This window comes from Nylanderia fulva, unplaced genomic scaffold, assembly GCF_048542155.1.
Source record: "Nylanderia fulva isolate GAGA-0341 unplaced genomic scaffold, ASM4854215v1 Scaffold240, whole genome shotgun sequence".
Lineage (NCBI taxonomy): Eukaryota > Metazoa > Arthropoda > Insecta > Hymenoptera > Formicidae > Nylanderia > Nylanderia fulva.
The window spans coordinates 1-102500 of NW_028190305.1; the positions used below are offsets into that span (position 1 = coordinate 1).

The following is a 102500-nucleotide window of genomic DNA, read 5'->3' on the forward strand; positions in this document are numbered from 1 at the left end:
TTAATGATTATAAAGGGAAAAGGATAGTTTTCAAGGTATTTTAAGAGTGAACTAAATCTGAAGTGCTATTTCATCAAAATTTTTTATTTCAGGATGGCATCTAAGAATTTTTAGTGTTTTTTTGCTTTTAATGTCATAATTCTAACATGGTCGATGGAAAGCCTTAACTGTGATTGTATGTATATAAATATATATACATATAACAAAACTTTTTATAAAATACCATACACGTTATTAAACATGAAACTAAAATTTGAATATGATGAAATATAGGGAAACAGAAACATTGTTTAGCAGATTTTCATAATTGTACTAATAATTTACTAGTAATTTTTTAAATTCTAATGCAACAGCCATTTAAAAGTTGGAAGCAGATGCAATATAAAAAATAGTAACTCTTTTATATTTAAAAAATTATAATTTAAGTTAAATAATAAATATATTTTAATATATTAAAGAATAATATCAATATGGCACACGAGACACTTCTTTGGTAATATTAAGAACAATAAATGAATTTCTCAAATTACTTATTCATAATATAAATCATTATAGATATCTTTTTACATTCTCATTCAGTCTTGTAATTAAGTTTCAAATATAAATTAAAAATATTTTAAGCTTATATTCTCTTAATTTTTATAAACGTATTTTTGTCTTCTTTAAAATTTGAATATGTTCTTCATTTTAGAATTTACAAAGCGTAGAATTCTGCAACCTTCAGAGCATTTCGACATCTTAGCAAATCCTTTAATTTATTCGACTAAATTTGGTTAATTTTGCTTTATTTAATCGATTTCGTATTCCTCCCTCGCGGATAGGAATAGCTTCTGTATAGTATGCGTAGCTTTAACTAAAACACAAAATAAATATAAATACATTAATATATGCTATTTAATACACAAAATTTAAATAATGAAAAATAAATATTGCATAAAGAGAGAGAGAGAGAGAGAGAGAGAGAGAGAGAGAGAGGAAGGGAGGGAGGGAGAGAGAAAGGAGATCATCAAAATTTCTATTAAATGTGAAAAAAGAAATGGAGAAGCGAGAAAATAAAGAAAGAAAGGCGGAGAGATAAAAGAAAAATGAGAAGATGGAGAGAAGATGATGGGAGAGGAAAAGAAGGAGAGAAATGGAGAAAAAAGGAAAGGGAAGAGATGGGAGAAGGTAAGAAAATGGAAAGAAGAGCGAGAAAATGAGGACCGAGAAAGAAAGGAAAGAACAAGAGGAATGGGAAAAGAAGAGGGAAACAGAGAGAAGAAAAAAAGATAGATGTAATTATATCAAATATTAAATAAACTTACAAGAGGGAACGGTCGGAAGTGTCCCTCACCGATTTTTATAAGCCTTGAATATGTTGTAGAGCATTGAAAAATATTAGATCCGTGTTTTTTTAGCAGCGTATCTCGACGTTTAGGGAGTAAACTAACCCCTTGAAAAAATCGGTTTTTTAAATTTCTGAGCTAATACTGTTAAAACGGTAAAATATATAAAAAATGTTTTAAATAAGAGGATATATGGTTTTTAATGTTCTTTGAAATAATGCAATCAAATTATAGAGGTGGGGGGGGGGGAGGAATTTGACATTTTTGACAAATTAGATATTTTTAAAAAATTTGATTACACTATTTTAAAGAACATTAAAAACCATAAAACTTTTATTTAAAACATTTTTGCTTCCTTATAGAGGAAGCTTTGCTTTAGTAAAAAATTTTTTTCTGATTTTTATACCAAGGTGTTTAGAATGTTCCAAAACATCGAAAATTCACATTTTTAAAAAATGGGTATGTATGTACGGATGTAGGTGCACACCCATATTTGTATTTAAATTTTAAATATCTTAAAAATTATTTCACTTGCAGCGCTCTAATTTGGCATACAAGTAAAGTAAAATTACACTTTATATACTGTAATTTCTAAAAAAATTTAAAGTATTTCATTTTTTATATTTTGAATTTTTTTAGAAATGTCTGCAATTGCTCTAACTTTCGTAAATTTTAAAATATCTTGATAAATTTTTCAATATACATAGACTCCCAGTAAGCAAGAAATATTTAATCAACATTTTATAATGTTGATTTTATATAAATTTTCTAAACGTTATGATATAATGTTTTATAAATATATGTTTAAAATATTATTAATACATATTCTAAAAAAATATTTTTAATAATGTTTTATAAATGTTTTAAAAATATTATTTAATAACACATATATTGCTCAAAATATTAATAAAATATTTTAAAAACGTTAATTTCAACATTACCGAAACCTCTAAATCGATGTCAAAGTTTGTTCATAATGATGTTGCATACAATGTTAAAAACTATATACTTGCCAACATAAATAACGTTGTAGCAATGATTTTTTGCTTACTGAACTATCATCAAAGAATGGTTGGTATTGAATTTGACGAAGTTCGGTGAAAGGGTTCATTTTTTATAAAATTTTGAATTTTTTATAAAATGACTTTTGTCGCTCTAACTTTTATAAATTTTAAGACATAGGGATAAATTTTTTACATAAATATCATTTAAGAAGGGTTGATATTGAGTTTGGCGATGGTCCGTGAGAGTTTATTTTTTATTTCCGTAAGGGGGTTAAAGGATTATTGAAATTAAATCTCAAATATGAGATTATTTAATATTTTAAAAAATCTTGGCAGTGACCAAGTAAAATTTGGTGCCTTGTGCACAGATATTTAATTCTAACGAAAAATTTAGTTTCGTTGGGATAACGCACTGTCTTCCGCGATCGGCTCTTATTGCCTGTCTTGCTCTACAATGCTCTACAACATATTCAAGGCTTATTAAAATCGGTGAGGGACACTTCCGACCGTTTTCTTGTTAATCATTTTTGCCAAAATTACGAACTGTTAATTTTCTGAAACCACAATGGTTTGTTTTTCCAAGTGACACCGAAGAAGTACGCTGGTATACCAGACGTGGTGATCAGAATGCCCATGCCAAGCTCATACGGTCTTTCGTAACACGGTACAATAACCAGAAAAGCACACAATGCCACGAATGTTATAGGTATCCATAATGGTACCTAAGAAAAAAAAAATTTTCATTGACAATTTTATTTTTTATATCTTTGATGTAACATATATTAAATAATTACCTTAATTGGTCGTTCCATTTCAGGTTTTTTATAGCGCAACCATAAAATTCCAGCAACAGAGAGCATAATGAAAAATGATTCTACTATGCTGCAATATGGAATCAGTACAAATATATCACTCGTACATAACATTATAAGGGATAAAATACACTGCAAAGGCAAAGAAGATTAAGTCATAATATGAAAAAACCAATTTTATTTGATTATTTAAAAAAAAATTTCCTTTTTCTTTTAACATCGTAATGAAATATAACTGTTAATAAGACGCTATTAAAAATCTTAAAATTTTTATAAATTTATATACAATGTACTAGCTCGTGGATCAAAAATAAATAATTATAAGTAAAATAAGCAAATACGAGCAAGCGTAAGGTTAATAAAACGCGTACCTTTATTCTATACTAATATAATCCATACAAACAAAGGGCATTTTTTTAGTTTAAACTTGGGTACTATAGTCAAAGCTCATAAGGATACTACTTCTACTTATGATAATATAAATATGGTGTATAAAATAAAATGTAAAGATTGCAAGGCATCTTATGTAGGCCAGACAAAAAGGGATCTGAGTACAAGAATCAAAGAGCATCAAAAAAATTTTTTTAAAATTACATCGGATTATTCAGTAATAACACAACATAGATTAAAATTTGATCACGATTTTGACTAGGACGAGGTTAAAATTCTAGATAAAAAACTCTTTTATAGAAAACGTTTAATTTCAGAAATGATCCATATAAAAAGACAAGAAAATAGCATTAATTTACAGACAGATACTGAGAGCCTAAATGAAATGTATCTCAATTTAATAAGTGGAATGTCTAAGATATAATTTATTGTAAAAAGATTGAAATGTTAGTTACTGGATCGTAACATCACAGTTGAGATTCAGATAACATTAGAAATTTTAAAGGTAATATACGGTAAACATTCTGCGCGTATATATATGAGTTTACTTGTTTGTCACATTTAGTCGACTTTTTGACATCGAATCGGTTAGATACATTTAAATGGTTTGTCCATGTATTAATTGTGTTTCGAGGAATGTTAACGTACATCTATTGGTATGTGTTTATTATTGGATCAACATTTATTTAATAACGATTAATAATTTTATTACTTTAATGACTTTATTTATACGATTGATTTTCTATAGTTTGAACAGATATTAATTTTTTGCTAAATTCTTGTCATTTTTTAGTTTTTAATTTTATTTGAGTGTTGTGTATTTTTTAAATAAACAATTTTTGACATGTGTTATTAGTCTACCAATAATAGATGACATACGACTGACATTCCTAACTGAGGTACATACCAACAACACTGGTGATGACGATTGAGATTAGTTATAGAAGATTTACACCGTAGATGTGAAAAATGACTTTAATATTGCGACTTTTTAATTAGTTTTCAAACATATTAGATGTAGTTATTTTGCGACAGTAACCCAGCTAACCATTTCTGCGGAGGCAAATGTAGGCAACAACTTTTGTTTGTATAAAATGGCCGCAGATAAGAAACATATTTTGTCATTACAAACACTGTGAGCATAAATTCAGTAAATATTTCCCAACATCTGTTAGCAGACTATATTGATAAAGTTGCAATGAGTAGCAAGCAGATCTGTCGAAAGTGTTGACAACAGATTGATGCCAAAAATGCAGCAGATCCTTCAGATCTAGGATTTTTCTTCGATTTGCTGAGCATTTAGCGCAAATCTGTCCTCAATTTACGATTGACAAATCTGTTCCCAGTCTGTTGCCAATCTGTCATCGCACTGTTAGTGACAGATCTGCTCTGGCGTTGCACCCAACTTGATGTTAAGATATACTTTCAACTTTTGATTGCAATTGGAGCGCACTCGAGGACACAGTAGGCCCTGGATTTGCAGCCATATTTGGTCGTATTTTGTTTCCCGATTGTTAACAATTTCCAAGCAAATGGTTAGCTGAGAAGTTAATATTTGCGCTGAAGATGGCAAAAGAAGGAGCCGAAACGTTCGTTTTTTCATTTTGTTTGTATGGATTATATTAGTATGGAATAAAGGTACGCGTTTTATTAACCTTACGCTTGCTCGTATTTGCCTATTTTATTTATAATTATTTATTTTATAAATTTAATTTAAAATTTTAATTAACGTCGTATATACCAGAAATATTAAGGCAGGTGTAGGTGTGAGTTTTGACATATTGATATGGCTTAGCATTGAAGGAAAGTGGCCATTTCTAGCGCCAACAAAACACATCCTGGACGATGTCATAATATGAACGCTCAATCCTCCGAAGGCGGATATAGCCACCATTACAGGTATCATCCACGCCATGTATCCAAGAAGTTGATTGCCGAAAGTCTAATGTAAATACTAAATTCTACACAATATCCGATAATTCAGCTCTAACAAACATTGTGTCTACAATATTCATACTAGATGAAAATACTACTTACCACTGCGATGGCATTAGAAGCAATCATAGCAGTTGGTGTTACAACCGCTAGATAAGCAACATTGGCCATAACATATATCACAGTCACTAATGGCAGTGATACATAAATCGCACGTGGAAGATTCCTAACAATAAGAAATTATTCAATTGTTATGTTATTTCAAGTAGAAGCATAATCAGGTTATTTTACAGTTTTCATTTTTCTGTTAACATTAGAGAAAACTCTAATCCCTATAGAATTAATAGCTTACACATAAGGATCTTTCAATTCTTCTGTCATAAAATTCAAATAATTCCATCCTGAGTATGAAAATATTCCAGAATAAAAGGCCACAGCAATCTTGCCAGGATTGGTATTGGTATTTTCGAAAGTATTTTCAAAGTTTTCAGTGTGTCCTAATTAATATAACTTTTATTAATAGATGTGCCGAAATATACTTAAAATTTATAAATAAATTAAATTACAAATTAATGAGAAGTTTAAATAATAAATCAAATTAAGAAAAAACAGTTTGAGCTTTAACGCGATAATTGGTGCGTAAAATAGAATTGTATTTTAATACATTTAATAAATTGCAAAACAAACGTTTCAATTTAATTTGGATCCTTTTCAATGTTACAGAGTTATAAAGTGCGAATTACATTACAAAAACTCAGAATTAGATTATATAAGATAATTACATTAACGTATACGTGCCGGGAAACGATATAACACTTGGTTACAACGCAAGCTGTCTCACCAAGATGTACTCGAAAAACTTGATAAAATCGCAGTGTCCGTAATCCATACTCAATAGCCTTGTCTAACTGGATTACATAGACCGTGTATAAATAGCTAAAAAACCAGAATCTAAGAGCACCGCTTCACTATCAACAAAACTTCCTCATTGCATTTTGTTGTTACAGAACAAGACATAAGTCCGATTGGGATAAAATTCATATTTTAGATACAGAACACTCTTATAACTAAGGTAGAACACTCTTACCTTATGAGACATATCGGAGATGCTGCATATAAAACGTCAGCATGTGACATTAATGTACAGGATGATTTAAGATTGTTCAATACCTGCTATTTTTAAATTATAATAAATGTTCCCAAAGGGATAACTGCTCCTGGATGTTTATATTTCTCGCGGGTTTATATTATTTTCTGCGCTCCTTTCACCTTATATGTGTTATTTTCTTTTGCGTCTCTCATTTACTGACAGCTTTTTGACAGCTTATTGATTAGTTATTAAATTTGCCTTTTATATTTCGGAAGCAACTGATTTTATATACGTGATTATTCGTTTTACACATTATATTCAATGTTTTACATTGTAAGTACTCTCATTAATTTGACCCCCTCCCTTTCTCCCTCCCCCCCCTCTCTCTCTCCCTCTCTCTCTCTCTTCCTTTAATTTTCCCTCTTCAATTTTATTATTTCTTCTTTCTACCTTTATTTCTAATTTAATTTATATAACCCTCAGTTACACAGTATATGCTATTTTCACCAGTTAGCGGACAAGGCTATTGCGTATGGATTACGGACACTTCGATTTTGTCATGTTTTTCAAATGCATTTTGGTGAGACAGCTTGCATTGTACCCATGTGTCATATCATTTCCGGACACATGCGTTTCCGTTAATACAATTCACAGTTAATTTAATTCTGAGTTTTTGTAATGTAACTCTACAACTCTGTAACATCGAAAAAGATCCGAATTAATTGAAACGTCTGTGATTTATCAAATGTATTAAAATACAATTCTATTTCACGCACCAATTACTGCGTTAAAGCTCAAACTGCCATTCTTTCTCTTTCTAATTTACTTAAAATTTATTTAGAAAACCTACCCATGCACAACCAGATTAATCCAGCTATAATAATAATTGTCAGTGCCCCGATTTTAGTAAACATAAATATATTCTGCATTTTAGAAGTTTCTTTCACATCATAACAATTGATAAACGTAAGCAAACCTAAAAATATCATATATTATATTTTGTACTTATATTATTATATTTTTATATTATGAATTAGATTTTTATAATATATATTATTTTATATATTACTAAACAACACAAGCGCACGCGTAACGCGCCCCATTTTCCTCTTTTATGTAATGATTTTATTTAATTTAATTTTAAACAACTGTCAATCCTCGTAATTACAGCTTGATGCTACGAATATAACACACAACGCAAATCAAGACAACTAAATCAGAATCGCGGAAGAGCTAGAACAATAAAATTCAAGATACGCGAGTATCGACTTTAGATGCCTTTTTAGAAATGGATTTTACATATACACACACACGCGCGCGCACACACAATTTATGTAAAAAAATATGGTAATTTTATTAAAAAAAATTAAGGTAACCTTTACATGACCTTAAAACAACTAGCCAAGGTCAAATCACATTCTCATTTTATGTCCCCCTCAAAACCATAAAATTTTTATCTAAAACATCTTTTTCTAAAAACGCTATCATTTCGAGATATTTGTTGCTAAATGAGAGCGAAATGCGCAAAAAATTTTAAAGAACAAAAATCTTAATTGTGGTATTCCATTTTTATGCACCGGTAACCACGCCTGGCTCTCATTTAGTCAGTTTCATTTGAATATTTTAAATGAAGTGATTGATAAAGCATTTAAGTTTTTAACAAAATAATAAGATGCAATTTAATTCGACCAAAAACTGGCTATTCATTTATTAAAAATAAGTACACACTACGTTTCGACCCACATTGTGGTCCTTTTCAAGTGTTGTTCTTATTCAGCAATTATATTAATTAAAAATAGAAACACGACAGTTGTCCTGTCATATCGACAATCTGTTAACTACTGTCTCAGCTAATTAAAAAATTAAATACATTAATTAGACGCGTCAAAGATTTACCTTTAGAAGAAAAAACAGGAGTAGTATATAAAATTAATTGCGCAAATTGTTCCTCATTATATATTGGTCAAACTAAACGACAATTAGGCACACGTATAAAAGAACATTTTAATAATTTTAAAGTACACAACAGTAATTACTCAGTCATAAGTAATCATAAATTGGATAATGGTCATGATTTCAATTGGTCTGCTCCAGAAATTTTACATCATGAGAAATACGTAAGTAAACGAGAAATCGCGGAGATGTTTTTTATCAAAAAATTTGACAACACAATTAACTTACAAAAAGACACGGATAATCTAAATAATGCTTGCGAAAAATTAATAAAGGTCATTTAGTTTAATCTAAATAATGAGTATATAAGGAGCTTGAAATTAACACGATAACATAGTTATTTCGTTTTCATACTATTATATGATGTCATATTCTAAGATCGAATTTTTGTTTTTTAAAAAAGTTGTGATTTACTTTGTTTTAAGAGCATAGGTATGTTTGCGTATTAACGTGTGAAAGTTTCTATATATTTTATTATTTTTATTTATTTTTCTAATAATTGTTAATATTATATTATAGCACTTGATAAGGGTCGAAACCCACGGCCGAAACTGAATATTCAATAAAATTACTTATTTGCCAGAGTTGGTCGATTGAATTATTACCATTTTTTAATTATCATCTGGTGACTGTATAGTTTTATATCGTTTAGATAAAAAAAATTATCAATTTTCCTATATATTTATTGGAAAATTGATAATTTCCTTTTATTATTTTCCGAATTCTTATATCTTACAACAAAGAATTATGTAACATTAGTAAAAAAATAAAATCCAAATTAATTTAAATTGTGACTAAGATATTCTTTTGTGCAACCGGCGCACGAAAAGTCGCCCTTTTCGCACATGATGGGATTTTAGAAAGGGCTCCCTTTCCACGCACACAAAATATCGTAGCCAACATGTGCGGGTCATAAATCGGCCGAATTGTCACACTCGGCTTCGCCTCGTGCGCCAAACTTCCGCACTCTTGGCCGATTTACGATCCCCCGCACTTGTTAGCTAATATACATGTTGAAACTATTAAAATATGACTCTACATACAAGGTGTATCTGAATGATCTGTACAAACTTTTAAGATATGTTCCAGGGACCAAAACAAGCAGAAAATGTCATATAAACATGGGGTCGAAAACGCTTCTTTCTAGAGTTATAATGGTTTGAAATTTTCTTGCAGTAGAACAAATTATGACATTAAATCGTATAAGAACTATATTTATTTCTACGGATATAACAAAACAGTACACTAGCTATATAGCAAATACTCAAAATGGCCTCTGTTAGATTTCAAAGATTCTGTGTCTGAACCGTCATGACTTTATAGCAAGCGTTTTCGACCGCATGTTTATATGACATTTTCTGCTTGTTTTGATCCCTGAAACTTATTTCCAAAATTTGTACAGGCCATTCAGATACACCCTGTACATATACATTCAGAAATGTTAACTTATGCCAGGGTTGGAAATGTTAACTTATGCCAGATATGTATCTTAAAATATCTGAGATACGTATTTAAATACGTATCTTATTTAAACACAGTATTTAAATATACCGAATAATCAAGTATTTCGAATTTTGTAATTAATTATTTAATTTAAATGTATCTTGTATTTAAATATAATTATGTCATTACATATATATTATATAATATAATATATGCTATTATATGTTTATTTTAATTATTATTATTTTATAAAGTTTAAAATTCAAATAAATAAACTTATTTTTCAAAAGTGTTGAAATTAACTTACTTTTGATATTATTTTCATATAATTTTACTATTAGACTATATATATATATATATATTATATATTATAATAAAAGGAAATTACTAGGCCAACTAACGAGCAGAAAATTAGTTGTTAATAAAAAAACCCATCTTTATTATTAATATAATTCGTAAACGTTTCGACCTCACTAAGGTCTTCATCAATACAAAGTATAAACAATTTAATAAAAAAACCTAACATTAAAACATAATATAAAAAATGTGATCGAAAACATATGATGTAATCTCGCAAATATTTCAATGGAGAAAGCTATGTCAATTCGAAAACACAGTTACTACCGATACAAGAGTATGTTCTAACGCAATTAAGTACGAGCCGTTCATAAAAACCTTTTGCATAATTCCTCGTTGATAGGCGAGGGAAAAATAGTTAAAGTTGCTTTATGAGTCATTATCTTGAAAAATCCGTATAGTCAAAAATTTTAAATTCAACGATTTTCGTAGTAATCCGTACTGCACATATACATAAATTATTAATACTGTGAAAATGTGTAAAAGATTCTTTTCGTGATGTGATAAATTACTTACTTCTATGTCCATATGTTAAACGGTAACTTAGTCAGGATATCATAGGAATCACCAACTTTCTATATAATTGTTGTTATACTAGTGAAAGTCAAAGTTAAAATGAGAAGAGAACGTCGGTGTAAAATAATATCTATGCTGTTATATTTATTTGTCATGACTAAGACAATTTGTCGAGAATGTCAAAATAACTGCTATCGAGTAACTCAGTGTCCTTGTTTAAATTAATGCTGGTTTTGTGTTCTTTAATATGTAGCATTTCAGATATAAGCCTTTTTTGGTCATTTCTTTCATTATCCAAAACTTTTGCATTTTCCCAATCAAATGAATGTCCTTCATTTAAAATATGTTCAGAAATCACTGATTGTGAGTGTCTCGTAGAGTCCAATTTAACATTATTCATATGTTCTTTAATTCGCAATTATCTGACCTATGTAAGTCGCATCGCAATCGTTGCAGTTTATTTTATAGATAACATTAGAATGATAATAATAAAGATGGGTTTTTTATTAACAACTAATTTTCTGCTTGTTAGTTGGCCTAGTAATTTCCTTTTATTAATTTTGAATTTATGCGAGCCTTTATTTTCTAAATAAATATATATATATATAATATATATATATATATATATATATATAATACTTAATATTAAAGTAATTACAATAAAATCATCTACTATTACTATTATTTTTAAAAAATTCATTATCTACTATTATTTAAAAAATTTAATTTTTTTAAATAATACTAGATAATCTTTTTGTAATTACTTTAATATTAAGTATATAGTATATAATTAGAAAATTTAAAAAATAATTGTATTTAAAAGTATTTATAAGTGTATTTAAATATATTTAATATTTAAATATATTTCAAAACCAAAATATTTCAATAGTATCTAACTATATGTTAAACAGTATCTTGTACCTTGTATTTAAATATTTTGTTTCGAAGTATCTGCCCAACCCTGGCTTATGTAATGCATATAACCAGGGTTGGGTAATAACAAGTTAATTAATTAAGTTTTAAAAAAAGTTAAAAAGTTACTAACTTACTATTAGCTTAGTTAATATTTAAAATGTGTTAATTTATAACTTCAACTAGTTATTTTTTACCTTAAACTTATTAATTTTTTCCTAACAAGGAGATGACCAAGATTTGTCCCCTCCGATCTAAATGAGCTTTACGGATGTTGTTGTCCTACTCCCCCACTAATTACCGGTAGAACACTTTTTGATAACGCTCAAGCATTCGCGAGATTTTTATTTTTTTTTTTTTAATTAATATTGTGATAGTTATAGTACATTTTAACTAAATATTTTTAAAAGTTTTATGCAATAGATTTGACATAGACTCTGTTAATATATATATGTATATATATATTTTAACATTTTATTTAACATATTATATATAATATACCAGGATTCGTCCTCTCCGATTTGAATGAGTTTTACGGATGTTGTTATCCTACCCCCCTCCCCCCCCCCACTAATTACCGGTAAAACACTTTTTGATAACGCTTAAGCATTCGCGAGATTTTTATTTAAAAAAAATTTTTTTTTTCTAATCAATATTTTGATAGTTATGGTACCTTTTTATTAAATATTTTTGACATAAAAATGTTTACAGTAGATTTAACATAAATTATATTAATATATATTTTAATATTCCATTATACAGGGTGTCCCATAATTCGCGAATCACCTTTCATGGGCAGATAGAGCGTGTTAAACTGAATAGAAAAGTTCTGTATCATTTTGTGATATTCGCAATAATTATTGAGTTATTAACTAAAATATCTAAACGAATGAGCGGGTAGAAAGCGATAGGCCGGACTCGGTGTGCATGTCGGATGACTTATTTGTTATATGCCGCTTAGTATCAAAAGTATCATCTTACTTTTCGGCGCCACTACATTGGTCGCCGCTCGCTGCATGACGCCGCCTCTTGATCAAATAATGCTTTCTACCTGCTGGTTCGTTTAGATATTTTAATAAATAACTCAATAATTATTGCGAATATCGCAAAATGATACATGAACTTTCTATTCAGTTTAACACGCTCTATCTGCCCATGAAAGGTGATTCGCGAATTATGGGACACCCTGTATATAATGTATTAAATAATAGTAGATTGTGTATCAAGTGCGGAAAGTTGACAATTGGTAACGAGTGCGGGGGATGGACGCACGAGCTGAAGGCGAGTGCGACCACCCCACACAAGTGAACAATTGTCAATCCGCACGTGATACACATACTATTTTGTATTATAAGTGCAGGCACAGTGGCTTTGTGCGCGTTTTCTGTGCGCGAAGTGGCCGATCGCACGCCGCTATCTTGCGGCGGCACGATGCGGGAATAGCCGTGTTCAAAGTCATTGTCCACGGCTGAAGCCGCACTCACCGCGTCGTCGCTAGATGGCGGCGTGGGAAATCAGCCGCTTTCCGCACAGAAAACACGCACACAAAGTGCCACTTTGCCTGCACGTGTAATACAAAATATTAAAATATATATTAATAGAATTTAAATCTACTGCAAAAATTTTTATGTTAAAAATATTTAGTTAAAATGTACTATAACTATCACAATATTGCAAAATTAATACCTAATCAAAACATCACATACCAATGCTCAAGCTCGTATGACAATAAAAACAATGATAAATTATTAAATTAAGGCCATGTGTAACGAGCAATACGATATTATTTTATTATTGAGAAGAAAATTCTTAATTTGAAATAATAATTATACAAACGTTTCGAGCTCTACTTGCTCCTCTTCAGTGCGCAAAAAAATAGTGATAATAAATAACGATAATAAATAAATACATAAAATTCTAATAAAAAATCCGCAATACATAGTCAATATAAGTTATATAGTTGAGTCATAGTTAAAACGCAAAATATATTTACAATGAATTGAGACCATTAAAATAGTTCAACAAAGTAAGAACCCAATTAGAAGCAGAATGATTCGTCCGGTTATTCATAAAATATATTAGAATTATTAATAAAAACTTGGAGTGACACTTATACATTACTCCAAATGAACCACTTATCGTTATTTGACGAAAGTCCCTCGATCTGGCAATGATTATGTTCATCCTCTCCAAATTATTTGATATTTGTTAACTGAATTTAAAGAATTTATTCAATTGTAAAATAGGATTCCACTAATGTGTATGTGAAAAAAAGATTAAAAATTATAAATTAAACTAACTACTAAAATATTGAACCTTTATGCTTACAAATTGTTCCGAATAACTTGAGATGACGATGCTTCTAATTGTTGTTGGCCTTATTGTTAGTACTTGACTGTTGTCTAGTCTTTTAAAAAGTCGAATAAATAGGTGTCAGATCTCACAAAATAAACATTTACATAAGTCTAAAAATTCGATATTTCTTCTAGAATGTCGAAATACGCGTTGTTAAGCAATTCGGTGTCTGTGTTATTATTTATACCATGCCTTTGTTCCTTGATGTGTATCATTTCCGAGATAAGTCTTTTATAATAATTAGATTCAATATCAAGTATTTTAACGTTATCCCAATCAAAAGCATGTTTTTTATCCATAATATGTTCAGAGACCACAGAATGCTTGGAGGAATCAAATTTAATATTATTCATATGCTCTTTTAGTCTAGTGTGTAATTTTCTTTTGGTTTGCCCAACATACGAAGCTTCACAATCCTTACAATTAATTTTGTAGACAACATTATTATTATTGTTATGCACGTTTTTGTCCTTGTGGACTTTAATTAATTTGTTAAGATTATTTAGACAACGGTATCCTACTCTGAAATCTGATTTTTTTATTGTCGATGCTATTGTCTCAGAAATGTTATTAATGTATGGAATGACGAAAAATTTTTTCTTGCTATTATCTTCTGCAATTTCTTTTTTTCTATTGTTGTTAAACTGACCATTGTTTAAAACTCTTATTCTCTTATTTATTTCTTTAAAGATTAAATGAATAGGGTAACCGTTGTCCAATAATATTTTAATACACAGTTCTAAATTTTTCTTATGATATATGGGATGAGATAATAACAATGCCCTATTAATAAGATTATAAATTACTCCTATTTTATGGCACATAGGGTGACTCGATAAAAAAGATAGTACTCTACCTGAACATGTCTTTTTTTGAAACCAATCTAAGTGTATGATGTTGTCTATTATTTTAATGTTTAAATCTAGAAAATTTATGCTTCTATTAATTTCGTATTCAATCGTAAATTGTAGTCGTTGATTGTAACTATTAAACTTATTCAATACGCTATCAATTTTATTCTTTGGTGCCACCATAATAATGTCGTCTACATATCTATAATATATTCCAATACCGATGTCCAATTCATTAATTATTGATTCTTCAAGATCTTGCATAACAATATTAGCAATTATTGGCGATAACGGGGAACCCATAGGTGTGCCATAAACTTGCTTGTATACAATGTCATTGAATGTGAAGTATGTTGACGACAATATAAATTTAACCATGGAAATGAATTCATTTTTTGGAATTAATGTATGTGTATTGATATAATTCCATCTATTGCTCACACTTTCTATTGCAAGATCTATCGGAATGTTAGTGAATAGTGAAACCACGTCTAATGATATTAGAATATCTTCCGCACCAATTTTCTTACCCGCTAGCTTGCTGTAAAGTTCAAAACTATTATTTACATTACTTTTTCCCGTAGGAATACTATTTGAAATGATTTTATGTAAAAATGTGGCTATCGAGTAAAGCGTGGTATTAATCGATGACACAATTACTCTAAATGGAGTATTCTCCTTGTGTATTTTTGGGAGACCATAACATTTTGGAAGAAGGGAGTCGCTGGAACGTAGTGAGTAATATTCTTTATTAGAAATGTACCCTTTTTTTTGCCATTTCTTAAGAATATCGTTTAGTTCCTTTTCTATTTTGGAGGATGGGTTCTTTTTTATGATAGAATAGGTGCTATTGTCTTCAAGTAAACCTTCCATCTTATTCGTGTAATATTCTTTTGTCATCGCGACTGTTACGTTGCCCTTATCAGCCCTTGTAAAAAGAATATCCGGATTATCATGGCAAAACCTCCTTGTATATTTATACATACTAATCAAATCTTCATGAGTTGAATTAAACTTAGTTTTGCCGTGTAAAAAATAGGAAAGTTGTGGAACCAGATTGTTACGTAATGTATTTAAATTTTTCATGTTAGAACTAGTGGAATTCCCTTCTATATCTTTGATAAACTCGTGTATGGCCAACTTTTTGTCATTCTTAAACGGCAGGCCGAATTTACTTCCAAATTGTAATAGATTAGTGACATTGGTAGGAATTATTGTGTCAGTCAAATTAATAAACCATTTTTCGTTAGTACTGGTTAGAGGATTAATATGTTTGTCTCTGAATTTATTAGGATATATGACAATGTCTTTGTTTATATTATTGTTTACTGAAATTGTTGATTGTGGAATGTCTATTTTGTTGATGGAATAACTAAGTTTAATCGGTTTGATATTTCTCAGATATTCGTCTTGTTTCTTTTTAATTAGCCAATTAAATTTGTTATTATGTTTGTTATGTAGTCTGTTATAAAACATGTCAAATGAGATGAAATGATGTCTTAAAATTTCGTTCCATATGTGTACTGGCAGTTTGTTAGCCACATATCTTGAAATATTGTAAAGTTTACCATGTAATAAATTAATTAATCTATATAAATCTCTGATTTCAATATTTAAAATTTGTTTTTTGAATCTGTACAGCAAGCTATCAAGCCTTTTTTTCGATCTAAAGTGATGCAAACAAAATTGATTCCTACAATACGACGTCAAGTGGTTAGGTAAGACATCAAAATTTTTACAATGTTTTAAAAAATTCAACTTTGATCTAGCTTTGATTATTTGATAATTTAAATCAATCCATTGCTTTAACCTCCATGTTATTTCTCCCCCAAATGAATTATATAAGAACTTAAAATTAAAACGATCAAATTTAAACGGAATATTAGTATAACGCATTTTCAGGCCAGCGTAAAAAGCAATGCAAAATTAATACCTAATCAAAACATCACATACCAATGCTCAAGCTCGTATGACAATAAAAACAATGATAAATTATTAAATTAAGGCCATGTGTAACGAGCAATACGATATTATTTTATTATTGAGAAGAAAATTCTTAATTTGAAATAATAATTATACAAACGTTTCGAGCTCTACTTGCTCCTCTTCAGTGCGCAAAAAAATAGTGATAATAAATAACGATAATAAATAAATACATAAAATTCTAATAAAAAATCCGCAATACATAGTCAATATAAGTTATATAGTTGAGTCATAGTTAAAACGCAAAATATATTTACAATGAATTGAGACCATTAAAATAGTTCAACAAAGTAAGAACCCAATTAGAAGCAGAATGATTCGTCCGGTTATTCATAAAATATATTAGAATTATTAATAAAAACTTGGAGTGACACTTATACATTACTCCAAATGAACCACTTATCGTTATTTGACGAAAGTCCCTCGATCTGGCAATGATTATGTTCATCCTCTCCAAATTATTTGATATTTGTTAACTGAATTTAAAGAATTTATTCAATTGTAAAATAGGATTCCACTAATGTGTATGTGAAAAAAAGATTAAAAATTATAAATTAAACTAACTACTAAAATATTGAACCTTTATGCTTACAAATTGTTCCGAATAACTTGAGATGACGATGCTTCTAATTGTTGTTGGCCTTATTGTTAGTACTTGACTGTTGTCTAGTCTTTTAAAAAGTCGAATAAATAGGTGTCAGATCTCACAAAATAAACATTTACATAAGTCTAAAAATTCGATATTTCTTCTAGAATGTCGAAATACGCGTTGTTAAGCAATTCGGTGTCTGTGTTATTCTAATTGGGTTCTTACTTTGTTGAACTATTTTAATGGTCTCAATTCATTGTAAATATATTTTGCGTTTTAACTATGACTCAACTATATAACTTATATTGACTATGTATTGCGGATTTTTTATTAGAATTTTATGTATTTATTTATTATCGTTATTTATTATCACTATTTTTTTGCGCACTGAAGAGGAGCAAGTAGAGCTCGAAACGTTTGTATAATTATTATTTCAAATTAAGAATTTTCTTCTCAATAATAAAATAATATCGTATTGCTCGTTACACATGGCCTTAATTTAATAATTTATCATTGTTTTTATCACAATATTGATTTAAAAAAAAAAAATTTTAATTAAAAAAAATAAAAATCTCGCGAATGCTTGAGCGTTATCAAAAAGTGTTTTGCCGGTAATTAGTGGAGGGTAGGACAACAACATCCGTAAAGCTCATTCAGATCGGAGGGGACAAATCTTGGTCATCCCCTTGTAAGTTAAATTTTTTTATCTCATAATACTATTGTTTTTTTTTATGTTATAAACGTATTATTTTTAAACCACAATCTACACTTCATTCCTCTCGACCAATGGAGCCAAACGCGATGTTAATGCGACAATTAAGAAAGAAAGAAAATTTGGAAACTAAGGAATTTGAATCCTATGGTTGGGATCTCAAAAATTCCTCTTGTTCTTTCTCTTAACATCCCCTGTAAAGAAATAAGCGAGAAAAATATTGGTCCGAAATTCGGCTGAATCGGGCCATTTTTCTCGCTTATTTCTTTACAGGGGATGTTAAGAGAAGGAACAAGGGGAATTTCTGAGATCCCAACCATAGAATTCAAATACCTTAGTTTCCAAATTTTCTTTCTTTCTTAATTGTCGCATTAACATCGCGTTTGGCTCTATTGGTCGAGAGGAATGAAGTGTAGATTGTGGTTTAAAAATTAAAGAGCTGACTTAAAAATATTCTTATTATTGTATTATTTTTAAATTAAAGTATTATTAATTTTTATGTTTATCATCAATTGCAATTACCAAAAAATATATTTTTATATAAAAATCAAAATTTCTTTGTTATTTGTTATAAATTTTAAAAGAATTAACAAAATTCTAATTTAATATAAATGATGTTTTTATAAATTAACTTTTGATTTAAGTTCAATTAATTTAATCTTAACTTTAACTGACAAGTAACACTAGGGAAATGCCATATGGCGATTTTTTTAAAACTTGGTATACAAGTAGTACATGAAAAACTATTGATCGATATTAGGGGTAGGTTCGACTATTTTACGAATTATTTTTATGATTGTTGCGAAATCAGGTAACTAAGGGTTTTTGGGGTCGCTGATAACGAATCTGAAGTCCGTTTTTAAGAATTCAAAATGGCGGATCCAAAATGGCGGTCGCATTTTTTGCAGTTGCGATAAGGGTGACTTCTACCCTTCAAACGGCTTTTGGGCCGATATAACAAAATACGTGTCCAATAAAGTTTTCCATGTACTACTTGTATACCAAGATGCAAGAAAATCGCCGTATGACACTTCCCTAGCGTTACTTGTAAGTTAATTTTTTGGTCATACAACTTTTAACTTAACTAAATTAATTTTATAAGCAACTAACTTTAAATTAATTTTGTTTTAAAAAATTATTAACTTACTGAACCTGTATATAGCTATATAGGTGTTTCAAAAAGAATGGTCAACATTCTACGACATGATTGTACACATCATTTTAAGCAAAAAAGTTTATATAAAGATGTGTTCTATTCTGCATGATTAAAGATACAATGTGTTCAATCAAAAATGAATACGCATTTATTAACTTAATCAGGATTAAATTCTATGAAACAATTACATTAAATCTTAAATATATTATAATTTCAATAATTAATAATAATTAATAAATAATAATTTTAGTATGAATGAATATGAAGCTTTTTAACCATCAAACATCAAAAATTTCAAACTAACACATTACTTATCAAATGTGATTCAAATGTGATCAAGTGTAAACATACTGTATCTTTATAACCGTAAGAATAGGTTTATATCAACTTTTTTGCTTAAAATGATGTATACAATCTTGTCATACAATGCTGACCATTCCTCCTAAAATACCCTATATATCACTAGTATCTCATATGTAAATACATCTTATACATAATGTATTTACTTCTAAATAAAATATTGTATTTTTAACAATACTAAAGTCTTACATATACTCAGTGCAGCAATTAATCGCACACCATAGTCCGGGGTGTCACAATTAGGAAAAAATGGTTGTAAAACATACTGAGCAAAAGTGAGTCCCATGATAGCATTTGTAGTAGGTCTGTAAATAACATAAAAATAATGTAAATATATATCTGATATTTTTTCCAACTAATAAAATTTGAATAAATAAAGATCTACTCACACAAAAATTAAATTAGCAGCCCATAAGTACAGAAATGAAGGCAGTGCACCAAATGCTTCATAAATGTAAGCATAATCTCCTCCACTGCGAGGTATACTGGTACCTAATTCTGCATAACACAAGGCACCAACCATAGAGAGTAGGCCACATAGTATCCATATGATTAGAGACACTCCTACACTGCCCACTTCTTGTATCACTCCCTTTGGTGAAATAAAAATGCCTGTAAATGTAGCTTAATGTAAATATTTAATATAAACATATAAAAGTATAAATTATCAAAATCATTGATTTAATAACTGAATGTCTTGTTTATAGAAACTGTATAGCTTTAATATATGTACCTGAGCCAAATATAATTCCTAATATAATAGCTACTCCTTCTAAAAGACCTAACTGCTTTTTCATTTGTATCTTGTTCGTAAGCTTTTGCTGGTTTCCATATGGCGATCGAATAGATCCTTCATCATCAGAGCTTATTAATTGCATTTCTCTGTGTGATTCATTGAATACTTCATTCACCATATTTATAAAATACTGCCTTAGAAGATATTAAATTTGCTTCAATAATTAGTAATAAAATAATTTAAGATTTTTTAATTAATTTTACTAAATATAGCAAAAATATCATTTATAATTTGAATATTATTATAGAAAATGATACATAGAAATATAATACAGAGAACACCTTTTCCTCATATATTATATCTCAAAGTGTAATAAATTCAGTAAAGCCTGTTCTACAATTACGTAAACGTAGATGTAAGTAATCGTTTGCAAACGGTAGTAATATGGTTTACAACTGTTTTTTATGACATCGTACAACCACTCACATCTACGTTTACGCAATTGTAAGAACAGGCTTAAGTTTAAAAGCAAATATAATAAATATTTAGCTAACAATACTCTACTTATTTAGAATATGATAATCATATACTATTTATAAAATTTGATTTATTCAATTCTTTTCTTTTTTCTTTTTTTGTAAAAAAAATGTTTTAAAAAATAGTTGCTTGGAAGAATAGTATAAATAAAAAACAGAGTATAATAATATAAACGGCACTCCTCACACTTAAGAAACTCTTTAGCTATCACAGAATTCTATATCTTCTTTTTCACGGTTTAATGGCCTATATAACCCTAATTGGATTACAGAATTCTATATAATATACTAGGACTAGGCTTTTAATTTCGTATAGACTGAAAGAATATACATAGACGTAACATATTAGCTGTCTACAAACACAAGGGGTAAAGAGAGGTGATGATATAGATAGAGCTTCTGCACATGGTCACATCGACGCGTTAAGGTGCCTTTTCATACGCAACATGCTGCAGCAGCAAATCAGTCACGTGATCAAAATTTATTCGAGCATATTTCTTTGTTCTATTATTTCAGAGGTTTGTTCGCGTCGCATGCCCCAACTTGCTCCTTTTTACTTCAATGCGCTCGTATTGGTGCGCTCCTCGAATTGGACCAATATCGATGCGCTCGTATTGGTCCAATTCGAGGAGCGCACCAATACGAGCGCATTGGAATGTAACATCCCGTTATTTTTCGAAACCGTATTTTTGTGTGCTACAAATCCTTCTGAATAATTACTTAAGAAATGCAATTGTATTTTTCAATATTATTATTATTTACTTCAACTAGTTTTCAATTTAACGAGCAGTACTATGAACAGATTTATGGAAGCTCTATGGGATCCCCTCTATCACCGATATTAGCTGACTTGGTAATGGATGACTTGGAAACAAATTGTTTAAATTCTTTAAGTTTTAAAGTTCAGACTTTTTATAGATATGTGGACGACATTTTTGTTATTTTACCTAGCTCTAAAATAAATGAAATTTTAAGTACATTTAATAATTACCATGAACGTTTAAAATTTACACGTGAAATAGAGACCAATTCTTCTATTAATTTTTTAAATTCTACAGTTATCCGCAATGGGAATAAATTGATAACTAATTGGTTTAGGAAACCTACATGTTCTGGCAGATACATCAATTTTCTTTCGAGTCATCCTATTAAGTACAAAATTAATACGATTTACAATTTAGTAGACCATGCAATTTTACTTTCTAACGAACAATTTCATAATACGAATATTGAGATTGTAGAGAACATTTTAATTAATAATTGTTTTCCGGATCATATTATTAATAAGTATGTAAATAAAAGAATTAATGTACTGAATAACAACAGGAATGTTAACGGTCACAATGCGGATAATAACGACAGTTTGACTAATGATTTAGATAATAACGTTAATGTGAATTCGGCTCAAGATAAGAATTATGTAATTCCACTCCCACGTTAAAGATGTTAGCGACAGTATTAAAAGGTCACTTAAAAATGCTAACATAAATGTCGTTTATAGTTTGCCAAAAAAGTTGAATAGGCTGATAAAACGAGGTAAAGATTTAATAACTAATGATATTAAAACGAATGTAGTATACAAGATTAATTGTGAAAATTGTAATGCATCATACATTGGACAAACGAAAAGACATTTATGCACTAGAGTGAAGGAACATGCCAGCAATATTAAATTACATGAGTCTAATCATTCGGTTTTGAGCAAACACAGATGTGATTTTGGGCATAACTTTGATTGGAAATCACCGACCATTTTACATAACGAGAAACATGTAAGAAAGAGAGAGATTGCTAAAATGTTCTTCATAAAGAAGCATGACAATACGGTTAACCTACAGAAAGACACCGAGAATTTGACAAACATTTACGACAAAATAATAAAGATTGTTTAGTGGCGCGTTTCAAATTTAGTCGTTGACGAAACATCATAACGATGGGACGTGTTCCTCTTTTAACTTTTAACTTTCAACATCATAATGATGGGACGTGTTCCTCTTTTAACTTTTAACTTTCGATTTTAAATAACACCAGTGTGATGTTACGTTAATCTCGGTTTAATTGATGGATATGTTTATAAAATTTATATTTATTTTATTAATTTAACACTTAAATGAGTTCTCGTATGTTAAAAACTATTGTGTAATATTATGTTGTAGAAATTTCACTTGAAAAGGATCACAACCAAATGGTCGAAACGTCGTGAAATAATTAAATAAAATTTGCTAGTTACGTCGAAGTCAAGTTTTCTAAGCTTATTTTCACCACTAGCGACCAATATTAATTTTGATTAATATTAATTTTAATTGATCGTATTATTATTATTATTCATTGTTTATAATTATTGAGACGTTTTTACTAACTGTACTAACATATAGGGTCTTCCTAGTTCTAACTAAGCGGCTCAGCCAATCGGACAGCGTCACTAAACCATACCGGAACGCATACTTCCAACCATACGTATACATTCGTGCGACTAACTCTTAGAACATATAGGGTGCATTCGTTTATGCAGAGACTGCCGCAGAATGCCGCAGATGTCGTTCGTTTACTCCACCTGCGCAACCGACTGCAGCGCAGTTTGTTGTTCGTTTAAGCAGAGCTGCCTATCTGCGCAGCCATCTCGGAGGTCCTGCTCAGGATGCTCTGCTCGCAGTACTGCGGACTACTGCGTAAACGAATGTAGTCTTCTCCATTGTTAAGCCAATTGAACTTGGAAACGTTGTCTGAAAATTATTTCAATTATAAGTTATGTTATAAAAGTTCAGAACAAAGAAGGTGGAGAACAACTCCTCCAAATAGATCCTACAAAACTAAAAGTAATGCAAGGTAAGTAATACAATAAAATTATGAAATCTGTTAATTTATATTTACGATCCAATTAACTTAAAAATGCATTTTTATCAAGAATATAAATTTAAAGTAATCTGTTTCAAAAAAAATGTGCTTTTGTATAAAGATGCAATTCTGTTACAGTCATTCCTAGCTATCAAGCTACTTCGTCCCCAGTTAGTTTGGAAAAATCTGAGAAGTCTACATTCAGCAACATTTCAATCCTACTGTCATCACTGTCTGAAAATGTTATGTGCACACGTCATATGTCAGAACCTTCAATCTATTTAAAAATTTTATTATATTTATTCAAATAATAATTCATATTTAATATAAATATGATGGTTTCTAAATCGGCCTAAGAGCCATAGCACGAAAAATTACGAAAATTAATTATTCGGAACTGTATCTCTTGGTACGTGATTACTAAAGTTCCATATATTAATTAACCTCGAACTTACATATGGAGAAATAGGCACGAAAAATATAGATCCGAAAAGTCTGAATAGCTTAGTGGTAAGAGCAGTCGCCCGGAAAGTGAAAGACGCGGGTTTGATTCCCGCTTCAGCGACTTTTCGGACCTATATTTTTCGCGCCTATTTCTCCATATGTAAGTTCGAGGTTAATTAATATATGGAACTTTAGTAATCTCGTACCAAGAAATACAGTTCCGAATAATTAATTTTCGTAATTTTTCGTGCTATGGCTCTTAGGCCAATTTAGAAACCATCATATTTATATTGTTTATATTGAGAGCCAATAAAAAATATTTATTTCTGAGTTAATTCATATTTATTTAAAATTTCTTTACTTACGCACTCCAATTACAATCTGAGCAGTCAATTCACGCAGGTGATCGTTCGGTAAATGATGTCACGTGACTCGCAGATAATAGACGCAGTAGATGCGCAGTGGATGCGCTAATCGCTGCATAAACAAATGCACCCATATTACTGGAAGGGGAATTGCTATTGTTCTCCGTGTAAAAATCTGTGTCCAAGTTGGGTGCGAGAGAGAAAGATAGCTTTTAACCTATGCTCGCAATGCGCAAGTGCGGATGACGCCACACGTCACGCTCCACGCTCACCGCGCCGTTTAAAACTGTAAATGTAATTTTTAATTGAGATACAATTGACAATGATTGAATAACTGATAAGTAATGTCGGACAATGTACATACAGTGATAAATAATTATAAACTTTATTTTTTATAAACAGAATAACAAAATAACATTCGATATATATATATGTATATATTATTGGTGTTTAAAGTGTATTAATTTTGAATATTTTTGTCTAATAAAATCTTTTTGCTTAATATCAGTCGCACTTTTTCCTTCGTGAAACAAACGCAAATTTATATAATATTTAATAATACTTTGTATTAATTCAGTCTTATGATTATTGAAAATATCTTGTTCCATAATATGTTCCGTCATTTTATTATTATTAAAAACTAAATGACAAACAGTTTGAAATGATTTCATGACCAACACATTTTTAATATTTTTAGTTTTAAAAATAATATGGTTGTTTTATATGGTTGATTTATCACGTTTACCGCATAAGACACAATATGGGCCTGGTATTTTTTCTTAAATATAATGTTGAAATAAAACTTTAAATATAACTTTTTAGGTGACACCGTCATTTCCTAATCTTAACCTCTCTTACAAATAAAACGCGCTAACGCTGTGCGCCGTTTCGCTAATTCGCGCTTGCGCATTGCGGACGGAGGTAACAATCTACCCTTCTCTTTCTTTAAAATGTGGTTCTCTCTTGCACCCAACTTGGACACAGGCTCGATCCTTTATTCTCTTTCCAGTAATATATGTTCTAAGGACTAACTGAACCACATATAAATGCGACACTAACATGTTCAAAGTTAGGAAACAATAGGACTTATAAACATATAACATAATAATATAATATAATTATAATATTTCGAATACTCGAATGATTGATAAGATGCTTCAACCACCTTTATAATAAAAGCTCTAGCCTTGATAAAATTATTATGAAGATTCCATAAATCTCTAGCGATGCCTAATCTGAGAAACGCCATTTTATCTGGAGTTAACTTGTCAATTATATTCACGAAATCTTATCTTCTAGATTATTGAATAATCTCATCAAAAATGACATCTCAAGAAATTAAGATTTTAAGATCTAATCTATAATAAATAAATTACCGTAAGGTTTGCGTAAATATAACTAAAAGAAAGTGCATATATTGTATCATGTAATCGAAATATATAAACCAAACTCTCGCCGCTACATCGTGGAATTGTAAGCGTATAATTTAGAAATTCTCAGCGCTCTCGCTCATATATTAGCGACAATTTTCTACCTTATAATTTTATTCCTCAATTTTAAGTAATATAAAATAAATTATATAAATTGTACGATTCCACGTTCGTAAGAAATAAGCACATCTATGCGCAAACTCTCTGAAATATGCTCATTAAAATAATCGTGTTGATTGAATTTATATCCGTTAGTTTAAGGCAACATAATTCTATTTCATAACTTCTATGAAACCATCTTATATAAAACTAATTTGTGTAAATTTTTTATCCTTATAAAATATTTCTTGGCTGCTTTTGCGACAAAATCAAAATTAAACTATTATTACCCAAATGTTGACAACATTATATAGACGCATTTCCCAAATAATTTCATATCAATTAAAAATTAAAGTAAAAAAAGATTTTTTAAAAGTTATGTTTGCTAACTATTCGCTCTCAATTAATTTTCTCTAATTATAAATAAACTATGCGTTTTTAAATTATGCAAACATATTCCTAAATTTGCTCTAATAATTCCCAAACGATATCAGTAATAAAAAATAAAAAATAAAAATAAATAATAAAAAATATAAAATTTGTCCAATCGATGTCCACTAAGCGTACTTTAAACTTGATTTCCAAGTAAAATAATTATTTCCCAAATATTAAAACTATTACAGACGTGTTTCCCAAATAATTTTACGTTAATTTAAAAACAATGTTTTTTTTAAATTATTGTCTGCTAACTATACGCTCAATCTATTTTAATTAATAATAAATAAACTATTATTTCCTAAACTACGAGAATCTATTCTTAAATGTGCCCAAATAATTCCCAAGCGATTGGTATAACTGATAATAGGTAAATATAAAATTTGTCTGCTAAATAGATGAAGGTTCACCAATAGTAACAAACTGCTGCGACAGCATGCTGCACATGAAATGGTACCTTTAAGGGTCGACAGGAGGCCCGGTTGGAACGTCTATCGGCCGGCCGGGAATTACGAATTCTCTTATACAAGATATTAGCTAAAATACTGAATAAATCTTATTGAATTTACGACATTCTTAATTAGTAGGATTGTCCGCAAGTCGCCAAAGATTTATTTTTTGGAAAAAAGATGAAAATAACATTCATAATATAACTTGAGGAAACGCGCAGCTAGCAGCGGGTAAGGTTGGGTTAGCCACGAATCGGTATTTTATTTATTATAAATTTTTAAGAGCGAAAATGCAAAATCTGACGTTTTGGCGACTTACTTTAGTATATAAATATATAAAAAATATTTCCACGAGGCTACGTGCTTCTTCGATGCAATATCTTATATGAACGAATCTCACTAGATTTATATAAAGAGCAACTCATGAGGAAATTACCGTGATATCATACTGACAGCTTGACAAGAAGAGAATATCATTCTGTCTCTGTCTCTCTTGCATCTGAAAACTCGAGTTTAAAGCGGGGAGCACACACTTTTGCATAGGCACATAAACATAAACATAAAAATCTTGATTGGTCTATGAACGTATGCGTAAAAAATTCAACCAATCGAATTTTTTATTCATATGCTCATGCGCTTATGCAAAAGTGCGTGCTCCCCGCTTAAGTCTATCAAGGTCCGTAGATGAACGACGGGAGGGGAAGGAAGGTCGTCGCATGAGCCGCCATTTTGGGACCACAAAGTTATGTGTGTTGTATGTCGGTGTGTGTCGTACGAAGTGTTAGTGAAAAAAAAACTATAGTTGAACAGCTGTCCGGTAGCTGGATTGGCGGCACCATATTAGAGCCAATGCTGAAATATAAATGCGACGACCTTATTTCCCCTCCCGTTGTTCATCTGCGGACTTTGAAGTCTATATGGTATAATAATTTTTTTATAATATATTGGAATATATATATAAATTTTTAAAAATACACTCAACCGCAAAAAAGCGGTACACTTAAAATTTGAGAAAATTCACCAAATTTTAAATAATCATAACTTGGTAAATAATAATGATAAAAATATGTTTAAAAAAGCAAAATGAAGGTTTTAATGTCCACTTTAAGAATATTTAAGTGTAAATTATGCTCAACCATTTTTTCAAAGTGGCGGATAACGAAGTGAGAGAATGTAAAATTGATTATTAAAGAACCGAGTTTGGGACAGTGTACGGTGCGAATCAGGTGTCGCAGCTCAATGGGACCAAATGCACGTGAAAGTGTGGTGTGTTACCTTTAAAATGCTTTTTTTACCGAGCTCGATATAATATTTATTGAATTATTCCAAATTAAATTCGAAACGCTTTTTTCTTCTTCAATTTGCAGCTCAGCGAATAATTATCGTATCGAGCTCGGTAAAAAAATATTTTTAAGGTAACACTCCACACTTTCACGTGTATTTAATTCCATTGGGCTGCAATATCTGATTCACACCACGCACTGGAGCAAAGCGGGAACCTTTATTTCTCAGTTTTGTATGCTTTCATTCATCCGCTATTTTGAAACAAACTGGTTGCACATAATTTTAAATTAATTTACGCGCGTGGTGTGTGTTCGTTTGTATACCACAAGGATAAGAACCTCGTGGTTTGTTAACTCTACAGTATTTAAAGACTCCAAACCCTCCTTGTGGCATATGTGTGTGTTTGTGTACGCGCGCACACATGTGTGTATTAATAATAGGTATGACCTCCTCGTGCGCGTATTACCTCATTCATGCGATCAGATTTCACATTTTCTGTATTAATTTTTTTTATTTCATTCTGCGTAATTGCATCCCATGAGTTTTGAAGAATTCTTTGAAGTTCTCGCAGTGACTGAGGAGCAGGTACGTAATTTCGTACCTTCTTGCTGAGATTGTCCCACAAATGTTCGATGGGATTTAAATCTGGACTATTTGCTGGCCAAACGAGTCGATTTATGCCAACTTCATCGAAGAAATCAAGCATTCTTCTCGCAGTGTGTAGTCGAGCATTGTCTTGCATAAACAAGAAGTTTTCTCCGATAAAATGTGCATACGGAACAACATACGGAATGAGTACGTCTTCCACGTATACATCTGCGTTCATGTTTCCGTCAAAAAAGTGCAAATATGTATGAGTGTCCGCTGAAATACCTGCCCGAATTACAGAGCCTCCATTGTTTTTAATTAATGAAGTCGCAGGAAGCAACACGTCTAGAGAGCTTACAACTCAATCGCATAACTTGCACTATAGTTTTTCCATGTCTTTTTCGTTTAAGACGCGTTTGCGACTTCATCAATTGAAATCATAATTAATTATTTCTTCTCGAAATTACTGATCAATTATAACAACGATAACTCCAGAAAAAGCTGCTGAAGTTGTTACTTTAATTGAAAATGGCAAAAGTCGAAGATACGTTGCAGAGGCACTTGATCTGTCGGTATCAACTGTGCAACGTGCTTATGCCACGTACTTAGACACCAATTCTTTCAAGAGAAGACCTGGTTCTGGACGCCCTCGATGTACCAATGAAAATGATGACCAATTTATTGTTTTAAATTCGTTAAGAGACAGACATCAAACAGCTGTCCAAATTCGAAACAATTTAAGGGATGGTAGTAATTTAATCAACCAACTCTGGCTATTTAATGATCTTTATTTAATATTCACGACGTTTCGGCCATGGGTTTCGGCCCTTATCAAGTGCTACAAATTATAATAATGACAATTATTAGAAAATTAAAAAATTAATTAAAAAGTTACTAAGTAACAATAAATATTTCCACACATTAATATGTAACCTACCTAAAACATAACTTTCTATATAGAAACTTAATTTCTGATCTTAAAATGTGACATGATATAATAAGAAACAATTAACTATATTATTGTGTCGGTTTGAAGCTCTTTATATACTCATTACTTCGATCAAACTAAACGACCTTTATTAGTTTATCGTAAACAATATTTAGATTATCCGTGTCTTTTTGTAAATTGATTGTGTTGTCAAATTTTTTGATAAAAAACATCTCCGCGATTTCTCTTTTCCGTACATATTTCTCATGATGTAAAATTTCAGGAGCGGACCAATCAAAATCATGACCATTATCCAATTTATGATTACTAATGACTGAATAATTACTATTGTGTACCTTAATGTTATTAAAATGTTCTTTTATGCGTGTGCTTAATTGTCGTTTAGTTCTGACTGACGTATGATGAGGAACAATTTGCGCAGTTAATTTTGTATACAACTCCTGTTTTTTCTTTTAAAGATAAAGAATCTTTGACACGTTTAATTAGTGTATTCAATTTTTTCGGTATACAATAAACGCTTTGCATGCCCGTAGATTGCAATAATCTCGAAACGTCTTCACTTAGTTCTTTGACGTACGGTAATTTTATGATGCGGTCAAATTTTTCACTAACTACATTATCATTGTCAACATTGCAATCGTCGTTATTTCGTGTCTCAAGTAATTTTAGCCTATTTTTTACAAACTTATATTAACCACATTCGACGGAAAACCATTGTTCATCAGTATCGATTTAACTTTAGCGATGTTTGCTGGATAAAAACTGTCGTCCGATAATAAAATCGCATGATCGACCAGACTAAAAATGGTATTCTTTTTGTATTTAAAAGGATGGTTTGAATAATAATTGATATATCTATCCAAACAAGTAGGTTTCATAAACCAATTAGTTAATAGAATACCATTCTTTCTCATCACAGTAGTGTTCAAAAAATTAATCGAGTCGTTACTTTCAATTTCATGAGTAAATTTTAATCTAGGATGGTAATCATTAAAACCCGACAAAATTTCATCAACACCCTCGCATGGGATAATTGTGAAAATATCATCCACATATCTGCAGAACAACGAGGTTTTTAAATTCAATCTTTCTAGACAATTAGTCTCTAAATCATCCATTACGATATCCGCTAATATGGGTGAGAGCGGAATTTAAGGGATGTCCATCATTGTAATGTATCCGTTGACACCGTTTGGAGAAGATTAGCGGAACAAAATCTGTTTTCGCGCAGACCAGCGGCTGTACCTTTACTTACACGTCGTCATCGCGTAGCTCGACTCAATTTTGCAGTTGCGCATAGAGAATTACGTAGACTGGAGCAAAGTACTTTTTAGCGATGAATCTCGTTTTTGTCTTTATTCTCCAGATAAACGAGAACAAGTTTATCGTCGCCGTGGAGAACGATTTGCAGATTGTACTGTAAGTGAAAGGCATAGCTACAATGGAGGTTCTGTAATTCGGGCAGATATTTCAGCGGACGCTCATACAAATTTGCACTTTTTTGACGGAAACATGAACGCAGATCGTGGAAGACATACTCATTCCGTATGTTGTTCTGTATGCACATTTTATCGGAGAAAACTTCTTGTTTATGCAAGACAATGCTCGACCACACGTTGCGAGAAGAATGCTCGATTTCTTCGATGAAGTTGGCATAAATCGACTCGTTTATCCAGCAAATAGTCCAGATTTAAATCCCATCGAACATTTGTGGGACAATCTCAGCAAGAAGGTACGAAATTACGTACCTGCTCCTCAGTCACTGCGAGAACTTCAAAGAATTCTTCAAAACTCATGGGATGCAATTACGCAGAATGAAATAAAAAAAATTAATACAGAAAATGTGAAATCTGATCGCATGAATGAGGTAATACGCGCACGAGGAGGTCATACCCACTATTAATACACACATGTGTGCGCGCGTACACAAACACACATATGCCACAAGGAGGGTTTGGAGTCTTTAAATACTGTAGAGTTGACAAACCACGAGGTCCTTATCCTTGTGGTATACAAACGAACACACACCACGCGCGTAAATTAATTTAAAATTATGTGCAACCATTTTTTTTCAAAACAGCGGATGAATGAAAGCATACAAAACTGATAAATAAAGGTTCCCGCTTTGCTCCAGTGCGTGGTGTGAATCAGATATTGCAGCCCAATGGAATTAAATACACGTGAAAGTGTGGAGTGTTACCTTAAAAATGTTTTTTTACCGAGCTCGATACGATAATTATTCGCTGAGCTGCAAATTGAAGAAGAAAAAAGCGTTTCGAATTTAATTTGGAATAATTCAATAAATAATTATCATATCGAGCTCGGTAAAAAAGCATTTTAAAGGTAACACTCCACACTTTCACGTGCATTTGGTCTCATTGGGCTGCAATTCCTGATTCGCACCGTACACTGTCCCAAACTCGGTCCTTTAATAATCAATTTTACATTCTCTCACTTCGTTATCCGCCATTTAAAAAAAATGGCTGAGCATAATTGGCACTTAAATATTCTTAAAGTGGACATTAAAACCTTCATTTTGCTTTTTTAAACATATTTTTATCATTATTATTTACCAAGTTATGATTATTTAAAATTTGGTGAATTTTCTCAAATTTTAAGTGTACCGCTGTTTTGCGGCTGAGTGTATATATTTTTAAAAATTATTTTAAAAATATATATTTTTAAAGGCCTTGAAACGTAGCCTTGCTACGTTACTGCGTTCTGCTACGGAAGGCCAGAAAGCATTTTCAGGCCGTATGACGCGTGTACCAGCACGGTAGAGGAACAAGAATAACACCGGATTGTCGGTCCTTGTCTCTTTACGGTGCGTCCGCGTGAGCAATGCAATGACTATGTTTCCACTGAGATTTCAAATCGGATCCGAACTTAGGTCAGAGTCGGGTTATAGTGAGCACTCTTACGGTGGAAACACCAATAACCCTACCCTATAAAATTTTAGGGTTTTTAATTCTAACGAAAAAATTTAGTTTTGTGTTGGAATAACGCACTGTCATCCACGATTTGGCTCTTATTGCCTGTTGACACTTTAAATTTATATATATAATATATATATAAAATATATATATATATATATATATATAATATATATTTATATAATATATATATATATATATATATATATATAGATAGATAGATAGTTTATTCGGGCTCCCCTCGGGGTTGCCGGGCGTTTTCAGAGAGCCGCCAAACCTCTTACAATCTCCTTCTTTTCTCTTCTTTACAATATGCCCTTTACACTCCATTCATACATTTCTTCGTACAATAATCTTCTCTCCCCTTCCTTTCTCTTCCCTTCTGTTTCTCCTCGACAGCCTTCCTCATCCACCCTTCCTCTTTCCTCGTTCTTTCTTTCTCCTTCTCCTCTATCCTCCCTCTGTCTGGAAGGATGGATGATACTTCTCGGCTGTCCTTCCCTTTTTGACTCTCCTCTCCTACTTCCTTTCTTTCTCCTTCAACCTCCATCAGCACTCAAGTTCTCCTCATCCTTCCTCTTCTTGTCCTCTTCTCCCTCTTGGTCCTCCTTCTTCATCTCTTTCTTTTTGCTTTCTCTGCCTCTGTCCCTGTCTTCCGTTCTTTTTGTCCCGTCTCTCTTATCCACCTTTAACAAATACAAAACCTGCCTTTTCCTTCCCCCCTCACCTTTCCCCATTGCATACATAATAAATTCCTCTCTCCTTTCTTGCCTGGCCATTTTGCGACCTTACAATTCTCTAGGTCCCTTCCCCCCTTCCCCTTTTCTCTTCTTTCTCTGTATTTCCCTCTGTCTCTCTTCCTTTCTCCCTATCTACCCTTCTATCCTTCTTTCCTTCCTCTCTCATCTATTCTCCTTCCCACTATTCCTCTCCCTTGCCTCCTCTTTTCTTCCACCCCCTTTCCTCTCTAACCTCTCTAATCTCTGCTCCTCCTCGTTCCATTCCCATTCCTCACCTTCTCTCCACTTCCTTTTCCCGCTTATCATCGCCTCTTTCCCTCTAACTCTCTCTCTCCTCACCCATTCCATTATTATTCCCTAATTCTTCTTTCCTCTCTTGTCAAATCCCCATTAATTCCTATTTCCTCTCTCTCTTCCCCATCATTCTCCCCTTCTCCAACAGCTCCCTCCTATCTCTTACATTCTCCATCTCTACAAACACCCTCTTTTTTCCCTCTTTTTCCTGCTTTTCTATTTAGCACCATCTCCATCAACCTCTCCAGCCACACCCTCCTCTCCTCCTGGCCATCTCCATCCAGTCTTTCTCACACACTATTTTTTCTCCTCTTCCACCTCCTTTCCTGCTCCTCTGATCCCCCCTCTCTCTTTCCCCCTTCCCCCCTCTCTTTTTTCTCCCTCCTTCCCTCCCTCCCTTCCTCTCTCTTTCTCTCTCTCTCCCCCTCTCTCCCTCCCTCCCTCCCTCTCTCTCTCTTTCTCCATCCCTCTCACCCTCCCTCCCTCTCTCTCTCTCCCTCATCTCTCTCCTTTTTCCTTCTCCTTTCTCCTTCCTTCACCTCGTCCCGCTTATATCCTCCTCACATCATCACTGTCTTGCTTTCATTCCTCTACACTTCTCTTCCCGCTGCTTTCTTTCTTCTTCCTTTTCCTCCTTCCACCTTACACCTCATCTCTCTTCACTCTTCTCTCTTCTCTTCCTTATCTTTCTTCGCCTTCTCACCACCTCTTACTCTATACCACCGCTTCTAGTGTATAGCCATGCGCGCGTCTCCATGTGCCATCGCGAGCGTGCTAGTTCTTTTTGCGCTCGTGCTCCATCTGTTCACCATCCTTCCTGTAGCGCTCGTGCACGTGTATATATATATATATATATATATGTATATATATATATATATTTAGCGGGAAAGAGATTCCTGCTCATGCGTTTCGGATGCAGGTGGATATATAATAACTATTTGGAAACCACTGCTGAGGCGTCTCGGATCGATAAGTATGTGATGAGTATATTTTTTATATGTATAAAAAATACTTTATTTCTTCTTTGGTAACAGACAGTATCACAGTATTAAAGGCAGACAAAAGAGAGTGTGTTCGGTGAGGAAGAACTTAGCTTACTTAATATCTAGATAGGAACAATCTTTGGCTAGTGCGCATGTGCGCGGTATAAAGTTACTAGAGAGATGCCATATTCCTGTTTCTCTTACTGCCCTCTCTCGCCTACCACAGCTATCATTCTTCCTTCTTTACCCGTGCTCCCGTCTACCTTACCAATCCTTTACTCTCTTTTCCCTTGCTTCCTCTGCCTATATCCTATTTTCCTTCGCTTTTCTTCTCCATTCCTCCACTTTGTGACCTTGCAGCTTTTTCCATTCACTTCCTCCCCTTTTCCTCCTTTTTCTCTTCCTTTCTCTTTGTTTTACTTTTCTCTTTTCCTTCTCTCTTCCTCTCTTGGCCGTGCGTCTTCTCGTGCCAAACTGCCACGTATCCAACTGTTCCACAGCCCTTCTCATCCTCCAATTCTTTTCTCCTTTCACTTTTTCTCACTCTTATAATTTCCCTTTTCCTCTTCTTTTTCTCCTCTCCTTTATATCTTTCTTTCGCCGTGTGTCTCCTTCGTGCCAACTGTCACGTGTCGACTGTTACATGGCTCTCTTTTCATTCTTTCCATCCATCCTCACTTCTAGTTTTCTATCTCCTCTTATCTTCCCATTTTCCTTTCCTTCCTCACTTCCACCTGCAGCACCTTATTCACATTTCCTTTTTTTCATCTCCTCTCTCACCTCCTAAATTCACCTTTTCCTCGGAGCACACTTTACAACGTCCTCTCGCACGCCGCCATCTTCTCGAACCTATAATATATATATATGTATATATATATATATATATATATATATATATTGTTCGGTAAATGGCGAATATATTTATGCGAAATATTCACGAGTCTAATGATTAAGTTTAATTTAATTTTTCCCGTTTGGGACAATAAATATTCGTTATTCTTAATATTTAGTTTATTAAGTTTCGTTCTGTACTAATATACGACGGTCGGTAATTAATGAGCGCATAGATAAAAAGCTCTCTCGGCCGCTAGCACGACAGCGCCAATCAAAAATTATCGCGCCACAGCGCAACGGTGTGTGTGTGTCTTGTGCGTGCGGGATTCATTCGAGAAGTAGCGTCCAACGTGTGCACACGTGCGAGTCGTTCTTTCTTTGTGTAGCGATCATTGCGTGATCTGCTATTATACGTTTCTAATATACGTTTCTCTTATACGTTTCTTATATATCAGTGCATAATCTGATATTATACGTTTCTTATATATCAGTGCATAATCTAATATTATACATTTCTTGTATACGTTTTTAGATGTCATTGCGTGATCTGGTTTGTGCGTTTCTTGTATTATGCGTTAGTCGCTCGCAAAATTCCAGAGTGAATGCGTGTATTACAACGGATCGTGCAGGCCGATCTTCGTGCCGAGCACGAAAAGCAAACGACATCCTTATACGATACACATACAATACATTTCAAAATAAAATGGGTTTTTTACGCCGTACAGGCTTTTTCCCATCAAAGGTGTAGTTTTATTTCTCTACAAACTTGAAATACCTAATCACGAAAAGAAAAAACGAATCATCGGTAGAACTTTTGAACCGCAAGAGTTTCTACCATACATAATTTGTTTAGAAAAATTTAAAATAATTATCTAGTGTATATATATAATTAGCGTGTCTAGCCGTTCTAAAAATAAAAAATAATAAAAATAAAATAATATATTTGAATGCAAATATAATATTATTTTTATACATTAATATTTTATTTATATATAAATAAATAATTATTTAATCATTATATAATACTATAGCCGGTTCTTGCTGACATTTCTCAATAATCAAATCCGTGTGCTCAATGTAGTAGTATATTCGTGTCCACATGGACGCTATACATACGCAATACAAGAGAGACAAAGCTAGAATGATACTCTCTCCTTGTCCTTGTCAAACTGTCAGTATATTACCACGGAAATTTCTCCATGAATTGCTCTTTCTATAAATCTAGTGAGATTCGTTCATATAAGATATTGCATCGAAGAAGTCACGTAGCCTCATGGAAATATTTTTTATATATTCTTTATATACTAAAGTAAGTCGCTAAAACGTCAGATTTTGCATTTTCGCTTTTAAAAATTTATAATAAATAAAATACGGACTCGCGGCTAACCCAACCTTACCCGCTGCTAGCTGCGCGTTTCCTCAAGTTATATTATAAATTGGTAATAATTCAATCGATCAACTCTGGCAAATAAGTAATTTTATTGAATTTTCACAAAGTTTCGGCCGTGGGTTTCGATTCAAGTGCTATAATATAATATTAACAATTATTAGAAAATAAATATAAAAATTATAAAATATATAGAAACTTTCACACGTTAATACGCAAACATACCTATGTTCTTAAAACAAAGGAAATCACAACTTTTTCAAAAAACAAAAATTCGATCTTAGAATATGACATCATATAATAACATGATAATATGAAAACAAAATAACTATGTTCTTTTATACGTGTGCCTAAACGACAATTAGGCACACGTATAAAAGAACATTTTAATAATTTTAAAGTACACAATAGTAATTACTCAGTCATAAGTAATCATAAATTGGATAATGGTCATGATTTCGATTGGTCTGCTCCAGAAATTTTACATTATAAGAAATACGTAAGTAAACGAGAAATCGCGGAGATGTTTTTATCAAAAAATTTGACAACACAATTAAATTACAAAAAGACACGGATAATCTAAATAATGTTTACGAAAAACTAATAAAGGTCGTTTAGTTTGATCAAAATAGTGAGTATATAAGGAGCTCGAAATCGACACAATAACATAGTTATTTTGTTTATACTATCATGTTATTATATGTCATTCTAAAATTAAATTTTTGTTTTTTAAAAAAATTGTGATTTACTTTGATTTAAGAACATAGATATGTTTGCGTATTAACGTGTAAAAATTTCTATATATTTTATTTTTATATTTATTTTTCTAATAATTGTTAATATTATATTATAGCACTTGATAAGGGCCGAAACCCACGACCAAAACGTTGTGAAAATTCAATAAAATTACTTATTTGCCAGAGTTGATCGATTGAATTATTACCATTTTTTAATTATCATTTGGTGACTTCATAGTTTTATATCATTTATATTATAAATTTTATTTTCATCTTTTTTCCAAAAAATAAATCTTTGGCGACTTGCGGACAATCCTACTAATTAAAAATATCGTAAATTCAATAAGATTCATTCAGTATTTTGGCTAATATCTTATACGAGAGAATCCGTAATTCCCGGCCGGCCGACAGGCGTCTCCACCAAGCCTCCTGCCGACCCTTAATTCTCAAAACAAAATATAGATCCAAGAACGATATTAATTTTGCAATATCGAAGTAACATGCAGAAATTATTTCTAATTTTACAAGAGCGGCGACAAAAATCAATACACAGTGTTTTCTCCTGTTGGCAACACTACAACTAACTCGACTTTTGTCGCTGCCACCAAACTTCATTTGAACTCTACCTTAAAATTTTATAGGGTAGGGTTATTGGTGTTTTTTACCGCAAGTCGTCATTATAAGGGTGCCGTCACATGCGGCGTAAGAAGCATTTGCGCGTATTGCTGCGTACTTTGCGTATTCTAGTAATGTCAGAACTTACCATTTAAGAAATGCCCTTTCACATAGAGCGTATTTCGTTAAATTTCGCGTAAAGCGTAATAAATCTAATGAGGAGATGCCAAGATGGCGACAAGTGAAAAAGTGTGGTGCGAGAGTGCTCCGAAAATTGTATAATAATAGGAAGGAAAAAAGGAAGAGGAAATTGTTGTGAAGTGAGGAAAAATGAAGAACAACGGGTAGGAAGAGGAGAGAAGAAAGAAAGGGAGGAGAGTGATAGAAAACGTGAGGAAAAAGGGGCAAGCGGAGAATGGGTGGATATGAAGAGACTGACCTCACACGGGAGCAGGAGATGGATAAAGAAGGAAGGAGGTAGGAAGGAAGGAAGGAAAAAGGGAGAAATGAGGAAAGGAACAGAAGGAACAAAAGAAGAAATAGAGGAGCAAGGTAGAAAAATGGAGACAGAGAGATCTCCTGAAATTGGCTGTGGAACAGTCGTACACGTGGCAGGATCACGGAAAGACGCACGGCCAGAGATGAAGAGAGAAGGAGAAGAGGAATAGGAAAAGAGAGGAGAAAGGAGAACAGAAATTAGATTAGAGATAGGAGGAAACGAGAGGAGAGCAAAAAAATGGGATAAGGAAAAGGAGGAGAAAGGAGATAAAAGATTATCTTGTCGATTAGACAGAAAAGAAAGATAATAAGAAAGAAGCCGGAAAGTAGGACAGGTGAGAGTAGAGGATGGAGAGGGCGCAGGGGAGGACAGGAAAAAAGTGTGAGAGGAAGGAAGTGGCGCGCGCATCACCACGCAAGGCACGCAGAATAGTAAGCGAGTGGTGATATAGGGACATAGGAAGAAACTAGAGAGTAGACAGGTGGGAGCGGAAGGCAGAGAGGGAGCAGAGAAGAGCAGGAGGAGTAAGGGAGAGAAAGAAGGAAGCGACGCGCGCACTATCACATAGATACGCACGCAGGTAAGCGCCTGGGGATATAGGGACATAGAGAGAAATCAGAGAATAGTGACGAGTAAGAGTAAGAGACGGAGGGCGCAGGAGAGAGCAGGAAGATCACGTGAGAAAAAGGAAGTTGCGTGCGCAATATCACACAAGATAGGCGCGTAAGTGAGCACATGGTGACAAAAGGAATAACAAGGTTAAAGAAGGCAAGAACAGGAAGAAAGGTTAAGCAGAGGAAGAAGCGAGGAAGGTGAAGGAAGGAGAAGGAGGAAGTCTGGAAGAAAAGATGGAGGAGAGAAGAAGAGGAAGAGATAGGAAAAGGAAGGAAGAGGACGAGAAGAGAACATAAAGGAGAGAAAAGGGGTTAGGCGCAGAGAGGAGGGAGGAAGGGACGAGTGGACGGTGAAACGAAAAGAAGAAGAGGCAATGAAGAAAGGCAAAGAAAAAAGTGAAAACAATAGAGGAAGGGAAGGGACCGGTGCAAGCTGGTGCAAGGAGGAATGGAAGGAAATGAAGAGCAGAATGGACAGGATGGAAAGGATGATGGAGGAGTTACTAAAATGGGTGAAAGGGAGAGAGGATAAGGAAAGTGATAAGGAAAGAGACAAGGAGATCGAAGAAGAGAAGATTGAAGAGAAGAAAGAAGAGGAAGCACAGTGGGAGACGAAGGAGAAGGAAGAGAGGAACAAAGGGGGACTGCAGGTAAAGGGAGAGAGAAGGAGAGAGCAAGGTAAGACAGAGGAGAGTGGAGAGGAGTGGTGGGAATTAGTGAAGGATAAAGAGGACAAGGAACAGGGGAAAAGGAATGACCAGAGCAAGGGGGCAAGAAAGAAAAATGAAGAAGGGAAGACGGGAGGAAAACGTGGAGAAGAGAGAAGGAAAGGAGACAAGAGAGAAGGAGGAAAAAGGGAAAGCGAGCGGAGAGAAAGAGAGAAGAGAAAGAAAGGAGAAGGGTAAGGAGGTGGAAAGGAAAGAGAACGGAAGAAGAGGATGACAGGGGAAGCAAAAAGGAAAAATGGAAAAGAAGAGGAAATGTGGAGAAAAGTGAAGGAAAGAGAAGGGAAAAAGAGTAAGGAGAGAGAGGAGAGAGAGAAAAGATAGAGAATGGAAAGGAAAAAGGAGGAAATGGAGAGAAGATGGAGGAGGAGAAAAAATGTGACATGGAGAGCTGGACGGAGAGGACCAGGAAGAAAGGAGGCTGCTGATAGAGAGGATGACGGAGGTAGTATTAGATAAAAAGGTAGGAATAGTAGGGTCATGGGAGGTGAGGGGGAGATGGGAAATGATTGTAATGGTAGAGATGGAAAAGGAAGAGGATAAAAGTATGGTTGCGTATTAACGTGTAAATGTTTCTATATATTTTATTATTTTTATATTTATTTTTCTAATAATTAATATTATATTATAGCACTTGATAAGGGCCAAAACCCACGGCCGAAACGTGAAAATTCAATAAATTTACTTATTTGCCAGAATTGGTAAATTGAATTATTACCATTTTATAAAAGGAAACTGTTGGAGAATGGAAGGATGATGTGGAGGAAATGGGAGGTATGAGTGGATAAAGATTTAACAAGGAAGGAAAGGAGGATTAGGTGGATAATGATGGATAAAGCGAGGAGAAAAAGGGCCAGAGGGAGAGATGCGATGGTATATGGGAAAAGGATGTGGATAAATGGAGAGGAATGGGTATGGAATGAAGAGGAGCAAAGGTTAGAGAAAAAAAGGGAATAGGAAGAAGATAGGAAAAAAGGAACAAAGGCAAGGGGGGTCGGGGAGGAAAGGGAATAATAAAAAAAGGAGGCAAGGAAAAAAGGGGCAGGGGAAGGGACCCAGATACATTGTAAGGTCGCAAAATGGCCAGGAGAGGAAAGAGAGGAGCACAATTGTATTATGGGGAAAGGTGAGGGGGAAAGGGAAAAAGGGAGGACAGGAGTTGCGATTATTTGTTTAAAGTAAAGAGAGAGGAGCAGGACGGAGAAGAGGGACCCGGAACAAGGAGGGAGACAGAGAAGCAGGGGAGGAACGGAGAGAGATGGAGAAAAAAGGAAAAGAGAGAACAGAAGGAAAAAGAGGGAAGATGGCAAACAGCAGAAGGAAGGCAAGGAGAAGAAAGAGGAAGGAAGGAGGGAGAGTAGGTAAAGAGAAGACTGATAATGTAATTATGTAACATATTGTATAACGATAATGTAACATATTGTAAAGAGAGGAGGATGTAAAAGGTTTGGCGATCCCTTGAAAACGCCCCGGCAACCTTTAGGGAAGTCCGGAATAAACATGTATGTATGTATATGTAATAAATCTAACCAATAAAGAATATAAATGTTTTCTAAATCGGCCAACAGAGCCAAAGCACGAAAAATTAAATTATTCGGAACTGTATCTCTTGGTTTGAGATCACTAAGTTCCATATATAAATTAATCTCGAAACTTACATATGGAGAAATAGGCGTAAAAAATATAGGTCCGAAAAGTCGCTGAAGCGGGAATCGAACCCGCGTCTGATACAACAAAATATATGCAAAGAATGTAGTAAACATACTGTTATAACATATTGTCACAACAAAATTTTTATCTACAACGATGCGATCCTTATCTTCTACATAATGCTTGAAGCATTCATGCTCGACAAAATTAGTAGAAAATTGGAACAGCCATCCACAATACCCGCATTTGTGCTAAAAAGATTCAAACATGCAATGTAGAAAATAATGCATTATGATGTTCATATTGCTCGCACAAATAGAGTTGTTTTTTTTTTTTTACAAATACGTATCAGTGAGAGAGAGGGAGGGAGGGAGGGAGGGAGGGAGGGAGGGAGGGAGGGAGGAGAGGGAGGGAGAAGAGAGAGAGAGAGAGAGATTATTCACGAAGAAACAAAGGTACCTTGTTTGACGTGCCTGTCAAACTTGACCCAATGTCACTCAATTTTCCCCTATAAATAAAATACATTTTTAAAATATAAATAGATCTGCCGTAATAATTTAAATTATAATAACAATAACTAAATAAATTAATAATTAAAAAAAAAATTTGCAAACCATACATATACTTACAATTTCAATTTTATTCATATCCGTATTACAAAACGATTGTTGATTTATATTTTTGGAATATCTTTCACACATATTGCATTTTACTAAATTTTTAAAATTGAAATCAACAAGCATCAATAAGTTTATTTTCAGAAAATGACAAATCGAGAGCATCGATCAGCGTTGCGTTGGTTTTTGTTCTTTTCATCAGTGACGATTGACAACCAATGGTTCTGATAATTATTGATTCTGCCATTTGTACTTTTTGGACCAAAAATGTGAACAATAAGTTTTTCTTTGACTTTCCAATAGTTTCCACATAGGTGTAACATAATGTAACATAGTCTTATCTCTTATACATATACAGGGTATTCCATAATTCGCGAACCACCTTTTGTGGGTGGATAGAGCGTGTTAAACTAAATAAAAAAATCCTGTATCATTTTGCGATATTTGCAATAATTATTGAGTTATTAACTAAAATATCTAAACAAATGAGCGGTAGGCCGGATTCGGTGGACATGTCGAATGGCTTATTTGTTATGTGCCGCTTAGTATCAAAAGTATCATCTTACTTTTCGGCGTCGCTACATTAGTCGCCGCTCGCTGCATGACACCGCCTCTCGATCACATAATGCTTTCTACCTGCTTATTCGCTACACACACAGTTAATACAAGATAACAGTGAAAAACAGTGTAGCTAACAGTGTAATTAAAAAGTATCCATTATTGTCTTTTACGGCATTATTTTGTAGACATGCATTGAAAGGTACAAAATTATAAATTAATGAATTTGTGATACAAATATTTCGTAAAATACTCATATTATAGATAAATTATGATAAAGAATTTAAAAATTCCGTCATTTTTGTAACAAAAAATGATCCAAAAAATAGTCCAAAACAAGTTGACGTGTACTAACGTCTATTGAAAAATAAATACATATACATCCATAAATTAGTTACATATATAAAGTGAATTACAAATGAACATTTACTGAATATACGTTTATTAGCCAATATATGTCCTTGTATAGACGTATATTAGACGACATTTAATATGGATATATATACATAAGATGAACATAAAATAAAAAATTAACGTCTATAAGACTTATAATACTATTTAGATTGTTACAGACAAATATTTCGATCGGTTATATTTGGAAATTAATATCTTATAATATTTCCAATATAGACTGCAAGTTTCATTTACTTCGTTTCTATAATATACACAATTTTATCATTGTTACAAATTAATCCATTATTTTTATTCTCTGATTTGTCTTGATTCTCGACCAGAGAAATGTCAAATACAACACAAATGTAAAGGGAATATGCTAATAAAGCATTAAAATGTACGTATGAAAAATGAACTGCACACTTCGAGTTTACTATTGATTACAATTATTAAGAGATATATTTCGTTTCACTCTTTTTATATTCACCCAAAACTCACTCAAGGCGAAAGCAATTCCTTGCCCCGTTATGCTCCAACTTTCGATTTGTTTTGCAATCCACAATTGATATTTGACTATTCTACTTCGCACATCTTACGCGTTTGATACTGTTTTTTCTCTATCTTACATTACTATTCTTACTTGTCTACTTTATGTCACTATTCTTATTTATCTACCTTAAATTTATCTCTATATATAAAAATTACCTAAAACTTCGGCTGTTCTAACCATTAGTTCATCTCGAACTAATTTTCGCTATCACATTTAATAGTTTAGATTCGTATTCTTTGTCATATTGATCTAACGCGTTTAACTCTTTAATATTTGTGCCTATTTTATAGATATAATTTGCATCTAATTCATATTTTACTAAAAACTTTTAAGGTCGTTGATTATGAATCAAAATTTCAAAATTCAAAATAGCGAGTCCAATATAATAGATCAAAATTTAGCAATTTTCAATCTCAAAAATATATGTATGTACACTAACTTATATATGAATACAAAATTTGGCATTTTGATCACATCAAATTCGCTATTTTAAAATTAAGTAGCAATTTTTTCATGTAGCTCTTACGTTGATCTTTAAAATGTCTAGGACTAGCTACCTTAATTTTTGTAAAAAAATGTATTTTTTACTTTTATTTCATTTTGCGAATATTTAACGGTATGCAGATCAAAAGGTGAACTCACAAGTGTGTTCATTTTTTTGTCAAGAATTCTATCCTTCATCTTTAAAATGAGCCCAGAAAGGAGTTACTATTTTTATTTTTGTGGAAAATATGAATTTTTGAAGGACCGAGATGTGTCCCACCAAGCACAAACGCGTTAAATGTTAAGTATCCACCGATAATATAATATTGACCGATTTTAATGTACAATTATATCCTGGAATGTCCACATATCGATCATTTTCATCCAACATCTTTTTGATTTGATATGGTTCTTTAAACTTTAACATTAATTTTTTATTAGACCTTAGTTTGCACTGCAATATTCTTATCAATACTAAATCCTTTTTGTTAAACTTTTGTGTGTCGCTCATCGTATTAGATTTTATTATATTTTTTAGTATATGATTAACTGTATTTCTTACTTCGTTTCGCTCTGAAATAAAATTTTCGTGGATTTTCATTAATTCGTCAATTAACTTCCGAAAGTCATTATTTTTATTTCATTGTTCGTAAGAGAGTAACTGATACGAAGTATCGGAGTTATATTAATTGATCAATGAATAGTATTATTTATATCACGTACTAAGTTTTATTTTAATATTTTTCCTAATTATCAAAACTTATTACAAGTAGTAATAATAGCGCTTTATTAATTCCGCTTGAGCTTAATTAAAGTTGTTTCTTAAAACTTACAATTATTATATACACAACCACTTAACTACATCTTAGCCTAGCTTAAATTAAATAAAAAAAGAAGAGAGCGGTTTGTGTGATGTGATTGCACCTTCACGCTTTCACGCTCGAATCGTTGTGTAATCACATTATCACCTATCTCGTACACACGGACACAGGCACACACGTGCACGTGCGCGCACGCATACACATACACACACACATCGCCTTTTTGAGACTTTCATTTCTTTATGCACTGACTTATAATATAATACATTTTTTATCCCCTTCCTTTTTCGTCTTTTTCTGACGCCTACAAATCTTAGCAGAAAGCTTGCTTTTAATTCCTGTAAAGTTATTTCCTGAAAAATATTTGTTTTCTCTCATGTGTTCTTGCAAAAAATATTTTTCACAAAATAAATATATAAGAGTTAGAAGCTGTACAAATAAACTTTCTCCGAAGACTACTAGTATGCAGATAAATTTCGCAAACATTTTGAACACTTATTGTATTAATAAAATAATTTCTTCCAAATTTTCATTCTAACATATTTTCTTGATATCTTGGAAATTATTGAATTTTCAAAAGACATTCTAACAAAAATTGTTAAGTTTATTGAATACTGTCAATATATAGTGACTACAAAGTACTCCTTTCTATTTAAAAAAAATGTTTATTATTAGTGTGAAAAGTGAATATTAAAGATATCAAAATATGTATTCCATCTTGTTATACAATTTTGATAATGGATATCTTCTTCTATCTTTAATCGTTTTCGAGAAAAACATAGTAAACTTTTTATCAGACTCACCCTGTGTACACACACGCACGCACGCAACAAGGATGTCTCTAGATGTTCCATTTTAAAGTTTACAGTGTTATATCTCGTAAACCAATGACTTTATCGAAAAATATTTGAAACAAACGTTGTATGACTTCAAGGGGAACATAAGATAGTGGTAAAGATTTATACCTGAGTAATCGTTTATATACAGACATTTATTCCAGTCTTTAATGCGTGACAGACTAGAATAAGTGCAATTTTCGTACACCTTACTCAGACGGTGATAAATTTGTATATTCCTCGTATTCTATGCGATTAAAAAATGAATTACTGCTTGCTGTTCAGCGTTTGATAATTTTATTCTGTTTAAACGGTATACTAGTATAACATCTTGAATGTGTATAGGCACACTGCTACTCCAATCATGTAATCGCAATTCTACCGGACGTATTATGTATCATGATACTACAGTGATATCACGTCTGTTTCGCATCAAAAATTTCGCAATAAACCTATTCAGTTTTTGCTATCCCTTGGCTCGTTTTCATTTAAATGACCTAATATATAGGGTGTTTTAAAAGTCTGCAAACAGTCGAATATTTCATAAACAATGCATTTTTTTAGAAAAAAATGTTTCAAATAAAAATTGTAGGATTTAAAAATATTTATTTACAGATTTACAGATCTTATCTTTCACTGTAGCATTGCTAAGGTCAGGGCAAGATCATCTTGAATTTTTACTTTTGTTATATTTTCATTTTTTAGAATGTTGAAAAACTATTAAATTATATTTATATATAATTTAATAAACAATATTAAATATAATTTGTTACAAAAAACTTTGAACTAGTTCTATATAGCAAGAGATAATAGGAAACTAAAAAGTAACAATAAAAGTAACGGCTAATTCGTTACCATTACTGTAAAAATGTAACGTCACCGTTACAAACAAAAAAGTAATAATCGTTGCCAAAAAAAGTAACGGTAACAGCGTTACAAGTAACGCGTTACTATTCAATCCTGGAAATTACCATATTTTTAATACAAATCACTTCTGTATAAAAAGTTGTAAGGATAGTATATAAAAGTTGTTAAGATAGTCAAAAAGTAAATAATTTACGAAATATATTATACTTCAGTTTGATATAATCTTATATAAATTATGAAATATATATATATATATATATATATATATATATATATATTTCATAAAATATTCATTTTCCGATAATCTTATCTCAATACTTTTATGTACAAAATAATGAGAAATCAAGTGATGTAAAGAAAATACATAGTTTTTTTTAATGTAATTTACAACTAGTAGCTACATATTTTTTCTTAAAAACAATTATATGTTCTTTACACTAATCGACTTTTATTATTTTGTGCACAAAAGTATTAAGATAAAATAATCAGAAAATGAATATTTTACGAGATATTTTATAGCTTATGCAAGATTATATCAAATTAAAATATAAAATTGTTGTAAAAACTGTTTACTTTTTGACCATCTTACTCTTACAACTTTTTGTACAGAATATTGCGAGTAATCGACATATTTGAAATAAATATGGATTATTCTATTTAAAAAAATTCAATATAATCTTGTCCTGATCTTAACATCATATAAGGTCAAAGTAATATATAAATAAACAGAATAAATGAAACAGATAGAATAGAATCTATAAATAGAACTGTAAATTTAAAAATCCTACAAATTTCTAATTAAAACATTTTTTTTTATAAAATGGTTTGTTTATAAAATATTCGACCGTTGCAGACTTATAGAACACCTTGTATACACGCGTGTACACACAGACATATACATAGGATGTTCCTTTTTAATAGATCCGTTCATTTTGGCTACACTGGCTACACTAGTTCAGAGGTTATCTTTTTCCTTCCAATGTCGAGCAAAAAAGACAACCTCTGAACTAATGTAGTCAGTATAGCCAAAACGAACAGACCTAATGCAATACTATGTTACGGAACGACTGCCTTTAAAATGTTTCATGTAAAAGTTGTAAGATTTTGAAAGGACATCTTGTAGTAACCATTGTCTTATTCCAAGTAAAGATATTTTTGAAACTAGGTCATTATTATTTTCTTAACCACCATACACACACATTACCTCATTATAATTTTCCTATACAAAAGGATTCCTTATAATATAATGCATAAAAAAGTTAAATAGTCGAAAAATAAATAGTTTACGAGATATTTTAGCTTTATCCTGACACATTTTATTAATAGTGTTTAAGAGTTGTAAAAATTAATCGACCAAGCTAGCGAGTAAATGATTTATTCAGCTTCACGACGTTTCGACCATGTGATTGTGGTCTTTATCAAGTGAAACAAATAGTATATTAGCTAACAAGTGTGGGGGATCGTAAATCGGCCGAGAGTGCGGAAGTTTGGCGCACAAGGCGAAACCGAGTGTGACAATCTGCACGATCGGCCGATTTATAACCCGCACATGTTTGCTACGATATTTTGTGTGACCGGTGCGTGGAAAGAGAGCCCTTTCTAAAATCCCATGTGCGTAAAGGGCGACTTTTCGTGCGCCGGTTGCACAAAAGAATTTTGTATATAAATAGTGTTTAATTTGACATTTTTTATTAATACTGATTTATTAAGTTTTTATTTTATTATCAAATTTTTATAAAAATATATACAGTTGCATATTGCAAATTTTTTAATCAAAAGAGCATATTTTTCTTATACCGATTAATTTATCTTATTCTTATCTCATTATGCAGAAAATTATTAAGGTAAGATTATTATCGAATGTACACGCGCGTGTATGTGTACATTACATTTTTTTATACGCTTATCTTTTACAGCAGACAGAATTTATTATTTATGAGATGAGGAACTAGCTATATTAGTACAATCTGTATCATGTAGTTCTAAAATACTTTTATCTTTCTTAGTACTTATATCTTTCTTCTCGTTGGTGTATAATTTGTTCGCCGACATAAGAGACAAATGTTTTTCATCAATTATCATAGTTATAGCTGTTTCTCCCCTCGCCTTTAATGCAGATTTAAATACACAAATAGCATTAATAGAAGCAGGTGAAAGTTTCTTACGTTGTTTTGGTTTCAAATTATTTAAAAGGGACAACATTCTCTCTGGATCGTCATTTGAATTTGGAAATGATCTAATAGCATTTAGAAGCTTTCTTAAATTAGGATATTTGTCAATATTATTGATGTACCCATGTTGTAAAATTTCTTTCCACATATTGTCGAAACTTAATTTAGAGAAGCTTCGTTTTTCTTTTATTGTAAAATCTGATGGTAATTCAATCCATTCTTTCTTTAAAGCATTTTCATCAAAACCAGTTTCATCAAAACCAATAGTTTTAGCTACAAAAGAAACATCATTGAATGATTGTTCTCTATTACCATTGAATAAACTTACATGTGGTTGAAAAACTTGTAATTCTGATAAAAATTCGTCCTTTATAGGTAATTTTTTATAAATTTCTTCTGCAGCAGTCACATAAAATATTAAACAATTCTCTCGAACAATTCTAACTATGTCTATGTGTCCTTTCAGCGTTAATTCGACCAAATATTTTTCACATTCTGACCCCAAAGTAATTTCATTAACAGCTTTTTGATTCTCCTTTACAGAGAATATATCTTCTCCTTTAGAAAGAATATTTCTAGAAAATGATTTTAATTTTTTTTCTTTTAAAAAATTTCGACATATTTGTAAAAGAAAATTTTCAGATTTTGACTGTAATAAATGAATCCTCGTTTCTATTGTCTCAAAAAATGTACTAAATGTGTTAAAGAAATTTAAAATGTATTTTAAAAAAAGAAAATAAGCTTTTATCTCTACGTTATTCATCATAAGTAGTAAATATTCTTTATCGGTTTTTTCACATACAACCATTTCAGTAAGAGAATGTTTAATCGTGTCCCAAGATTCAAGAAATCTTTCAATACATAAGTAATCGGAAAGCAAGCATGTATCATGTAATTTTAATGTTTTGCGATTAGTTACTTGGAAACATTCACATAATTCATGAGAAATAATCAAACTTCTTGGATTGTTGTTAAGATAATTAGCAATTTTTTTTAGAAATTCCTCGCAACATGCGGGCATTTTAGTACATGCAGCATGCGCTGCTAACGCGGCGGAATAACATGGACATGAAAATGCTAATAAATGTGGACATTTTTCTAACATTTTTTTAAACAATAAATGTTTCCCTGTCATAACAGATGCATTGTCACATGAGAAGGCAACAATATTTGGAAATGGTATCTGTAATTTCCTCATTTCACATTTAAATGCCTGAAACAACTTTTCTGCGCTTGAATCTTGGACACCAATATTAATTAATTGAATTAATTGCAAACGAATGTCTAATGTCTCCGAATCGACATATCGAACAAGAACGATCATCCATTTATTAGTTGTATCAGATGTTTCGTAAAAGAAAACTGAAAATTTTGTATTCTGAAGCCTATTAATGATGCGATCCATCTCAACCGGATACAAAACATTTATAATAATGTTTTTACATTTTGTTCGCCCCATGCTCATGCTTTTCAACACATTAAGATCTTTTCCTATATATTGAAAGAAGCTAAGAATCTCTTTTGCAGTTTGAGGTGAAATAGTTTTATCAGCCATTAATGCTTTATATTTGATTTCCGTTGATTTTCTACACTCATCAAAGAAAGGCGATTCATTAATTTGTGTATTTAAATCTGCATTTGATTTGTTTACTTCTATATTATTTTTGTTAAACATATTTATATGTGTTTTGGATTCTGCGTGTCGTTGAATGTGCGATAAACCACCAGCAATAGATTTTTCACAAATTGAACAAAAAAATAAATTTGCGTCTTCTGGCACTTCACGCAACCAAAATTTAAATTGCTCAATATCGAGCCATTTTTGTTGAAATATTGATTTACGCGACTTTTTCATTGGCAAATCAACATCATCATTACAATCATCATCAGATACTAATGTATTCGTTTTAATATTATTTTTGTGACATGCAGAATCCGCATGTCTTGATATATGTGTTGAAGTGCACGAAAAAGTTTTATTACATACACTACAATAATAAAGACTATTGTCAGATGGTACTTTACATATCCAAGATTTGTATCGATCATCATTAAGCCAAGCTTCTGCAAAACTTCGCCTGGGTCTCTTGGTCAATTCATCACACATTTCTATATTAATTATGAAAAAGAGAAAAAACAGAAAAAAATTATAAAAGTATATAGTAAAATATATATATATATATGCATGCATGTGTATGTATATATGTATGAATGTGTATATATGTATGAGTGTATATGTAAAAATGCAACTTACTTTTATAAACGTAGTGAATATTATTCTACAAGGCGACAATCAACAAGAAGACAAGACATCTTGAAGCAATCAGAAACAGATTTATCGTGAACAAATTAATTTTTATTGTGATGTCGCACGTGATATGTCCAATATGTATATGCGTAGTCGAATGACGTGATTCATCTCAACCATCTGAAGTCGGAACGTATGTTTTAATTTATACCGCAATCATTGACTCAAGTGATATAGACGATTTTTTTATTTTCGATTGTCTCAATTCTACCATCAATAACTACCAGCCACGCCACGAGACGAACAGAGTTGAACCACAGTCTAACCATACCACAGATTAATAGACAGATCGCCAAAGGCCTGTCTAAAGAGACCGTCATTTTTGCTCCTTACCGACACACTTTGCTCCTGGTTCGAGTCCAGGCTAATAAAATCCTTTAATTTTACCAAAAAACTTTGCCTCTAGTGCGAGTTCAGGCTAAAATCCTTTGATTATACGTGTAAAATAAACATATTTTAGCCTGAACTCGCACCAAAGGCAAAGTTTTTTGGTAAAATCAAAGGATTTTATTAACCTGGACTCGAACCAGGGGCAAAGTGTGTCGGTAAGGGACAAAAATGACGGTCTCCTTTTTATAGCGTTTTCGATTGGGGTGCACTGGCTGCACTGAATGTCAGGCGCGTGTTCGATTGGTAGTGCCAATGCGCACTTGGCTAGTGTTGCGTGTTCGTTTGAACGCACAACACTCGCATAGTGCGCACTCAGTGCGCACTAAGTGGCACGAGATATTTTGACGGTGCCAGTTCAGTGCACTGGATGCATGCAAGCAGTAGGGCATTCTTTTGAACGAAAATTCGACATAATGAGCAATTCGGATTTGGCTCTCTTTAATATTTTGGAGACATTTTTGGAATCTTCTTCTAGTTCAAGCGAGCAAGAAGAAATAATTACAACTCTTCGAACTAAAGAATAATTCCAAAAACTGTAAATTATGTAGAATGTGTGAAAAAAATGGATAATGACACCGTAACTGTTATATCTTTTTATATAAACATCGAACCTATACCCTTTTTTAAAATATAATTAATGTACTTAATGTAATAGCATTTTTATACTGGATAATAATAATTTTTATATTTGTCATACGTGATATTCTTGATCATCTTCTATATTTAATTACATATAATAAAAATCATTACTTAACTGAACACAAGATGTCGAGGTTACTTTTTCGTTCTTCCCGGAATCTAGTCAACTCAAGTGGCACTGAAAATTTCGGCGTGTTCTTTTTCACCTGCACTATTCAGTGCAACCCATGGAACTTGTCCAGTGTTCGTGTGAACTGAGTGCGCACTAACTTTTTCCCAATCGAAAACGCTATTAGACAGGCCTTTGGCGATCTGTCTATTAATCTGTGGTCCTGCCATTGATCGAAACCCTAATTTTTTCGCGCTAACATCATTTCTTGCGAGAACCTATATAATCAACTATTTTGCGAATGATCTAACTTAGAATTAGGGTGCGATTACATGGACGCGCGGAAACGCGGAAACGCGGAAGAGAAAGTAACTAAACTTTACTAGAGTCCCGCATTTCCGCGCGTTCCGTTCCGTCTGTTTTGATTGCCTTATATTACATGGAGCACATTTTGAGCGGAAAAGCGGAACGGTATAGTGACAAATAGACATTTGTATTAATTTTTTAAATTTATATTTACTTAATTCATTGTAATTCCTTTTAATATGTTCATCTTTTCAACTTATCTATTGAATACAAGCATTTTAATCAATAAATATAGTTAAATATTAATATTTTATAATTCCCCGTTCCGCTTTTCCGCTCAAAATGTGCTCCATGTAATATAAGGCAATCAAAACAGACGGAACGGAACGCGCGGAAATGCGGGACTCTAGTAAAGTTTAGTTACTTTCTCTTCCGCGTTTCCGCGCGTCCATGTAATCGTACCCTTAGACGTTTTTATCATTTATCGTTAGTAATACCAGCATAGGGAATCTTCTAGTTGTAACTAGTCTAGGGACTAGCAACGCGACCAATCCAACGCAATTTAACAAGCGCATACCTATAAATTACTAGTCGTCGCCATCTCTTGCAACCCTAACGATATGAACGATAAATGCGAAATATAATCAATGTGTGCAAACCTATTAATCAATGTGTGAACCCTATAATCAACGTGTTTGAAATTGAATAATCTTAATTATGGAATAGTTAAAATATTGAATCATCTGAATAAATATCTTAATCACACAATGGTGAATGAATTATAAAAATTGATAAATTCTAATGACCGACTATTTGTCATAGAATATTCCATAAAATCTTTTTCTTTAATTTATAAGATAACGTAAACGATACGCCTTATTTGTAATTATATTTATGGAACCTTACTATCTTTATTACTATCATCAATAATTGAAACTACTTAGATTTTTACAACTTAGTATCAGAGATATTATTCTCCTTTTTTCAATATATTTACATAAATAAGGATTCCATGAATATAACAACATTTCACCGTAATTAAGAATATACCACATTGTGAAATCATAACTATATAATTTAGTAATCATATACCATATAATTTCATTTCATTATATTAAATTATAATTTTAATAACTAAAATATAGCAGAGAATTATATAGAGAACGATTTCAGAAACGTACAGGAGCTAGCAAGAGAACAATAGAAACCCCAACGTGCGGCTACCGTTTGAACTTTCTTTGTCGCCCGGACCGCCCCCGATTTTGATACGATAAGCAACCCCGCGCCTTTCGGGATGCTAACATCTGCACGCCATAAACCTCGGGAACCAACAAATCATAGACTTTTACGACTTATTCTCTCTTAGATTTTCTCATCGCCTATTATCCTTATGACCAAATATGGTCACGAGGATCACTATCATGAAGAGCTCACTTGTTGCCTTCTCGGAACCACCAAACAACCTCATAACATAACATGTTTTCACTTTAGAAAAAGTTATAGAATCGATACTCCCGCTTTAAGCGGGAAGCACACACTTTTGCATAGGCGCATAAACGTAAGCATAATAATTTTAATTGGTCTATAAACGTATACATAAGAAATTCAACCAATCGAATTTTTTATGCATATGCTTATGCGCTTATGCAAGAGTGTGTGCTCCCCGCTTAAAGCAGGAGTATCGATTCTATAAGAGTGCCTTCACATAAGGCGTAACTTGCGTACGCGTAACTTGCGGTAACTTACGCCGACCAATCACATCGTCTCATTTCAGTATCAGCTTCTGTCTAGTTATTTTATGCTTTGTACGCTATTATCGTTACGCCGAATTCAATTTCTGGCGGAAGAAACGCTGATGCGTATTTGTAAAAAAAAACACAACTTCATTTGTGCGTTCTTCTGCCAAAGACTAAAGACAAAGAAGAAGTTAATTTTAATCCATCTATATCTATACATTAATAAGATGAACAAAAATAATCAAATAAGAGTAAGTTAACAAAAATTTAATTTATTATATAAGTTTTAATAGCGTTCGATTAAAAACAATCTACTGCTCGCGACATGTAATACAAAATTTCAAGTTTAAATTGTATATTAGTAGGTCTTCGTACTTTTTGCATTTGAAATCTGTTTTCTCTTTCTCTAATATTTAATATATTATATATTGATTTCTTGTTTTACATGCATGAATTTTTGAGAATTTTGAGCAATATGAACATCATAATGCATTATTTTCTACATTGCATGTTTAAATCTTTTCAGCACAAATGCGGATATTGTGGATGGCTGTTCCAATTTTCTACTAATTTTGTCGAGCATGAATGCTTCAAGCATTATGTAGAAGATAAGGATCGCATCGTTGTAGATAAAAATTTTGTCGTGACAATATGTTATAACAGTATGTTTACTACATTCTTTGCATATATTTTGTTGTATCATTTTATTGTATTATAGTAATTAAATGTATTTATTTATTTAATAATCCAAGAGAATGCAAAGACTGCGGAAGGTCCTACAGATACTTTGGATGAACTCTTGATCGAAGCAGTGAGGGCTCTTGTCTTCTACATATTTCGTTTATCTTGTCACTTTGCCAGCCATTTTAAATATGCGCGTTTTACGGAACCCAAAGCATCGGTTCCCCATGAAGCGTATTATTCAGGACGCGTAGGTTACGAAAACCAATCACAAGTTCTATTTAGAATTTCTGTTAAAGCATACAACGGAAATTCTAATCTACGATTGGTTGTATTAATTACACGTTCGCGCAATACGCCCTATGTGAATGCCGTTCTTCAGAATAGCGTAACCACGGCGTATCTTTTATTAAATCACTAGATTACACTAGAATACGCAGGTTACGCTTAACGCAAGTTACGCCTCATGTGACGGCACCCTAAGCGCCGTAGCGTAGACGTAAAACGGGGTCTACAATGGCAGCAGGAGTACAAAGTACAAGGGTGCATTCGTTTATGCAGAGACTGCCGCAGAATGCCGCAGATGTCGTTCGTTTACTCCACCTGCGCAACCGACTGCAGCGCAGTTTGTTGTTCGTTTAAGCAGAGCTGCTGCCTATCTGCGCAGCCATCTCGGAGGTCCTGCTCAGGATGCTCTGCTCGCAATACTGCGGACTACTGCGTAAACGAATGTAGTCTTCTCCATTGTTAAGCCAATTGAACTTGGAAACGTTGTCTGAAAATTATTTCAATTATAAGTTATGTTATAAAAGTTCAGAACAAAGAAGGTGGAGAACAACTCCTCCAAATAGATCCTACAAAACTAAAAGTAATGCAAGGTAAGTAATACAATAAAATTATGAAATCTGTTAATTTATATTTACGATCCAATTAACTTAAAAATGCATTTTTATCAAGAATATAAATTTAAAGTAATCTGTTTAAAAAAAATGTGCTTTTGTATAAAGATGCAATTCTGTTACAGTCATTCCTAGCTATCAAGCTACTTCGTCCCCAGTTAGTTTGGAAAAATCTGAGAAGTCTACATTCAGCAACATTTCAATCCTACTGTCATCACTGTCTGAAAATGTTATGTGCACACGTCATATGTCAGAACCTTCAATCTATTTAAAAATTTTATTATATTTATTCAAATAATAATTCATATTTAATATAAATATGATGGTTTCTAAATCGGCCTAAGAGCCATAGCACGAAAAATTACAAAAATTAATTATTCGGAACTGTATCTCTTTGGTACGAGATTACTAAAGTTCCATATATTAATTAACCTCGAACTTACATATGGAGAAATAGGCACGAAAAATATAGATCCGAAAAGTCTGAATAGCTTAGTGGTAAGAGCAGTCGCCCGGAAAGTGAAAGACGCGGGTTTGATTCCCGCTTCAGCGACTTTTCGGACCTATATTTTTCGCGCCTATTTCTCCATATGTAAGTTCGAGGTTAATTAATATATGGAACTTTAGTAATCTCGTACCAAGAAATACAGTTCCGAATAATTAATTTTCGTAATTTTTCGTGCTATGGCTCTTAGGCCAATTTAGAAATCATCATATTTATATTGTTTATATTGAGAGCCAATAAAAAATATTTATTTCTGAGTTAATTCATATTTATTTAAAATTTCTTTACTTACGCACTCCAATTACAATCTGAGCAGTCAATTCACGCAGGTGATCGTTCGGTAAATGATGTCACGTGACTCGCAGATAATAGACGCAGTAGATGCGCAGTGGATGCGCTAATCGCTGCATAAACGAATGCACCCCAAGAGTAAGCAGTAAGCAATACGAAATAGGATTGGCTCATTCCGTTATTCCCGACGAAATGAGCGAATCCCATTTTGTACTGTTTACTGCTTACTCTTGTACTCTGTACTCCTGCTGCCATTGTAGAAGTTTTGTAAAATTAGCCTACCAAAATTAGATTTTCGAAGTTTCAATAATTGGATTCAATAGTTGGTCTTTTATTGATCATTGTTGGTCATATTTTAGCGTTTGTTGGTTATTAGTTTGATTGTTATTAAAAAAATAAATATCAATGTGAAGTTAGCCTATCTAAATATACAATTTTAATAGATTTTAATTAATTATACGTCAAATCGATAGAAAATCGATTGTTGGTTCCAATTATGTCTTTAGAAATGATTGTTGGTCGATTATTTACTAATCATAACAAAATAATTATTTTTCAATCACATATACTGCGCATGCTGTTTCCAACCATTAAGTTAGCTCTAAATATATTATTCCGCGATCAGAGAAATGTACAATTAGATGAAAGAGGTATTTTATACAAATACGTTCAAATTGACACATTTATAATTAGTCTTAGTGTATTTATTAGGATTTTAAGTAATAGTATTAACAATATAAACTTTGTATTGAGAAAATCAGTTATTACAAAATTTATGGTTATTACAGGTGAAAATTAAAAAAAATTATTATTGCTAAATAAAAAACAATTAAATTATTATATTAATATTTCTAATTTTACAGATATTTGACTATGGCTTTGCACCAGCACGGACCAGAGAGCACCTTTTATTAACCTTAACCTGCTCCCGTTGACAACAGCAAGTTTTGCTGATAGACAATTCTCACATTGTCCGGTAGTTTTTTAATTGAAAGAGAAGTTATTAACTATAAAAAGACCAAACTACAGCAGTGAGGATTTCGAGAAACTTATCAGCTAACTTAATGGTTGGAAACAGCATGCGCAGTATATATGCGTATGCGCAGTATATGTGATTAAAAAATAATTATTTTGTTATGATTAGTAAATAATCGATCAACAATCATTTCTAAAGACATAATTGGGACCAACAATCGATTTCCTATCGATTTGACGTATAATTAATTAAAATCTATTAAAATTGTATATTTAGGTAGGCTAACTTCACATTGATATTTATTTTTTTAATAACAATCAAACTAATAATCAACAAAAGCTAAAATATGACCAACAATGATCAATAAAAGACCAACTATTGATTCCAATTATTGAAACTTCGAAAATCTAATTTTGGTAAGCTAACTTCACAGAACTCATTGTAGACCCCACTTTTAAGATCGTCTTAAGGCCAGCGTCCCATGGAGCGGATTATGCGGAAGCGGAACCTTCGGATCGCCAATCACGGAATTGTTCCGATAGAACTTATCGATGAGCTCCATCGGAACGATTCCATGATTGACGATCCGCTGGTTCCGCTTCCGCGTAATCCGCTCCATAGGACGCCGGCTTAAGTCTGTGTATCAATTCTGTAACTTTTTCTAAAGTGAAAATGTGAAAAGTGAAAAATTTCCGCCAATCGCACATCGATTTTATTTTAAAATCAATGCGTGATTGGTGGACATTTTTTACTTTTTATGTTTTCACTTTAGAAAAAGTTATAAAATCGATACCCAGATCGGAGGTTGATTTAAGATTTTGATCAACCAATCAAATGGCTGCGTGGCGTCTTAAGTTCGAACTTATGACTATATTCTAGAGAAAAGTTAAGGCAATAGAAATAAGAAAAAAACAAAATATCAACCAATCAGAAAAGGAGATAGATATTAGTCTCAGCTCCTATTCGTAGATATTTTCTATGTTTTATTCCTATTGCTTGTTGCATTGTGCAAGGGGCTTTACATAATCAATATCCTGCTAGGGAATAAATAATTAGACTGAAAGTTTTGGAAACGCAATAACACGTGATTATCTGTGGTGTGGCCAATGTCAGCTGATGTACAATAGAATCTCTCTGTATTTTGTATACGATTGATTGATTACAAAATTGCTTCACTTAGAAGCTTTATTTGCAAATTTTAGTCTGCTTTTACGAAGAGTATATAATGGCACTTCATTCCGCAGGAAAAGGAAAACTTCTAGCAGTGATTGGCGATGAGGTACGTATAATTTTGTTCATTCTTGATTAATAATATAATTTGTTAGAAATACATTTTTCTCTTAAATATACGCATTTATATTTATGTATTGATCAATTTTACAATAACTTGAATATAATATTTTGTAAAATTTTTTTAAAACTGATCTATATTATAATTAATTTAACTTCTATATAAACGCGACTGTGCTGTTACTTTTTATGAACTATCTTTATAACTTAATAAATAACTTAGATATTTTGATATTTAGCTACTTTAATCAAATTATAGTTGATTTAATTAGCAATTCAAGTAGTAGCTCTGCCTATAACAAAATTTGTATGTATAATAATAGTAATGCAATTCATCATTTCCATTTTAATCTTTCTTTTTATGTGTTAAACAGCAACAAATTCTAATTTTATTTATATTAAAATAATATTAACATAAATACAAATATTAAAATAATCATCAATAAAAATTATAATTTAGTTAAACTAGCTTTTAAATTCCTAATATATACTAAATTAATATAAATATATTAAATGTACACAATGTGTTGTTTATCACTGATTTTTAAACATATATGTATATTGAGATATTGGAAACTAATCTATTTGAAAAAATATTGCTTAGATTTTCTTTGCTTTTTAAATTTATTTTCTGTTATAATATGTTAATATGTATTGCAAAAAAATATATTGCAAACTAATACAATAAATATTATTTTAGGATACCTGTGTGGGTTTTTTGCTGGGTGGAGTTGGAGAGATCAATAAACATCGCCAGCCTAATTTTATGGTTGTCGATAAAAGTATGTAAGATTATGTTAAAAATTTTTATTGTAATAGCTTTTACACACAGAATGCAGCAATGTGTTGTATTTGATAAGACAATTTGTATTGTATGATAGGTAACTAAAAAAGTATTAAGAACTAATTACATACAATATGAAGATAAAATTAGTGATAAGGATCTTTTAATTATTTTAATCACTAAAAGACTACCATTTAAAATTGATATTAATAATTTATGCTATAAATAAAACAGAGATTTGCAATGAAATAGAAAAAAATTGATTCCTGTTGGTAATCTTAAAACTCTTTAGCTTTAGTTTATATGTGTTGTTTCTTTTTTACACAAATTAATAAAAATAGTCTTAAAATAAAACATTAAATTAAACATTATATTTTACTTAAGTAACATTTTACTTTTATTTGATATAAGAATTTTAATTGGAACATAATTAAAGAATTAAAAAATAATTAGAATGTTTTTAATATATATTTTTATTTATGGTGTAATTTATATCAGTATTATGAGTATTAAATCAGTATATTTATAGGAAAATTATTTAAACCAGATAATAATCTAAAAAAGATCGCAGCTTAATTTCGAAAAAGAATTTTAAAAAAGTAACTTGAAACTTTCAAAGATCATTTAGAATAAAGTTACAAAAAAAACTTCTTTGATGTGCATAATTTCAAAATTATAATTTTTTTATTTTAATTTAAATTTTTTATTATTGACTTTGAAATTAATCTATTTACATAAGAAACAAATGAGAAAAAGACTTTAGCTAAGACTTTAAGTTTTAAAAAGAACTTTTTAAAATATTTGCAGGACTCATTCTGTGTTAATTTTTTGGTAAAGTTATATACATTTTAATTTTATCGTTTTTTTGTTGATTCAAACTGATGTTATATAATTTTGTTTAAAAGTGTATTTACCCTTATCATTTGACAATTTTTTATTATTATGAAAAACTGGAATTTAAAAAATAAAATATAAAAAATAATTTAGTAAAGGAATTTTCTTGTACTATAAAGCATTCTCTTGTATTATAAATTTCTGAAAAAATAAAAAACTAATTAAGTCAGTTTATATAAAATATGCTTTATTGCTTGCATTGGTGCACTTTGTATGTATAAGTGATATGGACTCAATTGACATATAAAGCACTTTTTTAATGGAAAATTATTATGCTTTTCTATAATTCAGAATTTGAGTTATATATACAATGATATATATATGATGATTCACGAGTGTAATAAATCTTGACAGCTTATTTAGGTTATTCTAAATAAAAAATGTTAATGAACTTAGATTCTATTTTTAATGCTTACGTAGTTATGGAAGTTTTAAAATTTTACTGCTATTATAGTAAAAATCACACACTTGATAGGACAGAAGTGACCTTTGAATAATCAAAATAAAACATGAGAATATGCAAATATCATATAATTATCAAAGGAGATGTATATTGTGTATCATGTAATTATAGTTAAGTTTAATAAATGCTCATAATGTACTTCCTGAACTGAATGCATACATCACACTGATGAATCAAAGAATATAGATGTTTGAAGATACTCTACTTCTCATTCGATAACAAATGTGATTTCAAAATGATGTATCTTCTTATTATAAAAAAGAAAGTAACATAGTTAATTATATTAGCAGATGGATTGGACGTGGAACTCTTCTATCATGGACCATAGAGATCTCCAGATTTAAATTCTTTATTCTCTACATTTAAACACACACACACACACAGATAGTGTATAAATATATACACTGAATGATTTTATTCAAGAATTATTGATGTATTGAATGAAATTGTATTATAATAATACTACAATTGTGTACATTGTACAATTGTGTATACAATTTTTTGATTCATCAGTGCAATGCATGAATTCAAATTCAGGGAGCACATTTTGAGTATTTAGCAGTAGTAAAGTATTTTTTATTGAGTGTACATAATTTTATTTCGCCGAATTTCAATTATGTATATAACTTTAATTCTCGAATTTCTATTATAAACAATTTTAATTTTCCAAATTTCTATCATGAACATAATTTTAATTCACCGTATTTCTTTTATGTAAATAACTGAAATTATATATAAATTATTAATAGAAATTAGGCGAATTGAAATTATAAACGTAATCGAAATTCAAGAATTAAAATTATGCACACAATGAAAATTCAACAATAAAATTTTGTACATAATATAAATTTGAATTAAAATTATGTATATATGTATAACAGAAATTCGACAAATTAAAATTATTAACATAATAGAAATTCACGAATAAAAATTGTGTACATAATAGGAATGCGGGAATTACGAGATAAATATAGGAGAGTGAGTACGTACATACACATTCACATACATCTATCTAACTTTCTAAAAACTGTTACTTTATGTAAAAAAGTGCAAATTTGAACCTTATTATAAAATTATCAATTTTCAAAAAATTTTTTCTTAATAAATTAAATTTAAAAAAATACCGAACATTTAAAAAAATTATATTTTATGATTATACATTCTTCTAACTTATCTAGAGCTCATTATTTCCGTAATTAAGATGATTTAAAAAAATTTAAATAAAAAAATTGTGCAAATTGAAATTTGCATATTGCTTCTTTATCATATTAATTCAATTATGGTTTCCTTATAGAGGAAGCTTAACTTGCACATTGATTGATCAAAATTTAATTTCATTCATTAAGATTTTTCCATGAGGAAGCAATAATTAAAAGAGGATAATAATTTTGCTTTCTCATAAGGAATCTTATTGAGTAAAATTAAATTTTGATTAATCGATGTGCAAGTTAAGCTTCCTCTATGAGGAAGCCATAATTGAAGTAATATAGCGAAGAAGCAATATACTGGAGCATGTCTAAAAAGTGCGATTTTTTTACCTCGAGCGGAAAGTAAAATTCGAGTTGTTTTAGATCTCTACATCTAGAATAATGTAAAAACCATAGTGGTTTTTTCTAGAAATGCAGGGAACATTTAAATATCATCATATGTTTAGAGAAAATCACGTAAATCAATATTTCGCAATAAATCTATTGCTTGATGTTTCAGTCGAATATTTTGGTAAATATTTTGGTAACACCAACTTTCCAAGATCATTTAGACCGATTTTAAAGTCAGTCAATAATAAATTGTATAATATATGCATATACAGGGTGTCTAACGTCCGATCCGGGCTCTTTATCTTGGAAACGAATTGAGATATGAAAAAATGTTTCAAACAAAAGTTGTAGAGTTTCGAGGGAAACATAAGATCGTGCCATTGATTTGACCTTAAATAGTCATCTGAAGATCACGTGAAGGTCACTTTCAATTTCTTAAATGGAACTACCTATTTTTTATTACATATTCTTGTATGTTATTTCAAAAACTTTACAAAATCCTATACTAAAATATGTTTTTATAGAGTTCTTGTTGAATTATAAAGGTTTGAAGTTAACAATTTTTTGACATGAAATGTAAAATATCTTATAAAATATTCAGTTTTTGGTAATCATACCTTAATATTTTTTTTGCACGGAATAATGAGACAAATCAACTGGTATAAAGAAAACTAATTGTTTAAAAAAAAGTAATATTCAACATGCAGCTGCATACTTTTTTTATACGTAATTATGTTTTTTTTTTACACCAACTGATTGGTCTCATTATTCCATGCAAAACAGTATTAAGGTACGATTATCAAGAACCGAATATTTTACAAGATATTTTACATTTTATGTCAAAAAATTGTTAACTTCAAACCTTTATAACTCAACAAGAACTTTATGAAAACATATTTTAATAACTTTAAAACACCTTTCTCTCGACCAGAACTAATTTCCTTTATTACTTTCCAATCACAACGTTTCGACTATATTTTTAGTCCTTATCAAGTGATCAACTATACAAAAACATACAGATAACAAGGTTCAGTAAACTACACAATCTCGCCATTGATATTTGACAGTTAGATAAAATTTATACATACTTGTAAAAAAGAAAGAAAGAATTATTATTATAAGTCTTCTTTTGTCTCTTTATCATACGTTAATGGTTAAAATCATATGGATAGAGTCCTTAAGAATATCAGTTTTAATGTGGTACACAACATACTTAACAAATTAAATTGTTTAATTAAAGTCGGGAAAGATAGACTACTGACTGAGAATCCCACAGAAATAGTATATAAAATTAATTGTAAAAATTGCGACTTCATATATTGGACAGACAAAGAGGCATCTAAGTACACGAATAAAGGAACATTTCAATAATATCAAAATGCATTCCAGCAATTTATCTGTAATTAGCAAACATAGAATTAAATTTGACCATGACTTTGATTAATCTATGCCTAAGATCCTACAAAAACACATTAGAAAAAGAGAGATTGCTGAAATGTTTTTTATTAAGAAAAACAAAAACACTATCAACTTACAAAAGGACATTGAAAATTTAAGTAACATGTGCGACAAAATAATAAAGATCGCTTAGTCTTTCTTGATCCTTATGACATATTTGACGTGATGTCTATTAGACACTATTCTCCTATAATATTTTTGGATTGTAATAATTCTTTCTTTTTTTTTTACAAGTATGTATGAATTTTATCTAACTAAAATATCAATAGCGAGATTGTGTAGTTTACTGAATCTTGTTATCTGTATGTTTTTGTATAGTTGATCACTTGATAAGGACTAAAAATATAGTCGAAACGTTGTGATTGGAAAGTAATAAAAGAAATTAGCCAGTTTTGGTCGAGAGACGGGTGTTTTATAGTTATTTATTCTTTATTCTGACTGGTGAGACTCGAGGATTGACACTGTTAATTGATTTAAAATTTTATTATAGGGTTTTGTAAAGCTTTTGAAATAACATATAAGAATATGTAATGAAAAATAGGTAGTCCCATTAAAGAAATTGAAGGTGATTTTTATGTGACCAAATGATTATTCAAGGTCAAATCAATGGCATGATCTTATGTCTCTCTCGAAATCCTACAACTTTTGTTTGAGACTTTTCGTATCTTAAATCGTTTCCAAGATAAAAAGCCCAAGTCGGACTTTAAGAACACCCTGTATACATATTATTCAATTTATGATTAACTGACATTAAAAAAAAAAAAAAATCGTTCTAAATAATTTTAGAAACTTGGTATTACCAAAATATTTACTAAAATATTCGGGTAAAACATCAAGAAATCTCGATTTGTTGAGATATTGATTTACGTGATTTTCTCTAAACATATGATGATATTTAAATGTTCCCTGCAATTCTAGGAAAAACCACTATGGTTTTTACATTATTCTAGATGTATGAGACCTAAAACAACTCGAATTTTACTTTCCGCTCGAGGTCAAAAAATCGCACTTTTTGGACATTCTCCTTTATTATTTCTTACAAAGCATATAATTTTACTATAATAGCAGTAAAATTTTAAAATTTTCTCATAATTACGTAAGTACTGAAATATATATATATATATATATATATATATATATATATATATATATTCATTAACATTTTTTATTGATAAAGGCTTCTGAAACAATTTGTTAAATAATCTGTTTGTTACATTTGTTTTAAATCATCCTGTATGTAAAATATGTATTAAATTTAAATGAGTCAGAATAAAATTTTATTTATTTACAAATGTTTTTAATTTTATATAATTTCAATTCATTCTATTTACATATGAACAGTTTTATTAAAATTATATCAATTTTCAGAAATATACATTACTTGTTGCAGAGAGAGATTCTATATACACTCATATTATTATAATATAAATTATAAGATTACTTAATGGGTATAAATTAATGTTAAATAATGATTCTTGTAGACACAGCGATAAGCGAGATAGAAGACACATTCAAGCGTTTTATCAAGCGTGATGATATCGATATCATTCTTATTAATCAGAATGTAAGTAGCCAAAATTTTGTTACATATTTTAATATATGTGTACGGAAACAAACTTTTATTTTGCATGATCATATATCCAAATAACATTACTAATTTAATGATATTTGATCGTAGGTAGCAGAAATGATTCGTCATGTAATTGACAGTCACACTCAACCAATACCTGCTGTACTAGAAATTCCGAGCAAAGATCATCCATACGACGCCAGCAAAGATTCCATTTTAAGACGCGCTAAGGTACCATTTTACGAATTTTTATACTTGATGTTTAACAGTCTATTGTTTAATTTAACTTGTAGCTTTTTATTCTATTCTAAGGAAAATTTATTTGCTACAATTATTGTTTACAGGGAATGTTCAACCCAGAAGATATACATTAATATAAATGTGGCATTGTTGGAATTATACACTATGTATATACAGTTAAACAGAATTATTCGATTGATTATCGTATGTATTTTACATATCTTTTATGTTATTCAGTAAATAGATACAAATGACATAAAACTGCTGTAATACACATTTTTACATGTATCTGATTGTTGAATAATCTTCACTGTGCAGTGAAACTGTTGTATTACTGGTGACATCAAAATTAATGAAATTCGGGAGAACGAGGAAGATGATTCGAGAATGAGCACAATGAGTTTTTCGAGTTTTATTTAATACAACGATTTCATAAAGACTGGAAGCTTCGACCAGCACAAAGTCTGCACATTTCAAAATCGTAATGGTCAGAGAGAAAAGAGTAGGGACATGCATATGTAGTACAAATACATTGTGATTGTGCAATTGTATTCGGGTATATAATATCGGAATAACCAAAAAATCATCCACGAGCACATGCCTACTTGTGAAGACTATCTACATAGAGACAATAGAGAAGCAGGTAAAGATGAGAAAAGTCTGGTCTTTTTCAGAACTGTATGTTCCTTGCTCTTCGCCGATCATTAAATTATGACGTTTAAATTATGACGTCAAAGACGAAAAAATACGTTAAAAATTCTTGGATGTTATTTTGAAATAAAAAGATACTTCGATGAAACAGCACTTTAGATGGTTTTAGCACACTCTTAAAATATTTCAAAAATTCTTTCCTTTATAATCAATCAATAGTTGTAAAATGACTATAATATGAGGTTCAGTCCGCCTGATCTTTGCACATGCAGTTATTCCGCATGACAAAGTCTAATCATTTTAGTTGTTGATTGATTGTTAAGAGAAAAGAATAGTTTTCGAGGTATTTTAAAAGTGTACTAAAGCCATCTGAAATAGTGTTTCATCGAATCTTTTCATTTAAAAATGGCATCTAAGAATTTTCAGTGTACTTTCTCTGATGTCATAATCCAACATGGTCGTGGCGAGAACCCAGGAGCCTTAAGGGAATTCCTGAACTGTCTATTATCGATAAAATTACTATTTTTATATTTCTAATCTTTTTTAATTTGACAGAATTAATGCGACAAAAATATACTTTTCCAACTACAATTGCAAAACATACATCAATTATTCCAAGAAACGATTTTATTCGGAAAACGAGAAATAATTATGAAATTATAGTTTTCTCTCATTACCTATTTTTATCCCAATAAGATATCTCGAATTACAGACGAGTTGTCAACTAATCATAATATGCTTCATATAAAAAGTGTACACTTTATATGAACGTAAAAATTACCTGAGATTGAAGTACACAAAAAAAACTGTTATTCTCTAAATTTATGTCTAATATAAAAGTATAGCTTGTATTATATGATTCACATATGTATATGTGCGTGTGTCATACAGTGGGAGGAGCATTTTTGTGGACAAAATTCGGCTAACGATAAAATTCTCAATGGATTAAAACATTTTTTTAAAGTTGAAAATTGAATAGGCTCTAAGTATGTTCTGCTTAAATTTTGATTATAGTTCAAATAAAAAATGGCGAATCCAATAAAGTAAGCATAACATATCAAAACTATACGATTCATTAAAATCGATTTCTATTTCAAAATTCGGCTGTTTGTAAATTTTTCCGTTATCTTAAAACCGCAATTTTTTTTATTCAAATTATGGATTCGAAATTATCGATTATACAAATATATAAAAACATTTCTGAGTTAACATGCACGTTTTGTTACGAATTCATTCACAATCAATCGTACAGTTTTAATGTTATACCCACTTTATTGCATTCGCCATTTTTTATTTCGATCATAATCAAAATTTAATCAGAACATACGTATAGCCTATTTAATTTCTAACAAATTAAAAAAACTTTAAAATCCATTAAGAATTCAATTATGTTGACTGAATTTTTTCCACAAAAGGTGCTTTTTTCCCTACTGTGCGTTGTTAGGTATAATAGAGTAAAAAACAAGAGTACATATTTAAGTTCAAATATAATAGTATGGACGCAGAAAAAAGTGACTCCATGTATGCAATGCATGTTAGGCTCAAAGATCGAAAACGCTCATTGAACGAAAAAACCGATCACAACGCGTTCTGACTTCTCCAATTCAACCACAACGCGATATTTGTATCATGACATTTTCAAAAACGCTCATAACGCATTTTGATATGTTAAAAAAACCACAAAGCGCGAAATTCGTGTTGAGGTTCTTTTAATAATTGACCAAAATGCATTCTGGCAATGCAAAAATACCACAATGCGTTGTGGATATTTATTGATGCAGCCATGACGCGATGTGTCCTGCTGGTGTATATACATTCTTGTTCGTAATTTGTTGTTCATTTAGCGTGCAGTAATATTACAGTGTGGACGTATTGTTGATTGCATGCTAATCATGTCCGCTAAAAAAAAGATTGGTATAACTTTGGGGAAAACCCACTCATATAAAATAATAGATAACAATACCCAATTCCTATGTATTTTTGCTTTCTGAATACTAAACGAATATTAAATTTAAAAATGGAGTTCACCATTCGTTGAAACGTGAAAGTTATAAACCGAAGTTTGGAGCTTTATCTAATCATTATGAAAATAAAAATAATAAATGAAAAGGTAAGGTTGTGGCTTAATATATTATTATACATATAGATATGAATATGTGTATAATTATAATATTAATAAAAATAACTAAGTAAATGATAATTGATAATATTTTACATTTTCTATAATTGTAAGATTACATATAATTTTTAATATAAGTTTGAAAATTACAAAATAAGTTATTGCTGATTAATTCTATTGTTACAAATCTCTACTACATCTATTACATTTCTAAATTTGAAATTAAATACTGATATACAATATTTATGAAAATAAAAAAATATAAGATAAATTACGAATAATTATTTAGAGTAATAATAAATAAAGTAAGCACATCAGAACGCGTAATTATTTTTTATAGAATTCCATGTGTAGTCAGGATTTTCATGCGGAATTGGCACAGGTCAGGATCTTTATTTAAAAATAGGCTTTAGTAATCAGGAGAATGCTGGAATATTAAGTATGTATATAGCGATTGTTCCAAATACGTTTATTGCGAATATTATTGAGAGATCGCTCAGGTGAAATCTTATCACTCGTCCAAGAGCAGGCTGATTGTCAGAACCGAAAACGGGTGTGCGAGTGTCAGAGTGAGTCTTTTAGAGTGTGTCCTTACGTCTCGAAATTAACCATATTTATACTGCTTGTCTCGATTCTCATCCCTTCCGTAATTCCTCGAACCAATCGCTTAAGCGACTGAAAATTCATGTTTCGATGTGTCCATACGGACGTTTGTATCTCACGTTTTATCGTCGTGTAAATATTATCGATGTACATAACTGATATATGTTATTACAAAGGAAGGTGAGACAGTATCTCGCAAATAACAATTAATTAAATAATACGGAAAAATAATCATACGACTACATGCCATTCTGACATTTTGACCGTTTCGGGCAAAGAGTAAAGTATACATTTAAAAGAAGACATGTCTTAATCTCACCCTCGGAACAAAATACAATACACGCAGAAAAAAAATATAAAATAAAATACATATTCTGATTTCATTCTCGAAATAAAAAGAAATCGCGTCACATAGTCAATGATCCCATATCAATTTTTAATATATATGTATACGGACGCATCTGATCTGGTGTGCATACACCAGTATACGGTCACTGAGTCAATTGAAAGCCCTCGACATCGATGACAATATAACGATCGTGGTCTAAGACCTTTTTTATTATGTACGGACCTTTAAATTTAGGTATTAATTTTTTATTTATTCCGGTGTAGTTTCGATATTGCGTATTTCTACGTAGTCACCGATGCTATACCTGTGTGCCGGTCCTTGTAAGTTGTATCTCATTTCGTTCTTGCACTGTGATTCGTTTATATTCGTACGAGCCTCATCATGAAAATCTGTATTATCCTGTCGCAGAGATATTTAACTATTATTTTCTTAAATTTTTAAATAAAATTTATTTAATTTAAAAAAATTTTTTAAATAAAGAAAAAATAAATAAAATATATCATAAAAAATACAATATATGAAATAAATTAAATAAATAAAATAAAATAAATAAAAATATAAGAAATAAACTGGCCAAAGGTAATAAATAAAATTAAAAAAAAATTAAATAAATAATTATATTTTGTCCATTTTTTGAACCATAAATTTCAAACTTTTTTCATGGCAAATAGTATTATCCCAGACAACACTATGTCTAAAAGTAGCGGCGCATAAGACATCTTTAAGTAGTCTTTAAGAAATCTTACGATATGATATCCAAAAGACGTCTTAAAGATGCGCCAACTTGAGACATGGTGTTGTCTGGGATTAGATAAAACATTAATCCCAGTAAAATTTCAAGATGAGCATAGGCATGATTCCGAAAATACAAGGAAGTGAAAGTGATGATCTCCAGTTAGTCCATCACTTTCACCCTTTAATATCTCCGAAACCGTGCCTATGCTCATATTAAAATTTCTTTGGGATTAATGTCCCAGATAACTTTGACAGTCTAGCTGTGCAATTTCAAAATGAACAGTATAAGGGAGCAATGACAAAAGCAATGCATTATGGATTAGTAATGGAGTATTCTGCCAAAATTTCCTTAAGTGCTATGACAGGCATAAAACTTTATGATATTGGTCCAATTGTGTGTGCAAGACAGCCTTTTTTGGCTTGCAGTCCAGATGGGATCATTGTTAACGGAACGGAGATGGATATCATTAAAATTAAGTGTCCTTATTAGTGTAAGGACTCTGTTATTATCGATAAGAATGTAAACAAATCTTTAATCGACTACTTAATTCTCAATGCTCTTGGTGAACCTGAATTAAAACAAACTCATGTTTATTACACTCATTATCAGATACAAACTTTGTTGTACATAACTAGCAATCGGGCTAGCATCGTGCAAGTTATTTATTTTTTCCCAGCATGATTTGGTAAATGTTTTTCGGAATGCACAATTTTTGAAAGCTGTTATCCCTAAAATAGAATATTTTTATTTCAAATATTTCCTCCCAATCTTGAAAAATACGTGGAAATAATTAACAATATTACTAAAAAAATAAAGTTTTCAACAAATTTTAATACTTGTTTTAAAAAAATGTTTTTAAACATTTATTTATTAATGTTTAAATGAATATTGTTTCTTTATTTTCAAAGTTTATAAAGTAGATATAATTACTGTTATAAATTGTTAATTTACATCATTATCTATACATTTCTCGTATTAAATATATGATTCAAAACTTTCATTGTTGTCTTTTATAATTGTTTGCTTGAGATTTGCAAGAACGCATGTCATATACATAACTTTATCCAATTTAGGTAATAATTCGATGTTTATATACTCTAAAATTTTTACACGTTGAATAGCATGCTCAACGTGAATTGTGACATTGGCTATTTTGTATTGTTATATGACTTCTTCCCTCATAAATTGTAGGTTTGTGGCAAATGGTGGCATTACTAAAACACACTGACGTTTGAAAAGTTCAATTTTTATTGTAGGAAATCCTATATCGGCCATAATTTCACCTCCAAGCTCTACTAGGTTGATAAAGCCCGGTCGACCACAATGAAGCAATCGGTAGATCTATCACCGTAACCTTTAGATAAAAAAGTAATTTTTCCAAATGGATTTATTCCGATTAAATATTTTACTGTAAAATCGGATTTGTAAGAAGAATACATTAAGGCACGTTTGTCAAGTAAAGGTGGAGTATCTGTACGAATTTCAGTACAGTCTATGATGGCTCGACAGTTAGGATAATTTTTAAACACAGAAGGCATTGAGGATCGAATTGTCTTTCTACTTGGCCAAAATATCCAAGTTTTAGTATTTTCATGTAAAGTTTCTAAGACATTATAAAAAATGGTCGACATACTTGACGCAGAAATATGAAAAAATACTCCTATGGCTTCGAACGTTAAACCAAGCTTCATTTTTATTAAAAATAATAGTAATTTGTTCTGAACATTAATTACTTTGTAATATTTCGGTTGTCCATGTGTTAGAGGTTTTATAAACGCTAAGAGGATTTGAAACATGGACAGTGAGATTCCAGCCAGCTGTTTCATATCTGAATCAGTCTTTATATCAACGAAACCTATAAATCCAGGTCTTATATCACAATCGGGACTTACTCCAACAGTCTTTGTTTATACAGGTTGCGGAGCAACAACAATAACTTTTTTAGAGCGATTCTCAGGCTTATTGACATTGATACATGTTTGTGTTGATGCTTCGTTAGTCGAAGGATCTTGCCAGCAATACATAAACGATAAGTTGTTTTTAGGAGGCGTGTCTAAATCTATTTGCGTCATGACACTACTCATATTGCGAGAAGCTTCAACTACTGCGTCAGATGTTTTAGTAGTCTCGAATGAAACAATCAAGCCTTCTTCATGTTGTAGAGCCACTGGGTACAAACTGCAATTTACGTTGTTGTCTTTTAACTCTTTCCGTTCTTTGTGAATTTTCAACATTTCTTTTTCGATAAATGCTTGGAAAAATTGTTGGACTGTATGCAGCTGTTGTAGGGTCCTCTGATCTTTTACTTCCTTCAAAATGAAGATTACAGATTCTCGAATTTTTATTTGGCTGCCATGCTTTACTATTTGATCTAAATAATAAAAAATAGAATGAAGAAATGATAAGAAATATAGCTCGAATTAAGCTATGGAATTTTTGAAATCAATGCAATAAATAAATAATCTTTAGGTTATACATACGCAATTCGACGAACTGCAATAATCCATTTCTTTCAACGTTCACATTCTCACGGTTTTTCCGGAAACGAAAAACAACTTAATTCGGGATTTTTTGAATCACGAGATGTATAGTTCACAACGCAACAAATACGAGCAGATTTTTTTTGCGAATTTTCGGAGTTCATTTTATATGTGTCATATTTGTTCTACACGAACTTTTTGCGTACAATTATTGCAAACTTTGGCCGCATAGCGGCTCCACTCGAGCTACTGGAGAAGCGTGTTCTCTATGGAATGATGCTTTCTCGCCATTGTGCGGCCGTATCGGTTGCGACGCAAGGGGATACCATCCTCGCGCCGCGCCCTCCCAAAAAGTTTAGAGGGCGGGGTCGCGGCTCGAGAGTACCCGCTCGAACTGCCACCCCGCTACGGAGTGGCGCTCTCTCCTTTTCCCAAAGGAAACAGGGATTCGGTATCTAGCTCCGGAGGCCCTCACCAAAGAAACCCTCCCAGAAGGGGAAGGAGTCTTCACGGCAGTGGTGCCGCCGCCTGCCGCATCCCCTCGCGGAGGGACCACGTACTAATGGAGGTCAAATTTGCATTTGACCCCCTATGGTCCCCATGTCCCTGAGATCGTGATTCCCTCTCTCTCGGGATTTGACCTTCGATCTAGAGACATCGCCGAGACCTTTCCTGGGAGGAGTGCCTTGGCGGGGAGAGCATAGCGCTCTAGGGGTCCGCTCCCGCTATTGAATCCTATCGGGCCTATTTGCTCGATGAGACTACCCTCCCTCTTACTCCCCTTTTTTCTAAGGAGTGAGGAAACTCGGCCTTTGCCGTTCAAAGGTCTCTACCTTTGCTACTTAGCCAAGGGAATCCTGCCGAACATCTGGTCGAGCTCCCTACTGGAGCGATTCTGTCGTCTCTTTGCGAGGTCACCGGGAGAGAAGTCCAGGACTTAAGCATCCCAGGTCCCCCTTCGACATCATCCGGAACGGTGCGAGGTGCGACTCCTGCCCCCGTCTCTCTCCTTGGAATTTGGTCGTCTTCTCCCGGGATTCGATGGAGAGAGCGGGTTTTCTCCGCAGAGCGGGTCTTCTTCACTGACCTGCTTTACCTGCACCTGACAGGTGGGGTGCAAATTACTGGACACCTTGTATATTATAATCATTATTCTTACCGGGGAATAATAGACAAATTTGATATAAGTTAATAGGACCGACGTTGGGAAATTTGCGAGTATAAAGTTATTACTTTATTGGGCGCCAGTCCGCGCCACACTAAATACACGAAAAAGTGTAAATTCTCTTAAAATCCCGAATTTTCCGTGACGGCGATAACTCGGCTTTCTCAGAGCGTCAAGGGGTAGAAGAGGAAGTTCATATAGGAAAGTACGGTATTTGAGAATGGTTATTCGAAAATCACAATGTTCAATATGAAAGAGAATATATTATCGATTATATGGTAAAAAAAGTAGTTCGTGTAAAATAGAGTGATTATATGTAATACTTTCTTCTTTGTATCATATATAGAAGAAAGTATTACATATAATATAGTAGCTCGTAATCAAGCAAGTAGATAATATAAAGATCAATAGGTGATCGAGTATAAAAGATATATAATAAAAAGAAATAAAAAAAGCAATGGAAATAATCGATTTTTTTACATATTTTAAAAGATGCATATTTAAAAAATGTTCTCTCCAAATTTCAAAAAGAAATTTACAAAATTGACGGAAATATAGCATTTTCTGTGAAGAGGTGTTAAGCAGTCGATGCGCCGAGCGGCAGGTATACGGTTTATTCGTAGTAAAAAACCTTTTATGTATTCTACCAGCCTAATCTTTATACACACTATAGGGATCCTCGTTCTTAGAATATATTTCCGTTAGGTATTGCAGAGCCATTTCTTTTGTATAGATGTGAAGAGAGCTCTGAAAAGTATAGTTCAGTCGGTTTGCGGCAGCTTCACAGTTTGCACCGTATCGATCGTGTCGTTGAATTTTTGAGATTATATCATAGATAGAAGAGAAAAAAGACATAGAGTCGGAGAAAAAACAATGAGAAGCGGTGATAGGAAGCGGAAAAAATCGAGTCCACATCGATACGAATTAGAAAAAGAACGTTCGAATATCAGCACTTCTTTGAAAAAGCTAAGCAGCTTTCACGAAAGTAATATAACAGTACATTCAAATATTAGTTACAGATTGGTAAATTTTATTACTGTTTTTGCAACAATAAGCCAATTCGTGAAATGTAAAGTGTGTGGAAGTGACGTGGAATTTTGCAAGAATAATCGACGAGGTCTTGGATTTAAAATTATCATAAAGTGCAACTTGTGTGCGCCAAAAGAAATTCCCTCATGCCCAACGATTAAAAATGCATACGAAATTAATCGTCGATTTATTTTTGCAATGATTGTTAGGAGTGTCAGGTGGAGCAGAGAAGTTTTGTGCATTTATGGACTTGCTGCGCCCTATTTTCCAATCATTTTATAATACTGCTACCGACCAAATTTGCAATGTCACGGAATATATAAAAAATTATCATTACAAAGAGCTGGCGAAGAAGAAAAAAATTAACTATAAAAAATGTGGAAAAGAAGATGGGTTTACCGTTTCCGGCGATGGTTCTTGGCGCAATCGTGGTTTTACTTCTTTACACGGTGTGATAAGTATCATCGGTTACTATTCTAAAAAAGTACTTGATATTTGTGTGAAATCGGCATACTGCAAGGCATGCGCATTATGGCAAAAAAGTAATTCCGAAGAGTATTAAACTTGGCTAGAAAACCACGCTGAAAAATATGACGTAAATCACATTGGTTCTGCAGGCAAAATGGAACTTGACGCCGTTGTTGAAATGTTTCAAAGGGCTAAAGAATTACACAAAATGAAGTACGTGAATTACATCGGGGACGGCAATTCAAAAACGTACAACAAAATTGTAGAGTTGATTCCACATAACGCAAAAAAAAAAGAATGTGTGAATCACGTTCAAAAACGAATAGGAACAAGATTACGAAATTGCAAAAAAGCAAAAAAGGGCCTCGGCGGAAAGGGCAAGTTGACTGGAAAGCTTATTGAAGAATTAACTTGTTGAAAGTTTTGTGGGTAGGTCGAATAAACGATTTCTACAGTCGTAATTATAAAGGTTTTCACTCTTTAATGAAACTTTATCTCTCGTGCGCCGTACTTGACTATCGTGACACAAGACAATACAATACTAAGCTCGTTCGTCTTCCGGCCTCAGAGGGAACAGGTGCCGGAGAGGGGGAATACTGCCGAAGTCAAGCGCGCTACTTATACGTGCGTGTTATCGCAGGATATTATAGACTATATACTTTATAAAAAAAAATGTGAGAGTTTTGATTTATTTTAACATAACTACGTACTATGGCTTTACAATTCGTCGCAATAGTAATTCTGCAGAAGACATGAGGAAGGCTAGTTGGGCAACATTTTACCATAAATGTTCTACCAATGAAGTTCCTCAACATCAGAATTGTCTGAAAGGAGAAGACTCGTGGTGCTCATGGCAGCAGGCAAGTGCAAAAGGGACATTGGCCAACTATACACATAAACAGGCATTGCCTGTAGATGTCATTGAAGCAATAAAGCCTATATGAGGATCTTAGCAGAGACAATCTTTTGGAGCGATGTTTAGGCGCTTTTAACCAAAACAATAACGAAAGTCTAAACGCCGTTATTTGGAAATTCGCGCCAAAGACATCATTTAGCGACACTTCTACTATCAAGATTGTCGCTAATATTGCCACCATACTTTTCAACGACGGACATATAGGCCTCATGGATGTCTTGGAGGCATTAGGTCTTAAAATTGGCGAAACACTATCAATACTTTTTTTTTTTTTTTTTTTTTTTTTTGCGATCGGCGCGGGAAGAGGGAAGTACTCTTTATTACTACCCCGGGACCGGTCTCGGGGTTATGTGGGATTCAGGCTCCACTATGTGCGTCTTGACATGGCTTCATCGCCTACTATCCACTAAACCCTACCCTTGGGTGTAAAAAGCAACTCTTCTCTACTGTTGATCAGCCGGGTAAGAACTGTTGTACACATGGCTTTTACCCGATTGATCCAGTTCTACGGTGTTATCGTTCCATCCTTACCGGATCCCTCCAATAATGGTAAAATTAAATATCCCCCATATGTTCGTAACCCTCATGTGTTAAGCATACACCCAGTCATCACCAGTTCATGCAAAACTGCCAAGGATTGTTGTACTATCCCCCTTAAATTTATCAATACTTATACTGCTACGCAATTGACGAGAAGCGTATTTGCAAAGCCGAGCGCCAAACACATAAAAACACGCACGAGAGCCGTTTAACTGCAAAACAAAATATTAGCGCCGGCGATGACCATTTTATGGATGCTGAGGAACTACTATATGGTCCAGGAATAGCTGATTAACAATGAGTTAATAAATTTCCTTTTTTATTTATAAATTATCTGCAACTAAAACTTTAAACGTGTTTTTCTCAAAACGAGATTTTTTACCCACGTTGACGGCAAATAAAAAAAAACTGTTTATCCGATTAATATGATTAAGGTCGCATTTTGTACAAAAGATCAGTCTCTTTTATAGTACGTAGGGTTTTTTTAATTAAACGCTTTTTTTAATTTTTTTATTAACATAAGAGCTCAATTTTTTTCGTAAAATTTGAACATTTTTTCAGCAGTCTACCATTTTGTTATTTTTTGAGATATCGATTTTTCCCTACGTAGTGTAATAGACATAGGCCTCTAATTTCTAAATATTTGTGGTTTTTTTATTTCAGATGATCCGTATGATCCAATCACTGTCAACGCCACAAGCACGATTTTGCTGCAACGCATATTTGGACACCACGTATATTGAAAGGAGACCGATAAATTTGGCTAAATATTTTTTTCTTAACTTTTAAATGTGTATACTTTTACTGTAGTAAACAACCAATTTATTTAAATGCATTGTTTGAATGAAAAAAAGATCCTAAAAATACCTATACTTTTCAAGTCATTACACTGTTGTGTCTCCTTAAAAAATATAAATTTTATAATTAAAATGATTTAAGCTTTTAATTAACAGTATAATAATAATAATAATGATATGTTAGTAATAATAGTATAATAATGCACATTATGAACTTATTTAAACATTTAAAAAGGTAAAGGTAAATAAAAAAATGAACTAAATGTTTTTTATAGAATTTATTGTAAAAAATGTAATAAAATATTAACGTACAAATAATTTTTTATAGAATTTATTTTAATTAATATAGCAAAATATTAATGTAAAATCAAGGAGAAGAAAGGGGCTAAGAGCCAACACAAGGTGGTCGTGCGAAAGATCCATGAATTTATTAAAATTGATTGGACGTTTCGGTCTACGTCATGTCATCTTTAGCAATAAATTACGGCATAAAGGTAGCCAAAAAACCAAATGAATATTTTATAAAACCGTTTCCACATTGAAATCGTAACGAATGGTTTTATAAGAAAGATTTTCTTGTCTGTGATAAGAAATATGCCATCAAGTTGTCAACATTATTATTAGTTGTGTGAAGTCAAAATACAAACTAATTTGGTTTTTCGGCGTTCGATTCCTTTTTCGGTAATAACCCGCTAGTCCGATAAACGACTGTACGTCTTTTACTTTTCGCGGTGTCGGAAAATTTTTTACCGCCTCTAATTTCGACGGATCTGGCAGTATACCGTTTTTGGAAATAATATGTCCAAGGTATATCACTTCTTTGTGTAAAAATTCGCATTTATTAAGCTGTAGTTTGAGACTGTGTTTCCGTAGCCGTTGTAATACTTCTGCGAGTCTTCTGTTGTGATCCTCTAAACTGGATCCGTGTATAACAATGTCGTCGAAATAAACGAGACATCGGAGCTCTTGTATCCCGATTAGCACCGAGTTCATGAGTCGTTGGAAAGTCGCAGGCGCGTTTTTAAGTCTAAAAGGCATTCTGTTAAACTCGTAGTGTCCGTAGGGAGTCGAGAAGGCTGTCTTATTTTTGTCGCGCTCGGCCATCGGTATCTGGTGATATCCGGATTCGAAGTCGAGCGTCGTAAAATACTTCGCGTTTCCCAGCTGATCCAAAATATCGGTAATATTTGGCAGTGGAAATGAATCGCCTATAGTTAACTCATTTAACTTCCGGAAATCGACTACTACTCTTAATCGCGGTTTGCCTGTTGCGTCAGCCTTTTTTGGCACTACTAATAACGGTGCATTCCACTGGCTAATGCTTGTACTAATAATTCCGTCTTTTAGCATTTCCTGTACTTGCTTGTTCACTTCTAATTTGTGTTTCTCGGGAAGGCGATACGGTCTCACATTGACGGATGAAGTATCGGCGCACGTGCTTATCTCCTGTTTTAGTGTTGCTGTGCATGACAGTGGTTCTCCGCTGAAATAAAACACGTCGCTATATTTTTCGCATATTTTATGTATTGCTTTCCTTTCTTCCTCATTTAAATGTTCTGTGCGTAATAATTGTCCGATTTGTTCGTCACGCGTTAGTAGATTCGGAGTCTCGTCTGTATGTATCGTGTATAATTCGTGCGCGTTATCTTTGCAAACGTCTTCTACGGTTACGAGGGGTGTGTGGATCTCGACCGGCTTATCAGTTGTATTAATTACGCTGATGGAACATTGGTAATTCTTCGGTTCTACCAAACATCGTCCGATATAGATTTCTGAAGCGGCTTCTTTGGCTCGAATAATCCCTGTCTTATTATGATTTGTTATTACTTGTATAATTGTTTCACTACGCGATTTTAAGGTAATTTTGTTATACGGTTGCAATTTTAGGACGGCGTTTTTGATTTGTCATTCGCGTTTTTTGTAATCGCACGTGACTTGCTGCTTCTGGAGGAAATCGATTCCTATGATCCCGTCGTTTCCATCGGGAAATCATCCTTCACGACGTAAATCGTGTGTTTTATCTTGTTTCCGTTTAGCTCAATGGTCGCGTACATTTTCCCGATCGTCTTTGCTTTGTGACCGGTTATTCCAACGAGGGTTATTTTATCATTGTGGATTTCGGTCGCGCCTTGTAAGTGTTTCACTTTTATTAACAAAATCGTAGCTCCTGAATCGTACAGCATGTTTACTTTTCCGTATTTCGCCTCTCGCATGGGTAGAGTAATTATATTTAAACTCGCTTTCTCTTTCGGCGTTCGGCTCACGTGTGTCACCTGATATTCGAGCGCGCGAGTCTCCGTCTTCATCGCTGCTACGTTCGGAATCGGAATTTCTCTCCTGCCGGATTCTTTGATTATCTATTTTATTAATATTTTGCGGGTTTTTTCGATCCTCTGGTTTGTTCCGTGGGGGCGTCTCATTTTTCGGTCGCCTGTTTAACTCCCAACATTCTTCGCGGTTATTTCCACGCTTCTTGCAATGATTGCAAAATTTTTTGATGGCGGATACGCGCGAGAATTTTTCCGGTTTCGGCAGGACGTTGACCTTGCTACGACAGTCTCGTCCGTAATGTTCGGGTTTTCCGCATCTATAACATTGTCCAGTCGTTCGCTGTCCTGGTCGCGCTGATTCAGGTTTATATAGCAAGGAAGTAGTTGCCCGTGACGAACTAGGTCCGATAAATCTTTCTTCCGCGCTCGCGCCGGCTATCGCTTCTTGAAGCGTCGTATATAGTTGTGAGCGTACGAGTACTTTTAAGCCGCTTTCTAGCCCTAATTGAAATATCAATAACGCTTGTGTTTGGATCGTTTGTAAAATAGTGCATTTCTCTGAGCTCGCATGGTTCTCTTCCTCTATCATTGAATCGTATAAATTCATCGCGAGCTGGTCGACGCGTTGCCCGAAGCTTTGTGTGGTCTCATTATATTTCTGCTTTAGTGAATTGAATTCCAGTAAGTGGGCGGTACTTTGCTTGCTTTGGTATGCATCTCTAGTTGTTGTTTTAATTCTTCAAACGTTTGTATGTCTCGCGTTTCGAAATCTTGCATGGCTTTACCCTTTAATTTAGTAAATAGTATGCCTTGTATCAGAGACTTTTCGTCTCCGGGGTGTATGTTTTGCATGGTATATGTGCATACGTTCAGAAATTCTTGAAGGCGGTGTCGCGATGTACCGTCGAATTACGATGATATTTTAATATTTAAAATATCATCATTCGCGCTTCTTTTAGAGACATTGTCGTGCAGTACTCCGTCGATTTCGTACGTCGCGCTCAGTCCGTCCGTAAGTCATATGAGGGTCGTAATCGGACTCCCGTCGTTCGTCTGTGTGTGTGTATGCTTGTGCGGCTTCTATCCTATCTATACGTGTTTATTGTATGTAGCTCTGCATGTATAGCTTGTATTATATTAAGCATTTGGGAAGTTTTCCCGGGCGCTATGACGGAGGGTTGTTGTGTCGCGGCGTCTAAATTTTGTCCCATTTGGGCAAGAGTTTGTCGGAGTATGCTTATTTCGGCATCTATCGCGGCTGGCGAATAATCGCGTCCGCGTTTGTATTTTCTGCCATATTTATTTTGCTATAAATTTCTTTGGGGTCAAATATTTCGCTGTCGTATGACGTTAATGAAAATTCTCTTCGCGAAGATACTCTATTCGGAGTTCGGCTAATATACGGTCGCAATCGACGCGGTTCGTCTTGAATTACTTGAACGGAGTCGCTCGGATTATTTGGGAATATACTTGCGTCAAAACTAGTAAACGGAAATTCTCGTTTGTTTATTACGTTCGGAGGTAACTCGATATTATTTTCGTTTGACAAGTCACTGTCTAAATTTCTACGAACGCTTTCGAGATTTTGCGCAGTTAAAGGCAATACTCTCGTTGTTAACCGTACGGGTGTATTATGCAACCATGGTTTTTAATTGCTTGTCGGGGTGGTTTGTCACCTTCCGACATTCACGCAATCAAATAAATTCGGACTTACAATATTACGGCTCGCATCGTTACGCTTTACACGGGTCGGCTGCGGCTGCTGCAACTCGATCACTCGTGGGCTGATAACGACTGCTCCTTGTTGGTGCGCTGTGCGTGAGGTTGTCGTAGGTCGGCGTTGTCCTTGGATGTCGGCGATTCCTTTCGGTCCTCAGCTGCTTATCGCTCGTAGTACTGCTTGTGTTGTCCGTTCTCTCTTTTTCTCCTTTTTGTCATGGCTTCTGCTTGTTTCCGTCAGTGTTACTGACGTGCCCGTTTAACACTTTTTATAATTTTATGTGTTTTTACAGGTCTTCGCCGCTGTGGATAATGGGGACGACGTCGGTCTTGTGGCTGATATAATCCCACCGCTGCCACCAATTGTGTCTCTGGTGAGACACAAGGAATTTTTCGGGTCTCAGCCGTTTAAAAGATGGGGATCTTAAGGATCGGCGGCGTCTCTACTCCAGATTAGTTTCGCAATAGATTTCAGTTTTTTAATAAATCTTTATTTCCTTTAACTTTGGAGTTGATTTAATTCTGAATTCAGCGAGTTGTACATTCGGTTAGGTTCGGATTAGCGACTTGTCTCTCTGGATTTTTGTTAGCGGCTGCCTCCATCGCCTCGCTCTCCGTTTGCGGTGGTCTCCTGTCTTTTCCACATCTTTTGGGGGAAGATGTAGAAAAGCTTTCCCATTGGCTAATTTATTCACGTGTTTTTTATCTAGGTGCAAGCGAAGCAGGTTAACTCTTCGCTTGCGATCCGCGGTTTCCGGCGTGTCGTTTATTTTCTGTTGCGTTTGCGTCTTCTCGCGATAAGCGCTTTGCGAGGGCGTGAGAACGTTTCTCAAACGATTATATAATGCCGGCTTACTAATTTATTACTAATATGATATTTAATATAATATAGTTATAGTCATTCGGACTATAACAGTATGAATAAATTAGAGAAGTTTATAAAAACACAAATTCATATTTGACACAATTAATGATAGACTAAAAACTTTAATTTATACTAGAAATAATATTCCAAACAACAGTCTAAGTCAGTCAAATGACTCTTTTTTGTTTTTTACTGTACCTTATTTACCGAATATTACAGAACAATTGATAGATATTACAAAAAAAGCTGACACTAGACTCTCTTATATAAGCATGAATAAATTAGGGAAGTTTATAAAAACACATAAAGATAAAATATCTAAAGGAGCGAATACTAATGTAGTATATAAAATCAACTGTAAAAATTATGATGCCTCATATGTGGGTCGGCCTAGCAGAAAATTGAATACTAGGATAATGGAACATAAAAAACACATCAACAGAAATTGTTCTAATAAATAAGTTGTTACTGATCATAGAATAGAGTTCTCCCATGATTTTGACTGGGATGAAGTAAAAATTTTAGATAATGAACCGTATTATAACAAAAGACTAATATCGGAAATATTATATATAAAAAGACAATCTAATGGATTGAATCTACAAAATGATACTGAATATTTGCTTGACATATATAATAACATTATAGAGTTTCTGCCAAAATTATCAGGGTTTAAAAACAAACTTTGATATAAAAAGGTGAAACACCGAGTTACTGTCTCATTTGATATCTGAGAGTTGTGACGGTTGGACGTTTTGTTTTGTGATTCTTCACTAAAAACATTTAAAAAGATGTCGGATCTGATACTTGAAACTTCTATTAAATAATCACCATTTTGTTTGAGTGAGTGTGTAGTGCATTTTACTTAGCAGATTATAATGAATAATTAGATATTGTTTATTTAGATCTCAATTTAATGCTTAACAACATTTCATCATGAAGATTTAATTAAGATATCTTCCTTGACCAGTAAATCAGGAAGTTTATACTCATAAGTGATTGCATGGTACGGTCGCTCGAACTCAGTATGTATCGGTAATGGTAATTGTCATACACGATGACTTGTTTAGCAACATATGTAACGAGATCTAAAGCTGACTTTATATATATATATATATATATATATATATATATATACATATATACGAGGGCAGTCCGATAAGTACTTAGCCTCATCGCCCGATGGTGCCAGTATCGCAAGAGAGTTTTACTATCGTGTAGTATATTCTCGTAGACGGCTACTGTTAAAATTTCAGCCGAATCGGACTCGTAGTTTTGTTTTGACCGCGTGTGGAAGCGGGCATGTCCGCGAATTTTAGAAAAATGGAAAAAGAGCAATATCGGTCGGTGATTCGATTCTTGTTTTTGGAAGGGAAATCGCGCAGCGAAATCAAAGATTTTTTATTTTGACATCTTTGATTTTGCTGTGCGATTTCCCTTCCAAAAACAAGAATCGAATCACCGACCAATATTGCTCTTTTTCCATTTTTCTAAAATCCGCGGACACGCCCGCTTCCACACGCGGTCAAAACAAAACTACGAGTCCGATTCGGCTGAAATTTTGACAGTAGCCGTCTACAAGAATGTACTACACGATAGTAAAACGCTCTTGCGATACTGGCACCATCGGGCAATGAGGCTAAGTACTTATTGGACTGCCCTCGTATATACAAGGTGTCCGGTAATTGTCGCCTCAACCGTCGTGTGCAGGTAAAGTGAGTTAAATCGAATAGGAAAGTCCTCTACCGTTTTGCGATTTTCGCAATAATTATTGAGTTATTAAATAAAAAAGATCGGCCAATCCACGCGAATAGAAGCGCGCGACGAGAAGAGACGTCCTACTGTAACACGATACACGAAGATTTTTCGAACACGATTCGTAGACAGTCATCGTTCGCTCCTACTTCCGCTTTGCGGCGCGCCGTGTATCGTGTTACAGTAGGACGTCTCTTCTCGTCGCGCGCTTCTATTCGCGTGGATTGGCCGATCTTTTTTATTTAATAACTCACTAATTATTGCAAAAATTGCAAAACGGTAGAGGACTTTCCTATTCGGTTTAACTCACTTTACCTGCACACGATGATTGAGGCGACAATTACCGGACACCCTGTATATATTGTTACGTCCCTGATCTTTCATCCCCTGAATATCATCCCTTGTGTGTCGTCGTGGAGCTTCATCGTTAAGGGGGGTTGTTTATTGACAACCGCCCGATGGTTGTTTTTAGGCTCCATGACAGATTTGGTCTAGCTGACGCATCGAGCAGACGCTTTCGAGACCAATGAGTATTTGCGGATATTACTTATTGTATTGCATCGTTCTTCTGTACTGGATTTTCATATTAAAACTCAGTACCACCTTAAGAGTTTTTATCCTTTTCGGGCGTGTTCCGCGTGTGTGAGAGTGTACGAGTGATTCGAGAGAGAACGTCCGGAGGACGTAACATTTTGGGGGCTCGTCCGGGATCGGATCGAAGGAACATCTCACCGCAGCGGAACAGAACATCGAAAATAATACATTCCCCGAGGATTACCTATTCACAAGCTCCGTCTCGAACGACTGGCAGCGAGGAATCAAGAAAGCAAACGGGCTCGTTACCGGAAGTCGCAGGAGAACCGGCGGTAACAGAATCTACAGCTTTTCGGGTTCTCTTTCTTGAAATGCGAGAGATGCGACAGGAGCAGACACGTCGAGAGGACGAAATTGCGGCGATGCTGCGTCGTCACGACGAGGAACTTCAAGCCTTGAAAGAGATTTATTGCCGACCACAAAATCTACAGCTAAGTCCTTCTATTAATAAAACGTGTGGAAATTCGGGTACGCACTTTTCAAATGAGAGAGAGAGAATGATTTTCGCGCGATATTAGAGTTCAAATTAAAACCTGATACTTATGACGGGACAGTATTACTTTGTGAATTTTTCTCGCAGTTTAATTTAATTGCTCAAGCAAATAGTTGGGATAATGCGACAAAGATTGTTGCACTTGCTTCGAGTTTGAGAGGAAAAGCGCGTTCAGTATTAGAGACGGTAGAAGACGTGTCCAATTTAGAATTTAATGAATTAAAATCAAAACTTGAATTGCGTTTTGGAGAAGGACTCTTATCACAAAATTATTACGTACAATTTACAAATCGGAAACAAAAGTTTGGGGAAGATTTGGCAACATTAGGTTCGGAACTCGAAAGATTGGTTCGCCTTGCGTATCCCGAGTGCCCACACGAAATCCGAGATAAGATCGTCTGCGCGCAATTCATTTCGGCGATATATGATAATTTTGTCAAACGAACTTTACAATTGGAAAACATAATCTCTTTGAGTTTGGCAATTGAAAGGGCAAAAGCCATAAAAATAATTCAAGGGGAGGGTTACGAGAAAAAGAGAGAAAATTTTAATTTTAATAAAAATTTTTTGAGTATTGGAAAAAGAACGCGCAGGATAATAAATTAGAAGGTGAACGGGATGAAAAAGATAAGAAAGGAAATAACGGAAAAGGAAATTGGCCAGGCAGCAAATTTAGCGCCGGCCAAAGGGAATGTTGGACGTGTGGGAAAATCGGACATTTCCGGTACAAATATCCTATTGAGAAGGAAAACTTGGTTTAGCCGAGCTTACCGGGGAGAGTTTGGCTTCCGTGAAAAATTCCTCGGAAATTGTATTAAATGTTAATAGAATTAAGAATAATGATTATTTCATTTTTAAAGGAAAAGTAGATGATAAAGTATGTTCTTTCAAGGTTGACACGGGCTCTGATGTTTCCATAATAAATAGCAAATTTGTTGATAAAGAGAAAAGAAAGATTTGTAAGAATTTTGTTAATTTGAGATATCCCACCGGAGAAAAAGTTCGTGTAGAGTTTTGGGCAAAAGTTAAAGTTGAATTAGGGAAATATTCGTTAAAAATTCCAATGTTTATTGTAGACATAAATGATGAATGTCTTTTGGGAATAGATTTTCTAAAAATGGTAAATTTGGAAAAAATTTTTGAATCGGCTTTTGGAATTCCGACGTTTGAAAAAGAAATAGCTAGAATTGAAGATTCTTTTAAAAAAGTTCTGATCCCCTTAAAAGAACTCTATGAAATGAATTCTCAACATTTAACTGAAATAGAAAAGGAAAGTTTTGTCGATTTTCTTAATGAATTTGATGATTTATTTTCTGAAAACATTATTGCGGGAAATTGTAATGTTGTAGAACATATTGTAAATGTGCGAGATTCTCTTTCCATAAAACATAAACCTCGTAGGATTCCAATTCAAATGAGAGGAGAAGTCGATAAGATTTTGAAAGATATGAGTTCACGTGGAGTAATTGAGGAGTCACATAGAGTCCATGGGTTTCTCCTGCTGTCATGGTTAAAAAGAAGGATGGTTCTATAAGGTTCTGTGTTGATTATAGAAAATTAAATAAGGTGACTATTAAGGATTCTTATCCCCTTCCCCGAATTGATGACATTCTTGACCAGCTAACAGGTAATTCTTGGTTTTCCACTCTTGAAAGAGGGTATTGGCAAATTAAGATCCGTCCCGAGGACAAAGAGAATACGGCTTTATCAATAGGTAAAGGACTTTGGCAATTTACAATTATGCCCTTTGGGTTGTGTAACGCTCCTGCAATATTTGAACGCCTTATGGAAAAGGTTTTACAAAATTTATTATCAAAAATTTGCCTTGTATATTTGGATGATGTGATAATTTTTGGGAAAAGTTTTACTGAAATGATAAACAATCTTAGAACAGTATTTTTACGATTAAGAGAAGCAAATTTAAAAATAAACCCGAAGAAATGTGTGTTATTTAGTAAAAGTGTAAAATATTTGGGTCATGTGGGTTCTGCGGAGGGCGTTGTTACAGATCTCGATAAGATTTCCGTTGTCGAAGATTGACCAATACCTTACACAAAAAAACAATTACGAAGTTTTCTGGGATTCTGTTCTTATTATCGTAAATTTGTTAAAGGATTCTCTTCCTTAGCTAAGCCCCTTTACATGTTGACAGAAGGTCAAATTAAATACATATGGGGAGATGAATGTCAGAAAGCTTTTGAAAAATTAAAGTTTTTATTATGTTCTCCAATTCTTTTCTTTCCGAGAAAAAAGGGAGAATTTTTATTAGATACTGACGCGTCGAATATAGGAATCAGTGTAGTGTTGTCTCAGAAACAAGATGGAGAAGAGAAAGTAATTGCTTATTTTAGTCATGTGCTTAATAAAGCCGAACAAAACTATTGCGTTACTCGTCGGGAACTTTTAGCGATAGTAGATTCTATAAAGTTTTTTCGTCATTATCTTTTGGGACAAAATTTTTTAATCCGTACGGATCATGTTTCGTTATGATGGCTTTTGCCTTTCAGAGATTTGGAAGGTCAATTAGCTTGATGGATGGAAAGATTACAGCAATACGAATTTGAGATTATCTATCGTAAAGGGATTTCTCACAATAATGCTGACGGATTGTCTAGAAGACTTTGTGAATCAAACAATTGTCAATATTGTGCAAAAGTGGAGAGAAAAAATTGGGAGGAGAGGGAACAAACAGTTTCTCGTATCGTGTTCGAAGGTGAAAATTTAGAAAATTGGCGTGAAATACAACGACAAGATCCTGACATTTCATTTATTCTTCGTGCCAAGGAAACAACAATTCGTCTCCCACGTTCAGAAATAGTCGGAGAGGACATTTCAACTCTAATATATTGGTCGTATTGGGATTCTTTGATTGTGAAAAATGGTATCCTCTATAAAAAATGGGAAGCTCCAAATTTAAAATCAAGTTTTCTCCAACTCGTGGTTTCTCGAGTACGAATAAAAGAAATATTAGAGGAGACGCATGATTCTCCAACAGGACATTTCGGAGCCAATAAGAAAAATTCGAAAACGATTCTTCTGGGCAACCTGCAAACAGGATGTTGAGGAATGGTGCAAAACCTGTAAAATCTGCGTTTCAAAGAAAGGTCCTTCAGGAAAAGGGAAATCTCCTCTACAAATTTATAATGTTGGAGCTCCATTAGAGAGAATACAAATGGACATACTTGGTCCTCTTCCTTTGACAAGATCTGGAAACAAATATTTGCTTGTTATCGTAGATTGCTTCACTAAATGGGTGGAGGCTTTTCCTATTAAAAATATCAGAGCTAGAATGGTCGCTGAAGTCTTTGTTAATCAATTTATCTCAAGGCATGGAATTCCAAGTGAAGTTCACACCGATCAAGGGAAGAATTTTGAATCACAACTTTTTTCGGAATTAATGAAATTACTCGGGATAAGAAAAACTAGAACTACTGCCTTTCATCTTCAATCTAACGGACAAGTAGAACGCCAACATCAGACTATTTCAAATTTCTTAGCGAAATACGTATCGGAAGATCAAAAAGACTGGGATCGATGGATTCCCATGTTTCTTTTAGCTTACAGATCTTCGAAGCATGAAATCACTGGCGTGACTCCGGCAGAGCTATATTTTGGTAGGGAACTAAGGTTACCGGTGGATCTTTTACGAGGAAATTCTGAATCTTCTGTAGAAAGATTTTCGAAAAAAAATTTGACTAGAAATCTAAAAGAAAAATTAGAAGAAATTCATTCTTCAGTAAGAGAGCGAATGAATCTGAAATCTTCTCAGATGAAGATTCGTTATGATCGTAGTGCCAGAAAAATTCTTTTCGAAGTAGAACAGAAGGTTTGGTTTTATAATCCTCGTAGGATTAAAGGGAAAGCTTCGAAATTACAAGGAAGTTGGGAAGGTCCATTCCGGATAGTAAAGAAACTTTGTGACGTGGTGTTTTGTATAGAAAGATCGTCTAGACATAAGAGAAAAATTGTACATTCAGATAGATTAGCTCCTTTTCTCGAGAGAAGTTTAGAAAAATAATTAAGTAGATTGGAGCCCGGAAATGTCGATTTTTCTTTAAAAATTCGGGGGATGTTTTAATTTAAGAAAAAAAAATAGAATAAGTTACTGCACATTTTATTTTTTGTTATAGAGTCTTCAATTTGGAAAGAGATTTGTTTTTGACCTGAGAAAAGTTTCCTGAATGGCGGAAAAGTTGATCTCCCAGCTTAGTCTTCAAGGGAGAAAATCTTCATTCGTCTTTATTCTACTCTAAGAAGACTGTCTTGCCCGCGGTTTTTGATCCGTGGTTTTCCCGCGGGACTTTGGGCAAATGCCGAGACAGGGACTTGGGGAGTCCATGAGGGACGATAAGTCCACGGAAGATACTCCCCTTTGTCTGAACCGGAGAACGTAGGGAGACCGGGACTTATCTTCAAGGAATTCTGAAAGTCGATTGGGACCAAATTGACGGAGTCGCTCGGTAACCTGCGGCAGCAGCCCAGAGTAGGGCAGGAAGACTCGTCGGTGCCCTGGAATCGACAATTGATGCAGTTGTACTGTGGATTTGAATTGGCGAATATAGTTCAACGACCTGCGGCGGGAGCCTACGAATCTACGGTGGAACGAGAATTCGTCAAAATCCTAAGTTTGACATCGGAATACGGAGATAGTTTGTGCGGATGTGCGACGGGATCCAGAATTGCGGATTGTTCGGCAACTTGTGGCAGAAGCCCAGGGTAGAACAGAGATATTCGCTGGAGTCATAAGTCGACATCGGAGCACAGAATTTTGAATTAATATTGGAAATGGATGCCCTTGTTATCGATTGTCGGGACGATCTTGATGGAGGGGGGCAGTGTTACGTCCCTGATCTTTCACCCCCTGAATATCATCCCTTGTGTGTCGTCGTGAAGCTTTATCGTTAAGGGGGGTTGTTTATTGACAACCGCCCGGTGGTTGTTTTTAGGCTCCATGACAGATTTGGTCTAGCTGACGCATCAAGCAGACGCTTTCGAGGCCAATGAGTATTTGCGGATATTACTTATTGTATTGCATCGTTCTTCTGTACTGGATTTTCATATTAAAACTCAGTACCACCTTAAGAGTTTTTATCCTTTTCGGGCGTGTTCCGCGTGTGTGAGAGTGTACGAGTGATTCGAGAGAGAACGTCTGGAGGACGTAACAATATATATATATATATATATATATTATCTTGACATTGTTAATAACCGCCTTTAATGTTTAATATTACAATTCAATTTATAATAAAATAATTTTATTGCGCTGAAGAAGGCTTGAAATGTCAGCCGAAACGTTCGCAAAATGTTTATTTCTTATGTATTTATTATTTAGTTTAAATGAATTTTATTAATATTAACTGTCAACTGTATTATGTTTAATAGCTTTTATAGCCCTTCTTTGTTTACAATTATTAAGTTTAACAGAGCTAATTACTATTTTTATTTAATATAATCATTGCGTGCTACTCATATCCAGGTAGAAATAAAATTACTAACTATTATATATTATTATTTGCTTTAAACTTAATTATCTTTTTTTGTATTAATAGTTAAGATCATCAGATCTGGAGTCCTCTACTCAAGAACCAAGCATCTAGTTCTAACCACGCGACCAATCAGGCGTCGTCTAGGGACCTTGGAGATAGTGCATAACTAGCGGAACTAATCAGATATTCCCCTATAAGAATACTTATGTCACGGATTAATAGACAGATCGCCAAAGGTCTGGATGAAAGAAAGATCGGCATTTTTCACTGATTTATTGTCTCTCTAATTATTAATATATAAATTAAATAAACAGTTATATATATGTATAAAAAAATCAAATAAATAAAATCTTTCTATGCTTTATAGATATAAATGGTCTGCGCGTAGGAAAGAATACAGAGACGAAACACGCGAAGGAAATGGAGAAAAAAGAGGAGGAAGAGGAATGAGAAGAGGAGGAAGAGGAATGAGACGAGGAGGAGTAGGAAGAGGAAACCGAACGATTATTTTTAATTATAATTTTTAATTTTTTTTTATAAATAATAATAATTTTTATAAATAAATAATAATATAAATAAATAAATCTTTAAAAATTAATAAAAATGTTTTTATTAATTCTATAATATATCTAATAAATTAAAATATAAAAAGGGGATTTGAAAGATGGCGGAAAGTGAGAGGACGTTGTGAGAGAGTGCTCCGAAAAAGTTAAGACAATGTGAGGTGAAAGAGGAGGAAGAAAATGTGCGGGAGTGAGGAGGAAGGAGGGACGAATGAAAGAAAGTAAGGAAATAAAGGGAAAGGAAACGAGCAAAGGAAAAGTGACGAAAAATGAAAAATAGGAAGACAGGTAGTAGAATGGTGGACACGTGGAGGAAGCATGCACGGTACGCACGGTAAAAAGGGGACATGCAGGGAAGAATGGAAGAAGGAAGCGAAAGGAAGAAAAGGGAGGAAGGAAAAAAAAGAGCTGGAAAAGAAACAGAGGATGGAAAAGGAAGTGCATGAAAGAAAAGGGGAAAGAGCAGGAGATGGCTGTGGAACAGTTGTACACGTGGCAGATGTCACGGGAGGACGCACGGCCAAAGAGAAAGAGAGGAGGAGGAGGAGGAGGAGGAGAAAGGAAGGGAAGATGAGTAAGAGAGGAAAAAGGAGGAAAAGAACAGAGATAAGAATATAGGAAGAAAGAAGCAAGAGAGGAGAGCATAAAAAAATTGTGTGTGGAAAAAAAAGAAGAAAGGAATAGAGGAGGAGAAAGGAGAGGGTCGATAAGATAGGAAGGAAAAGACAGTAAGGAAGGAAGCATAGTAGCAGTGATAGGCGAGAGAGGGAGCCAGAGGTGGCACAAGGGAGAGCAGGAAGAACGAGAGCGGTTTTTGGCGCGTAATTATACATAAGCAGTTTGTGCAAGGTGCTCAAATTATCGTCTTTTCTCTCATATCTTTACCTCCTAAGGATCTTTTTTGCTACTCTGGACCGGTCCTCGGTCCAAGACTTTGTGTGAGTCATACTCACCCGCTCTCACATCTAGTGCAAGAAAAATTATCAGAAGATACTTCTTCTTCTCGTTCCTTGCTTGCTATTCCGAGCGTAGGAGACCATCGACCAGTTCCTTATACTGTTCTCTATCCGAGGCAACCCGGAAAAGTTCCTCTACATTCAGTCCGGACCAGGCTCTTATGTTCCGCAACCACGAAAGGTTTTTTCGTCCTTTTCTTCTTTTTCCTTCGATTTTTCCTTTCATGATGGTTTGTAGGAGTTCGTACTTGGGACCACGCAGCATATGGCCAAAATATTCCAGCTTACGTCGCTTCACCGTTGCCAGCAGCCTCCTACCTGCGTGCAGGCAACGCAATACGCTCTCATTAATCACGCGGTCAATCCAAGATATTCGAAAGATTCTGCGATAACACCACATCTCGAACGCCTCAAGACGATTCATCATCGATACCTTCAGCGTTCAAGTCTCGCAGCCATAAAGAAGGCTCGACCACACGTAGCATCGGAGCAACCTTAAACGGATTGTTAAATTTAAGGATCGGCAACACAGGACACTCCTCATTCGAGTGAAAGCAGATCTCGCAATCTCGATTCTTGCTCGAATCTCCTCGTTCGGGCTGGCCGTCTCATTTATTCATGCACCCAAGTATTTAAAGTGGTGAACACACTGGATATCTCTCCCCATGATTTTGAGTCCAACAGGGTTTATCCCTTCCCTGCTCATGACCATCAACTTAGTATTTTCCGTGTTGATAGACAACCCATATCTGGTGCAGGTCTCACTGACATCTCTCACCAACTCCTGGAGGTCCTCCATGCTTTCCGCCAAGAGAGCCGTATCGTTGGCATACCGTATGTTACTAACGACTTCCCCCCCGACTCGCACACCCTCCTCGCGATTCTCTAGGGCTTCACCGAATACCATCTCGGAATAAACATTAAAGAGTAGCGGAGACAGCACACATCCCTGACGAACGCCGCGCTTGATGGGTACGCAGCTGGTATACTGATCTCCATCGATCTTGAATGTCGCTATTTGATTATAGTATAAGTTTTTCAGTAACTGTATATCAAGATCATCCAATCCTATCCGGTGCATTGTTTCGATCAGTTGTGCATGCTGTACTCTATCAAATGCCTTTTCAAAATCTATGAAACACACAAAAACAGATTTCTGGAATTCTCTGCATTTTTGCAGCAACACGTTCATGCAGAATAGCGCGTCCCTTGTTCCTAATCCGCCGCAAAAACCGAATCAGAAAATACGGTCTGTCACAATAGATAACCTCACGCTACCGTCTCAGGGTGGGAGAGACGTCGTTCTCCCGTCCTCTGATTCAGACTATTTTTACAATAAAGAGGATGAAGAAATTAAAACCATGAATTTGTGTAAGCTCAATCTCCCCCAGAATATGTCGCAAAATGATATAATGAAATATATAGTGGATATACGAGACAATCGAAGAGCTAGACCTGTGACTTCGGATGATTCTTCCTCTGCCCAGGGACTGACATATCCGTCAACAAAACCTGAAGATCAAGCTAAGAAAGAAAGTAAGAAAACAAAAGCTAATAATAAAAAAGATAATTTGGAGACTCACTCCTTACAACAAGCATGTCAATCAGAAAATAATTCCTCAAAAGTATCGGTAAACTCTTCTAAGGCCTTTTTTAAGGACAAGACCGCTTCTTCAAGGAACTCAGGAAGTGAAACTCTATACAACCAGCTGGTATGACCGACACAGCGAAGCACCGTTTGTAGTTTATGCAAGAAAATTGGGGGACAGGAAGATCGCAAAGTCTATATCCATCATCGAAGCCTCAAGACTTCTCACTAAAGCAAATATAAAATTCTCGTCAGTGGAATTCCATTCGTGGAATACGTGGAAATTATCTTTTGACACATTTTAGAAGGCAAATTCAGCTATACGCAACAAGATAGCTCAAGAATTAGGCTTAACGTTGTTCATCCCTAAGTACATGGTTTTCCGTAAGGGTGTAATCAAAGGCATCCCTATTGACATTCCTCTAGAAGAAATCTCAGCGGTCCTGGAAAAAGAGAACCCTGGACTGAGAATAAGTAATGTGTTTAGACTAAAGAGAAAGGACTCAACAACTAAAAAATGGGTGGATTCCCAGTCGGTATGCATAGAGGTTAAAAATCAAGATTTTCCCAAAAGTATTAAATTATGGAAAGTTAATCTCTTTGTTTCAATATATATCCCTTCTATCAGAAGATGTTATAAATGTGGTAAAATGGGGCATACTAGTAAAAGCTGCGTTGCGGAACAGGAATTTTGTCTGAACTGTGGAGGCCTCTACCCCATCTCTCCCAATGACCCATGCAAAGCTACGCCTAGTTGTGTGAACTGTAAGGAAAGTCACCATACTCTCAGTCGTGATTGCCTCAAATTTAAACTAAACATTGAGATTAACAGAGTCATGGCACTAGACAATCTATCATACATAGAAGCTCGAAGGACCATCTTAAAAACTCAACAGTCAAATCATTCATTAAGGGGATGCCGGAGGTCTACTATTATCGGCCGAACCAATTATATTTTCCAACACCAAGAAGTTTTTATTGCGTTAATAGAATAACAAATGCTTTTCCACGATTAAAGTTAATACAATAATAAACTGCGAAGCTGTCTCAATTTGTGATAAAAAGACAAAAAATTTTTAAATACGAGTTTTTTTTCTGGCTTCTCGCGTCACGTCATAACAATATTTGCTTGTATAAAAGTTTCACAATTTATACGTACAAAATAAGACCACTTCGCGGAAAAGATTGCATAAAGGAATATTAGTGAGCTTGCAGAAATAAGTTTAGAAGTCTAATAAAAAAGATCTTGGTTATGGAATATTTCATTCACATGTGTATGTGCGAAATGACATTTGGGAATAATACAGAGCAGAAAATTAGTTGCGCGATGTCGCGATAGATGGAGCTGCAATCGTGCAGTTAGACAAGAACAGACAGTCATATTATCTTCGTCTCTCTCATGCTGTCTTGTCTTCTGACCACGATGTGTATACGACCGTGCTTCTGATACTCTCTCTCTCTCTCTCTCTCTCTCTCTCTCTCTCTCTTTCTCTTTCTCTCTCTCTCTCTCTCTCTTTCAAATTGCTCGTTCATAATTGTATGCGAATGATTTGAGAGAGAGAAAATATGCTTTCTAAAAATATGTAGATATAATATGCCAATATTATGTTATATGTGTATTATATATGTATTATTATTATTATATTATATATGTTATATGTGTATATATATATATATATATATATATATATTTTCATCATATATTTTATATATATATTTTTTTATCAAATATTCCGATTTATTATGTACGTAAAAATGCGCGTCAGATCTTTCGTATTTGCGCGGTATCAGTAGTATGTATGTACCACAGTAATCCGCGCGTATTATACGTTGATATGATCTACTGTGCGACGCCTCACTCACGTCGCGCGGTGCTATGCACGTTCATACGCGTAAAAAGCAGCGTATACTTGAGTTTATGTGTTGTCCACATCATGGGACGAAAATATGACGCCAAACATTTGCCCCTTTCGAAACGTAGAGTTTCCTTCAAGAAGGGCTGGATGTACAGGTTAGTTTATTTATATACATTTTCTATATATGCATACATACACATACATATATATATATATATATACATATATATAATATATACACATACCTATTGATTTATTTAGCAATCTGTCTATCTATCGAACTATCTATCATCTATATCTATCTATCTATCGATCTATCTGTCTCTTTTCTCTTTTCTACATTGCATTCTTTTATATATGCACACGTATATAATAATTTTTTTAAAATATTGTACATTACAAAAGTAAAAATAATTAAATTTATAATCTAAAAATATATAAAAATCTTTTATGAATATAATAATTACAAAGTTTTAGTAGATAATTTTTTGTAATAAATAAATGATTTATATAATTTATTCTTATCTAACTACTGCTCTGTTTTGATAATAATAGTATTATTATGTATTCAATCTCTAAAATACTTTTATATAAATCATTTATTACAAAGAATTATTTACTTTATAATCAATTATAATTATTATAGATAGGCCTGTTTATACACATACACACACTTACACACAATATATATGTTGTTCGCGAACGCGCTGCGTGAGAGAGGATCGCGCGACACAATAGGATAAGTCACCCTTTCTTTTGTATTAAAAAAAGTTTAATTTCAATACACACTTAATTACAAATTACTTGAACAAGACTTATAACATTTAAATATTTCAGTGAAAGTATAATCGAGAACAAAGTGCGGAATAAGCGGCGGTCGTCAACGAGAGTTTAGCGGATCAAAATAATATGCGGTTTTGCGTTATGCGGTCACTGCGGAAAGCGATAAGGCGCGGATTTCGGGTGCGAGCTCTCTTTTATGGGTTTCCGAAGAAAACTCACTTTTTCGGGAAGCGCCAATTATTGCGAGCAATTTTAAGTGTGCTCGAGGTGACTCGAGGGCACAGCTCATTATTGGCCGCTGTCAAAATTAACGGAAGACGGCTGGCAGAAAGCATGCGCGCGCGGGCGATTGCGATAATTATTGGTGAAAAGAGGCGCCCGTGGTAAGCCGCGCATGCTCACTGAAAATAATTATTCGGCGGAACGGTTGTGATACCGTTAATTGTTTGTGTGTCAATGACGGTTCCGGCACAGCAAGTAGCGGCGCCCCGACGAGGAAGTGACCGGGGGTCAACGCCGAGACGTCCTCTGGGTCATCTGAGAGTGCCTGCAATGGACGAGAATTAAGACAAGCTTCGATCTGGGCGAGGAGTGTGCTCAGCTCCTCGAACGTGAGGGTGGTCTCGCCGATTACCCGACGGAGGTGGAACTTGGTCGACTTCACTGCAGCCTCCCAAAGACCACCAAAGTGCGGGGCCGCTGGCGGGTTGAAGTGCCAGCGGATTCCTTGAGCGGTGGCGGCAAGGACGATACGATGACCTTCGGCTGTCGCTGCATCAAAGAGACCTCGCAGCGTACGATCTGCCCCGATGAATGTCGTGCCGCAGTCGCTGTAGATCTCAGCACAGAGGCCCCTGCGGGAGACGAAGCGGTGCAGAGCGGCGATGAAAGCCTCGGAGGTGTAGTCGGAGACGACCTCCAAGTGAGTGGCCTTCGACCAGAAACAGACGAAGACTGCGATGTACCCTTTGTGCGCACGGTGTCCACGTCCTTTGCTGGTCCGAAGGAGGATGGGTCCTGCGTAATCCACGCCGGTGCTGAGGAACGGTCGGGTTGGCGTTACTTGGTCCCGAGGAAGGTTACCCATCTGAGGCTGTGGCGTGGCAGCACGCCATCGAGTGCAGGTAACGCATCGATGTAGCTGCTGCTTGACGGCGGTTCTTCCTCGAGGCACCCAGAAGCGCAGGCGGAGCAGGCCGAGTGTCAGCTGCACACCTCCGTGCAGTGTCCGTCGATGGCAGGAATCGATCACCAGCCGAGTCAGCCAGGATGCCGCCGGAATGATCATCGGATGTTTCTCGTCGAGCGGAAGTTGAGAGTTTTTGAGACGTCCTCCGACGCGCAGTACGCCTTGATCGTCGAGGAACGGACTCAACTTCACCAGGTGGCTTCGCGGTGGAGTAGTGCGTCCAGCAGAGGCCGCGGCCACGTCCGTCGGAAAGTGGAGCGCCTGCACCACTCGCAGCCATCGAAACAGCGCGGAGTCCAGCTCGTCAGGCTGCAATGGACGGCCAGGTCTGGCGTCACGTCTTACCGGGTTGAGCCATCGACGACACCACGCAGTGACTCGCAGCAGCCGTTGCAGCGTCGGGAACCGCAGAAGAAGGTCCGGTTCGGTAGTGACTGGCGCCTTGACTACCAGGCTGGTGACTCGTTGCTCAGGGAGGTCATCCTCTGGGACGTCGATGTCTGCACCAGGCCAGGCAGCCTCGTCTCCTGACAGTCAGGTAGGTCCTGTCCACCACAGTTTATGATTGCGTAAGTCCTCAGGTGTAACACCACGCGATGCACAATCTGCAGGGTTTTCTCGTCCGGCGACGTGTCTCCAATGAGCGTCTGGAAGCAGGGTCTGGATCTGCGACACTCGGTTGGTAACAAAGGTCTTCCAGCGGGTGCAGTGTCCGCGAATCCAGTGAAGAGTGACCTTGGAGTCGGACCACAGGTGCACCGGCGTAGCAGCCAAGCCGAGGGTAGTGCGTACATGCAACATGAGCGTGGTGAGTAATGCGGCGGCACAAAGCTCCAATCGAGGTAACGACACCTGCTTGACTGGTGCGACCTTCGATTTTGCCATCAGCAGATTAATTGATGTCTTCTCTGTTGCAGCGTTGCGGATGTATACGACGGCGGCGTATCCTCGCTCCGATGCATCGGCAAACCCATGGAGCTGCAGTTGCGACTGGTCATCTCCGGTGCTGAGCCAACGATCCACACGGATGTGATCTAGCAACGGAAATTGATTCAGCAGTTGTCTCCAGCGGTGTGCGTCCTGATCAGGCAGCGGAGAGTCCCAATCCAGCCGTTGAAGCCACGTAGACTGGATCAGAATTTTGGCTCGGATGACGACAGGCGCTAGCCAGCCCATCGGATCGAATAGTCGAGCTGTCTCGGCCAAGACTCGTCTCTTCGTGAGGTCGGTGGTTGAACGCGGACGTATGGTGAAGGAGAACCAATCCCCTTGAGGATGCCATCGAAGACCCAGGGTGGCGTGGCTCTCTCCTTCCCACGAGCGCGGTCCGCGTTGAAGCCGATGTTCCGGCGGAATTCCGGTGAGCACCTGCTGGTTGTTGGCAGCCCACTTTCGCAAAGGAAATCCGCCCGCCATGCAGAGACTCTGTAGTTCCTGTTGGAGTTTGATGGCATCCGCCAGGCTGTCAGCACCGGTGACCACGTCGTCGACGTAACAGTCTTGTCGCAGCGCCCTGACTCCGCGTGGATATCGTGCCTCTTCGTCTGCAGCAAGTTGGTGAAGCGTCCTGATGGCGAGGAAGGGTGCGCACGCCAGTCCGTAGGTCACGGTCTTCAACTCGTACTCGCAGATGTTGTCTGAGCTGTTGTGGCGCCACAGGATGGTTTGCAGGCGACAATCCTCCGGATGAACAAGAATTTGTCGGTACATTTTCTCGATGTCCGTGACGAAAACGTACCGATGCCAACGCCAACGGAGTAAGACGTCAGCGAGTGCTGGCAAGAGGTTAGCTCCAGTGAGGAGGTGCGAGTTCAGCGACTCTCCGGACCGTGTGCGTTGGGAGCCGTTGAACACAACCCTGAGCTTCGTGGTCGTGCTCGACTCCTTGAGGACCCCGTGATGCGGTAAGTAGCACCTGGGACCAGAACCTGTCGTAAACGTACTAACCTTCTCCATGTGTTGCAGGTTTTCGTATTCATCCATGAAGTCTCGATAGAGATCACCGAACCGAGCATCACGGGCTCCCTTCCGCTCCATCGCTTCCAGGAGGCGCTCTGCAGGTCGACGAGTCTCGCTGAGTGATGTCGGCGGTGAGGCAAATGGCAGCCTTACCACGTATCTTCCACTGGATGTGCGTGTGACTGTGCGCACATAGAGGTCCTCGCATCTGGCTTCGTCGGCGGTGAGCACGATCCCAGCTGCTGGCTCGCGTTCCTGCTCCCAGAATCGTCGCACCAGGTCAGCAAGGTCGTTGTCGGCGGTGCACTGAAACGTGCGGCGATGTCCGTCGGTGACTGCTGAGTCGTAGCCTCCGGACAGGATCCATCCCAAGCTGGTCTGCTGGGCGATCGGCATGCGTGAGTCGCCCTTGCGAAGGCCTTCCTCAAGAATTAACGAGTAGACCTCTGCACCAAGAAGTAGCTCCGCAGGGTCGTCATCCAGGTACCGCGGGTCAGCCAACCGGAGTCCTTGGATGTGAGGCCAGCTGCAATTCTCGCGTTGAGCGGTGCCTTGTTGTAGTGAGATGCGAGGCAACACAAAGGCGACCACGCAAAGCTCGGCGTTGGTCACGTCGGAAGTGATGTCCAGGGTGACCTTGCCACGAGCCGATCCAGAGCGAGTCCCTCCGATGCCAAAGATGGACAGATTTGTTGAAGCTCGAGGAAGACGAAGACGTTGAGCCAGCGCTTCAGAGATGATGGACACCTCGGAGCACTGGTCGATCAAGACTCGAACCTCGTGTGGTGATCCGTAGCGGTCCGCGACGCGGGCAGTTGCAAGAAGGACGGCCTTGTGACTCTCACACTGCCGTGAGGTGGCCAGTGTGGTGGCAAGTGAAGTGGCCTCAGCGGACGGTGATGACGTGGATGCCCCGTGCAGCATGGTGTGGTGTCGTGCGTTGCAAGTGAGGCAATTCTTCTTCGATTGACACCGTGACAAGAAGTGATTGCCCAGGCAGTTGAAGCACAGTCGGTTGGTCTCCACGAATGTTTTCCGTTCGACCGCGGTCTTGGCCTTGAACTCCTTGCAGGTCATCAGTGTATGTTTTTCACGACACAGTGCACAATGAGGCGAATCTGTGCCTTGATGTCTGGTGACGTGCGCTTTGGCGAATCGCGATGCCTCTCCAGGTCCTTTTGTGACACTCCTCGGTCGTGCAGCGTTGAGGGTCAATACCCGTCGACTAATAAAGTCGAGAAGTGCCTCGTTCTGTGGTGGTTCGGTGGAGTCTGACGTGGCTGACTCCCATTCGAGACGAATGCGGGCGTCGAACAATTCGATGACCAGGTGATTGAACAGGTCCATCCCGTGCGAGTTGATAGGACGTCCAATACTCTCCTGTGCATTGATGGCGGCGGTGACAGCGTTGTGGATGCGGCTCAGCTCCTCGGCGGTATCTCCCTTCATCTTTGACACGGCGGTAAACGTGGCAAAGTTGGAGCGGATTAATTCTCTTTTGTTGTCGTAATGCTTGTTCAAGATTGCCCAAGCGCGATCGTAATTGTCACTTGTGACAGGTAGTGATCTTATCAATTTTTCAGCCTGACCTGTCAAACACGAGCGGAGGTGGTGAAGACGCTCGATGTTTGAGATGGAATTGCTGCTCACAACGGACAGGAAGAGATCACGAAATGACGGCCAATCAGTGTAGGCGCCAGAAAACGGCGGCAACTTGATGCGCGGCAGCGACGACTTTGATGCGACGTCGACGGATGGAGATACGTTTGGCTTCCGGAAATGTTCAGCGTAGCCATCCAGGATACTGCGTTGTGCCACGTAAAGATTTTCAGTATCTCCATGCAACTCCGACTTGAAGTATTCGCTGTCACTAAACTTCTCTTTCAGAGCCGCGCGAATGAGATCATGCTGGGCCTCAAATTTCGTCCACAGCTGATCTAGGATCCTGATGCGCGTAGATACGGCACTGGCGGTGATGTTGGTCGTGCCCAGCTTCTTCAAGTATTCCACGGAGCGTGAAATACGGACTTGGACCTCACGTTGGCAATCGATCAAGGTGTTCACATCCATGTCGAACTACGAGCTCACTGACCGCACCAAGAGACACGTTCACAAACTTGCGGATGCCGGCACGATGGATCCGGCTCGAAGGACCAAAAATATGTTCGCGAACGCGCTGCGTGAGAGAGGATCGCGCGACACAATAGGATAAGTCACCCTTTCTTTTGTATTAAAAAAAGTTTAATTTCAATACACACTTAATTACAAATTACTTGAACAAGACTTATAACATT

The 102500-nt window shown here is 34.3% G+C and overlaps 4 protein-coding genes, 4 long non-coding RNA genes and 2 pseudogenes across 11 annotated transcripts in view; 6 read left to right on the top strand and 4 right to left on the bottom strand.

Moving 5' to 3' along the window:
* Nucleotides 1-63: 63 nt before the first annotated feature.
* Nucleotides 64-21422, bottom strand: gb (solute carrier family 7 member genderblind). Of its 2 annotated transcripts, none has more exons than XM_085483315.1 (11): nt 21203-21422; nt 20477-20669; nt 20133-20355; nt 19933-20048; nt 7407-7532; nt 5819-5963; nt 5569-5692; nt 5273-5473; nt 3124-3273; nt 2874-3051; nt 64-853 (listed from the first exon to the last, which is right to left on the bottom strand). In XM_085483315.1, the coding sequence occupies exons 2-11, from the start codon at nt 20655-20657 to the stop codon at nt 789-791; spliced, it is 1509 nt and encodes a 502-aa protein (XP_085339441.1). In that variant the 5' UTR covers nt 20658-20669; nt 21203-21422; the 3' UTR covers nt 64-788. The 2 variants fall into 2 exon arrangements, with proteins under 2 accessions (XP_085339441.1, XP_085339442.1); XM_085483316.1 differs by having other exon boundaries at nt 20477-20625; nt 21203-21421.
* Nucleotides 21423-23375: 1953 nt separating this feature from the next.
* On the top strand, nt 23376-24629 carry LOC146723035 (uncharacterized). Its single transcript, XR_014924802.1, has 2 exons — nt 23376-23841; nt 23989-24629. It is a non-coding gene; the product is annotated as an uncharacterized LOC146723035 (long non-coding RNA).
* LOC146723036 (uncharacterized) lies at nt 23619-24990 on the bottom strand. The gene is made up of 2 exons (XR_014924803.1): nt 24660-24990; nt 23619-24084 (listed from the first exon to the last, which is right to left on the bottom strand). It is a non-coding gene; the product is annotated as an uncharacterized LOC146723036 (long non-coding RNA).
* Nucleotides 24991-42524: 17534 nt separating this feature from the next.
* On the bottom strand, nt 42525-52425 carry LOC114941950 (uncharacterized). Of its 2 annotated transcripts, none has more exons than XM_029317153.2 (3): nt 51733-52425; nt 51455-51628; nt 42525-51309 (listed from the first exon to the last, which is right to left on the bottom strand). In XM_029317153.2, exon 3 carries the CDS (start codon nt 51305-51307, stop codon nt 48959-48961), a length of 2349 nt encoding a protein of 782 aa, XP_029172986.2. In that variant the 5' UTR covers nt 51308-51309; nt 51455-51628; nt 51733-52425; the 3' UTR covers nt 42525-48958. The 2 variants fall into 2 exon arrangements, with proteins under 2 accessions (XP_029172986.2, XP_029172984.2); XM_029317151.2 differs by having other exon boundaries at nt 51720-52425.
* A 3352-nt stretch (nt 52426-55777) lies between these two features.
* LOC146723037 (uncharacterized) lies at nt 55778-57035 on the top strand. Its single transcript, XR_014924804.1, has 2 exons — nt 55778-56247; nt 56394-57035. It is a non-coding gene; the product is annotated as an uncharacterized LOC146723037 (long non-coding RNA).
* Nucleotides 57036-59104: 2069 nt separating this feature from the next.
* On the top strand, nt 59105-69128 carry Vha14-1 (V-type proton ATPase subunit Vha14-1). 2 transcript variants are annotated; one of them, XR_003821732.2, is made up of 6 exons: nt 59105-59319; nt 60031-60112; nt 65949-66031; nt 66146-66268; nt 66382-66481; nt 66596-69128. XR_003821732.2 is itself a non-coding variant. In XM_029317154.2 (5 exons), the coding sequence occupies exons 1-5, from the start codon at nt 59266-59268 to the stop codon at nt 66409-66411; spliced, it is 372 nt and encodes a 123-aa protein (XP_029172987.1). In that variant the 5' UTR covers nt 59105-59265; the 3' UTR covers nt 66412-66538. The 2 variants fall into 2 exon arrangements, 1 of the variants encoding a protein (XP_029172987.1); XM_029317154.2 differs by lacking the exon at nt 66596-69128 and having other exon boundaries at nt 66382-66538.
* A 5840-nt stretch (nt 69129-74968) lies between these two features.
* Nucleotides 74969-76481, top strand: LOC146723038 (uncharacterized; annotated as a pseudogene).
* On the top strand, nt 76361-77203 carry LOC146723039 (uncharacterized; annotated as a pseudogene).
* A 21682-nt stretch (nt 77204-98885) lies between these two features.
* The window catches only part of LOC114941953 (uncharacterized), a 3755-nt gene continuing 140 nt past the window's right edge, over nt 98886-102500 (top strand). Inside the window, exons 1-4 of the long non-coding RNA XR_003821733.2 lie at nt 98886-99055; nt 99165-100151; nt 100213-102024; nt 102094-102500. The exon at nt 102094-102500 is cut by the window's right edge and continues 140 nt beyond it. This is a non-coding gene — a long non-coding RNA (uncharacterized LOC114941953). The remainder of the gene's footprint in view (nt 99056-99164; nt 100152-100212; nt 102025-102093) is intronic.
* On the bottom strand, nt 99300-102276 carry LOC146723040 (uncharacterized). Its single transcript, XM_085483311.1, has 2 exons — nt 99416-102276; nt 99300-99327 (listed from the first exon to the last, which is right to left on the bottom strand). The coding sequence occupies exons 1-2, from the start codon at nt 102274-102276 to the stop codon at nt 99300-99302; spliced, it is 2889 nt and encodes a 962-aa protein (XP_085339437.1).

Bases quoted from the DNA above. Each gene is read 5' to 3' on its own strand.
- gb (XM_085483315.1), bottom strand. From the start codon at position 20,657: ATGGTGAATGAAGTATTCAATGAATCACACAGAGAAATGCAATTAATA. The intron at 5,693-5,818 runs GTAAGCTATTAA...TCTTATTGTTAG, and splicing joins GAATTGAAAGATCCTTATGT to GAATCTTCCACGTGCGATTT. The intron at 5,474-5,568 runs GTAAGTAGTATT...TATTTACATTAG, and splicing joins CTTCTAATGCCATCGCAGTG to ACTTTCGGCAATCAACTTCT.
- LOC114941950 (XM_029317153.2), bottom strand. From the start codon at position 51,307: ATGTGTGATGAATTGACCAAGAGACCCAGGCGAAGTTTTGCAGAAGCT.
- Vha14-1 (XM_029317154.2), top strand. From the start codon at position 59,266: ATGGCACTTCATTCCGCAGGAAAAGGAAAACTTCTAGCAGTGATTGGC. The intron at 59,320-60,030 runs GTACGTATAATT...ATATTATTTTAG, and splicing joins TAGCAGTGATTGGCGATGAG to GATACCTGTGTGGGTTTTTT. The intron at 66,032-66,145 runs GTAAGTAGCCAA...ATTTGATCGTAG, and splicing joins TCATTCTTATTAATCAGAAT to GTAGCAGAAATGATTCGTCA.
- LOC146723040 (XM_085483311.1), bottom strand. From the start codon at position 102,276: ATGGATGTGAACACCTTGATCGATTGCCAACGTGAGGTCCAAGTCCGT. The intron at 99,328-99,415 runs GCTAGCGCCTGT...CTGCCTGATCAG, and splicing joins CTATTCGATCCGATGGGCTG to GACGCACACCGCTGGAGACA.